The 121318-nt window shown below is 45.0% G+C and overlaps 1 protein-coding gene across 7 annotated transcripts; it reads left to right on the top strand.

Moving 5' to 3' along the window:
- The first annotated feature begins 6033 nt into the window (after positions 1-6033).
- MYT1 (myelin transcription factor 1) lies at positions 6034-118328 on the top strand. Of its 7 annotated transcripts, none has more exons than XM_039499247.1 (24): positions 6034-6299; positions 48361-48461; positions 63143-63197; positions 65534-65564; positions 69455-69517; positions 70502-70749; positions 71902-72777; positions 74360-74494; positions 76271-76361; positions 80102-80215; positions 81791-82005; positions 84694-84818; positions 86277-86546; positions 88245-88399; positions 90128-90226; positions 92371-92433; positions 92594-92662; positions 99457-99519; positions 100074-100157; positions 109531-109752; positions 110371-110462; positions 113172-113275; positions 113935-114078; positions 115897-118328. In XM_039499247.1, exons 1-24 carry the CDS (start codon positions 6275-6277, stop codon positions 116035-116037), a joined length of 3585 nt encoding a protein of 1194 aa, XP_039355181.1. In that variant the 5' UTR covers positions 6034-6274; the 3' UTR covers positions 116038-118328. The 7 variants fall into 7 exon arrangements, with proteins under 7 accessions (XP_039355181.1, XP_039355179.1, XP_039355185.1 ...); XM_039499245.1 differs by having other exon boundaries at positions 84613-84818; XM_039499249.1 differs by lacking the exon at positions 6034-6299 and adding an exon at positions 11023-11084 and having other exon boundaries at positions 84613-84818.
- The last annotated feature ends 2990 nt before the right edge of the window (positions 118329-121318 follow it).

Here is a 121318-nt window from a genome sequence, read left to right as displayed (position 1 = left end):
GTGTTGACTGGACTTTCTCTGCCTTCTGGCTGTTTGCTCCAGCCCTCTCCCTCCAAGTCTCATCACCTCTGCTTTGTTTTACACCCTATCTCTTACCCTGCCCATCCTGTCCCCTTTGCTTCCTTTCCTTCAGTGTACCCTCCCTTCTCTTTTCTTTCCATTTAGCTAACCCCCTCCTAATTTAGCTAACCCACCCCAAAATAAATTGTTGAAGTACCATGATGTTTGCCTGCCTCCATCACCCTCTTCACTCTGCCTGTGTGTTCTATCCCTTCCCCCACCATCTGTCTCGTCTGATTACCTTGTGAGCTCTGTAGGGCAGGGATCGTCTGCTATTCTATTTGTACAGCACCCAGCACAACACGGCCTTGTTCTTGGTTGGTCCTAAGGCACAATCATATAAATGTGATGAACAATAAAAATGAAGTGAAGTGATTTGCCAAAGGTCACATGCCCAGTCAGTGGCAGAGTGAGGAACAGACTCTGAGTCTCCCAGCTCTCAGATCCCTGCCTTCTCACTGGACTATGCTGCCTGTAAGAATGCAATTTTTGTCACATTTCTCTAGAAGGAGAGGTGAGCGCTCAGGTTTGAAAACCTGTTTTAAGACTTTGAACAGGGCAACGATTTTTAAATGTTCTGACGCATTTAAGTTTTCTTGCAATATCAAACAGAAATAAGTGGACAGGAGTCAATAAAGTCCAGTTTTTTAGTCCAGCATGACTAATCAGCATGTATCTTTTGTGATTATTAATATAATTGCCATGATTATAATGTAACAGCACATGCAAATGACTAAGTTGATACCTAACTGGCTATTTGCAAACACAGTCCTGATAAAAATTGTGTGTGCAATTACATTCATACAATTAAGAAACTCCAGATGTAAGGTCCAAATTTCCCAGGCTTTAAATTTGCAAGCCCTTAATGTGCGGAACTCCAGAGGAGTTATTCACAGATGCTAGCAATGGTGCACACAGAAATGTTGTTACCAGTTTAGAGGCTATTTTTGAACATTTAACCTAAAATATATCTTTTCAAAGTAATCTTTTGCACCTCCCACCATAAGAATTTCTAAATTGCCTTTGTCACAAATTGATTCTTGCCCTCATTTCTTGGTTTGAACCAGAAAGAAAAGATGATCCTTTGTACTGGGACTCAAGAGATCAGTGTTCAGTTCTGAGTTCTGCCATAGACTCCCTGTGTGACCTTAGGCAATATACTTCATTGTCGTGTGCCTCAGTTTTCCCACCTGTAAAATGGAGATAAAATACTTCCTTTCTCCTACCCATTGTCTGTGTTCCCTATTTAGACTGTAAGCTCTTCCACAAAGAGACTGTGTATAGGTACAGTGCCTAGGAGAATGGGGCCTCTTGATAAGAATTATGGCTAACCTAGAGGTGAATGGCTCTGAAGCCTATTACCATGCCTCTGAGTGAAATAGTGCCCCCTCGTCCTCAGTCCTTCTATTTATTTGGGGCATGTATGATTCCCACACAAGCCATCACCGTTAGATGATGAAACTTTGCTCATCCTCTGAGCTCCTAGCATCCCAGTTTGAAAGCAGATTGTTCCTGGGCGTATATAATCCCTTGGAAACTGAACCTTGTCAGCTAAAATGCAAATATTTGGTGACAAAGTGTTCATTACAGCAGAACTTGATTTCAGGGTCAAACCTTTTTGCAGCAAATTGTTCGCCAGCTAAAATGTTTATTGTCACCACACTCTGGCAGTTTTGACAGGGCCTATCAAGCTGAGCTTGACAATCTATGCATGCCGCGTTTCCAGCTTTTTGTTGTGCAAGTGAGGAGAGATGTGGTCGGGGAAGTGATTTAATACAGAGGCAAACAGTCCACAGAGAACAGGAGAGATCCCCGTCTTAGTGGAGGGGCCCTGCCTGTTAGGGACTGGGGGACTATTTATGATGAGGATAGTGCCACACTGACTCTAATGCAGTCAGATGGTTATATGATAAAAAGATACATATATAGTGAGAAAATATTGTCCAGCATGCTAAGCCATGGTCTCTGCACACCAGCAGCCTAACCGTGACCAAGTTTTTTGTAGGCATCATGGCAAAGGAGAGTTTTAAGGAGGGATTTGAAGGGAACAATGAAGTGGCTTTGCAGATATTTACCGGGCGCTTCTCCCTTGTGCGAAGGACAGCATGGGAGAAAGCACAAAGGTGCTTGTTTGAAAATTTAACAAGGGGGCAATAGAGTCTGGTAACATCAGCTGATAGGAGGTAGGAGTCCACTTCTTGCTACTGAATGAGAGACGACAGAACGAGCGGAAATAGGCGATGAAAGGCCTTGGAAGTGAAGACAAGAAGCTCATGTCTGATGTGATAGTGAAGGGGAAGTCAGTGGAGGAATGCAAAGAAAGGGGTGACAATGCTTCCTATGAACCAGAATCCATGTCTTGAATATTGACAATGCCCAACTAGAGTTGAGACCAAAGCTTACACTCCTCCTTGTCTTAGAAGTGTTCCTCTAGCACTGGTGCTGGTCTTTTAGGTTATTTTAGTTACTGATCAAATAATATTTAACCCTGGGGTAAAATTGAGCCCTGGGATAACAGTGACACCCATAATTTATTGAAATGTATTTTCTGAAGTTCTGGTATTTCCCTTGACCGGGTCTTGTATACTCTCATCTGGGCCCACTGTTGTATGTGTGTATATACATGGATACACACACGTTAGGCATGAATTCAATGAAAAGAATGAAAGTCTGGGATTGTTTCACTGCACTAATGTTTTTACAATGTACTGGCTGGAATTCCATTTATAGTGAGCATCTGCTTACTCTGATATTGTGCTGTGAAACAAACCAAAACCAGATTGCACTCCCTCCAAAATGTGAAGGTTGGATGAAATTTGTCATTGAAATTTCATCCAAATCTTGCTTTTCAACAAAAAGCAGCAATATAAAAATGAGTTTTTCACTGAGTCTTTCCCTGACTAGTTCCATTCATTAGCAATGTGGCCTTCCCGAACATGTCACAGAAATGTTTAAATCACACTTCATCACAGTTTCTGTAATATGCATGTGTGAGATTCTTCTTTTCTATTTCTTTGTTTATCCATCAGTTGCAGAGCGAAATTCTGCTGTCCGTGGCTTACTGTCAAAAGTAAAGTGCAGAGACAGTAGGAGCTGGTCCATAGATTCTCCAGATGTGCTTGAGTCAATATGGCAATGTTTGGTCCAAGGAATTTCCAATTTTCTTCTACTTTAATCTTACTATTATCTGTGCAAGACAAGCCATTTTGGAGCAGTCATGTATTTGTTTATGCTCTTCAGATAGCAAACATTTAAAAAAACCTGTTTCATCTCATGTGTTTCTCCCGACATACATCAATTTGAAATCTTCTCCATGCATGAAATACAGGCACTAAGTGGAGGTAAGTGACCTTGTTGAATCTCCGGCCACTGCAGCTGCCCGGGAGTGAGTGTGGGGAAGGAGGGGGAAGGCACTTTGCTGTCTGCCATTAAAGCCCCAGGAGGCTGAAGATGAGAGAAGGACAAAAGTTTCAAATTGCCTGGACATAATTGTGAAAGTCATTTTGCAAGTGCAGAGTCTTTCACGGTGCCACCTCTCATCTGCCAAAGTGGGCTTGGAAAGACAATAAAAGAAAGGAATATTCAGCAACGAAGAAGCCACCAATGTAAAGAAAAGAGTTTTCGGTAGATTAAATGGGGGTTTCTTTTTCTTCCCATTCAGATAAACTAATAACATTTGTCCAATCGGAATTTATTTTGGTCCAGTTCTCTCACCCTCACTCATGCCAAGCCATGGCAGCTTTGCAAGGAGTCCCACTGCAATGCCTACAGCCCCTTGCACAGTTAGGTACCACGCAGACTGAATACGGGTGGCGGAATTGGGCCAGCTGTTTACGGATCTGGGCTTTGATTTTACATGTAATCTCTATTTTCTGATTCAAGCCACTGACGACTTTATTTCTTAACCCCCTGAGACTAAGGGAGGATCATAGAAGCAACAGTGCACTTAAAGACTCAAAAAAAAAATCAGCAAAGCTGTTTCCCCCAGTCCTCCCCCACCAAAGAAATCTGGATTAAGAAATCGAGCTTCTTTAAACAAAGGGTTCAGCTCAAGATCTTGGACCAAAGAGTGCATTACAGTCCTTTGTTCTACATTCTTTGCTAACCTTTATTCCCTCCGCACTCCCCACAATAATAAAAATAAAATAATTTAAAAAAAAAACCTGACAGTCGTGTCCTGCTGGGATAAATTGCTTTAAACTCCCCTTCAGTTAATATCAGCTTTGTCCCTGTTCCTTATTACTGTTGCCACCTGTCCCTCAAACTGCAGGCTTCCCCCTTCCAGTCCCCAAATTACCCAGGATGTGAAGAGAGGGACTTGGGTGGGCCTGCCCTCTCCCTCTCCCCAGCTCCCTGCTCCCATCCCTGCAAATTCACTCCCTTACTCCCAAGGGTCAGCGGGTAGGGTTTGCCTCCTCCTGACAATCGGGCTTTGTGTAACACAATGGCCCCTCCTCACTTTTGGCGAGAACTCTCTCTGTGCGGCAGGTCAGCCAAGCGGCCCACCAGACAAAACACTAAAGACCAAGAAGAAAAGGTGACCTGGTTTGGCATGTCGGAGTGATGGTGAGCGCTGTGATATGGGTCACCTGGGCTACAGAAAGTCCTGGCCCTCCAAACCCACCAGGCCGCTGCCATACATACTAAACGCACCCCTGGTTTATCTTTAGGATTCAGTGGTAACTCGGTTCCCTCCACTTCCATCTGGGAGGCCTGTGAAAGTGCTCCTCCCTGGCCTCGAGCCAGTTCTCCCCAGCTGCGATCAGTTCAGTGCCGTGTTACCATCTGTCCCTTCAGACGCAGGGCCGCCCGTTTCAGTTTGGAGGCAGCCAGGAGGCAGTTCCCCCTTCTTAACCCCCCTCCCATATACTCTGTACTTTAACAAAGGATAACCTGAGTTCCCCAGTTTCAGAGAGGCCAGGAATGACCCATTTGGGACAGCAGGAAGAAAGGAGCCAACACCCCACCACCTCCATTCGGAGACTACATTTCTGTGACAAAGACTCCGGCCGGCCGGATGATTCTGTTTCAACCATGGGACGCTGGCAGCATCAGACGAGGGGGCCAATACATCTCCAGCACCCACCCCCATGTCCTAACATTGGCGTCCCTTGGGGGAACGGACCCTTTTTCCTGCTTCCAGTGGCAAAGCAGAGGCAGGTAGAGACTTTTCCCACGTGCATAGGAAAAATTTCAGCAGAAGCACTGACATTACACCAGGACACCTAGAGAGAAACACACACACACACAATTACACCAGGACACCTAGAGGAGAGAACACACACACACACACACACACACAATTACACCAGGACACCTAGAGGAGAGAACACACACACACACACACACACACACAATTACACCAGGACACCTAGAGGAGAGAAAACACACACACACACACAATTACACCAGGACACCTAGAGGAGAGAACACACACACACACACACACAATTACACCAGGACACCTAGAGGAGAGAAAATGTGCGCGCACGCACACACACAGACACAATTACACCAGGACACCTAGAGGAGAGAGAACACACACACACACATACACCAGGACACCTAGAGGAGAGAACACACACACACACACACACACACCACAGGACACAGAGAGAACACACACACACCACACACACACACAATTACACCAGGACACCTAGAGGAGAGAACACACACACACACACACACACACACACACACAATTACACCAGGACACCTAGAGGAGAGAACACCCACCCACCCCTAAGCAAAGCCTTAAGTAGCCTAGCTGCTGCTGGGTGTGTTTTTAAATCTGCAGAGCCTGGCCGTTCACATTTGGCAGCCGCTGATGGCCCCGTTCATGCCCCTGCGCGCTCCAGCCGACACACTCGCCTGCAGGAGCCTTTGCCCAGAAGTAGCAGCCCCAGGCTGGGCTCTAGGGGCGCATGCGCAGTCCGAGGCGGCCGCTTCCCATTGTCTCCAGCCCGGAGAACAATTGTGCCGCGGCTCCAGATCTGCGGAGCTGGGATTGGCCGCCGCGCGGGCAGCATTGATTTGTAATTAGCAGCTCGGCGCGCTCCCATTGGCCAGGCGGCCTCGCTCTCTGGGCCTCTCGAGCCCATAAGTTTTTGCTCTGGAGTGTAACTTTTTGCAGGGATGAAGTAACTTCTGACTTGAGCTGTTGTGTTTTGGTTTTTTTGGAGGGGAGGCGGTGGCTAACTCGCTAGCAAGGATGAAGCTGTGTGGAACTTTCCTTGGTTCGTAAATGCCTCTCTAAACTTTTCTTTGACTTCTGTGTCTTTTTGGTTTTATTTTCCTTCCTTGCAGCTTCTTAGCCGGGCTCTTCCGCGTCTGTGTTACATGCTATTTTTCAATGCACCAAGGCAGCAAAGGAGGCGAAAGTGACTAACTTCCAGGCGCGCCTCGATGTTAATCGCTTTGCGTATGTGGCTCAGAAAAGGAAATGTGTCAGGGAGACCAGAAACAAACAAACACCCCCCCCCCCCATCCCATTTCTCTGTATTCTCCTCTGTTGAGTGCATGGCCGCAGAGGAGCTCCTGAATTCAATACATTTCACAGCCTTAAAAGCCAAGCTTCACCTCTAGTGTTTGCATTTAGCAAGTGAGATTCTGATTATTATTTTTTTTAAATCTCGCTTTCAAAATAATTGACATTGACTAAACTCTATTTCAGATGCAAAAGTTTTTAGAGCTAATCACTTTTACAGACGTGGGCGAAAATGTGTGTGTGCCTCTCGCCTGCTCTTGCTGAAATTACACTCCAAATAATGCTTTGTTGTTATTAATGATTCGGTTTATTGCAAAAAAAAATGGATGCGGGTAAGGGGTCTTTTTCTCTGTGTTTGTTTCTCATCAAAGCTTTGTCCAGAGTTCTCCGCTTTTGCATATTAGTGGATAAGTAGGGGGTAGAATATAAAGCTGACTAAAGCCTGTTAAGACGTTGATGGAGTGTCCTAACGATTGCTCTTCACTGCTGGGACACAATGCAGACAAAGTGTTGTTTTGGTTTTTGTGTTTAAATGCCATGTAGAAAATGCACGGTTGATATTGCAAAGATTTGCATGGAACTGATAAGGAGGCTGGTGTCTTTAAAGAAATTAGTAGTAGTTTAAAAAATAAGCTTCCAACTGTCAAAAAAAATTTTAGACAAAGAAGTTTTCTCCTTGGGGAAAGTGTGTAAATCAAGAGAGAAACCGAGGGAGATGAAAAGTTTCTGTACGTGTGTGGTGGTGTTCCATCTGCCAGGGGCCTGTAGTCGGCAGGTCTTTCTTCCGCAACCCTTCAGCTGTTCCATATACAATATTAATGCTGGCCATTTCTATTCGGCATACAACAGCACTAATTGTAGTCTGAGGCATTAAGGCAGCCAGCCCATCTGCATCGAAGCTCTCAGAAAGGAACAAGAAAAATCTTTCACCCCCAGCTGGTAGCCGTAGAAATTGGTGCCAATTGCAAATGCATAAAGTTTGAGACCTAAAGTACTTGCAAAGAGTCTCTAGGAAGCAAGTAAACGGCAGCTTAGCATTTTTGTGTCTGGATATACAAAAAGAACTGCGCTTGTATTTTAAACAACCTTCAAACATAGACCTTTAATTCGATTTTTTTAATGGACTCATCCAGGCTTTTTTATAATGAATATAATCCATTTTTGTGTTTTGGTTTTTTTAAGTCTTTCCATATTCATTTTGTAGGATACCTATCAATGACTTGTAAACGTGTCAGTTTCAATTTGCAGCCTCAGATTTACAAACGTTTCCCAATAATTTTCTGCCTCAAAGGAAAAGAGCCATATTTAAAATGTGGAACCTATGCTAACTCCTCCTCTAGTAAAAAGTGGCTACTTAGAATTCAGAAATAACATAACTTAAAAATTGTAAAACACAAATGTTAACTAATAACATTCTGTGCTTCAAGTAATTTCTTGCTCTGACATACGGATCACTTAAAAGAAAATAGAAGATAGTAAGTTGTTCGAAGGTTTTGCTCAGCTGTGATCTTAACTGTAGCAGGGGCGGGTATTCCTAAATCGTTTTGGACAGTGGCTGCTATAAACTCTGGCGGGAGCTGTCCATTTCCCCAGTGCTGATTGTCCAGTGTTCGCCTGGTTTCTCTTTAATTTTCTCAGCTTTACGGAGGCTTTTAAAAGTTGAAAACTTCATATGCTAATGTCTTAAATCGCCCCTCCAATTTTCTCAGTGTATTTGCCATGTATTGTTTAACGAGACATAAATTAAGCAGGTAAGCAATTTATCTTGGTTTAACAAAACAAACACGTTAGGTTTAAGAGAAAAATAATAACCTCAATATTTTGTTTCTCTTTAGCAACATCTTGGTGATAACGATAAATTCTAGCCGTACACTGTCCTATTTTGCGTCTAAATCTAGGTTAGTTTGTTTGGATTTACCAGTTTGCAAACTAACTTTTTGTTTTCTGTTGAGGTTTTGCATCAGGAGTCCATTGTATTGACTTTGGAGTTTCAGGGTAAATAAGTTTAGAAGTCGTGTGTGTTTAAACGCACATATGCCTACACACAAACACCTTTCCCTCTTGTTTTCCATCCTATCTGGTTTGCTTTTGTTTCCCAAGTTTTAGTGTTACGTGGCTGAATTAAATAGCAACCAAGAGTACCCTCCAGTATTGTTAACAGAATGAAGCTGATCGCGCCGGATTCCTCCCTTTTGATTCTATCTTGAATGCAGAACAATGAAGATGCAGTGTAGCACCGGGCCTGCTGCCTGGAGATAAGAGTTTAATAGAATTTCTGAATGCCAAAGGTTTAGGATGTAAAATATCCCTGTCCTCGCAGCATGTCCCAGGGAGATAGAAAATGGCTTTTCAGGAGTACTCTCAGCTGAATTCGTCCTTTTATGTTAATGGCTTTAGCAGCTCAGGCAAGAGCCATGGAAATGGGCACTGTGAGATGTTCCTTTCCAAGGCACGCTGGGTGTTCTAGGGTTAGAATGTTACATGAAATCCTAAAACAAGACATTCCGAATAGAAATAGTCCAAACTGGCTAACGAAAGGCCCTGGGCTTTGGCCCAGTAGTGGCGCGGTGGGTGAGGAGCTGGGTGGCCAAATGGAATTTTATCTGAATGTTATTCCTTGAGGCCTTTTGTGGTACCGGGACGCTCAATGCTATTGGTTTGGGTGAGAATAGGATCAGGGCCCGCCATGACACGCCCAGCTTTTTTTTTTATGACGTGAAATATCAGGGCAGAAATCTACCTCGGAATAACTGTCCTTGACTTCTTTCCTCTGTCTCTCGCACACACAACTGCGCCATAAGGAAGGGCACAGGCGGGACGTGCTCTGGGAAGGAGAATACATGACTGTAGTGGGGTGTTTGACAATGCTCAGGTTGCAACTTTTGTCTTCTCTTGGCTTTTCTGTCCGTGCGGGCCTGGGCGAGCTCCAGCAGGGAGCAGGTCATCCTCTGGCTCGGCGGGGTCCCTCCAGACCAGCCGTGGCGGACCACAGGCCCCGAACTCAACTTGGGTTGCCTCGCTCTGCAACCGCTCTCTGGCTCTAGCATCTCTGGGGGGTTTAGTGCATGTGTGAGCTGCAGCCTGTTCTAAAATCTCCATTAAGAGGACAGTCGAGTCACCTTCTCCGGGAGCGGGGGGGGGAGGACAGGCTAGGAAATGCAGAATATCCGTCCCCAGTGCTAAGAGCTTAATTCAATCGGATCATATTTCCGCCACGATTTTCCAAAGTTACAATCAACGCCGATTAAAAGTGCTAATGCACCAGTCCCTACACAGGGGAAAGGTGATAACGGTTGTCCTTGCTTGCCCATGGGGGTGGGGGGAGGTCTCTGACAAGATCCGGGACAACACAGCACGTGTCAGCTCCAAGGCACACCTCATGGATGGTGATGAGGCCTGGGAGGGGCGGGGGGATATTCTGATGATAGCTCTTGGATGGGCTAGGGGAGCAGAGTCTCTTTCCGGGAGGGAAGCAGGCTTCCAGGAAGAAGCGATCCACACACACACACACTCAAGAGATTGTAGGGCTGTTTTTAGAAGGATCATTCTCCTGCTTTCAGCGGAAACAAACAAATGGAACCATCTGAAACCTTATCCATCACCCCCCTCCCTTCCTGTTTTTTTGAAGGGGGGGGGGTGTTTTCTGGGAACGTTGTGTGTGGTGCTTTTTTTAAAGAAAGAAAGAAATATATACACTATAACAACCGGCCCTTGCATATGTACATCGGCTAATATGCAATACTTCCTGTTTCATATAGGCGATAAATTTCCCAGTCTCTTCTTTATGATGATAGGTCATCTTCCTAACCACCAATAAATATTGTAAAGTACTTTCGCTGTAGCTATGCTAACCTAGGGCATCTGTCATTCCCTGGTTGTTGCTATTAGGAATTATTGGACTGTACCACAGGAAGGGAATGCACAGGGGGGGGATGAGGATGGCAGTTGTAACATTCGCAGCCCTTGTGTGTGCGTGGCGGAAAAGAAACCCCAACTCTTCTGCATATTAATCATGAATCATCTTGGGCAAAATCAGGCCCTTTCTGATGGCTCTGGCGGCGGGGGGAGGGGGCAAAAACAGGAGGGGGCGGCGGGTCGAGCAGCGCCCCAGCTCGCTCTCTCTCTCCACTCCAAAAAGTCAGCGGTCCCATCTTTTTGATGCTATACTGTAAATTTATTTCACCTCGGAGAGTAAACAGATATATTGCAACCCCAAGGGTTCATGGGTAGTGTATTTACAAAGGGAAGGCGCATCAAGCCCCCTCTGTGCCATTTCCATTAATGAGAGCGGTCATTAAGTAAATGAGACATTGCCTTTAGCAGGCTTAAGAGTTCACACACTAAGGAGCATCAGCTATTTAATTGAAACCAACAAACCATCGTACACGCATGTTACTGGTGTAGGGAAGTGGGCAAACCTCCAACAACTCTCTCCCCCCCCACCTCCAACCTCTCCCCCCTCCCCATGTAAATTTCATGATTGCTTTCCGTGATGTCATGTTGAAAAGGGGCAGACAATAGCTGTGGGGAAAAGGTAAGTCAATATTATGTTCTTTCGCTGACAAAGGCAGATAATGCTGGGGCGGGGGGGGGGGTTCACCTTGGATTGGTACAGAGCAGAGGAAGGGGTTCTCGGAGACCACAGCTAATGTAAACAGATGCAGGCTTGGCTCTTGGAGGCAGGGTTTGTTGTTTTAAAATTGCATCGGAGAACCAAGGCGGTTTTATTAAGATAATGATTATTCCTAGGTCCATCTTTCTCTGAGACTCTAGTGGACATGTTATGCTTCTGACTGAAGAGAGCTTTAGCGGGGGCGGGAGGGGGGGCAGAGGACAGCATCGTATTCAGCTGGGAAACTTTCTGGAAGAGGAAGAGCAGATATGTCTGTGGACATAGAGATCTGTGGATGTTTATCAGGAGAAATCACTGTGGTTTTAACAGAAGCAGCTTCGTAAAGGGAGAAGAAAAAAGGCAAGCTTCGTAGCTTTTTCACTGGGATATCTTGCATGGTAACTTCCCGTCCAAGGTACTGAACAGGGGCCGATGTTGTGACTGACTCTGTCTGAGGTTGTGATCTCTCTGGGTTTTATTTTCTTTTTTTCTTAAACTACTGAAGGGGAAAGGGGGGGTCGTTACATATTTTGTTCTTGTTTGCCTTGTACAAAAGACGCAGGCCAATTCTTAAGTCTGCTGGGTCTTACTCTTAAATCATTAATGAGCTTTGCATTTTCCTTCAACTAAGTGAAGATAATGAGTTAAAAAATAGGAAAGAGCCTTTTAAAAATTGCATGCATTTGAAAGCAGGTTGATGTGCTGTGTTAAAAGACCATGCGTTGGCTGTTTCAACTAGTAGACTTTTTTTTTCCCGACTACTTTCCACTTCTCTATTTATAGTGAGGAGAAATGAGGAAAATGTGCCATGTTTGTTTTCGTGTTCTCTGTTTACCATGACAAAAAGACATCTGAAGGCTTATTTTTAGTTAGCTTTGATCAGAGGCTTTGCTTGAATGATCCCTTTACCAATTTCACCGAAAAGTTAAAAATCCCGCAAAAGGTTCGCACAGCAAGTGAAAACAGTCCCTTACTCCTGGGTGCTGGAGCGAAAGGACCAGTTTGCTGGACGGCGGAGGTGGCTCTGTATTAGGGAGAACACTAAGGAAACCATCTCTTGTAGCAGCTGGAAAACACAAACGCAGGCACGTTCAAGGTTATTTCGTTCGAGTGACCTGTGCAAACAAAAGAGCAAGTCCCAATAAGCTGGACATAAACCACTGAACGAAACCGATACCTAGTGGCAGGAGGCCTTTGTGTGGTGAGTCATCAGGATCTGTGCCTTGAAATCCTCCCTTGCCCCCTGTTCTGAAGCGAATTGTTCGCTCCGAGCTTGGCTTGGATATTGGACCTGGCTGTCTGGGGGGCTCCCCCTGCTCTGCTCTCGGACTTACTAAGCACTAGTGTGTAGTTTTGCAGGACAGCCATGGCCACAAACAGAGCCTGGCGCTGGGTTTAGCCTCCATCTATTGTTGGCCCCTCTGCTTGGATTCTAATCCTTTCCCCGGGAAAGGTAATTTCAGGCGAAGTCCTCCCCGCCTCCCCACCGCTTCTTTTATTTCCCCCTCTCTCGTTGGCTCATCTGCTGTTATTATCAGCTTTTTCCATATGGTCCCTTTAATTAATGGCAGACAAAAGGGGGAGGGGGGAGCGCGAGGGATCCAGGAATTAGAGTTTATGGCAGGTTTGTCGCTGATGCTGTCATAGAAACCAGAAGGAAAGATGCCGCCTGTACCCTTCTTTGTATGATGCTGTTTATTGTTCCAGCGGCAGCACATTGTGGCAGGGGCTCTGCTGCAGGGGAAGGCAGCACAAACCCGTTTGAGGGCAGCGGTCGTTCTCAGCTCTAGCATTCAAGGCTCCCAAACAACTAAGGGAAGTTGGTTGTTAAGCTGGGACTGACACACACACACTCCCCGTTTGCCTGTGCCTGGTGGAGGCCGAGATCACTCTCTGGGGAGTGGGGGAATTGTGAGCTGAAGGATACACAATGGTCAGAGGGGCGCTCGGAAGAGCTATTTCACCCTTAAGGGAACTCGGGAAAGTTTGTTTTGTGATTAGCTGCAAATGCAGACAGAATTGCTAAATGGCGAAGTGTATTTATAGATCGCACTTCTAGCTACAGGTACCAATAGACCACAGCAGTTTATTTGCATTGGGGGCCAGGTATCCTATGCCACAACTACTGCACTTGCAAAATTAGCTTGGAGGGTCAGCCCTGGAGGGCTGTGCTCTTAGAAGAACACGGAGCTGCTTGCTCAACTCTCTCCTGTTTATAGGGAGGACATAGTGCATGCAGGGATGCACTAACAACCAAGAGGGTGAAAACAGCGCAATCTCGTCAGTGTCCTGTAATCCCTGCCTCCTAGAGTCTCCCACGGGTATTTGATGGGATTCCTTTGAAGGAGGGTTATTAATAAATATTAGTCACACTGGGGCTACATGTGGGAAGGCAACACGGGTGTTTATCAGAGGAGCTCTGCTGGCAGCCACCCTTCTGTCCTTCCCAGATATCTGCCCAGCATAACTGAAGTCTCCATTGGTTTGTGGGTGGTTTTTTAAGATCTGAGAATGGGATGTTTTTAGAGGCGCACGTTTAAAAGCGATCCGCTTCACCAAGCCCGTTGTAGGCAGGTTTGTTGTAAGAGGAGGCAGTCTCGTGGAAGGCATCATCTGATCGCCCTTCATGGCTCTTCGCTAACCTTTTAACTGCACGACAGTCCTGGGGGGGAGGCCCTGGGCTGAAGCATTCAGTGCACTCATCAGAAACGCAGCTGCGCCACAACTCGCACGTGGGCTCCTGCGAGGTGGAAGCAGGTTTTAATCCGGATGAAAGAGAACACAGGGCCAGTCCTCGCTCCCCGGCTTGACTTCCACCCGGGTTCCCTGGTACCAGTGCCTGTGGTCCAGCTCTTCCTGTTCCGAGGGGGTGGGGGGGACTTACCCCTGTCCAGGGCCCAGATGCATCACTTAAGTCAGGGGTCTCCTGCTGCTTCTCTAAACAGGGGTGAATTTCACCTTTTGACAGCAAGGTCCCCAATTCAATAAGACGGTGACCTCAAAAGACCCCCCCACAACTTCTCCCACCCGCATTCTCCCCTTTATAAAACCCCTTTAAAAATACAGTGTGGTGGGGATTTCTGAGCCTCGCAAAAATAACGCTTTGCTCCAGTTTCTTAGATTTAGTTGGGGATTGGTCCTGCTTTGAGCAGGGGGCTGGACTGGCATCTCCTGAGGCCCCTTCCAACCCTGATAGTCTATGAAATATTTCCCACCTTTATCTCTTAAGCCAACATTACAGCCTCCTGCCCCCCTACGCACCCCCCTTTACTCCAGTGTCTGTAAATATCTGTACAGGCGCCAGGGGTATCACACTGAAGGGGGGCGGCGGTTAGAGACCTACGATGCGTGAAACTAATAAACTTCAGCTCCCAGTTGGACTCTGGGGGGCTCCAATGACAGGCCAGTGCCGCTGCCAGTCTCGTTGCGGAGTGTCAGGCTGGCTCCGGGGTCCCTGTTAGCCTTTGCGCCTCCCTGGGCTGTGCGATGCTGGTTGGTTTGCGTTGCTAGTGCCGGCCACATGCTGATTTCCTACGGCTCATCCCACGAGGCTCATCCCACAGCAGGACCAGGTGACTTCAAACCGGGGAGCTGCCGATAGTAACGAGCCTTGAGAAAAAAGCAGCCGGGGAGAGCTGCTCTCTAGCAGGGACTTAAAGCAGGAAACTGCAGGGCAGGGTCTGGAGTAGCGCGGGGGCGGGGGGGGGGGAGCTCGTGTGTGGGCTGCGCCAGGCTGACTCGGAAGGGGACGAGCTGCTGAAGCAGAAAGTCGGGTGCTCGGAGCTGGCTGGAGGAGAGGGAGGCACGTGGAGCCTCTAGTAACCGGGGGGGCTGAGTCCCGTCCTGGGAGAGCAGCTCCTGTGCATGCTGGGGATGCTTGCAACAGCTCTAGACACGGGCTTGCTCTTCCTCCCCGGACACTGGAGTGACTCCGGATCTGAAAGTGGGAGCAGAACCCGCCCATGGACTCTTACCCCCCCCCCCCATGTATTCGGATTTAGCAGTGGGAGCGCGCTGCGCTGGTCAGAAGCTCCATGGCATGTGCATTTCAGATGTCAAGTTACACCGCTCCCTACCTCTCCTGTCTGTCCTTGTCTGGGGGGGGAGGGAGGTTGCATTGCTCCCTAGCTGGATGCATGCCACTTTGGACACTGTCTTGGCACAATTGCCAAAAAAAAACAAAACCCTTCAGCCCGGTTACATTTTTTTTAAAAAGTTATTTATTTATTGCGGATTGCAGCCTTAAAGCGCGGAGAGGCTGCCTGGCCGGGTCTGCTGGTCAACATCCTTGTAACCAGATCACACCGACTTGCCGGAAGAAGCCGGAGAAAGCTTTTGAATTATTACTGGAAGTCATATGATCCCCCCGCCGGGCTGAGCTGCGTGTGCAGCGCGTCAGACCAGCTGCCATTTTACTCAGACATTTTGGAAACACTTTAACCCTCTGATCTACCTAGCCCAGGGCGCGCGGCTTTGCGCGTTGTTTCCTTGCATTTGCGCGCGCGTGGGGGGGGTCATTTTCAAAGCTTTTGCTTCACCTGGCTTGAAGCAGTTTTCTCCACCCCCACCCCAATCCCACCGTGTGAAATATGTTGTGATCTGGAGTTGGGCAGACGGCCTGGCTTGATCAGGTCTGTTCCCAGCACGTGTCAGCTCACGCTGCGCTCTGCACGCTGCGCTCTGCACCCTGCTCCCTGCAAAGGGGAACCAATCGACAGCCCCAAGCGGGGAGATTCGGTCCCTCTAGGGCAGAGGAATAACGGGGGGGGGTGTCTGGCTTTGCAATCGCGCTTCCAGTAAATGTCGGCAATGGCCTCAGCTCGGGTGAACTCATCCCGCCAGACACGCTGCATTTCCCAGAAAGCAGAAAGCCAGCCGGCACAAGGGAGCAGCGCGTCACCCAGGCTGCTGGGAGGTCAGCTGCTCGGGTTGAATTGCAAAAGGGATGGGGATGGGCCTGTTCCGTCTGCCCGCAGGGAGGGTGGCAGTGCCACCCCGGAGAAAGTCAGCGCTGCTCGAAAGAGCACGAACTCACTCCTGAAAGCCGGAAAGTTTTCGGTGACAGCAGCCGGTGGCTGTCTCGCTCTAGCTCGGGGACAGAGCAGTGTGTCAAGGACAGGTGGACAGGGATCAGAGGGAGGAAATTGTCCTGATCCTGGCGATGAGCTCCGGGTATTAACCTAGACAGCCAGCCGCCACTTAGATCTGCTAGCGGTCACTAGCTCCTTCTCGTTGTACGTTTCTATACTTAGGGTCGTGAATACATTGTAAACTTTACGAAGGATAATAATACACGTTGCTCTCGTCCAAGGATTTCAAAAGCCAATAAAGTGGTATTTATGCCCCTGTTCTGCTGCTAGGGCAATCGAAGCACAGAAAGGTTAAGTACTGGGCACCCTTCACCCACCACTGAGAGGCAGCCACCTCTGGGACGGATTGGGGCAGCTTTTGAAGCAAGGCACCACTAAATATCAGTTTATAAAAAACATTGTAGCAACTTGAATGTTATTTGACTCTACAAGGGGACTTGATCTTTCAACTAGTTTTAGTAGCTTGGAGGGTTGGGGAGATCATGCTATGAATAAAGAAGCCAGGCTGTGCCTGCAGACGAATTCACTTCTAAAGAACTCCTGCTAGGGTAATAATGCATGTGTTGGTACATCACCCTTCCCCAGGGACTCTCGCTACCTACCAACAATGGAACTAAGGCACAAGGGCCACATTTTTTCCAATGGCAAAAAGAAAACCCACTCCTTTGTCATCACTTTTGCTGGGGGTGAAGAAGAGAGGCAGGTAGGGGTCTGTGTGACCGAGAGAGAAGGATGAAAATGTATCATCTTGATGGGGTGATTCCATGAAAACCAGTTGCAACTCATTATATAGTCCCCAGATTTCCTATAGTCTTTTCTGTGAGACGGGTATTATCTACCCTTCCTCTGCTTGTGAAGTTGCTTACATGGGATATCTGCACATTTGTCACTCTGCCTTTGGGGTTGGGAGGTGAGGCATGAAACTGATCTCCACCGCATCAGCCTCTCCCAAAACTCACTGGGATTTCCAATTCCCTGCATAAGACACTTTCAGCTTTATCTTTTGATGCTACTTGCTTCTCAAACCTGCAGTAGGCTTGAGGGGGGTGGAGGGCTTCTGGCAAGCCCAGACAGAACCACGAGGCTGCATTCTCTCTACCATGGGCTATTAGGGTGGGAAGAGAGATGCACTAGGGAATATTGTGAGAGAAATAGGGTTCTGCCCCCAGGTATCAGCCCTCTGTGAATAGTCCGAGATTGGTAGGATATGCATGGGTTAAGAGGACTGTGCCCCTTCCCTTCTCTGACAGGTTGGCATTCCCTTGACATGTGTGTGCACATCACATTGGCTGGATGAGCCCATGGAAACTCCACACAGGGTGACACTCATATTGTCCAAACTTTCCAGTTTTGCCGCTGACTTCGGGGAGGCCAGGATTTTATCCTGGGGGCCAGAGGGTTGCATTCAGATTCCCCACTTCCTTCAAAATCTCTAACTCTCTAGTGTGGCTTGTTAAGAGGAAAGTATTAGTGGTTTAATTGCTCTACTAAGCCTGTGTGCCTTGCTTACCTGCCCCATTGTCCCTTAACAAGAAACCAGAGCTCCCTCAGCTGGATGGACTCTGGGAGAATGCATCTAACCAACTGGTGGCTTGGAAGGGCTGAGGCACAGGTTCTGGGGCCTAAGGCAGCTGGACAGCAGGGTCCCACTGCCTTAGAGTGTTCGGCCTAGGGCCTGCACTTGGGAGCATGCCGGAGAGACCCAGAGCTAAGAACTAGTCACTATTCAGACCCAGGGGAGTTAGACGCATATGGACCCAGGAGTTGTCTGTTTACAACAAGCTAGTGCCTGTCCAGTAGAAGATGGGTCCAGGGTTTCACGTTTGGTTCCCGTAGATCACCCCTGGAATACTGATTTCCGAAACCCACTGTACTGCCTGCCTCAGAGTTGCCCCTGTGCGTTGCTTGTGTGTGGTAGTAAGCCTAGGAGGAAAAGCTGAAGCAAGGGGAAATTGTGACTTTGAAAGCCTCTATAGTGAAGGTCTTGGCAAAAGTCCAGTGTAGTGTGGAAAGGAGGGGAGAAAGGCAAACGGGGGTTATGTGAACACTTTGGTAAGTTGGAAGAGAAGGAGATCAGTGTCTCTGTGGTTAGACTATTTCAAGCAATTGTCAAGTCTTTAAAATAAAAGAAGTGACACATTGCTTTAATACTGCCCTTTAGCTTTTTTTAAAAACAAAACAAAAATGGAAAATATAATAATTTTTACCTGAATTAAAATGCCTTTGATCTTTGTCGTTCATTGAACTTTTTGCTTCAGAGAGAATAGATTAATAAACACTTTCAAATGGAAAAATATAGTTTGAAAAGGTCCCCGTTTTATCTTTAACAGAAAGCTTTAGTGCTAACCTGTATATGGGCTCCGACTGTTTCCCCCCCCCACCCTTCCCTTTTTATGTTAACAGCAATAAGTTTGCTTTTATTGTGATCACACTGGCTTCCTGGTCACCTTTTATTCTTTTCTTTTTTTTTCCTTTTTTTAAATTTTGAAGTCAGCACATTTAAAAAAATTGCAATGTTATTTGAATCAGACTGAATGAAAGAGCAAAAAAGAGAATTTTAATCTGCCCCAAGCAAAACTGCCTTGTACATCTGTCATGTTTGGGATTAGTGGAACTCTTTTAAGAAGCTGAAGACTTTTTAAATGAAGTATTAAACATTTGTGACCTGATTTCCATTCTGACAATATTCTCATTAATCAGAGTGCAGGCTGAAAGACATCTGTTAAGCCCTGGTTGTTTTATGAATATTGCAGAATTAAAAAAAAGAAATCTAAATGTAGCAGGTAGGGCCACAATCTTTTAGTCAGTTTCAAAATAGTGATTTTTCGAGTAGCCACTTGAAGATGTTTTAAAGGGATTCCACATCCTGTGAAAATTGGGCCTCTTTAAGGTGTTTAAAGATGAGCACCTAAAATCATTGATTACTTTTTGACAATTTAGGCCTTCAGTCCTTACTTAGGATAAACATCCCTCAAAGTCAATGAGAGTTTTACCTAAGTCAAGAATGCATGTTTTTGCCCTTGAATTTGCTTTGTGGGAGGGGAGAATTTACCTCTGTCCCAAGATGGAAGGTTTGTAAGAAATCTATTTCTTCTGTTTGAAAGCAGCAGTTTACAACTCCAATAAAACCTTTTCAAGTGGATAAATACCTAACACCACACAGCGAGTAGCAGGCAGCAGAAAGCAGGGCCCTAAGGAGCTTTCAGTGGAGCAGACTAAGGCTGGGAGGTGCTTAGCGTTCTCAACTTACATTGATTTCAGCAGTAGATAATGGCTCACAGTATCTTGCAGGGCTAAGTCCTATCAAAATAAAAACCAAGGAGGGAGACATCCTTAGACACACATACAGCATATTTGAATGTACCTAATGTTGCTCTTGATCACAAACAGATTAAAAAGAAAGTCCTTTTGGGGTTTGCTCCCTGTGTTTTGTCTGACAACACAGATGAAATAAACAAGTCAGTTCAGACCTCGAGGAAAAAACATATGTGCTCAGTAAACCACTTGCTGAACGAATCTTTCAATATTAACACAGGTACCTGGTTTAAAAAGGAGGTTGTTGTTGAAGGCAGTCTCTGTATCCTGTTTATGCTTGCTGGGTAAAATATTAACTAAAGCATCTGAACATAAAGTTCTGGTGTGAAAGGATATCAGCAGGGGAGAGCCATATGGTGCCAGCATGCTAACAAAATACCAAACGTTGGAGATTCCTTTTTGCAGAAAACTGAAAACTCTACTTCCCATACATAATATATGAGTTCACGCCTTTGATGACTAATGTTTAGAGTACAAATGGTACAGGCAACTCCTTGGAACAGACGCAACTTACGGCATGCTATTTTCCCTTCTTCCGCTGCATAGAAGAAATCAATCTTGAGCTGTTAAGATACATTTATCCAATATGCTGTAAAACAATATGTTTCCAGAACTGCTGCATAAGCTGCCTTTGCGCCAATTAAATATAACTGCAGTGGGACTTAGGCAAAAGAAGAAATGTACCAGCTTGAAACCATTTGGGATAGCTCAGAGGTTTGAGCATTGGCCTGCTAAAGTCAGGGGTGTGAGTTCAATCCTTGAAAACCAGGCCAATTAAGGATCTGGGGCAAAAATCTGTCTGGGGATTGGTCCTGCTTTGAGCAGGGGGTTGGACTAGATGACCTCCTGAGGTCCTTTCCAACCCTGATATTCTATGATTTGGAGCTGGAATAGATGTGTCTAGGGCAAGCTTCCTGGCCTTTCCAACTGAGACCGGGCTACTTTAGTGGGTTTGATTATTAGAGCCTGATTGAGAGCAAAAGATTAGAAATAAAATTGTCTCTTGCAGCAGCACCTCAGACTTGTTTACCTAAGTGTTCTCTGCCAGCTTAGGAGTCTGGTGTATTCAGCAGAAATGAATTCAAAACCCACATTATGGCGCTCCCATAGTGAGTGTTATTATAAGGTACATGAGATGTCTCTGGGGGAGGTTTCATATATACACTACTTAAAACCCAAGGTATCACTGGCTTAATCTGCAGGTAACCCTTACTGTGTGCTTGATTTTATTTTATTTTTTTAAATCTCTCAAAAGCAACCATTTGACACTGAATAGATATACTGTGCACTTGTCCCCGGGATTTCCATGTAAAGCTTGCTGAGTTTTATAGCCAAAATAATTACATATAAATGCCTGCATGTTGCACATAAGATAATTAAATAGAATTTCACCAACTCCTTTGGATGGTTTAAATGGCCGAAAATGTCCTAGAATCTGAATTTGCCATCTTTCCAGCACCTGTGACTCTTCATTTCTCTTGAGCCTGAAGAGGGGGAGTTCTGCTAGGAGAAAAGGAATGGTTTATCTAGCAGGAAGGCATTTAGGACCCAATGCTGGAAATCCAAATCTTGCATGTGAGCACTCAGATCAGCATTTGGGCACCCAGCATCCCTTGGAAGAACTCTAAATATCAATTGTAGCATCTAAATTCAGAATTTTGCTCTCCCATTTGGGCACTCACATTTCAAACATGGGCTTCCCCTTGTAACTTAGAGGGAGGCCGCCCCAAGGACTCGCAGACTCGTGGTAACCAAACACTAGAGATGGACTAGTGCCACAAAGATGTGGATCCCGATCCAAAATTTCTCCATGCTCAGGGGCGTTTGGATCACAGGTTTTGGTTCAGCCTATTTGTACATATAGGCACCAGTTGTGAAGTTGCCTATAATGGCATATGGCCCATCCGTGACTCCTATTAGCAAATATCTCCCACAGGCAGATATAAGACACTAGAGGGGAGGGCTCTGATTACTGCAGAGAATTCTTTCCCAGGTGTCTGGCTGGTGGGTCTCACACTCTGAGCATGTGAGCAACAGGGCTGCCATATTTGGAGTCAGGAAGGAATTTTCTCCCAGGTCACACTGGCAGAGTCCCTGTGGGCTTTTCACCTTCCTCTGCAGCATGAGGCCTGGGTCACTCACTGATTTGAACTAGAGTAAATGGTGGATTCTCTGTAAACTTGACGCCTTTAAATCAAGATTTGAGGGCTTCAGTAACTCAGCCAGAGTTTATAGGTCCATTGCAGGAGTTGGTGGGTGAGGTTCTGTGGCCTGCAGTGTGCAGGAGGTCAGATTAGATTATTGTGATGGTCCCTTCTAGCCTCAATGTCTGAGTCTAAGTTGGTGGGGCAGATTCTCTGCCTTGCACAGGTTCTGCTGCTTGATGCATCACAGTTGGGATGGGGGACTGTTGGGGCTACGTGGAGGAAATCATAGGACAGTGTTTCGTCGCCGCTTGTGTAGGGAAAGCCTCTGGCGGGCCAGGCCGGTTTGTTTACCTGCCCTATCTGCAGGTCTGGCCGATTGTGGCTCCCACTGGCCTCGGGATGTACTGGCTGCCACTTCCAGCAGCTCCCATTGGCCTGCAGTGGCAAACCACGGCCAGTGGGAGCCGCGATGGGCCAGACCTGCGAACAGGGCAGGTAAACAAACCGGCCCAGCCCGCCAGAGGCTTTGCCTACACAAGCAGCGACCCCAGTTTGAGAAACGCTGGCATAGGAGCTTGTTTTGTCAGCTCTACACTTCTGGAGACTCCCTTAGGCTGAGGGCTTTCCCAGCAAGGGTGTTATGGGAGCTTTCAGCTCCCCTTTGCTCTGCCTTAATGATGCAAAGGGAGCGGATTGGGCAAAAAACCAAATCTCCCACAGCACCTGGAACTGTGCTGATTGGGTGTCTTGGTTCTGACCTATCTCTGTAACACTGTGGTGCCGGTATCGCTCCTATTGACTCCAGCAGGAACTGGCCCAAACACTAGAACAGCAAGTCTAGTAAGCGAACCCTGGCCATGAGCTCAATTAAGAATTCTGATGCTGTTGCTATTATCAATCTGCATTCTCCATATTACAGGAAACCTATTGACTCATTGGTTGGAGCCCAGAAAAGAGCGCGGGAAATGATCAGGGGACTGGAGGGATTAATTTACGAGGAAAGTGCAAAGGAAAATTTGTGTGCCAGTTGGCTAAACAGTGACTTCTGTCTAAGCTACAGACCCCTGGGGCATGCTTATGTCGGTCAAGGGTGTGAAGAGGTGTGATTTGTGACAGACATAGCCATGCCATCGGAAGTTCCTAATGTCAGCCGTGCTTTTACCAGAATAGCTTGTCTCATTCAGAGTGTGTGTGATCCGGGCTATATTGGTAACCGCGTGTGAGCTCTGCTAGTATAAACTGTATTGCTTTCCTGGTATAGGAATACTGTATATTATACCTACAGAGCACTCCTGGTGTAGATGTGGCCTCAGATGGGATGTGGGAACTGTCCATAGTGCTGTAAGCACCATGGAGGGAGTGGAATTAACTAGGGTACACAAGGGGTATAACTGGGAGTAATGGGATGAAATCAAGAAAGGAACAATGTAGGCTTGAAATATTAGCCTTTCTTGACAGGGAAATAGTCTAGAATGTGAAATAGCCTCCCAGGGGAAGAACATTTTTGATTCTGACCATAACAAACAAGGATCTCTTGTGGTCATCTCCAAATATAGGAATATCAGTGGAGGAAAACTCTACAAAAGGCTATGCTAACCCCTCAGGGGTCTAGAGTGACATCCCAGACTACTTCTGCTTTGGCTTATCATGGTTACCACTGTCCTCAATCTCTTGTCTGCAAGTAACTCTCCAACTCCATCCTTGCTTTCCATTCTTCATGTATCTGTTTAATCACCATTATGCATGAATGCTGATGCATCAAAGTAGAACATATACCTCACAGTGCAATGAATAATGCCTCGGAGGTGTGGTACACGTTTTGGGTGAGGTTCTGGAAGGCAGGCAGCATTGGTTTACCTCTACTTTGCTAGCTGTCAGCAAAACTCCCAACTGGTTTCAGTGGGTCCAGTTTACTCTGGTATTACACTGGCTGATTACAGGAGAATAGCACCGGCATAAAACTGGAGTCACCCAGTGGCAATTCAGGCCCAGCCCCTGTTCTAGTCACAATAGAAAAAAACACAAGTACTGGAGTCAGAGATCAACTACCTGGCAAAGACATACGTATTACTGATTTGGTGAGAGTGGAGTGTCTTGAGGGGTGGGTGTTTCAGAAGTTAGCATCTCCTAAGGTGTTAATATAGAAACCTGGCTGGAAGGAAAGCGCATGCTAATGTCTAGAGAGAGATGCTGTAGTTGTATTGTCTGCTGGATAGTAGCACTTCTACAGTCTTAATTTCTACAGTTGATACAACATCTATTTTCCATAATTTTGAAGCTTTGTGTCTCACTAGCTTCCGGCAAGTGGAGTTAAAGTTTGTTTGTGGGCCCAACTTTTTGATTTAATTAGCAAGTGAGCAACTAGATGCTTTGCTCAGAGAAATGCTTTCTCCAATAACATAAGTGACAGGCAAGGATTGGTAGCCCTACAGAGATAGCTGCTCTGTTAAAAAGTGGCTGGAAGCTGTGTAGTTACTTTAAAGAAAAAATGACAGCCTGAACAGTTAACTTTGCCCCAGGTGTCTCAAAGGAGCCCACGATGAGTTGTCATCTCCTCTCACACTTCCCTTAGAAACTTTCAGCTACACGGTGTTGAGAATGGCGCTTTCTGACTGGCAGAAAAACAGATTGCTGCTGGAGTGGCAAAGGATCCTTGGTATGTTCGCTCCATCCATCACTTACTTTGCAGGATTCTAAACAGGACTGGGTGATTGGGTTTTGTTTAGGTTTTTTTTGTATGTTTGTTTATGGATAACAAGCATATCCGGTGATAGTAAAGGTGTTGAGTTTTTTTAGGGATTTTGGAAGAAATATAAACTTTCATGCTCCAGAACATGAGACAACCTCTAAGTAGCAAAGGTCAGGAGGAAACTTTCACTAGGGCCAGGATATCACATTACTGCCTCCTGCAGGGTTTCATGCACCTTCTTCTCCAGCAGCTAGCACTGGCCACTCACAGAGGACAGTGAACTAGACGGACCCTGGTCTGATCCTGTACTGTAAGCCCTATGTAGCAATATTGCCCTTTCAGTGTTTGCTGAGAATGTAACAACTGCAGAGTGAAGAACAACATAGGTTTGATTGTGGCTGGACCTCAGAACTCCATACAGCGGGAGGTGCAGCGTTGTACAGCTCTGGAGGGAGATATGGGAGGCTTCCTACCCCAGGAAGGAAAATGGCTCTAGGACCCAATGTGCCATCCTCTTGAAGAATGCTGTATGCTCTCCCCAGGTACCAGGATGGGACCGCTCAAGGGGCACAATGGCCCTGCTTTCTCTGACCCTTTAGGAAGGCTAATATTGTGGCTACTGGTCTGGTGCAGTCTTTGCACTCAGGGAAGCACAAGAGAATGTCCTCGTGCCTTTTTCCCATCTTCCTCAGCTCCTCACAGGCAACTTACACACCCATGCCAGCCTGGGCACGATCTGGCTTCTGATTCATGCCCAGTGATCAACTCTTCAGTCAATGGCTGCTGGATCAGACAGGTAGAATGTTGGTGTTTGCGAGGCCAAGGCAACTGGGGATGGCCTAGCCTGGCTGGGGGTCCTGCACATCCCAAAAGGAGCCTCGCTGGGCAGGATGGGGACTTTTCTCAGGCCTTTCCCCATAGAGCACAGAAGCTGGGGTGGAGACCAGTACTAGAGAAAAGTTCATGCTGCACCTTTAAAAGGGTTCGATTCTGCAAGCCCCTCAGAACCAGAACTCTCATGGCTCTCAGCTGAGCTGCCATTGACTTCTGTGCAGCCCCATCAGGAAGGTATAAAAGCCACTTCTAAGCATGTTCCCCACAGCACCCCGGAGGCATTCTGTCTGCTTCAGCGCTCCGCAGAGAGAAGGCTTCTGGCTATGGTGCCTGGTGCCGTACACGTTCCCCCTTCCCGGCTGTGAATGCTTAATCATTAGCCTGTTAACTCTACTTCACACTTAAAGAGCGATCGCAGAGTCTCCGTATAGCCTAACACGGCAGATATAAAGGTATCACACTTTCCTATTTCATTTCAATGAAGGGGGTCTCCAGGAGCACTGAAAATGGCACCACAAGGCTGACGAAGTTAACACAGTTGACGATTCTTCTTGCTTTTAAATAAACTGGGCACAGCTCAGTGTGGGATGATACTGGCAAACTGGTACTTTTGTTTGAGGCTACCTTTTTAATGTCTAATGGAGTCATTTATTGAGTGCATGTGCATAAAACGGAAACACGCTTCAGCAGCCGTACCAAGTGTGGAAACGAGGGGCGCTGTCGAGAGATGATTAACCCTCTCGAAGGCTGAGAGTCGTAGGGTGCTGAGTAATGCTAAGTTACCCCGAGAGAGTGATTATTGCATGATGATCTCACCTCCTATTATGCCTTATTGCTTCTGTCTATTTGACTCTGTGACACACACTGATGTGTCAGATTTTCACTTCTTCTATGACAGGAGAGAGAAAAGGCTTGATATCATAATGACAAGCTGGCATTTTGTTAGGAGTCCACTTAGTCATCTAACTTTACGTCAGTAGCACGAACAGCCAGTCTGTTTGCTGGCTGCTTAGCAGCCTGCCTTAAAGCCAGCCTCTCTGCTCCTTTAGCCTTTCAACAACTGATGTGGCACACACAAAAATCTATTGGCTGCAGATTGTATTTATGGAACCTTGCCAACTTGACTCATAGGGAAATTTTCCCCAGTTCCTTGGGCACGGGGATTTGGTGGAGCAAAAATAGCAGAAATCTGTGCAAAATCTCAATTTTTGACTAATGAGGAATGGATCAGATTTAAGAAGCAATGAAGTGTGTCTCTGAAATTACTATATGTGTGCATGATAGGTCAGCGTCTCAGTTGGTATAACTGGTACAGGGTCACTGACTTAGGTGAAGACATGTTGATTTACATGAGCTGAAGAGCTGACCTGTGACTTTGCTTTTTAAATCAATCACCCTGTTTTTTAAAAAACTAAACTAAAACAACCCAAAGTGTTCTATTGTTTTGTGTAAAGCTGGATATTTTTTTTTGGCTGTCTGTAAGAATGTTCTGCAGTCCCCTACAGTTTGTATAGGTCTGTCTTTGCTAGGAGGTTTGCCACATGGGTTGCTGGGGACGCTTGCACAGTCTTGCTACAGGCAGTACTGACAAGGGGTGAGATTTTCATCCTCCACTGCAGCTCCTGTGCATGGGGTAGAAGGCCTAGAATGGTCCAGCTGGGGAGGACTTCCCCAGGCAGGCATTGCAGAGCTCAGCCGTAAGTTGGCCTTCTGAGAACCCCCGTGCAAGCCTTGGCATAGGGGATGTGCCAGCCATGGGGCTGGAGGGGCCAGCGTAAGGGTGTATTGGGCATGGAAATACAGCACACAGGGCGGCAGAGATTCTGGACAGTACTGGAGCACATAAGGATCTAGGGATAGGATGTCATAACTGAGACAGGCACCAAAACTGCCAGGGGCCCACAGAATCAAGAGGGGGGAAGAGTGACTTAAAGCCACCTTAACTCAGGTTGACCAGATGTCCCAATTTTATAGGGACAGCCCTGATTTTTGGGTCTTTTTCTTATATAGGCTCCTATTACCCCCAACCTCCATCCCAATTTTTCACACTTGCTGTCTGGTCACTCCACGTCCACGAGGCTGGGAATCCTGTGCAGTGCCACTGAGAGAATCTCACCCTGGAAGTTCGAGGTTTTGCTCTGTGTGGTTGGCAATGCCCTTTATTCCTGTCAAAGGCCTTTCAAGCAGGAGACCTGAGCAACACACCGGACAGGACTGACATTTGAAAGGGGCTTGTAGGTTTGGATAACGAGCATCTGGGCCTATTTAAGGTTTTGAAGACTGCAATGGAACATGCAGTAGTTTTGCTTACGAGCCATCGACTTTCTTCACGCTCACGAGTGTGTTAGGGATTTCATTCATTATGCTAAACTCCTTAGGTGCGGCTTCCCCCTCAGCACAGACCCACACTCATTCACAACCACCGCTACAGCTCTCTTCCGTTCCCCCGGCTCTTATATTGACAGCTCAGATACACTGTGCCAAATTCTCAGCTGAGTCAATGGGCCTCATTCTGATCTGTCGGACACCAGCCTAAATGGGGAGCAACTCCAGTGAAATCAATGGAGCTGCGCCCATGTAAACCCAGCATGAGAGGGAAGAATCAGGCTTCACTCAAAGCTGATGTAACTTACACCTTCTCCTTGGCAGATTAGCTGCACCAGTTTAGAGAGTCCCAGAGGCTGTGTGGGCTAAATTTACAGGTGGTGTGGAAGGAATGTGATTTATACGTGTGTGAGGGGAAAGGATCTAACACCACTGGAGAGACCCTAGCAAGATCTAACGTGGTATCTCTGACATGCTGGATGAGGCTGGAAGAAGGCGCAAGCTGCCTTCCTCTCAATGTAGCCCATTCTGCCAAGGGAAGGGGAAAAGCTGAATGCGCTGGACGTTTTGAATCTGAAATATGCCTGAGGTTTTTTTGGTATGGGGGCAGGGAAGGGGAGGGAGGTGGATCTTCCTATGGAAAATCTTTTGAAAAAGAGCCCCCCCTGTGGAAGTGTTTTAATGCCAAAAGCAATACAACCCTCATCTCCTTTCTGTTTTCATTCCCCCTCAACCCCAGTTTTCTGACTTTGGCTCCGGTGACTCTGCCTTCCGCTATTAATGCCACATATCCTGACTCGGCCAAAGTGGAAGCAGCGTCCGCTCTGCTTGGCTCTGTTTGATTAGGATGTAAAATGTCCAGCTCCCATCTCTCTTTTCACCCTGCTCTTCCTGTTTTGTTTTTCTTTTCCCTCCGCTCCTCCCCAATTCTCTTTGCCCTCTTGCCTGCTTATTTAAGAACATAAAAACGGCCATGCTGGGTTGGGCCAAAGGTGCATCTCGCCCAGTATCAGTCACCCAACCGGGGGTAGTGCTGAAAGCTTCAAAGGCAATGAACAGAGCAGAGCAAGTATCCAGTGATCTAGCCTCTGTCGTCCCGTCCCAACTTCTAGCAGTCAGAGGTTTAGGGACCTCGCTTCTGTCTCTTTGCATTCTCCTTTCTTTGCTCATTCTCCACCTCGTGTGTTATTCCATCTCACAAGCTTCTCTCTTCATGGTTCCGCCCCTCACACACACTATTGTTTGTTGTTTGTATTACCACAGCACCTCAGAGCCCTAGTCACGGACCAGGACCTCGTTGTACACACACAGCACATGTATGGAGGTGTCTTTCCACACCTAAGGTGTGAATGGCCCCTTCATATGATGCCCACATCTGTGGGATCAAGTCCTGTAGCACTTCTCATAGTGGCCCCTGTCTCTGTGCTGTGTGACACACGGCTCCAGCTGGGTGGGGAACAGAGCGCCAAGCAGAAATTCCACAGGAGCCAGGAGGGCTCCCACAGTGCTGAAGCTGTGTGAGGGAGGGGAGCTCCCATGCTGCAGATCAGTAGGAAGCCAGAGCAACTCTCCATTCAAGAAAGAGAGGATCATCTACCCCAATCGCCCTGTCCAGATATTGGCTGCCATAAAACGCATGATATAAACAGCATTTTGTTAAAACAGCAGGGACCACATTGCAAAAGAATAAGCTCGTACCCTTGTGAACCACGTGTCTTATGCATGCAAATTGACGGCTGTATGCAGTTGCCTGGCTTGCCTCCCTGACTACACGTTTCCCACATGCAATTTGCATCCGTGTGCATGCTTTTCCCCTCTCTGTGCCTCAGTTTCTCATCTCTAAAGGAGATAACGATAATGCGAAGCACTTTGAGATCTACTGATGAAAATACTGCATACGAGCTAGGTGTTACTATTATACTTTCTGTATTGTCAGGTGTGTGCCAAACTCACATATGTGTCTTATATAACAGAGGAACTATATGGTGCTTTTCCCTGAGCCAGCTGGCTTCTTCCTTCAAGAAGCACAATCTCATGGTGCTGGCCACATCCCCAGGAGTCCAAGACATGCTGGTCTTCCTAAATTGTCCCTCAAAATCTATCAGCAGGAAATTCTCCTGCTGTGTCGACATATTGGCTCCACAGAGGCTTTTGATTTGGTATGAAAAGTAATTATTATCGTGGTGCTGTTTAGCAGTTGTTTTTTACTATGCTGGTAAGGTTAAAAGAAATAATAATAATATAAGAGAGACTCAGCCAGAGTAACTGCCTGCAACATGCTATTTGCATTTTTAAGGAAATACTTCTTTGAGACAGCTTGGGTGAAAGGTCAGTATTTGCATATAAATGGAAAAGAAAGTGTATGAGGCTGGAAGTTACAGCTATATTATTTTCTCAGCAGTGAGCTGCTCTTTGGGAGATTAAGGGACAGGGTTGTATTTGGCTTTTATTGAATAGAAAAGTTACCAGGAAAGCCAAATTAGAACAAAATAATGAGGAAAATGTGCAAGAATAAAGAAGCAACATCCCATTACTCCCTTCCGAGACACACTCCTGTGCAAACAAGCATGTAACACATCATGCATACACAGGTAGCGTACAAATGCCCCGACAGACACCAAGAGGAACCATACATGCAAAAGGGTATTGGAGGGTGAAGTTACAAGCAGGGACAGTTATGTTTTTCCTGTACCTGGCAGTAGAAGGTACGTGGCAAGTAATTGTCTGAGAATGATAAGCCAGTAGTTTAAATTTTGTTCATGCTCAGATCTGTTCAGTTGGTAATTATCATTGTGCTCATAAAAGGTTCCCGCGTTTGTGGTCAAAAGGAACAGATGGGAAATCTAAGCTGCTTTTTGTTGCTCCCAGGTTACTAGGCTAATGTCCGAGGTAGAGACTAGGCAGCAGGACTAGGTGTTACCTAGAAAGCAGCGAAAGGTTAAAACCAAGTGTCACTATTGTTGATCTCTCGTTGTCCCACAGAACATAAAGAAGGTCTCTAGGGATGTGGGGAAAAATTAACTGGCAGGTTTAATATTCCTTCTTTGTACTCTTCGTCTAGGCAGTCCTCTCCTAGGGCACCAGCAACGGACCGCACTTGCTTAGAAACAGGTTTAAATGGAGGTGCTAGTGAAGAAATCATACCAAAAACGTGCTGTTTTGGAAACACATTTTAAACAGGGCAGCCGGTTAATTTCTCTCTCGGGTTGCGTTACATTTCCACTTTACGCCCCCGGTTCAGCAAGCACTTGAGAATGTGCATAACTCTTACCCTATAGCGTTCGATGTGGCTACTCTCCTGAGTAAAATTAAGCATGCGTTTTGGGAGCTTACTTAGCCAAGCCCAGTGGCATCCGCTGTATCATTGTTGATTTGCTGTTCCCGAGCCCCACCTGAAACTTCTGTAACTTATATTTTCCTGTTCTTTCGCTTTTCCCCCTTCCTCAGAAGGTAGAAGAGCAGCGTCACCATTGGAGAACCACAGAACCAGGAGCAGGGGGAGAAAATGCTGAAATACCAAAATTCTATTCACTGGGCAAAATGGTCTCTGGGGTTTTTTTAAATCAACATATTTGAGAGAAGGACACATAAATAGAACTGCTGCCATGTGCATGAAACATTTGTTCCTTCCTCTTGAAGAATGTGCGAGTGACGTGAACATCAGGGAGTGGAAGGAGAAAGATGTAGGTTTGGAACCTTATTTAGCCTTTTTTAATGTATTTCTGTCACACTCAGGAAAAGGCGCTGTCTATTTAACCGTTCAGGAACACTGGACCCTAAATATCCTTGTTAATGAGTGGGGTCTATAGCTTCCTTTGTTGTTTTTATATTATGGGAGCACTTAGGACTCCATTCTGCTAGGTGGTGTGTAAAGACAGGACAAAAAAATGGCCCCTGCCCCCGAAGTCTTACACTTGAAGTGTAAGACAAGAGACAGCAGATCTATACAGACAGCCAAGAGGACACAGTGAGACAATATTGCTCAGCATTACAGGCAGTGACCTCAGCACCCCCATGGCCTAGTCGTTGTCAGGTGTTCTGTAGGCATCATGGCAGAGGCGATGGATTCTTCCTAAAAGTGGGGGCGGGCATGGGGGCCCTGCTCCCCAGCCAAGCTGGAAGCCAGAGCCAAGCTGGGGAGCCTGATCCCTTCCACCTGCCCGGGGTAGGGGGGCTCAAGAGCATCCCCCAGCTTGTGTCCCCGTCCCCAGACCCCCTCAACCAGTGCAGGAGCATCCACGGCTCCCCATAGCTGCCCACGCGGTTCCTACCATGACCCAGCTCCTGCTTCCAGCCTGGCCTGGGGCCTCGGGGCTGAAGAGCTGCCCAGGCAGCTTTGGGGAGCTGCAGACCCTCCATCTGCCCTGAGCGTGAGACCCGGGGGGGAGGGGAGAGCTGCTCTTGGGCCCCTCCCCCTCAGGCAGGTGGAGGGTCCACAGCTCTCCTGGCTCCCTGGGCCGCAGTTACCTGGGTTGGGCTCCGGCTTCTGGCCTGGCCGGGGCGTGGGACTTTGAGGGGGAAGAGGCGGGACGGGGGGCTGGGCCCATGGCGAAAAGTGAACAGGCCAGACCCATCCACTTGCCCCCTCCTGCCCCCGTTCCCGCATCCGTGCGTCATGGCAAAGGAGGATTTGAAGGAGGACAATGCTGTAGCATTGGGATGTTTATGGGGAGCTCCTCCTAAGCCTCAGGAGCCAGACAGGAGACAATACAAAGGTGCTTGTTTAACAGTGTAACCAGTTGGCTATGAAAGCGTATTCCATTGTCTGATCAGAGGCAAGAGGCAGGAGCCAACATCTCCGTAGTGAATGAGAGAGGAGTAGAGTGAGGCCAGGCCGTGACGGGCTTTGAAAGAAGACACTTAGCTTCTGTTTGATGTGATAGAGAAAGGGGAGCCCGTGGCGGGATGCAAAGGGAGAGGTGATGTGGTCAAAGCGATAAGCTAGGAAAACAATCTTTGCAGCAGGCTTCTGAATGGATACGGGTGGGGAGAGATGGCATTTGTCAAGCCCAGAGAGAAGGACGCTGCGGTAGCGGAGCTGCGTCTGTGTGGATGGCTCGGAAAGGCTGTGTCTAGAGACGTCGTACAGAAAGACTCAGCCTAGAAATCAGGATCTGAGAGAGGCCCGAGTAGAAGATGGTGCCCAGGTACGGGCTGGAGTGACGGGGGGATGACAGTGTTGTTCACCATGATTAGGACAGGGTTAGGCATTCAATGAGATCTCAAAGTAACTGAATGGAGGACAACAGGGTGATGCTTCTGGTGCTAACGGAACAGCTGCATCCTGGTAGCAACAAACTCGTCTCTTTCCCTTGACATGGCCAGCTAGAAGCCCTTGTGTTCCTCTCTCTATCCTCTCACCCTGGTGCCTGCAGAGCTGAACTGGATTATACCCAGCTGTCAGCAATAAACATCTCTGAGCCATACTTCTGCTGAGCTGATTGCTTAGTTGTTAGCAATGCAAGCGATGCTGGGAGCATACGTTTGACGCAGAGAGAGTAAAAAAATCTGACCCTACTGAAGTTGCAAACCTTTCCTTCCCATGGGGAAGAGAGAAGGGAAATATTCACAGATTTCACCAGTTTTGAATTCCCGGAAAAGTCTGAGCATGGGGTTAGGTGGTGGGTTAACATAACACTATTCCACCTTTGGAGGAACGTGCTCAAAACTTAAGGCCATGGGTGAAATGATTTGTTTGTCTCACCTTGGTCCTTAATGGGCATTTGACTATGACACAGTTTTGCGTAATTCACCAAGGGCATAGGAGATGCTGGGTATGAAGTAGCAGGGAGGGTATGGATCGTGCTCAGGTGCATTGGCAGGCTGCATAAGGGCCCAGGACTGTGGTGGCAAGATGTGTCAGATCAGTATAATGTACACTGACCGAGCTGGGAGAGTCAGTGCCCAGGACAGAGGTGCTTTGGCGTAGAGGGGTGGGGGGGGGGGGGGTTGTCCCGTGACCTCTGAACTATGTTTCTTGTAAGTGGTGTCTGTATTTCTTGTCAACGTGAAAGTCATTTGCCTAATTGCTTTCACTGAGATTTACTGGTCAAAAAAAAAAAAGGGTTTTGGGATGTGGCACAAATACTGTATGCAAAAGAGATGAGCTTGTATCTGAGTGTCAGCTGCGCATCGTGGGGAAGTGCCCCACACATGGCTGTCCACTGGTAACGTATCCTGGAGAGCCACGCTGCGAGGGCATTCCCGGAGCCCCAACAAACCTCAGATTTCTGAGTCTGAGCTTCACACACGGTGCTCCCCAACACAGACACCAGCCTGGGCTGGGGACCTGTATTCTGGGAGAGTGGGGAACTGCCTGGGAGGGGAGGAGTTCAGGCCCAAGCTGGCGCTTGCATTTACAGAGCATGGGCTTTTAGAGCTACAACGTCTTCTGGTTCGTCCCCACCTGGCCACTGGAGAAAGGGGCAGAACCTCATGAAGGATTTCTCATAGTCACGGCTCTGATCTGGGTCCATTGCCCAGCTCAGCTACAGACTCTTCATGTGATCTTAGGCAAATCGCTTAATCTCTTTGTGCCTCAGTCCCCCAGTCTGTAAAGTGGGGATGATAATCCCTTCCTTTCTCCCACCCGTTTTCTGTCTTGTCTATTTAGACTGTTGGCTCCTGGGGGTTTCCTAGGCCTTGGAGTGTACAAAGAGCTACCAAGACTCAGCTTCTCCTAAACAATTGACTAGGCTCCTCTTCAGACAGGCCAAAGATGATGAACACATGGAAGAATCACCAGAAATCTAGAACCACTAGCACTTCCATCTATACATCTCCCTCTAATCTATTTCTTAAATCATATTTACTGATAAAGTAAGAGATCTGTATCTATTACATGGCTGTTTAACTTCAATTAGTGTTTTAATGATTGGTCATTAACCGGGTAATATATAGTTAGCATCCTGCATAAAATCTTAAATTAAATGCATGTTTGGGAAGCTAAATTCTAAGCACTGGGCACTGCTTTTCTGCAGTACACAGGATGATATTCACATTGGATGGGAAACATTGTGGCGCTTGAAAGGAGGTTAAACCTACATTCGCTGAGCCATGAATGGAAGAATGGCTAAGGTAGCCTGGAACAGCCACCTCTGTTGATTTTGAAACCAACAGAGGTTTTAATTCAGCTCCCTTGAAAAAGCACCCTGATGCAGAGCGGCTTTGCTACAATATTCTTGAAGGCTAAACTGATACATGCACTCACAATGTATCAATTCAAGCAAATCTGTGTTCCTTGCGTGTGGGGATTAAGCAGGAACATGGAGAAATGTAGTCACATTTCAGGCTGGGTTTCATTGTGCTATGTCATGTGGACTGCATAAGAGGGATTCAGTTGTGCAGTTAGGATCCAACAAACAGCAGCCTTAAATCAGTGATGAAAGGATCATTAGTGATGCCTGCAGGAGCAAAAGCCCTCACTACACCATGGCTTTGACCACACAGGAAAACAAATTCTGGTTAATAACGTTCTCCAGGTAGCTGGATCTTATGCTGCTGAGAACCAGCCTCTACCTGGTTGTAAAGGGCAGTGAGGAGAAGCCCTGTTGCTTTCCTTTGGGGCAACCTTTTCACAACATTTAACACATCTCTTTATAAAATATTAGGAAGGTGCATTAATAACTCGAGGTTTTCAAAAGAAATCTGCATTGGTTAATTGCAAAGAAAACAACCAGGACTGCTCTTAGTAATCCCTTACCTTCGTGCAGTGCATGTGTATGCAGTTTATTACACAAATAAAGGAATCACCCACCACTGTAATGCAGCTGCCTCTGGTGTGGAGTACAATAGCGGGTGGCGGTTTTTGGTGGTGGTTTTGTTTTGTCTGCATGACAATGCTGGAGGGATTTGAGTGCGTACATTGTCATTAAATGCAAAATGACTCCCTCTCCTTCATGTCCATTACCAAAGAACAGTGTCCGGAGCACCTCTATGGTAGACTCTGGGAACCTTTATGCACGTAACCTTTCCATAAAGGGCACGCAGGCTGCATGTAAAAAAAAGGCCTAATCCAGAGCCCACTGACATGAAAGGAAAGGCTACTGGCTGAGTTCAGTGGACTCTGGATCAGGCTCTAAGTGCAGCAAACAAAAGTAATACGCTGCTTAGAGAGTTTTTTACACCCAAAATGAGGTTCAATTTCTCTTGAGACATACTAGCCCACCCCCATTTTATGACTTCCCCAACGTAGCCTTCGTAGTGCTTCTAGATCAGCTTTGGGAAGGAGGCCTTCATTCGCCTCACTCCAGCTTCCGATCCTTGGCCATGCCCTGATGTGTGTGGTGTAAAAATACAGCCTGAATTTTCCAGACTGAGGTGTGACTGGCTTGGCTGAAGCCTTAAATAAACCCTCAGAACATTCCCAGTCATGCAGCCATAGGGCCTCCCTTTGCCACAACAGCATTCTTGAGTAGCCGTGTGGAAAAATCTCATCCTCTTCCTTCATTTTATTTTTTTCTTGTGTCTGTGGGAATAAAAGAAGCTTGATGCATACTTAAAAAACAACAAAGGTAGCCTGGTGCCAACGCTGTGGTGCCATGAAGCACAGGTTGGCCCTGTGGTGACTGGAGTTGGGCAGCGTGTCATTAGCTGCACATGGAATTGCAGGCTCGCTGATCTTACCCCTGGATTCTGCAGGAAGAGCTCTCATTTTGAAAAGGTTTTCCTTCCCCGCCCGTTTCTTTTCTGGATGCTTGGTGATTTTTTTACGGTACTAATGACACTATATCAGCGAGGAGAGACATGGTAACTGGGAGTCAGGAACGCCTGATTTCTAAACCGGTGATTCTCTCTTTGTGGTCTTGGTCAAGTCACTTAAACTTCCTGCCTCCCTTTCCACAACTGTAAATAGTGGGATGGAGCAGAGAATTGTCAGATGCTACGGTGATGGGTGGCAGTATAAAAGCCTAGGATAGATGGATGATACTTATCTACCTCACAGGACATTGCACTTCACTTTGACATAAAATGTGTAGAAGTAGCAGTAACCCTTTGCCTTTAAGGAGTTGTCTGTCTATCATTTATTAAACCACCAGACACATTTAGCCCATGTAAACAGTGACTTAAAATCATGCCTTGAAGAAAGGCTGTGATGTAATTTGCTTTATAACGGTGCCTTACAACATTTTCCCCTTAACGTATTACTAATGCCTTTTATAACACCCTTAAAAGTAAGCTCCATTTCCAGAGGGGCTGCTACACATATCTGGAAGTAAAGCCTTTCATTGTGATTGGTATTTCCAAGCCTGTCTGTGGTGGCCACCTTGTTTTTAAAAACAAAGCAACCCCCCCCCCCCCAAAATGTGATATAGTTTGTGACCCAGGCAACGTGGACACTTGATGCCCTGCGAGGGATCGCACATGAGATCCCATCCTGCTTGGTTAGTCTAACAAGCTTAACATATGTTGCTGTGGACAAATCAAACCTTTTGCATTTTGAAACATGAAAACTTTTTAATGCTTGCTGTACCTATGGCAGCTTCCCCAGTGCAAATATGTACAGAGGGGGCAAATGGGACTAGAACTTTGCCATATGCTTCCACGCAAGGAGCAGAGGGATTCTGGAGCTTTCACTTGACGAGACGGCCCCCAGTGTAAATGCGGAGCAATTCCGTTGAAGTTGGTGGAGTTAGACTGGCGTAGAACCAGTGTGCAGTCTTGCCAATGCTTGTGACTTTTTATCGGGGACTCATAGTGACTTTTCTCAAAGCCTCAGCTCCTGGAGTCATGTGAACATATGAGACTCTCGACTGTCATTTAAAAAATAGTACGTTTCTCGACCTTGTGGTTGTAGAGAAAAGGTTGGAAATGTAACCTGGGTCTGTTCCAAAGTTTCAAAAACCAGAAGGCAAATAAGAAGCAGCTCGTGTTTTATTCTTTGGCTTAAAAATCCCACTCATGAGTCTGGGGAGCATCCGACTATCATTTTGTGAATGCTTAGGGCTGCACAGAGTATGGGTGAGCGGAGCAACAGCTGTTTGTAATGCAAGGGATGAATAGTTCACCCAGGTGCACTCCACACCAGACTGGGGATTTTGTGTGGCTGTCTGGACGGAGTCCAGAGCCACCTCATCCCTCTCTGCACTGGTTGGCAGCCCTTGAGGGAAGCTGAGGGAATGCATCCTACATCTCCAAAGAGAAGGTGAAAGGGATGCTTCACCTAGTGACCAGAGAGGCATTTTCCAATTGCCACACTGTACAGTACCTCCTCACTTAACGTTGTGGTTATATTCCTGAAAAATGTGACTTTAAGTGAAATGATGTTAAGTGAATCCAATTTCCCCATAAGAATTAATGTAAAAAGGGGGGAGGGGGGCTAGGTTCCAGGGAAATTTTTTCCACCAGACAAAAAACTATATATATATATATATATACACACACACACACACACACACACACACACACACACACACACACACTATGAGTTTTAAACAAACAATTTAATACTGTGCACAGCAATGATGATTATGAATCTTGATTGAGGTGGTGAAGTCAGAGGGTGGGATATTTCCCAGGGAATGCCTTACTGCTAAATGATGAACTAGCACTTGGCTGAGCCCTCAAGAGTTAACGCGTTGTTGTTAACATAGCCTCACACTCTACAAGGCAGCACAAATGGAGGGAGAGGAGACAGAGGCGCACACCCTGTGTGTGTGTGTGTGTGTGAGAGAGAGAGAGATGTGCATTGCCCCTTTAAGTACGCTGACCCCACTCTAAGTATATTGCCTTTAAAAAAAATCAGGAAGTTGAGACAGCAGCTACAGCCAGCAAGCTCCCTCCATCCTGAGCCCCGTCCTGTCCCCACACTGCCCTATGGAGATGGGGTAAGCAGGGGCCAGGAGGAGGGCGGGGACACCCTGACTTTAGCCCCCCTCGTGCCCGCTCCCCTGCTCAGCAAGCAGGAGGCTCGGGGAGCATCTCCAAGGCAGAGGGCAGGAGCAGCACATGGCAGTGGGGGGAGGGACAGCTGAACTGCTGGCAATTGGCAGCCTGCTGGGCGGCTGCAGCACAGGGAACTTAGGGGAGCAGGGAGCTAATGGGGGGCTGCCGGTCCACCCTGGTTCCACGTCCCCACCAGCTAGCTGCAACAGGCTGCTCTTTCTGCAAGCAGTGGACAAAGCAGGCAGCTGCCAAACAACGTTAGACGGGAGCATTGCACAACTTTAAACACGCATGTTCCCTAATTGATCAGCAACGTAACAACGTTAACCGGGACGACTTTAAGTGAGGAGTTGCTGTATATAGCTCTGCAACGCACAAACACATCACAGCATCTCTGCTTCTGAAAGCCCGAGCGGAGCCCCACAGCAAATTGTATACTGGCTTTGGTAGGATACTCTGATATACCATCGATGTGTGGGGCATAGAGAGAGGAATGCACTGCCAGTGCCCACGTTTTCTCCGTGTTAGCGACATGCGCTAGAACAGGCTGATGAACCTAGTGAGATGCACCTGGTTTCCCAATGGGCACCCGAATTTTGCAGGGTTTGGCCAAGATCCCATGCATCTACCCAAGGTTACTTCCAAAGGTTCCCAGCTGTTTCCATGAATCTGGGACCAGTTTTGACTCTCTAAGAATGCCCCAAGCCAGGCAAGTTTTGTTTAATTTGGTTTCCATTGCAAGCATGTTGCACTGCTCAAAACTGGGCTGACTAGGTGCTGTAAATTAGGGAGCTACAAATCCTTGCTCTCTTGCTTGTTCTCCTGCAAGGCTTCAGGGCTTATGTAGATCCAGACAGAGATTAGAAGAGCTAGCGAGATTGGGAGGAAAAGTGGAGCCATGATGCCACAGCAAAACAGAAGTGTTTTTTTGGCACGATGCAGTATGTTGTGTGATCACAGGGTATGTATTTTTATAAAATAGAGAGGAGCCCAAGCTGTGAAGTTGGGGTCAAGATCTGAACTTCTTCAAAATCTTTTGGAGGTGCCAAGATCCAGGGTTTGAAAATGAGCCCAGGCTGGGAGGAAAACACAGCTTGTGGTGATGCATACTGCTCTTAAGGGAACACAAGGAGAACCCCGCCCTACGCGATAGATGACCTAAGGCAGCACAAAGCAGGGATGGGGAAATTATTCCTATGAGTTGCAGATGAGAATCTGGATATTATGCAGTTCCCCCATCTGCGGTCTGGCAATGGTGCTAAGTACCCACAAGAGCCACTGACTTCATTTGGAATTGTGTGAGCTCAGCACCTCTCCAGGTCAGTCCTTAAATGATTTGGGTAATGTCTCAGTGGGCAATTCTGTACATCACAGAATCTCTATGCCACTTGGCAATTAACTTCTTCAGCTCAGCCCTTCCTGCTTCCCCAGGGAGACGTGTGCTATAAAAATCAACCCGGCCTTAGTCCATTTTGAACTAGAAACTCAGTGCAGGGTTTCATGGAGTTCTCTGCACAGTTTTCAGCATGCTTGGTTCACTGCAGCCTAGACTATTGGCTTATTCTAAGTTTTGGTTTTTTTTCTAAAATGCTGAATGAAATAAAAATACCTTCTTGTATCTTTTAGAGGGGAAGTTTTACTGTTTAACTCAGGGAACTGGATTAGCTGATGAATTCCTGGGTGAAACTTATTCTGTATTTTATTTAACAAAAACACCCCCAAAACATTTCTATGGCCATGGTTCAAAATACTGTAGGCCAAATTCTGCCCTTGGCTAAGCATGCACAACACTCCCTGTTAAACACTCCATGTAGGGGCACAGCAGTGGGTTGGACCATGATGGAATAATGCTGGGTTTTTTAAAAAATAAGGGGGAGTCCATCTGATTTAAAAGCAACTGGATAGAGTTCAGAGCTGCTGCGAAGTGGGAGGAAGGTCACAAGGCACAGACATTGAATCTGATTCCAACTCACCCTAGCCTCAGACAATCTCGGGAGCTCATAGTCCTGCAGAGCGCAAACAGCTGCCTCTCTGGGAAATTTGCTAGGTGTAGGAGGAACCTCCTTCCACACCTTGCAACTGTAGCCATGTCAGTTGTGATTCTGCTGAATCCAGGGTTTGGGGGTGAGGGAGGGTGCAAGCTGCTGTCCTCTGGGGAGTATGCATATCAGCAGTAGGGATACAGGAAATACGATGAATGTGTTAACAAGGTTATCTCAGCTAACTAAATTCAGGACAGGGAGATGAGGGCTGGAGTGTAGTGAGCTCATTGTGACAAGCAGCTCTCCGACAAAACCTTTCTGGCTGTCAGGGTGTCTGTGTTTTCCTAACACATATTGCCACGTTCTCTTCCCTGCTACTGTTCGATCACATGGCATGGCCAAGAGTATAAGGAGGTGAAGATAGGGTCACCTGTACGTGTCAATAACTGGCCAATGGATGGGAATTGTGGCATCAGGTGGTCAGATTGACCCGGGCAGTTGCCAAGGGTGAGAAGCTGTGTCATTCCTACCCTACAACTTGGACACGTGAAAAAAGCAGGCCCGTTGGGGGTGGGAGCTATGCTTTTTCCTCCTTAAGGACGTCCGACTCTCATAAAGTCTGAGGCTTTTGCAAACCCCTCAAGCCACGTATAGGGGTTGCAAAGACATCTTGAGTCCATGAACCTTTTTTTTCTGTAATTTAAGCCCATTTTCCCCAATAGTGATTGTTAGTTTAAAACGTGTATTTGTGGTTTAAAGGGAAATCTGAGTCAGGTGGAGAAGGACACACAGCTCCTCTGAGATAGGCTGGGACATTTGGGTGCCCTGTATATGGTGTATGACCCGCATTTAGTTTTCATTTAACTTTTGCCTTTGTTTTTATATATCCATCCCTTTCCCTCCACTGTCCCACTGTGTCTTTTCCACTTGCTGCTCCATTTTCACCCTACTTGTGCCATCTCTCTTTCTTTGCTCCTCTTTTCATAGAATCATAGCACTGGAAGGGACCCCGAGTGGTCATCTAGTCCAGTCCTCTGCACTCATGGCAGGACAAAGTATTATCTAGACCATCCCTGACAGATGTTTGTCTAACCTGCTCTTAAAAATCTCCAGTGATGGAGATTCTACAGCCTCCCTAAGCAATTTATTCCTGTGCTTCACTACCCTGACAGTTAGGAAGTTTTTCCTAATATCCAAACTATACCGCCCTTGCTGCAATTTAAGCCCATTGCTCCTTGTCCTATCCTCAGAGGTTAAGAAAAACAATTTTTTCTCCCTCCTCGTAACAACATTTTACATACTTGAAAACTGTTATAATGTCCCCCCTCAGTCTTCTCTTTTCCAGATTAAACAAACTCAATCTTTTCAATTTTCCCTCATAGGTCATATTTTCAAGACCTTTAATCATTTTTATCACTCTTCTCTGGATTCTCTCCAATTTGTCCACATCCTTCCTGAAATGTGGCACCCAGAACTGGACACCATACTCCAGTTGAGGCGTAATCAGCCTGGAGTAGAGTGGAAGAATTATTTCTCGTGTCTTGCTTACAACACTCCTGCTAATACATCCCAGAATGATGTTCACTTTTTTTACAATAGCATTACACTGTTGACTCATATTTAGCTTATGATCCACTATGACCCCCAGATCCCTTTCCGCAGTGCTCCTTCCTAGGCAGTCTTTTCCCATGTCTTTTCTTTTTGTATGTGTGCTACTGATTGTTCCTTCTTAAGTGGAGTACTTTGCATTTGTCCTTATTGAATTTCATCCTATTTACTTCAGACCATTTCTCCAGTTTTTCCAGATCATTTTGAATTTTAATCCTATCCTCCAAAGCACTTGTAACCCCTCCTAGCTTGGTATTGTCCGCAAACTTTATAAGTGTTCTCTCTATGCCATTATCTAAATCATTGATGAAGATATTGAATGGAACCAGACCCAGAACTGATCCCTGCGGGACCCCACTCGTTATGCCTTTCCAGCATGACTGTGAACCACTAAGAACTACTCTCTGGGAACGGTTTTCCAAACAGTTTTGCACCCACCATATAGTAGCTCTATCTAGGTTGCATTTCCCTAGTTTGTTTATGAGAAGATCATGCGAGACAGTATCAAAAACTTTACTAAAGTCAAGATATACCACGTCTGCAGCTTCCCCCGCCTCCCAACCACAAGGCTTGTTACCCTGTCAAAGAAAACTATCAGGTTGGTTTGAGAGGATATGTTCTTGACAAATCCATGCTGACTGTCACTTATCACCTTATTATCATCAAGATGTTTGCAAATTGATTGCTTAATTATTTGCTCCATTATCTTTCCGGGTACAGAAGTTAAGCTGACTGGTCTGTAATTCCCCGGGTTGTCCTTATTTCCCTTTTTATAGATGGACACTAGATTTGCCCTTTTCCAGTCTTCTGGAATGTCTTCCATGTTCCATGACTTTTCAAAGATAATCGCTAAGGGCTCAGATATCTCCTCAGTCAGCTCCTGGAGTATTCTAGGATGCATTTCATCAGGCCCTGGTGACTTGCAGACATCTAATTTGTCTAAGTAATTTTTAACTTGTTCTGTCCCTATTTTAGCGTCTTCTTCTGGAATCCCTACCTAGTGTCCAAACCACTGGTGTGCCTTTCATCTCGCAATGGCTAAGGGACCAAACTGAGACTCGAGAGCTCTGGTTTCGAATCCTAGCTCTGCTACAAACTCCCTGTGTGACTTTGGGCAAACAGTTTAATCTCTCAGCGCCTTAATTCTCCCGTGTGTAAAATAGGGAACGTGATCCTTTTTCTCTCATGCTTTTCTGCTTTGTCTATCCAGACTATAACCTCTTCCAGCGGGGAGTAAAATTTACCTTGTGGATGTGCAGCACCTGGCACAATGGGGCCCAATCTCAGTTGGGACTTCTAGGGGCTTCTGTAATAATCAGGAAAGAGTCCTGTGGCACCTTATAGACTAACAGAAGTATTGGAGCATGAGCTTTCGCGGGTGAATGCATCCGACAAAGTGCCACAGGACTCTTTCCTGCTTTTACAGATCCAGACTAACACGGCTACCCCTCTGATACTATAATAATCAGGGTGACTTTCAGAGACACAAATGGGAATTAGATGACCAACTCCCACTGACTTTCAGTAGAGGGTTGGCACCAACTGCCCCCGGTGTCACTTAAACTCTCCTCCAGTAATAGACGTAACCAAGCCTAGAGAGCATGGAAACACACCGTGGCAATAGAAAATGCAACATATCCCATTAGCTCTTCCCCAGGCTGTAAACACCTAGAGACGATTGAACTCAAGTACAGAGTGGAGGGCTTCCCCGCATGGCACATTTCCTCCTTTTAATCTGCAGGTTTCTTCTTTTGTAATTCCTCTTACGTTGGTGGGAGATAAATGGAGCAAGGCTTGGAAAACGGGCAGTAAATTATTCAGCATGAAATACAACAGGGAACCACAGTTAAAGATTCAAGGGGAAGGATCGTAGCAGAATTGCCCAAAGCAACCACAGTTTGCCAAGGTGAGCTGTGACATTCAGGGCCCTGAGGCCAAAATCTGGGGGCCTCCCTTCTGATCTGATTGTGACAAGGGATAGCTTAATACAGGGAAAGGAAGGCAGCCTAATAAACTGATGCTGCAGCTCGCACATAGGAGCAGATCCTCAGTTGGCGTGAAGGGGTGTAGATCCATCGATTTCAATGGAGCGACTTCAGTTTACACCAGTTGGAGTCATGGCATGGGTATATCTACACTTCAGGCTGGAGATGGGAATTGAGCTAAAGCTGCGATCGGGTTAGTGCGCTAAAAACAGAGTGGTGGAGGGCTGGCTGCCCTGCATACATACCTAGCATCTCGGACACTACATACTGGGGACAATTAGCCACTCTCTCCACTCATCCTGCTGCAGCTACGCTCTGGTTTTAGCGCTTTAGCATGATCGGAGCTAGTGCAGGTATGTCTCCATGAGCTGGAATTTACGTCTCCATGAGCTGGAATTTACATTTTCAGCTCAAAGTGTAGACATAACCTATATTCAAAGTTAGAATAGATGAAGGAAAAACATCCAAGAAATTGCCCCTCTTACTCAGGTTTCAGGTACCCCCAGGTATTTTTCCAAGTTAAAATGCATATAATAGTAATAACTAGTTCTTACCTAGCACTTTTCATCCATAGAACTTTAAGGAAAAGAACTAACAATCCCCATTTAACAGATAAGGGAAGTGAGGTACCCACGGTCATGTAGCAGAGCCAGGCATAGAATGGAGATCAAGTGCATCCCAGTCCCATCCACGGGGCTACCTGCTTTTCTTTAGAAAGCTCTCAGACCTTCAAGTTCAGAAACCACGGGTGTGCGAAGCCCAGATGTAATGGAACATGGTAAAATGCCTTTTATTAATTTTCTTTGTATTGGGGAAGGGCAGACGAAGGATTGTTTCACTGGGTGTATAACAGCATTACAAAAAATGTTGCCGCTGTCAACAAATGGAAAAGGAAGTTGAATTGTGCTGTTTGTGGTCTAGTGCCCTTTGTGCATTTGATCCTTGCGTTTATATCAGGATCTTTGATACTGGGTGTTCTGGAATAATTACACACTCCCTTTTCCCAGTGGACTTCTAATAGTATGTTTCGGTCACTGCTTTCCTGCCCAGTCCGGTGTCGGCTGTGAGATCGCTCTGTACGGCATTACAAGTGCAGGTTATGACTCCAATAGTAGCAGCCCAGGACTGAGAAGACTGGACTAGCAAAGCAATAGCAGGTCCAGACTGAGGTTTAGTGGCAGAGTTGTGAATCGGGCCTGAGCCAAGGATGGAATATTATGGGTGCTGCAGGCCCGAACTGGGAGATATGGCACGGCCCAGCCATGTGTGGGGAAGGTTTACATGGAGCTGTGCTGTCCCCGCCTCGAGTCAATGCTGTGAGTCCCTCATAAGAACCAAATCCACTCTAAAATGGGGGTGAAACAAGGAGAAAGCAAAGGGACTAAGCTAAATGGAAATGGGGCGGGGGGAGGCGAATGGTGGCCAGCACAGGTGGACTGGGCTGGTGAATGGGGAGAAGTCTTATGAAGCCCCTTCCTGCTCGAGTGCTAACACGCAGGGGACATTGATATGCCAGCCCGAGTAAAGCTGGGGGGAAACCTCAGCTTGGGGAGGGGTGAGACCAATGGGCCCTCCTGGGGAAGTGGCGGAACGGGGGGCAGAGCCAGGTGCGGGAGGCCCCCCCAATTCTAGGGAGTGCAGTGCTTCTGGGTGAGGGGGTATGTCAGCAAGGGTTGGGCCGTGGGTTCCCGTCTCCCAGCATGCCAGCAAGTGCCAGGAGGCTGATGCTAGGTGGGTGTAGGGTGACCAGATGTCCCGATTTTATAGGGACAGTCCCAATTTTGGGGGCTTTTTCTTATATAAGCACCTATTACCCCCCAGCCCCTGTCCTGATTTTTAGGAAGATCTTTCTTCCAAAGGCGATGCAGGAGTCAATAGTGAGTCTGGTCCTCCCCTATTCAAGCAGGAGGCTGCCAGCCAGCCTCCCATCAGCTCGGTCCTCCCTCGCTCCAAAGTGGCTGCGTCTGCAGGAGCCTTCCCTTTGAAAGCCCTGGTTTTGTATTTTTAGCGTGGGTTGGTTTAATGACCCGCTCCCGAAGTGCTGGTCTTGTAAACGACAGTTGTCATGGAAACCTGGGGTGAGAATAGGGACGCCACATGGCTCTTTGCATTGTCCAGCGGATGGGCTCGTTCTCTGCTCAGATGTGTAAATGTTTGTGAAGGATTAAAATTCAACAGGATCCATGTCAGTGGGGAAAGGGATTGGCAGAAGGAGCTCAAAGACCATAGAGAGGAAATCAGAGGTTCAGCCGTACCACAGACCCTTTGGTGTGTGTTGTCAGCAGCCCCACCCTGGAAGGCATCATTACGTTTCCCAGGCTGATGTGGGAAGTACCATTTCCCATCCTTGACACTGGTCTGCACAGGTGGAATTCACCACTGAAGAGATGAGTAGGAGCAGAGTGCTCTTTACCTAGGTTATAAACTCTCTGAGGCAGGGACCATCTTTTTGTTCTGTGTTTTGTACAGCACCTGGCACAATGGGCGCCTGTTCCTGACTGGTGTCTCCAGGTGTGACTGCAATAGAAATAATAGTACATCTAATTCCGCAGCTAGTCTTCTCTAACTGGTACGAATGGGTGAACCTCAAATGCTCAGTTTTGAGTTTGAGTTTAAATAAGCCAAATTTTCCCTCAAGAGCCTCTGGCCTGCGAGACAGGGCTGACCTCTCATGAGACTGGTTTGTCTCCTGTGCTTTCTAGCAGAGTTGGTTGAAAACTTCTGAATTTGAATCATCCCACGCCCACTACAAATCAGGGTCATTTTTTTTCGCCAAACCTTTGGTGAAAAATGTGCTTATTTTCAGACCTGCCCTACTTTTGATCACTTGAAATGCTGTGAGAATGTTCCCCTGGAGTTGTGTGGATTGGTCCCAGCTTGGAAGCGACAGCAGAACGGTACCAAAAATTCTCCCAAATCCTGGAAACAGAAAGGCTGAATTTCAGAACATTCAAAGTTTTGTCCAAGTTTGGCTCCAGGCTCAGGGCTGGGAGTTCTTATATTTCTGGACCTGATGGACCATCCTTAGGACCATATCTTGATGTCCTTACTCAGTCTTCATTCGTGCCAAACTCCCTTTGACTTCAATGAGCATTTTACCAGATTAAGAAGTTAGGGTTGATCTCCCATGGGTTTCACTGTGGAAAGGGATGGCAGACTCTGGGCCAGCAAATCTCCATGAGGACCCCCTTGCAGAACCCCCTCCGCTGCCCCACTGGGGGAGGAGTTGCCCCTATGCTGTAAGAGAAGGCCCCAGGCCCGCCCACAAACCCAATAGCTCTTCCTGTATCCTTAGAAACCAAGGCCATCTGCCTGGATGCTCTGTGCCTCTGTACTAGCCCTGGCATGCATCAAGACTGCCGCTCCAGCACTGCCGGTGACCGCCCGCTGGTGTTGGCTCCCGGTTGTGGTGGGCTCGATGGTAAGGATCAGACATTCCCAGGCAGTATTATCTCTTCTGACCAAGCTCTACAAGGCCATATGTATCCACCCGATCTCCACCCTCTCCCCTGGCACAGACACCAGGCCCACCAAGGTCTCTGTGGATTCAGAGGGTGGAGGGACTGAGCCATGTTAGGCTATCCCCCTCCCTCCATGCAGGTTGGGGACGATCCTTGTGTACTGGGGTTGCTCCATGACTGGACTGATCTCGCCGTGAGGACTTAGCAATTAACCATAATGCTTTGGAGGAGGATAAATGCTCGATCCAAACTTTTTATGACTGCGGGACCAGTGACAGCAACAAACCCAACAAGAAACCTTCAAGTTAAGAGGTGGGCCTAATGTGTACAATGAAACGTGTCACCAGGGAATAGCAGCATGTAAAACATGATTTCCAACATCCTCTTTGCCCAACAACCCAGCACAAGGAAAATTATTTGTTGGTGGTAAACATAATTTGGTTTTTTCCTGTCTTTGTGCTTGGGCGGCGAAATGCTGAGGCAATTGTAGTAGGCTGGTTTACAGTTCTCTAGCTGTTTGTTGGTTCTCTCCCTCTACCATGTGTCAAGCTGTAGTCACAGGGAAGGAAATTCTGCTTTGCCGGTTCTGGGATGTCGTTCCCACTGTCGAGTGCCAAGAGGATGCAGGTAGTGTCTTGGTGCTAGAAGCCAGTAGCATGTAAGCCCTTAAGGGGAGGAGCCATCTTTATGTTCTGGAAAAGTACAGCACCAAGCACATTGGGGTCCCAGTCCAGTGACTGGGCTCCAAGGTGCTACCACCATACAAATAATAACTATGGTTCCTCTTTCTCAGTCCTGATGGCTCTGCTGAAGTGGCGTGGCCAGTGGCCACAGGACTGGTTTTGTTTCCTGACACTGTATTTCTCTTAACCCTTCAGAAAATGAGTTCCGGGGCGAGCTGCTGAATCAAAGGTGGACGCGTGGAGAAAAGCTCAGCAGTTGTGAGACAGCAAAAAGCCTACACAGCAGACACATCAAGGTGAGCAGGCAGGGCAACCTTGCCAGAGCCTAGCAGCAAAGCAGCCTCGAAGTCCTATTCCCCCTGCTTTGTGGGACTGTAGACGGCACCATTAGAGAATCGTATTACCTGACCTTCCCTGCAGCATAAAAAGATGAAACACACACACCCTGCACAAAGGCCCATGCACTGTTTCAGGCTCTAGGGAGGCTGTGGGTTCTACTGGTGCAGACAGAACCCAAAGTGAATTGTCTCCGAAGCAGGAATTAGCAGACGTGCCTACCCATCATGAACCCCAGACACCAGGTATAAAAGGAGAGAGGCCCTCCAGCTGTAAAATTTGGATCCAGATCCATGTCTGGAATTTTTTCAATCCTTTCCTTCCCCACGACCCATCGTTTGGGTATGCTTGGGTCTGGAGATCTGGGTAAGGCCCATCTCTGATTAAAAAGGCTCTTTCTCTAAGACACAGGCTCATTGGAAGAAGCCCCTTGTATACCAGGTGAAACCTCAAAGCTTTAGAAGGAGATAAATGGGTCATTCATTCATGAACCCGGCCTGTTAGACGTATGAGGGAGAGGAAAGCAACTCTGATGTTCTCAACACAGCAGCTCTTTTAGGGGAAAAGCGTCGCAGCTGTGACCCTGTGAAACAGTGTCAAAACTCATGGCAGATTCAAAAGCTTTAATTCAGCATAAAACTGGGCTGCTCACTATACAAATGACACTTCCTGCTTTCTCTTTGGTCCTACCAAGAATTGTCTTGATAACAAAACATCATCATGTGATGGACTATCAGTCCATTTGAATAGCTGAGAAATCACCCTGTAACTGATGTTCATTTATTTCTCCCAAATCGAAAATTAAACCTATCTGCAGAAAAACCTTCCCTGCTTTGCAAATTGTGAGCTGATGGCAAGTGCTGTCCAGAATGCTCATGCCCTGAGAACGCAGAGTAAGCAGACGTTGCTATATTTAAAACGGGTTCATTATGACTTTGATACTGGACCTGCCAGATAAGCACTTTCTTTGGATTTAATAAGATTGTTGTGTGTGACTAAAACAAGGATTAAAAACAAATATTCCTAATAATACTTATCATTCAGCATTTGCAAAGCAAATATTCACTGATTATCACAACACCCTAGTTGTGGTGTGTTGTTTATCTCCATTTTGCCAACGGGGAAAGCGAGGTGGAAAGGTGAAGGGATTTGCCCATGGCCACAGGATAAGTCTTAGCACTGGGATTAGGACTCAGGAGTTTGACTGAGGACTGACAACTGGTAGATATCTTAAAAATACAACCCCACAACTTCAAAGGTTCACAGGCAGGTCAGGAAGTGGTCATGATAGGGTTAATGGGTTTACCCAGAGTATTATGGAACAGAGTCATTTTACTTCCTGCTTAGTCATTTGTGGGGGTTGAGCACCCCTCTTCCCATCCTTCCTGTGATGCAGTAAACTAAAGCAGCAAGTTTGCAGCCTGCAGTCCTGAGAGTGGACTTATTTTTTGTTGCACAGAGCAGTCCCTTTGAGAACTGCATGTGCTCACCTGCCCATGTCCATGAACAGTTACATTGTGTGTGTGCAGAGGTTGGGCCTGGACACACGTATGCACACACTTGTGCAAATTTGGACCCAATCCTGCAAGCCCGTGATCATTGGACCAATCCTTGCATTGGTAAGAACTGCTCCCCTAAGCAACAGTTTGCAGGTTCTGATTTTATATTATTAAATCTAAGATAACCTTTACTAAAAGGATTGCCAGCTTTTCAGACTGCTTTCCCCTATATATCACACATCTGAAGTCAGGTTAGGAACACTTTTAAAGATGTATCTCTGCACATCAATGCAATGAAGTATCCATATACTGTTACACAGCTACATAAACCTTATGGAAGCCCAGCAGGAGATCATAGTTTGGACTGCGATAAAGTGTTAGATTTCATGTATTTTACGCATATATATAAAACATAAACATCTATTTATGAGGTTCGGTTGTGATTTGTAGAACGGTGCAGCGGAGAAGGACAATGTGGGTGGGTTTTTACAAGTTTGAAATGAGATATCAGAAGAGTGATGGGTAGAGTTACTCTTTAAACAGATCCAGCTGAGCCCATCAGTCTGGAAACCACAGTTCATAATTGTCCTGGGCCCTGGCACTGCATAGGGAAAATAATCTCTCTCCTTCTCCCCTTCCCCACCTCTTAATTCTTTTACGATCTTGAATGCCAGGTGAACAGAGTACTGAATAGCAGGAAGTTTGTGTGGATGAGGGCTGGTAGAGATTACATGAATAGGCCCATCAGAACCCATGCTTTGACATAACCTCCTGACACTAAACCTGATGGCATTTGGGGGAAGGACATGCAGCAGCACTGTGACAATTTCCTGACCTTGTACTAGATGGGAGTGGGGGGGACCTTATGAAAATGCCAGCTTATTACAGAGCTTGAAAACAATGGTATTGAAGAACTGCCGTTTCCCTTTTAAGGATGAGAGAATTGTTTGTACATCCTAAACCACTCAGAGCCCTGGGAGGATGAAGTGTTTGGATTGCATGTTGTAGCACTTTCAGTAGGAAACAATATGTAAACCTAAGCTACCACATAAGAAATTACCTTGGCCTAGTGCCTAAATGTCAGCCCTGTGAATGCAGATGATACAGCTCTGGCTATGTCAGATGTGATGCCATGTAGCAGCTTTTCTGGTCTGTTTCCCCCCATGCTCTGCTCTTGCTACAAAGCATTAGCACTTGGTAAATGTTTCATTTGTGCGTAAGTTTTAGCAAATGAAAACTGACAGTACAGCTTCATTAGGATGTTTATTATCCAGCTGTAATTTTTAATTTGGGGGTTGGTATAGCTGCAATCCTACACATAAAGATGTCAAGGAGAAATCCTCCCAAGACTTGAAGCCGGAGAAATCCACGCGGGGTGTCCTTTCTCTAAAGCAGCAAGGGAGCAAAAAGCAACCGCTAGTTTATTCAGCTGCGAAGGGGACTCACAATGGGTGGAATGTCAGGAGGATTTAAATCAAGCAGCAGGGAGGACCCTAAAGGGGAAGAAGAGGGAGGGGGGAAACCAACCTCTGAGTGTGGTTACAAAATAACAGCTGGGAGCTACAGGGCTGATGTGCAGGCTTCAAGATACATTCTGCTTTTTAAAAGTAGAGGGGGCTTTAAGCTAATTCCCCCCCCCCTTTTTTTCCCCTTTTAATTAAAAGCTACAGTGGGCCCATGGTGCCAAAGTCATTTTCATTTCCTGGAATGTTTGCTGGAAAAAATACTTTTGGGGGAGTGGGAAGGGAGGTTCTTAGAGCCTGATCTTTAAACTTTTGGTTGATGTAACGTCATGGGGCCGCCACCTGATCTCACTTGGACCAGGGGTAATTGCATTGAAGTGAAAGGGGTGATCCCTGGTGTGGGGGTGGGGAGGACAAAAGTGAAATCAGAATCGGGTCCCTTGAGCCTTATCTTGGTGGTTGCACACTTGTTCCAAGGTGCCTTGTTGATTCCCGGATGCAGAGCTAATTCCCCAGCAGTCAGAAAGCCATAGGGCAGATAACCGACCCTCTAGCTATCCCTGTTCTAGCTGACTCACACTGATAACGTCAGGAGGCAAAAACTAAGGGCTTGATGGTGCCTGGTGCTGAGCTGCCCCAAGAGCTCTTCCTGCCAGATGCTGCGTGTGTTAGTTACCTGCACGACCAAGCTCGCTCCTCTCCATTCAACCTACTTCTGGGGACAGGCCCAGACCTTCAAAGGAGCATGTGCCTGCTCTTGGAGGGGGCGCGTGCTGGCCTGGGGCCCTGTTATAGTGCCACCTCTTGACATGTGCACACGATAGCACCGGCTGCTTTTGAAGGAGCAGGTGATACGTTAATAAAGCTTAATGAAGCTGCCAGTTAAACCACCCCCCTGTCTAGCAATGTTTTGCAACCAATAAATGATCTTAGCCCAATTGTAATGACATATGTCATGTAAAAGTGTCAATCTATTAACCACTTGTGTGGGTTGATCAGTGCTTTAATCTTCTAAGGGCTCTCCTGGAGGATGTGGCACTTAAGTGAGAAAGCAGCCTGGCTCTCTCCCTCCTAAATAGGATCTGTGCTGGCTTACCGAGGGCTGGATTGTGGCCTGGGCATGGAGTGCTGGGCAAGCTGCATCACCCTGCCAGGCCTGGGACGCACCCCTGGGAAACACGGCTTCTCCAGAGCGCCCCTGTCCAGGTGGAGATGTGGGGAATGCCGCATTGCTTACTGCGGAGATGCAGCTCTCTCATCTGCTCAGCCTGGGGGAGTGAAGGGACTTGCCCACCCCACCCACATGCTTAGGGAGGCACAGTGGGGAACAGCAGCTCCACAGGGGTTCGCTGCACTGAAGACCTGAGATATGTAACACCCGATCGGGTGGGGCTACTTACTCCCCCTGGCTCCCCTCCACAGCTGGGTTAAAGTTGGGTGTAATATTACTGCCTCCTCTTCCAGGGAACTGCCAAATGGCCTTTTGGGGTAGGGACGGGGGAAGAATTGGAAACATCAGACCAAGAATTATTATTCAGTCCGTTTTGCTGGAGAAACATGATGTTTCTTGTATCATTTTCCTTATCAGCTTTTGCTAGGCTGGTTTCAGTTATTTTTTTTAAAAACGAAAGTGAAAACTTCCTTTTCTGTCTGTAGATGAGACCGAGGTTCTTGTCAGTGGAATTTGTAGACACCTACCAATGAACAGTCATGGAAACTTTGTTTTGTTTTTTTGCTTTTTCTTTCCATTTAAAATCAATATTCCGTTCAGATCCCCACCCCTCTTTGTCGAAACGAGTGCTTTCTGAGTAGGTTTATTCCTTCCAAGCTCTGCAGAGGGCTTGAATATACATAAAGTATTAACGCTGACCGTAGGGAATTTCAGCATGGCCCTTAATGATATATTTGCATAGAGCTGTCAAAACGACAACAGGGGCTGCACCCCATGAGTGGTTGAGAGGTGTACAAAGGAAGTCACACGTGGATGTCTTAAAGAGCAAGAGATGGAGCATGAGCTTAAACAAGTTCAAATCGTGTTTAATACTTCTGTTAGCACCAACAAACATTCAGTGGCTGTTTCATTGGAAGAGAAATGTGGGTGTTTAAAAAAAACAAAAAAACAAACCCATAAATATTTCATCAAATTAAGCTTCAGCTCTATATTGTATAATTATTATTATAGCACTAAAGTAGTGTTTTAATTATTATACTCATATAGTACTAATGTGTGTGTTTGTTTACTATCAGTTTTGATTCGTAGCTTACTCAAGCAAAACTCCCAAGTTTATCTGAGTAAGGGCCTCGTGATTTGGCCCTATAGTATTAAGACGTTATTAACATTATTCAGCTTAGGGAAGTGCCAAGGGGGCCTCAACCCACATCAGGGGTTTGTTGTTCTAGGCTCTTTATAAACACATAGTAAGGGACAGGTCCTACCCCTAAAAGTTTGTTGACTAAATAGACCCAGGATGGAAGGGGAAACAGAGGTGAAGTGACTTACTCAAGGTTACACAGCCAGTCAGTCAATGGCAGAGTTTGGGAGAGAGCCCAGGTTTCTTTGACATCCAGTCCCAGTACCCTATCCACAAGGCTGTACTGTCACATAGCACTGGGATAGTAAATCCACTAGGGACTTTGCTATTGGTGTTGATTTTACATGGAAGTTGCTCGTGTATTATGATAATAGGTGTCCCTATAAAATTCGAAGGTAGGTAGCTAGTTCTGTAGTGTCCTTGTAGTATTACGAATACGCAATTGGGCTAATACTGTGGGGTTAGCATTCTGTAGTTCTTTAGTGTAGTGCAGTATTCAGATCATCAGAGCCATGTTACATCATTACAGAAATCCAGGATAAAAGATTGTTGCAGTGCAGGGAAATGCCCAGCGGTTTTCATAGAGAGGCAAGGGAGATGGTTCTATTTTTTCAGTCTAAGTTAAAATAATAATACAAATCTGGGTAGCTTTCCAACTGGGTTATTAAGAACACTAGTGAGAAACCAAATGGAAATACCCTGTCAGTCTCCAGGACTGCCAACATGCTCTATATGACCTGAAATTTCATGTTAAAATGATCTGTCTAGAAGACTTCTCATTGATGAGGCAAAAACTAAAGGACAGTGGTTTCGTATAAGCCTCATGCATGTGAGCCTGAGAACACTGAGATCTCAGGATATTCACAGTTGGCACTGTCAGCTTAAGCCACCAGAGAAAGGTATAAGAGGGCTCAAAGGAGAACGCTTCCTTGTATTTTTGCACCTTGCTGGGAAATGTCACCCAAGAAAAAACGGTTTATTTTCTAGTCTAATGATCTTTAAAAACCTGACAGATGTTTGTGTTTGCATGACTCTCGTTCCACGCTGCTTTATGGGCTCTGGGTATGGGCAGAACTTTATTTCAGACAGGCCCACCGTTTCAAAAGTGCATGCCTGTGCGTGCATGTCTTCCAAAACTATTAGCCTCCATCTGAGCGTGCTATTGGAAATCCATCAAATTAGGAGGGCAGTGTGCCATATAGAGGCTCTCCCCTTTCAGCACTCCACCAACAGGCCCCCCTGAGAATCCAGTAACCATTTAAAGGGGCTTTCATGGGCTCAGGGGAAAGGCATATGCCATGCGGCTATGTCTCCTTCCCCCACATACACTAAATCTCATGTGTGTTGCATCCCCAGTGTAAAGCAGAGGAATACATCAAGCTCATGCTTGTAAGCTAGAATTGGAAGTCAGAGGGTGATATTTTTATCTGACTCGAGCAGAGAGAAACCAATGATATGAAAATACTGGTGGGTTTTACAGATAGAGAAGAGAGTAAGAGAATTCTCTTTCCAAGACAATGTTAGCACTGACGAGAGCTGGGTGAAATTTGTAAGACGTCTTTTTTTTCACCAAAAAATGCATATTCAGATTGACCACAACATTTCACCAAGTCACCAAATTGTTTTTTTGGGAAAAAAGGGCATGGGGGGATTAAATTTTTTTAAAAAGAGTCGACATTTTTCATTTTTACCATTTCTAAATGAAATGTTTTGCTATTTTGATTCCAAATGCCCTTTTTGTTTTGAATTTGAAAGTAAAACCCCTCAAACTAAACGGTTCATTTTGAATGGAATGTTTTGTTGGACTTTTTGACTGTCGTTTTGCAAATAAAATAGTCATTGTGAGTTGACCCACAGTTACTTTTTGTTTGGTTATTTTTGGTGCAGCTACTGCACCAAACAATCTGTTACTTGCACAATTCCAGTGCTCCCCTAGGATTTGAAACCATGTTACTCCACAATAGTATGTGTCTAATGTAAAATACTGGGCTAGAATATACAGAATTTAGAAAGTTTTAACTCCGCTTGACAAAACATGCTAAATGGGTAGGTAGTTGAAATATGGGATTGCTAATGCAAGCCACGCCCTAACTCATTACTGCCCCACAGCAAATCTTATTGAAGAGCTCAAAAAGTCTATTTATCCTATTTTGATGAGATCCCCAGTGCTGTAGCCATGTGAAGCTCTTATCAAGAAATAGAGGGTCTTATCCATGGGAAAATGTGAAAAGGATACATTGCAAAGCCAACTGATCCAGCCAGCCCGTATAATACTTCCTCATTCCAGTACTTGCAACACCAGCAGGTCAAACTGTCAATATCCCTCTGCCTTTTCCACATGTGGTCATGTGATGGTCCATCCAAGCTCTATACTGTTGTTTCTTGTAGTAGCTGCAAAAGCAGTGGTGCCAATGGTGCTGTATGTGGGCAGGAAAGCTGGGTGGTTTGCCAAACCTCTCTTCCAAGTCCCAGTGGGATGCGTTTGCACCCAGACACTTTGTGCATGCTCCAGCCCTGGCCATTCAGAGTTCTGGTCTATTTTTCATCCTGTGTAAGTGATGTATGCGTTCTCCTTTGAGGATCGAAGCCACTGTGTGTCTGCAAAAGAGCAAAGACCCAGAAGTCCCTCCTGCACTTTATGCAAAAGGTTGTTTGAAAATATGGGCCGCAGTGCATACTCCTTCCATCTCAAAGAGAGAGTCGGTAGTTCAGTCTCCATGGTGACTTAATCCACGGCCTATCTTCTGAGTTTGCTAACAAGAATGGGTTAATTGGTGACTGGCTTTCTGAGTGATTAGGAGCATAAGTACGTTGCATACACTGTGTATGAGGGTACCAATTTCTGGGCACTAGTTATGAACAAGCTATCTAAGCTCCAGGCTCACTTTCCAGTCTACCTTCCCCAAAAGAGCAGGATTAAGACCTGAATTTTTGTCCCTCTGTATTTCAGTCCCTTTAAATTGAAGCTCTTCACACCAGAGCGAAGAAGTGCTTCCTGTTGTCCTTTTTTTAAAAAAAAAAAGTCGCTACATTGCAAATGGCAAGGTGCTCTGGAAAAAGGAATACCACAGCTGTTAGCTCCATCAGTAGGAGTTAGCAGTTTGCAAGCAGCGCCCATTACGCTTTCTGCAGCCCTCTCTATTCTCTGCTTTTTGAATAATTTATCTGCAGGAAATCCAAATTGCCAAGGCCCCAGCAGAATGCTTGCCAATTTCTCTGGGAAAACTGACAAAAAAAAAAAAAAAGCTCTAGATTTCATTTCAGCTGAACATAGCCGCCTAGCAATCAAACATATTAGTTCTATTGTACAGCATGCATCGGAAGGCATTAGCGAGCTAGCTCAGAGCACAGCACATTTGAAAGGCTCATAAATGTAATGAAGTCCTGTTGACACCTGCTCCTCTCCACACTTAAATGTGAGCCATTGGTCCATGGGGAACCAGGGCTTTAAAAATAGAAATTATAGTAATTGTCTTCTGGGTTATTGGGAAGGTTGTAATAAACGTAGAGAATAACGCTCCGGCACCACAAGACTATAGCTGACAGGATGCATAAATTACTCCAGGTTTTGATATTTTCCAGCCCCCCTCACAAATGACATAAATCACTGGATGCTAGTGCTGCATTACCAGGGGGCGGAAGGGAGGGCTACGCGGGGAAATTTCATCTTGCTGATTTGAGGCATTTTCTTCAGAGGTGACACCTCAGGGGGCTTTGTCATCTCCTGGCTTTTAGAAACTAAAATAAACACCTTAGTATGAAAAATACAGGTGCAAATTGCACTTTCTGCCAGTTCAGTTCTTACAGTAAAGAAACACACACACACACATTTTTTGAAAGGATACGTTCAAGAATTTAAGTAGAATTAGAGGAGGCATTTTGAGTCACACATTTAAATACAGCCTCTCCTGCTCCTCATTGAAGAACAGATCACGTGGTCAATAGCTGGCTCTTGTGCTGGGCTTTATTCCAATGAGGAGCCAGCATGCTTTGTTTTCATTATACACTATGCCAGCAGAGCAACAGCTCATTACAGTGCACCATACTGCTCATTACAGTGCATGCTCCAGCTGCACTTTCCAGTTCTGTTCCCTTCCTTCTCCTTTTGAATGTATTTAACCAATGCTGGGATTCCACACACCCGCTGTTTAAATGGTGGTTTTAGTTTTTCGAGCCACTTCATTTTGTTACATTGCAGAAGCTCATCACATGATGGCCAGCAGGACTTTGTTGAGATGAGAACACTTAGTCAGGGACATTCTGTGCAGAAGGTAATTCACCTTTATTAGGACAAATCGGGTTTGAATGTTCTTGTTCTCTCTCTAAACCAGACATGTATGATAATCATGGGGATGGAAATGTATTATCTTCTCCCTCCTCCTCCATGCAACCGTTTTAAAGGGACACTAGAATCCCAATTCTCTGCACCACTTTGATAACGTTAAATATGTTTGGCTAGCCAGGAGTTCAGGTAATCAGGAGTCAAGGCATTGCAACAGAAGCAGAGTAATTCCACTCTAATGCCTGTGTCAGGAGACAGATTGACAGCTCAGTGGAAAGGGAAGTCCGGCAGTCCTAATCAGGAATCCACTGTACCTCATCATAAACACTTACATCCATATTAAAAAAAAACTTGCTTGGTTCCTGCTCCGCTTGAGTCCATGAGAACAGACCATTGCCTCTACATGGAGTTAATAGAAGATTAGGTTCCAAACTGATGTGTGTGGGGGGGATCTTGCTCCTGGTTACTTCTTTATATATCTAGATTGGAACAGGGCACAATCCTGCCGATATACAGAAGTTTCTAACTTCATACATCTCTTTGACCATCTTTAGGATGAGATGTAAAACTGATGCCCTGCATGCTTTTGAAAGTTTTTTAAGATCCATTGGTGTGTTTCATAAGAGCCTATTCCTATTCTTTTAGTTTCTAACTCCTCTTGTTATACTCTGCCTATTGAGATTGCTTGCGAGAGGGCGCTGGGGACTGCAGGTGCCGCTGTAATATAAATAATTATTTCTCCTCATCCTGCCTAAGCTGTTGCATGGTGCTGACTGTTCAACAGATGCCCCGTTGCACCCCAGAGGTGGCTGCATGGCAGCTTTCACTACTTCACGGTTTGTTGTGATGCTTAATTAATTAATGTTGAGCACTTTGAAGTCCCAAGTATTATTTATTCATGTTGTCATTCCCTACTGAGCATAATGTTTGATGTCCACAATCTAGAGGTCATCTGGATGCCTCCTTCCATCTGTGTAAAATTTCTCTGAGTGAAGGGAGAGGGTTGCTGTGAAGTGCACCAAGGGAAAAGCTACACAGAAGATGCTATTCATCGTGCACGACAACAACTTTATTGACTATAAAGACATATGAACAATACAACATGCCCTGTGCTCTCATGCCAGTAGATGGCGATGTTTATATACACTAACGCTCTACAAAAGTGCAGCTGCCACTTTTATCGTCGTTTCATAATAGAGGGAATTCATTCAAGGCTGCACCGAGCAATCTCCAGAGCTTGTGGTTTTAGACAAATAAGCTATCTGTCCTATATCTTATTGCTCCCTCGCCCCCTGCTTGCAGCCTGCCAACAATACCAGCCTTGATCATCTGCTTCTCCCCCAAGCATCTCTGTGCTGTCTCCCAGAAGGCCCCTTGTGGGTAAGAGAAAGCTCCAAGTCAAAATACAGCCACTGTCTTGCCCGCCTTCAAAACCCTCCTCAAAACTCACTTCTGTTGCAATGCCCACAGAAAACTGCCATCTGCTAGAAGCCGGGCAGATGGCGAGTTGCTATTACAGGTGAGACAGTGCAGCCTAGTGGACAGTGAATTGGATTGGGCATCAGAAGACCTAGGTTTTATTTCTGGCTCTGCCATTGGCCTGGTGGATGACCTGAGGCAAGTCACTTCATCTCTCAGTGCCTCAGTTTCCCCATTTGGGTAATGGGATAATGACTTACCTCCTTTGAGATCTACTGATGGAAAGTGTTAAAAGAGATAGGAGTTATTATTATAACTGCTACTGATTGGCTGAGAACTGCACCCACAGCTGGGCTGTGCGAAAACATCCCCTTGCATTTGTTACCAGTCTTCCGCCGTACTTTTTAGTCTTATCCACCTGGTATCTCTCATCTTGTAGCATGTAAGCTATTAGGGGTACAGGCTGTCATTTTACTGGATGTTTGTACAGCACCTTGCACAATAGGGCACTGACCTGGTGGAGACTTCTAGGCGCTACACCAATATAAATGTTAAATAATAATAAAAATGCCTGTGCAGATCCCAGTGACCTAATAAAATGTTGACACATACATGTTAAATAATACTCCTAAAAAGCACATAGAAAGAGTTGCATGGCACCTTGCTGATTTTTTTTTCCAGACATTTTTTCCCGCTATGTCTGATGCAGTGGTGGAATGGCCACATGACCCAGAGAGGGCATGAAATGCCAGAAATGTGGAGGTTGCATTCAGATAAAGTTCTAAAAGTTTGATGCTAATCAGAACCTCATCCAAAACTCACTGAGGCTTAGTCTTCACCGCCAAACAATGGGTACCGCTTTGCATCAAGACAGCTAATGCCATGTAAAATCCTTGTGGAAACAAGGCACAAATAGTTATTATATCAATGTAGTTAGGTGAGGTCAACCCTACAGCTAGGGTGAACATAAGAACATAACATAAGAATGGCCATACTGGGTCAGACCAAAGGTCCTTCCAGCCCAGTATCCTGTCTGCCGACAGTGGCCAATGCCAGGTGCTCCAGAGGGAGTGGACCTAACAGGTAATGATCAAGTGATCTCTCTCTTGCCATCCATCTCCACCCTCTGAGAAACAGAGGCTAGGGACACCATTCCTTACCCATCCTGGCTAATAGCCATTAATGGACTTAACCTCCATGTTAAGGGTGAACAGATATCCCGATATTATCAGGACCATCCCAATATTAGGGGCTTTGTCTTCTATAGGCAATTATTCCTTCCCCCTCCTGAAAAACAGTGTCCCAATTTTTCACACTTGCTATCTCTTCACCCTATCTACACCCTACCCAACTCGGGATTGACCTCAGCTGGCTACATACAGGTAAAAACTATGGTGCCCTGTCTCCATTAGGGTTTCACACCAACTTAGCTGTCTCTCTGGAAAAGCACACGTTTTTCAGTCAAGGCATAGCCTTGTCTCCAAGCCTGGGCCTACTGAAGTCAATGGGACTGCTCCATGTGGGTAAAGGTAAGCATGTAGGCTTGCAGGATTGAGCCCCTAGTCTGTAAATCTCTCGGGAATGGGTTGGCTCGCAATATTCCCAGGAGAGACTGGTTCACGTCGGGCTTGGGGTAGTGCAGTACAGCCCTCTTTGCAGGTGTGCCAACAATCCTGGGGGACGTGAAAGCAGGAAGCACAAAGGTGTATGTGTGTGCAAATGTTTTTCCAAGTACAGAGAGGAATTAATTCAGGGAAGTCCTATGGCCGGCAGGATACATAGGCTTGGCAGAATTTGGTTTTTATTTTTGTATCATTTTGATGGATAATATTGATATTTGTTTACTTTTAAGGCTCTTTTTTAATTTTGATCAATATAAATGTTCCGAGTTGGGCAAAATAATGGGGCATCAGGATTTTTTTTTCTATTTTTATTGATTCAAATTTTCACTGTTGTGGGAAGTTATGGGAGATCAGACACTAGGTGGGTCTGACACTAATTATTCAATGACAGTAGACACTGAGATTCCAAAAGTTAAAGCTTTATAACCATTAAAACACAAGTTGTCAACAAGACGTGTGAAAATATACAAAGTAAATATCTTGAAATCAAACTCCAAGTTCTCAAGCAGCATTTTTCTTACTTTGCCTATCAGTGAATTTCAATGATCATCAATAGGAAATATTTTGTCATTGTGTATGATTAAATCAATGTTTACCAATAAAAATCCAATCCTTCCAAGCTCAGGCATCCAGGAGGTCAGAAGAGATGGTCACCCTAGTCCCTTCTGTCCTTAGAATGTATTACATTTTTCTGAAGTTAACTGAATTTCTTGCCATTCATAAAAGGGTTGATTTGAGTTTGGGGGAAAGGTTCTGATATCCCCTAGTTACCATGTCTGTTAATACAACATGATGGTTGTTTGTGCAGGGAAAATGTCTTTGTACCTTAGTCCAGTGATTACAGCACTAGATGGAGTTTTGAAGACCTCTGGGTAACATTTCCCCTGTGCAGAGGACCAACACAAGCCCTCTTCACCTCTTAAGTCTCATTAAAACCCTTAAAATGGGGTTTAATGATACTTCCAGGGTGCACAGACCTGGAGCTGGGCTTGGGCAGACGGGAGAATTTCACCCATTATGATTTTACTCCATTCTAAAGTTCATCTGGTCATGCTGAAGTTCATTTGGTCCTTCAAGGCTGTAGCTATTTTCCTTCATGCATACAGCTGGGAAAAGAAGTTGGTAGGTTTTTTGAATACAGATTTAGGGCCTCATCCTGTGATGTGGCATCACCTTCCACTCTCGCTGCCTTCAATGATTCCTGAGGTGCTGAGTACCTTGCAGGCTTGGGCCCCTTTGCACAAAACAAACGCCGCATCTTGACAAGCCTGGCTCAGATGAGTAATCTTTGCTCATGGGAGCAGCTTCCAATAACATCTATGGAAAATCATTGCTCACAGGAGTAAAACTTTGCAGGGTCTGGCTCCAAAATGATGTCCTTATAAAGTCCTTTTCCCCACCTCCCCCCCAGGATGAAAACATGCAAGTTGTTTTATACTTGAAGGGGCAAACACTCAGCTGGTTCAAGGAAGTCAGTGGAACAATGCCATTTTGCACCAGCAGGTGCTCAACCCCTAAAAAGCAATGTCTGCAAAACAAAGCCAGCTATTTACTTGGTGAGGCAGAATATCATATCCATTCTCCCACTGAGCAGCACCTATCTTAGAAGTCCTATTGACTTCAGTGAGATCATTTGTGGTTTAAAATACTATTTGATGATCATCAGTGTATCACAAGCTGACCATACAGAAATACTTTGGGTGAAATTCTGGACCCATCAAAATCAATGGCAAAATTCCCACTGACTTCAATAAGGCCATATTTTCAGCCATTTGGTCCATAGAGCAAGAGAAATGCTACGTTCCTATTGGGTGAAGTCTTCATATTATAGGGAAAAGACAAATCAGGGCTCCTCCCCTTAGAGTCAACCCAGCAAAGTTAGTCTGGCCTTAATTTTAAAAGTAATACAATCAGTGTCTTTCTCAAAAAGCCATTTCAGCCTCCCCAGCTCCAGGCATTTATATTGGGTAACTGTTTCCAATACATCCTATGTGACTGAGACTTTTTTTTTTTAAATGCTAATTTTGTCGCTGTTTGATTCCAGATGAGTTTAGAAAATGATGATAAGAGAGCACGCACACGATCAAAGTCTATCAGAGGTGAGCCATTTATTCTCCTCCTGTGTGGAATTACATACGTTGGCTAAATCTGAGGTTAATGTGCTCCGGTTTTTCCAAGCAGGCTCTCCTTTCAGACCCAGAATCTCATTCTTTCAAGTTTTTAAAACACTGCTTCCCTGCATCCCTCCAGCCCAGGAGATCTGTTCACAAAAACAGCTCTAGCAACAAACACTTACACCCCACATAGTATTTAACCTTCCCTCCTCCCCCCTGCAAAAAAAAAAATCCCTTCCATGCTTAGTTCTATAAGAATCGTGATAGCTTCAGATCACTTCCAGAGGCTTTCATCATGTATGCTCTGCTAGAGGCTTTGAAGTTGAACATCTGAGAGTGCCTGGCAGAGGTTGTACATGCAGCAGAAGCAAACAGGCCATCTCATGGCAGGGACTTGAGGACAAATGACTTGTTAATTTAAAGCTTGATTGCTATTTATTTTCCAGCTTTACAAAAAAAACTGTATATTTCATCCTCTAGATGCCTCTTCCCCGCAAAGAAGGAAGGTGCTGTAATCTATATTGCAGTGTGTAAAGTCATATCCAGATCATTGGTAGCCTGTGTAATGATTACAGATCAACCTCTGAATTTATTTTTTCTCTTTTCTGTGTGTATGGATCTGATGCATTTCAAAGGTCACTGAAAGTGAGGAACTAATAGCACTGGTTAAAATGAAGGGTGATGTGTGAAGGTATTATGCAACTTCATCCACACAGCTGGGCCATTGTGCCTCACTCCATGCTGACCTACATCATTCTCCTTCTAGGCATTTGCATCGTTCAAAAATCAGATACAGCCAGTTGTGCTGAACGGTGCCACATTATGTGGTAGTTTTTGTAAGATATGTAATGCTCATTAGGGATTATAATGAGACCAGCCTGATTGTGCTTATTTTCCCACCTTAAACCTGCCTTAAACACATTTAAAGCCAGGTCTCCCTATGTGAAAAGGTAATTTCTTGGATACACCATGCTACGTACTGTGGCCTCCAGTTTGTTGAAGTTTGTGAGTCACTCCATTGAGATTTGCATCCCCCAGAAACCCAATTAGCTCAAACAAATTGAGCAGCTGTGTTATGCCTTCTACCCTGCGCTGTGCCACATAGCATTTTTTTTCTTCTTTTTTTCCCTGGCTGTTTGGATTCCTGGCTGGACATCAGGTTTTCAGTAAAGATACAGTAATGCCATCTGTATCATTCAGAAATGAAGAATCATCCCTAAAAATCTAGATCGGGGTGGGCAAACTTTTTGGCCCAAGGGCCACGTTGGGGTTGCAAAACTGTATGGAGGGCAGGGTAGGGAAGGCTGGGCCTCCCCAAACAGCCTGCCCCCCCATCTGCCCCCTCCCATTTCCCGCCCCCTGGCTGCCCTCCTCAGAACCCCCAACTCATCCAATCCCCCCCTGCTCCTTGTCCCCTAACCGCCTCCCAGGACTCCCCACCCCTAACCACCCCCCAAGACCCCACCCCCTATCCAACTGCCCTGTTCTCCATCCCCTGACTGCCACTCTGACCCCTATCCACAGTCCCGCCCCCGACAGTCCCCCCCAGACTCCCACATTTATCCAACCCCCACTCATTCCCTGTCCCCTGTGGGGGAAGGAGGGACAGCAGGGGGGTGGGATAGCCTCCCCGACTACGGTGACCAGACAGCAAGTGTGAAAAATCAGGACGGGGGTGGGGAGTAATAGGAGCCTATATAAGAAAAAGCCCCAAATATTGGGACTCTCCCTATAAAATCAGGACATCTGGTCACCCTATCCCTGTCTGGGAGCTCAGGGGCCAGGCAGGACAGTCCCACGGGCCGGATGTGGCCCGTAGTTTGCCCACCTCTGATCTAGAGCCTGTGGTATCATTACAAAAGGGATTAAAATGAGAAACTAGAAAAATGCAATATTTTAAATGCATATGAACTGCCAAAAAACTGAAGAGACACAAGAGAACTCAGTCAGTTCCTTTACCGATAGCGGTCCAGATTCTGAGCTGGTTTAAATCAATGTCGCTCCATTGATTTCAATATGGCCACACTAGTTTAAAGCAGCTAAGAATCTGGCTCAGTGTGTGTGTGTGTTTGTGTCTACATAGAGATGTAGGCCCTTACCCTGAAAACACGACATGCCTAATTGTAACATGCTTAAAGTTTAGCATGTGTGTAAGTGTTAGCAGGCTGAGGGCTGCAGAGAGTTTATGCTTTGCTGTTTACTAGGTAGCCTTGCCTATTTTATGTTCTAGGATGGCTTAGCTCAGCGGTGGCAGAGGAATCTGTGTTTTTACTCACGACTTTGTGTTTCTTTCCACTTTTGTTTCCTGTTCCTCTGCTCAGTGCCCACGGAACTCATAGGACAGGAGGTGAGGTAAGAAATGTTTCTTCTCAGCCCCATAACTTGGGGAGGGGGAGGGATTCTGGTGCATTCCATAGGGAAAGAAAAGCTGTGGAAAGCATGAGATGGGGCAAATCTATTACCAGGCCCAACCCTAACTCCTCCTGCAGCCTCTTCTTCTGCCCCTCCCACTTGGCGGGTCCCATTTTATGGCTATCGGGAAGAGAAATGAACAGGATTTTAGCTGTGTTACAGTTCCTTGTACATCATGTAGCCAGACCTTGGCCCTGGGTAAGTCCCCTTTGCACCAGCCCCGAGCGCACAGGGACCCCAGCAGGGTAGTTATAGCAGATTGAAACAGGAGGGGAGAGTTCTCATTGACCCAGCGTAAGGGGAGCTGTAAGGGAACACGGCTTCCCCACGCCAGGCAGAAGAGAGGGAACTGCCCTCTGCACTTCCCCATTCCCACTTTCTTTCATGGCGGGGAATCTGGCTTTTCCCATTCACTGCCCCCTCCACGCAAGCTGGGCTGAGGGCGGGAGGCGGCCGGATAGGGATGAGAAGGAGCAATCTTTGGCTGGCAGGGAAGCCCCTCGGGGACTGTTCCAGCTGGTGTTAATTAGAGCAGCCCTGTGACTGCCCCACTCCATCCCATAGCCAGTCCCAGGAGCAGAGGAGGTGAAACAATGCTCGGGGTCTCCTCTCTCTGGGCTGCACCAAGGGCAAGCTCAGCCTAGGATCCAGTCCCCAGAGGGAACTGCAGCCTTAACTAATGGCACTTGAAAAAGTATCGTTATGTACAATGGTTAACAGCAAACCTCCCCTTCTGTCTCGGGTGTCCTCCCCCTGCTGCCATTCCTGGATCATTCACTGGTTCCCTTTCCCTCTCGTCACTTTGCTCCTCCTCCCCTGTCCATGTTCCTGGTCTCTATCTCTCCTTCCATCCTCTCCCCTGCCTTACAGGATGGATTTTAAATTTATTTAGCCCCACGGGTAGAGGATAAGATTTTCCATCGGTACAGATCTGATGCCCACACTCCGACCTGTCAGCCTGGCCATCCCATAGCCCGATACCTGAGATGTTCAGGCAGTCCTGTTGTTCATTTGGTGTAGCTTGCATGCCAGCAACAGCAAGAGGAAAAAACTGGAGCAAACCTTTGCAGTCTTACAAAGCTTTTTATTATAAATCACAGGCTCCTGGATCTCTCAGATCTCTGTAAAACTGACATAAGTGCTTATGCAAGAGGAGGATTCACTAACCTGGGCCTGTGCTAATGGCAGGGGCTGCATTTCCTAGTGGCCTCTATTAGAAAGCTTTCCATGTCAAAGAGTAATTGGACCTTAACTGTCCTAATTTCGTAGCGTTTCTGCTCCTACGTTCTGCTATGACTCCTGAGAGACTAGCATGGGGGATGCTGGGCATTACACTTCCCTAACTTTTATTGCTGAATACTTGAGTGGAGGTGGTAATTGAAGCAGGTGACATATTTCAGGGGCAGCACAGAGTGCTCCACGCAGCCATCTCTGCAGCTGTCACCTAATTGCCTGATTAACTGGACGATTAATCGACTAATTGGAAGCGAGGCGTCATCTGCATGACAATAAGAAGGCTTTTGTAAAAGTATTAAAGCTGTTGAGAAAGAGAGAGAGAAAGAGAGAAATTGGTGAATGTTGCAAAGAAGGGGGAACCATTAACAAACCACGGAGCCCTTTGCCACTCGTGACCCCTGCCAAGATGTAAGAAATTTCCATCTCTAAGGATTTCACAAATGAAAGTCCTAGACTGAGATAAAATGACCTGGCGTTCCAGAAAGCACTGAGCGCCCACCCTCTGAATGTTGGACACCTGGGAAGTTGTCTAAAGCGAGGCACCAAAAAATGGGCCTCCTAAAATCACTAGTCACTTTAGATACATTCGGCTCAGAGCCTCTGGGCTATTCTCTTTTTTTTTTTAACCACAGGCTGTAATTTACTGCCTTAAAAAAGGGAATCAACCTTAACTGATTTAGCCAAGTTTAGAAATGCCCATAACATCTTCATCAGAGCTGTTCTTGTTCCACACTAAATAAGCCTTTTTATTTTTTCAGGCAAGTCATTGCTAGCACAACCACTGCTCCGTGTCTCTGTGCGCAGTCACTTAGAGCGTGTCTGGGGCTGTTCAGAACAGAGCAATCTCTGTCATGACTGAAGGCAATTAAAATTAAATAGACTTTAAGATCATCAGTAAAAGGGAAGGGGACCCTCTTCCAATTATGCACATTAGCCTGGAGAGATCTTCTTATGTATGATCTCGAGCATGTCACTTGGAAGAATCCTCTGAGCTGCCACTTCCACTCATCTGAGGAACCCCGTGAAAGGGGCAGTTTGGGTTGAGCGTATGCACCGTACAAAGGCTAGGAGACTAAAGAGAACGCGGTACAGCCTCTGAGTTGATCGTGTGAGTTAAAGCAGAATCATCAGCTCAGATATAAAGCAGGTCACAGGTCAGCTTATTGCAAAAGGCAGCCAGTGTTACAAGGACACGGAGCAGGACCAGGAGGGTTTAGGACGAGATAGGTCTCGGGCCTCGCTGGGAGTTCAGATGTTTGAGTCTCTGGCTTCAGCTTTCCTTCCAGTCTGCAAGCTCCCAACCACAAAACAAACAGGGCAGCACTGCTGTTCTCTAGGGCTCCCTGCCCTGAATTCTGGTCAGCAAAGCGTGGCACCACATCAGCTTCCGTCTGGACCGTGGCCAGGCGTTAACCCTACCAACCTCAGCACTGCCTGGCTCAGCTGGGCTAGTTCATAGGGTCACCCGCGGGGGAGGAGGGGAGGGAGGATCCTGAAGAGTTGCTGCAGTTCCAGCAGCCAGCAGGGGCCTGGCACAGGCCACGCTGCCCATGCAGAGCAGGACCTGGGTGCTGGCCGCAGCCCCACTCCCCGCCGCATGGTGCACGGACGCTAGTTACGAGATCACTGTGTGTGCGGCTGCATGTGCACCCAGCCAGCCCCCCACCCGGCAAATTGCATCTCGTGACCGGCAACTGGCAAGAGGGTTGAGAAACCAGCCACCCCAGTCCAAAAGTGGTCAAGCCACGTCCCGGGTGGCCCCCCTGGCTTTGCAGCCTATGGCAACAGCCAAAGCCTAATTTACATCCGCCAGGCGAACTGGCAGAAGCTGCTTTTCAGCCGCTGGAGCCCCTATAATTCCTGAGACTGGTCTGTCTGTAGGGGTGACATTTACCTGTGCAGAGGAGCAGGGCAAAGCAGCATGCACCACTTCAGTCTGTGCTCAGGGCTTTAGAGGGCACACACAGTGCCTAGGGTTTCTGGAGCCCTCTGCGCTGAGGCTGTCGCTTCAGCTGAGCAGAAGCCAGGGCAGGGGAGCTAGTGAATTTTGTCCAACATGCTCTGACTCCTGACACCAAAGGCCTGGCTCCCCATGTCCATTCTTCAACCTGGCCTTCTCAACAGGTCTCCCATTCCTAGCATCCTCAAACAATGCTTGTCTGACAAGCCATAAAATGAAATTTAAAAAAACATGATTTATTTTGTGCACTAGTTAAAAAAAAAAGAGAGAGAGAGAAAACTAAACAGTGGCAGTAGGAGGCAGGGTACGGTAGTTGTCTGGGCTTTAAAGGCTTGCTTTTACACATGCAAATCTTTAATTAAACATACTCATAAAACTATAATGAACCGTTCATTTAATTAAATGGGGTGACTCATTTCATTAATTTTTAGCAAACTGCAAAGCCGCCATCCTGCCCTCCTTGCTTGGAATTCAAAGGGATGAAATGAACTATTTAAAGGAAATTATCTTCCCTTTTGCAGTTTTTGTTCCTTCTGCACAGATTCTTTTTAACTCTCCACAGTTTATATACTTTAATTAAAACGCATTCTCCAAGTCATCATTGTTCTTGTTGCTTGGTTGTTTCCCCCACAAGCTGCCCTACCCCAGGATGTAATGGCTCAGGACACATCCGTGGAAAGTATGCAAGACACAGAAGGTAAGATTTGGTCCGGAGGATTTCCAGTCTAAGGAACCTGAATGCCAGTGGTAGAGAGATGTAAGAATCAAGACAAACTGACCCTGATCCAGATCCATTGACTACAATGGGAGTTGGATTGGGTCCTAAACGAGCTTCCCCAAACTCATGGTCGACGCAGAAAAGAGGAGGCTGTGTCGCTATACAATGAGTTTATTAATTCTGCTGAGATGTCTTCAGGCTGAGGACTTGGTCTGCTTGCGACTTGCATGCATGGTGAAGGGGAGTGGGGTGGGAAAATCACACTTTATTGCCTGCCTTGGAGTCCATTCTTCTGCTAACAGATTTTTCATCAGTGCATTATACTGTGCAGATCTGGACTCCTGGTGCCCATGAGTTAAATATGCCACAATGGCTGGACCTAAATACCAGTTCTAGTTTTATAGCTAGAAGCAACCAACAGCCTTTAGTATCCAACAATGTCCAGGCTAGAAACAACTGGACCTAGCATGAATTGTGATGTTAGATGTAAGATGTGATAGGACTAAATGTTTTTACTGGGTCAGGCAAACTCCCAGTGATCTCTGAGCAAAAACTTGAGTATAGGGATCAGGAGCTGGCCCATTAGGGTGACCAGGTGTCCCGATTTTATAGGGACAGTCCCGATTTTGGGGTCTTTGTCTTATATAGGCTCCTATTACCCCCCCACCCCCTGTCCCGATTTTTCACTCTTGCTGTCTGGTCACCCTATGGCCCATTCATACTTGAGTTTATTTAGAGAAGAGCGAATAAGAATGAAGGCCAGATCTTCAGCTTGCTCAACAAAGCAAGGACAATGTAAACCAGCTGAAGATCTGGCCCTGCCTATGCACTGCCCAAAGTTGACCCGTTTCTCTTCAGTCCTTAAAGGACTTTTTTACCCCTTGCTTCATTGAATAAAGCATCCATTTCTGAGGTCTTTCTCAGACATGCCTCCTTCATGCAATGAGTCCTCTTTCCCTCCAGTTTACAAAGCTGCCCTCTAGCAAAGAAGAGGAAACTTCAGGATGCTGAGGCCGAGCACCTGGTGTCAAAGAGAAAATCCCATCCCCTGAAGCTGGCCCTTGACGAAGGCTACAACGTGGACAGCGATGGGAGCGAGGAGACGGAGGTGAAGGAGGAGTCTGTCACTGACGAATCAGAGGGGACTTTGGAGGAGGAAGAGGCAGAGACGATAGAACAGGAGGAGACCCCCAGCCCTGAGCCAGCGGAAGGTGCTTTATCATTATTGATTGCAGAGCTTATTTTACAGATGGAAAAAGGGCAGTGAGTGTTAATAATGAAGAGTTATAGTGCCTCTAAATTATGTATAGGATGGGTTCTTCCATTATTATATTCAGTGGAAGAACAACAGAAAAACCCTGTTTAATCTGAGAAGGGCTGTTCCTGGCTATGCTGGTCACAGACTGTCTCCAACATCTTAAAAATAAGAGCTTTCCCATCAGTGACGATTCCTGGGGAAGGAACTAGGGAGAGTATAAAAGCATTTCTCTGTGTGGCTTAATAGGTAAAGCAATGGGAAAGGCACTCTGGAGTCTTGGAGCCTGATCCAGAGACAGGTTGTGAGCTTTTCTGTTGTCTTCAACCTGTGGAACTCATTGCTGGAGGATATTGTGAAGACCAAAACCATAACAGGGTTCAAAAAAGAACTAGATATGTTCATGGAGGATAGATCCATCAATTACTATTAGCCAGACTGGTCAGGGATGGTGTCCCTAGGCTCTGTTTGCCAGAAGCTGGGAATGGGTGACAGGGGATGGATCACTTGATGATTCCCTGTTCTGTTCATTCCCTCTGGGGCACCTGGCATTGGCCACTGTCGGAAAACAGGATACTGGGCTAGATGGACCTTTGATCTGACCCAGGATGACTGTTCTTATGCTCAGTGGTCACAGAGTAAGACCCCTAAGCCCAAATTCATGCCAGTCTCATTGGCTTTGGGAGGAGGTATCTGTGCGTAACCTGGGCAGAGTTTTGGCCCTGGGACCTTAGCCTTGTCCCTTATCTCTTTCCTTCTAAATGTATTTGTGTATCATGGACCCCTGTTTATTGAGGCAGTTTGCAGCAGCCTCCAATGGGGTGCTCTTTACCATGAAAACATCACCTTGGGCTAGTGCAGGCAATGTGCAAAAATGTGTAGCTGATGGTTTCTGATGGCTCAGTGGAGGAAATAGATCTCTGAAGGTGTTAGCTTATCAGTGGGAATAAGTTAAAAATGGAAATCCCTTTTTATACCTGCCATTACTAAATGCAATAAATCAGGCTTCACCCAGGGCGTAACAGCAAGACTTGGGGTTCAATTAAGCTGAAAGGAGAGAAAGAGCTCTTTATGAGCTTATAACATTTTTCCTTCTTCCTTTTTGCAGTAAGAAGCCCAGCAAAATCATCACGCTATGGACAAAATGCAGCTACCAGTACACCTGGCCCTAGCAAGGCCAATTACAGCAGCTATCAAGAAATCATTGCCAATTCTCTCCTAAATCTAGGCCAAATAGCAGAAGAAACCCTTGCAATAGAGGGACAGATGCCTGAAAATGAACTGCAGGTCTCCAAGCCTCCTGTTAATGTTGTGCACCTGGTCCATGAAGGGGCGGAAGAAGAGGTGGTCGAGGAGGAATGTGACAAGGAAATTATCATCCAAACTGAGGACGCGGAGGAAGTCATTGAGGTCACTAGCGAACGTAGCAGTGAATTGTGTCCAGAGCATCGGGACAATATGAACTGTGAGGAGTCCTGCAAGTTGCAAAAGGCCATGCAAGCAGAAGCAGAAGAGGAGGAGGATGACGAGGAGGAAGAGGAGGAGGAGGAGGAGGAGGAAGAAGAAGAGGAAGAGGAAGAAGAAGAGGAGGAGGAGGAGGAGGAGGAAGAAGAGGAGGAGCTGGCACCTGAAGTCATCTGTGAAGAAACTCCTCAGACATCTCGGGACTCCCAGAAAACCCACTGTGAAGGGCGGTTCAGCCCAAAACCTGAGTACTCGGTCATCGTGGAGGTCAGGTCAGACGACGACAAAGATGACGATGCTCGCTCCCAGAAATCCACCGTGACCGATGAGTCTGAAATGTACGACATGATGACCAGAGGGAACCTGGGGCTGCTGGAGCAGGCCATTGCGCTCAAAGCCGAGCAGGTTAAGATCATGAGGGAGCCCAGCCGCCTGCCAGGGGAGCATGTAAAGCATTTCCAGGTGGACGAAAAACAAAACAAACCTTTGGACACTATCAGAAAAAACTACTACAGCAAAGGTGGAGTATCTGAACAAGCTTCCATGAACCATCTTCCTCCCCAACAGCTTTGCACTGTGAAAGAATCTGAGCTTCACTGCTAAGTGTCCCATGAAAACTAGCTGGTTGTGGATTTTCAAGCTCGGTTAGGTGATTGAGCGGCAAGTCCCCTAGTTGGCTTTGAAAATCTCAACCTGTACCTCTAAGACAGAAATGGGAAAAGCAATGCAGAGTGGATAATCCGGGAGACTATTTATATTTATTGTATTTCTTTCCATTTATTAAAATGTTCCCACCCAGTCTTTTGGCTATAAAGTCTTCCCAGTGACAATTAAGATCAAAATCCATAAGCTAGGACCCTCCAAAATAAACTCAGAACAAAAACTCTCCCACCAGTGCCACCCTTCTGGTTATTCTTCCCATTCCAGAAAAAGCCTGTGAGACCAGATACTATGGACCTTGTAGCCTGATTTTAAGGGCATTTGGGCTCTGGTGCCATATTTTACTTGAGCAATAGATAAGTAGAAGCCTTCTCCATGGGGCCATGATGTACGTGTTGAATGGACACATGGAGAAAGTGCCATCAATATCCTCAATCCATCAGTTTAATCAGAATCTTTAATCAGCACCAGTTTACTTTTAAATAGATTTTTGAACTAAAACTACAAAGGAAAGCTGTAGACAGGAACCACCTGATTCCATGCACGCCTCTCGTACTGAGAGTTTGTTATCCTCTTTCCTAGCATAGGGCAGGAAAGTGGTGATGGTGGGGAATATTTGCAAATGTTCCCCCCTTTTCATTTTTGAAATTAAAAAACGTTAACAATTTTTGAAATTGAAACACAAACAAAATCAACCACCTCTATCAATTTCCATTTGAAAATTGACTGAAAATTTTCATGAAGAATTTCATTTAAAATGTTCCTAATTTATGAATGAATGAACTTTCACATTTCAAAGCTATTAAAATTTGAAAAATTTCAACTGCTTCTGCATAGGACTCATATGAAAATACCAACCTGAAAACTAATGCAGTTCACGTATTTTTCAAGCAGGGTATCACTTGCAGAGCCTTTCTGGATTCTGCAGGAAGTATTAGACACTAAAGGCGCTGGCCTATAGAAACTGAAGCCTGGCCTAAGATCAATAATTTCTTTTGGCTTGGCTTGGTCCATGATTGAAGATGAGCCAATGGGATTATCCTGGCATAATTCTTAGATGGCCTCACTGACCTTATATAGCACATTACAGGATACATTTTCAGCCACATTGAGCATGGCCTCCCTTTCGTATCCACCTGCAAAACTTGCACCTGTATTTTTAAACCTACAAAAATGTAATTGGGTGTGCAAATCAGAGTCTTTGCATCAGTAACTACCTGATTTGCCCCAACAATCAGGCAGCTAGTGGTGTGAATATTCAACCTTGGACTCTCACTTGAACTACAGATGCAAACGTACCCCGAAATCTTGGCGATAAACTCTTTCACAGCAGTGCTGTACAATAGCTCTTTTTCTTTTATCCAGTCATCATGATTTGTACCCAGTTGCTGCCCTTGCCTTGGGTAATATTTTTCCCACATCCTCCTCCCCATATTTCCTAGATCCCTCAAGACCTGAGAAGCGAGAGATCAAATGTCCTACTCCAGGTTGTGATGGCACCGGTCACGTCACAGGACTCTATCCTCACCATCGCAGTCTGTCTGGTTGCCCACACAAAGACAGGATCCCTCCAGAGAGTGAGTATACTGTAGGGATTTCCACACCACTGAAAAAGGGCTGCCTAACCTGGGGTGCTGAGGCACTTAGCAGATTTGCACCTTCGAGCACATCTGTATTGCAGTCTTGCGTATGAATGGTAGCTTGTCTAGATGCATCCACACTAGCTGAACACTAGTTAGGCCACTAAAAGTAGAAGTGAGGACACAGTGGCAAGGGCTTCAGTGCAGGTTGCATAAGTGAATATGTACCTGTGGGTGGGGGGGAGTCAGGCAGATTTGTGCAGCTCACCCCGCAGCATCCTCATTTCTATTTTTAGTGAGCTAGCTAGAGTACAGTTAATGCAGATCCATCTACACAGGTGGCCATTTTACATCCCTAGCTACAATGTAGATGCTCCCGTAGAGTGAAATTCACCCCTGTGCGGAAGAGCACCATCACAAGGCCAGTACATCGCTGCAGTCGCACGTAAGCCATCCATATACAACTGAAGTGGTGCATAGCTCATGTGCTGGCCGCCTGCCCTGGGGTAATTTTTGCCTTAAGAGCATTGTTTAATTTCTTGTGTTGCGTGATGCAGTTACAGTGTCTTATCCTTATGATGACAAAAGTTATAGCTACCCTTATGGGAAAGTTCTGGAGAATTTAATAGAAAATAATATCCTTTTTACAGGCTTTTAGATCCATCCCATACTGATCTCCCTGCTATAGAATTCTATAGGGTGGTTTAAAAAAATGCTGCTTTTAGAAAGGATCTCATTCTCTGTTAACTTCTCTAGGTGTTGTCAGTAATTTCTATAGAACCCTACTGATCTTCTGTTGAACCATGTTGATTTGGTCCCTATATTGAATCCCACAGATTCCTCCCCCCCTCCCATGGAATAACTTGTCGGGAAGAGGGAATAAGGGTGAGAAAAAAAAATCTCCACAGCAAATTTTTTTTATTGTATAGCAAAAAAGAATAACCATTTGATATGTGCACTAGAGTCAAATCTCTTTTTAATCACTCGTCACTCTGACAGTTACAACATACCACATAAAGATTCATATATTCTGCAGAAAATGTTTATCATTATGCCATTGGCTTTTTCTTTTCAAACATAGATTTTATTTCTATTTGTACCAACATCCTAAATAGAATTCTCTGTACATGTAAATAAAGTTCAGAATTGTGTGCTCATGATAATGGAATAATGGCCAAAAAACCCCACAACCGCTGCCTTATCTGTAATTTCAGAGGTTGCAGACCTGCCACAAACACAGAACTGCAGGAGACAAGGCGAAAGTAACAGTTATCTTCACACAAATGTGCATACAAAATAAAAAAATAAAAAAGCAAGCTGCGTGCTTTCTAAAGGCTTGCAAAGCAAATTATTTTCTTTACTTTTAAGGTCAGCGCTGCAGGGAGCAATAATCCTGAAGATTAAAAATTTTAAAAATCAAACAAAGACTAGTCCTAGGGATAAAAGCATAGATACAACTCCAATCACTTAAATCCACCTGAAATGGGGAGGCATGGCTCTGGAATAAAGGGGGAGGAGGAAAAATGGATTGCAATCAGCTAACAAGGAAAAAAGACCAAGATGGCCTGTGCAGAAATGCTAATCTAGTGCTGACCTGAGCAGTGTTGGCTTGTAACTCTTTTCTGTATGCAGACAACTTTTAATTGCACAGTTTCATATTTGCTGATTTCTAGGAAGCCACCATCAAAACTTGACTATTTGTCTTTTTTGCTCTGTTTTTATAAAGTTGTTTTTACTTCCCTCCCCTCTTCCCTTCCTCTCCTCGCTACAAAGTCTTGGCTATGCACGAGAATGTGTTGAAATGCCCAACACCAGGCTGCACAGGACAGGGTCATGTGAACAGCAATCGCAACACACACAGAAGGTACTTACTTCAAGTTCTAATCAATAACCGCAGGGGCTGAAACGTCGTCAAGGCAAACAGCAAAAATTACATTGGTTTTATCCCTGCATAATGAACTTCACACTGAGATATAGTGTAACTAAAACAGATTAATTATAGATGGCTAAAGGAATGGAAATCAGACAGAATATCAGGTATCAAATGGAAATGGGCAATAAGGCAGAGGAGAGTTTCTTGGTTTGGGTGCAGGCATTTAGTTAGAGTGGAGTCAAGGAGATGGTATTCAGCTCTAGAGGAAGTTTAAGATGAGGTTCTAGTCCAAATGAGGGTTAGCGTTTGATGGCACAGAACACTTGTGAGGTTTTTGGTTGGTAGAAATATCATACGATCAGCTATTTTCACATGAATTTCTGCCATCTCAGCATGAATTTCATCTGTAGCTCCATCAGAAGTGAAAAATAGCCCCCATCTAGTTTTGGATCTCATACAGAACCTAATCAGTAGAGATTGGTTCAGATCTGGAGAGCCAAAATTGTACCTCACGTTCTGGTTTTTCCCTCGCTGCAGTGTAAAGAAGGTTATTGGTGGATGAGAATTCTGAGGTGGTCCTCAGAAGATGTTTCATTAGTGAGGAGGGCTTCTAAGAAGCTTGTGGTGGAAAGAAATGCCAGTGGTGTTGCCTTGGTCAATATAAGTTGTATAACAAAGTGCTGGAGTTATCTAGCTCAAGCTTAGGACTGTCTTGGTCAAATCATTTGACTTTAATGGACATACAGATTGACTGACTGACAGAATCATAAATGTTAGATTCAGTTGCAGGCACTAAGTGAGTTTGTGTAATTATTTATTCATATGTTGTGGGGAAGTCATGAAATAAATTGTTGTGACGAATGTTTCCTCACAGCCTGAGAGGCCAGAGGAAAATGAGTGAAATGTTCTCACTTAAATGAGAAGACCCATTTGTCATGCACACTAACTAGCAGGTAGCAGTGAGCATCTGCAACGCAAGCGGAAGCATCCACTGTTACTGACAGATGCGCGTGGGTGGCAGCTGGCCCAGAAAAGAGCAGCAAGAGTTGTGAGAGAAGTTCATTTTCAGTTTACCTGCAGGTCAGCCCAGTGATAATACAAGGGACTGTCAGCTGTTTTCAGTCTGATAGTCGATGTTCAGCGCGGGGAGGTGGAGGCAGTGGTTGAGAGTTGGGTTCATGAACTAGATTTGAGTCTAGTGGCCTGAATTCAAATCCTGGCTTGGGTCACTGGTGATAATAAGTATGAGGGCCTTAGTCAACATCACAAAACTGCCACATAACCTCTGCGCAAAAGGTGTCTGTGACTGGAATAGTAGGGGTGATCCTGGCCAGGATTGAGGCTCAGATGCAGATCTCTGTAAGGGAAGATTGTGGAGCGCCTCCTGGTGCTATGCCTGCTCAAGCCAGCCCTAGCAGCATCTCTCCTAAAGAAACGCTGAATTCACAGAAGTCAACAGAAGTTTTGTCTGACTCAGAACTGAGTAAACATGGAGGGCCTGGAGCCTGTCTCCACGGGAACAAAGCCTCTCCACCCATAATTCCAGTCAGACCCTTGCACAAGGAGGGGAGCAGGAGTACTTCCTTCGATAAGCTGAGGTTCCATTAGGGTGACCAGATGTCCCGATCTTATAGGAACAGTCCCGATTTTTGGGTCTTTTTCTTATATAGGCTCTTATTACCCCCCACCTCCGTCCCAATTTTTCACGTTTGCTGTCTGGTCACCCCAGGTTCCGTGCCCCTCAAAGCCATGAATCCCCTGAGACCATGACAAAGAGCATCTGTACAGAGGCCCTTTGCCGCTGCATTAGTGCCAGGGCCCGCTGGCTCCCGCTTACCCCTGGAGAGAATCGCTTCTACAGGGGCCAGGTTGCTAGTGGCTGCCTTGGCATCAGCTACTTCAGAGCCATTCTTTGGGCTTGAGGGGGATGTTTTCCAAGCCACTGAGAAGGGAAGCCATCGAAATTGCTGCAGACTCTCTCCACAGGAAATTCCACCAGCTTCCCCTGCAGGTGTGAAGGGGAGAATCCAGTGTCAGCCTGCAGGCTGCCTACGCCAGGCCCTACCCTTCACCTGTTCTTGCCCTGCCATCTCCATGTGTGTGGAGACTGAACCCTGCAGAGCTCTGACAGAGGAGCTTCCACAGTGGGGACAGAAGAGGGGTGCTTGACGCAGAGGTGGCCCAAACCTTCCCAGGACCTCTGCCCCCCAAGCTAGGATAGGGAGGGGCAGGATCCCCACTGCAAACATCTGAAGAGGGGGCGGTCAGCTCTGCTAAAATGGGAGCCTCTACTGTAATTCTGAGTTACAGCCAATCATAGCAAGCATTTCAGGATCTGCATGGCCTAGGCTGTGAGTGGCTCCTCTTCAGCCTTTCCAGGGCAGAGTGGGGAGTAAGTAGCTTCTCCTCCCCACCCCTTTCATGCCTGCCCAAAACAGCAGTCCCTTCACTCCCTTCACTGCATGGGGTGGGTGTGTTCTGTTCCCCTGCAGAAAACAGGACTCCACAAAGGATCCTGGCTCCATCACCCACCCTTGTAGCAATGGCCCATGGAATGGAGCTCATGCACCCAGGGGTGCAATCTGTCCCATGTCCAAGGAGCTGCGCCGAGGGGGACTGTGCCTCTCTCAAGGCAGAATCTTTTCGGGACTCCTTTGGGGCAGGGCAGCACCACACCCCAGCCTATGGACAGCTGTGGCTGAAAAGCTACACTCAGGCCCCATCCATGTAGGTCCTGGCAAACGTGTGTAAAAGTGACACTCAAGTGACACCCCCCAGTACAAGTAGATGTTGACACAACTGCACATCTACAAAGCACATTTTCCACTGAAATCACCCCTGGAAATGTTTGCTTCAATTAAATTAAAAAATAATTAATTACTTAATTAAAAAGGAACCAGAACAAGTAAGGAGAAGGAATTCCATTTATTCACAAAAACTTCTCCAAATGAACCATAGCTCCCTCATTCTCTCTTTGAGGAACTCGACCCAGTTTATTGATTTTTTTTATCCCTATCCTGGTTCTTTGAATGCTGCTGAACTTTTATTTCTGAGCAATGTCACTGTGGATGCCTGAATGCTTTACAGCTTGCCAAATAATAATAATAATGATAATTAATAATAAAGTATCAGAGGGGGAGCCGTGTTAGTCTGGATCTGTAAAAAGCAACTAAGGCTGTGGCTACACTAGCGCTGCAGAGGGTGTGTTTTCACACCCTGCTGCAAGCCCAATGAGTCCTGTGGCACCTTATAGACTAACAGACGTATTGGAGCATAAGCTTTTGTGGGTGAATACCCACTTCGTCAGGCGCATGTAGTGGAAATTTCCAGACACCATCAGCTCAGGATTAAACAAAGACTGTGAATGGCTAGCCAACTACAAAAGCAGTTTCTCCTCCCTTGGTGTTCACACCTCAACTGCTAGAAGAGGGCCTCACCCTCCCTGGTTGAACTAACCTCGTTATCTCTAGACTGAGTCTTGCCTGCATATTTATACCCGCCTCTGGAAATTTCCACTACATGCATCTGACGAAGTGGGTATTCACCCCCGAAAGCTCATGCTCCAATACGTCTGATAGTCTATAAGGTGCCACAGGACTCTTTGTTGCTAATAATAATAAAGAAATTTTCTCATGGGCTCAGTGCAGATCCTGGTCTGTAAAGCATATGGAGATCTTCATCCCAGTTCCTCATGCTTAGCTTTCCTTTCTTTCTCTTTTAATTCCATACAGTTTATCTGGGTGCCCCATAGCCGCTGCTGAAAAATTAGCCAAATCTCATGAAAAGCAACAGCCGCAGGCCGGTGACCCCTCTAAGAGTAGCTCCAATTCTGACCGGATACTCAGGTATGTTAGATTTATAACAAAGGATTTGCAACAACATTTCTTCCAACCCGAACTCCCACCCAAAATAAAATAATGTAAAATCTGTTGCAAAAAGAACCCTGTCACAATCCATCCATGTACTGCTGTATCTTGGTACTGCCGATGCCTGTTATTGTGATCATAGGTCTCTCCAAGGTGCAGGGATATTTAATTGATGATCCCATGGAGGGCATCCAGGACAATGAATTGCTTCTGTAGCATCAATTAATGCTGAGGCTACAGGCCAAAGAGTTTTAACAGTATAGCAGAAGGCACTTGTGCTGATTACACTACAATGCAAACTGCCTGAGAATTATGGCTATTATATTAGCATTATAAGTAGGGTTGTTGTTTTTTTTAAGGCCACATACAAATTATTCAGTTGTAGCTTTTTTTAAATAAACCCCAACACTTGTCTTTCTTTGACTACATGGCTTGCAGGAATGGGACTCTGTTGGTTCGAAGGGAGTGTAATCATTTTTGAATGATTTGATTGATTTGTTTGGTTTTATCTGATCTGCCTGGGATGAGGACTGGCCAGCACTAAGAGTATCCCTGATGATTCCTTGCCTACACAGTTTTGTGATTCATGATGCTATACATGGATTGTAATATGGTTAGTTAGTTTACAATGAGAGCACTAAGGCAAGACTGCTGCGCAAACCTTTCTAAATGTTGATGTGCCACAGCCCAGCGAAGCATCAAGCTCTGATGGGGGTTTGTTTTTTTCCCAGAACAGCTGAAAACTCAGGTCAGCTGGAGTTGTGAGCACTCAGCATCTTTGGGGGGGGGGAGACCATTAGCATTATTTATTGATTTATTTATTTATTTGTGGTAGTCCCCACTATGGGCTAAGCCCAAGATTCTCACAGTCTAAGGAATAACCAGTGGAAAGAGGTTAGAGGAAGGGGAATAACAATAGGCAATTTATATGCAAGTCAAATTGATTCACTATGGGCTGCATAGCAGAAGTGGGTCATTAAAAAGGACTCTGCAGATAGGGTAGCGGTCTTCCCTTATTGTGTGTTCATATTCACTGTGGAATGAAACCTGCAGTGGTGACTTGAGCTTAACTCTGCTCTCTTTGTAATATTTAATGCCATTTCTTTTCAGCTCTCCCAAAGGAAAGCACTACCCCAAGATTTTATTTCTATTGGCAAAGAGAAAACAGAGACACAGTGCCCCACAATAATAGGTTGCATTGTGATTTATGCAATTAACATCACTGGATCCAGTGCAAGAATTACGAACGTGAAATTTCCAGCCCTTCTCATTAGAAGCTCAGGGTCAGATTCTGATCTCTGTTACTCTGGTGTAAGTCTGGAGGAAATGAAATCAGAATCTGGCCCACATAGTATTTTGTAGGAAAACCTGATAAACCCATGAACGGAGTTATGAAGAAATGATCCTGCTTTGTTTTGGGCATAATATTTGAAAATCATCCTCTGGAGAAAAGATATGGCTTGGCACTTTCACAGTGAATCACTTACAAAGTGGGGAAATGAAAGAGAAGCATTGTTGATTGTTGGGTTTTGATTCTTTTTTTTTTATCTGCAGGCCTATGTGCTTTGTGAAGCAGCTGGAGATTCCTCAGTATGGGAGCTACAGGCCCAACATGGTTCCAGCAACCCCTAGGGCCAACCTGGCCAAGGAGCTGGAGAAGTACTCCAAGGTCACCTTCGATTATGCAAGTTTTGATGCTCAGGTTTTTGGCAAACGCATGCTTGCCCCAAAGATTCAGACTAGCGAAACCTCACCGAAAGCCTTTAAATGTAAGTTGGGACGAGTGAGGGGTTTGGTGCTGAGTGCTCTGTACTTTATCATCAAATATCACAGGCCAGAAAATACTGTGGCTCTTGGGAGGGTGTGTTTGAGTGAAGGGGATGGGACAAATAAGAACAGCTGCCTATGAAGTCCTTAGCCCAAAGGACAGTTTCTTTGGCTTCAGCTTTGGGGAGAATTGCATCCGGCCTTGGGTACGTTCTTCTGAACAATATCTATAGGTGGGATAAGTTACACAGTAGCCTCCAGTTTGTCCCCAATATCTTACAACTAATATATATTCCTCCATCCATCCATCCGTTTCTATTCTAGCTAGTTGGCTTATATTTCATCTCTTCTCTATCTGATATCTAACTAAGATATTCTACCTGTTTGTCTCATGTATTATATTGTATTAACCATACACCTTCTAGCCATCAGTTATCTAACATCTTATCTGTCTTATCTACCTACCACTCTTATCTACCAAGGATTTTGCATGACTTGGCAGAGCCATTGACCAAAGGAAGCCTCCAATTAGATGCATGTGTAAAACGAAATGATCAAATAACCCCCCTGAGGGTGGACCTTTAGGTGTAGGAGTTGAGATGGACATAGTGGGCTGAAATTAGCAATCGTATGTTACACCTCTGTAGTGGATGGCCAGTGCAGACTCATGCAATTTCACTGTTTAATGTTCCTACTCCATTAGTCTCCACACATGCACACTGAATCCATCTTTTAAAGCATAAAAAAAAAAAAGATTTAGGAAACCAGTTTGCAGAAGTCAGCAGCCTCAAGAGGGCTTTCTCTTTGTAGCTAATCCCACTTTCAGAGTCCTGTTTAATCCTGACGCAGCTGCTCTCTAAAAAGTGCTCATGCTTGAAAGCATCCTGGTTGTTGCACTACAATGGAAGCTCCCTTTTATTACAGTACTAAATCTGTAAAGGATCAGACAATGAAATTGGATGGAGGCCAGAGAGCACAACTGCCACTGTCATCCTGGGTTAGGGCTGATGGAAAAGTAATTTGTTTCCCAGCACAAGTGATTCTGCTGCTGAATAGATTGTGTTATTTGCAATATTCGCAAAGAATTTTCAGGGTAATTGTACTGACAAAAATAATTCCAGCAGCCCCACTAGGATAATCCTTTCTATTTTTTCTCATCACTCATTTTTACTAATTTGCTGATTGCAAGTCCATTAGTGCTAGCAATACTTATGAAATGGAAAAGCATCGCTGAGTGTACAGTGTGAAATTGAAATTGGCATCTCACCATTCTGGATATTGTCAGGTTATGCTTACAAATACCCTGACCCCACCAAAAGACATGGATTATACTGGACCGAAATTAAAAAAAAAAACAAAAAAAAACCGCACAAGAATAACCATTTGGGCAAGACTCCCATGGGTTAATCAGAGCAACAAGATTAATATGATTGCCAATCATAGCAGTCAAATCTGTTCCTTTCATTAAGGACTTATTTTAAAGAGCTCTTCATCCAGAGGGATGTGTGCCCATAACTCCTATTAATGTCAATAGGCATTATGCACACACACAATGAGGGGGGAAGCGGTCCTCGAAAAGATTAGCCGTTTATATTGTCTTATTTTTAGAGCTCATAATGGGAATAATAAAATCATTTTGCTTTGCTATGGCACCTTCATCTGAGCTTGTCAAGCTGCTTTGCGAACATAGGCCAAATCTTACAGGCCTTTCACAGGCAAAACTCCCACCGAAGTTAATGGGAGTTTTGGTTGGATAAGGGCAAAGGAAAAATTGACCAAGAACTTCAGGATCTGGCATGTAAATTTGGAAGTACAGAGCCCATCCTGCAGCTGGATCCATGTGAGAAGACCCCTCCGCCTATACAGAGACACTGACTTCCAAGGGGCTCTATGTGGATGACAGAGTCCTTCCAAATGGATTGGTTTGCAAGATTGGGGCCATGATTTATATTGACTTAATCCTGGGAGATGGCAAGTCTCCTCACATCTCACTAGTTTTAATGGGAATCGAGGGTGCTCAGCACCTGGCAGGGTCAGACTCAGTATATAATAATGCACAGGGCAATGTAGTTCTAGACAGTATGAATATATTCTAGGAGATTTAGCACAGCTACACCAGCTGTCAGAAGAGCCATATTTCACTGCTGTCATCATCAGAAAGTCAAATTTTATAGCTGTGATTTGCATGGTTTTGCTGTTAAAATGTGATTTTAAATATATATATATATATGTTTGTATAATTATATGCTGTAAAAGTTTTGAGAAAGCAAAAGAGAAAAACAGGTGAAGATTCACTATTGTTTCCCCTTTGAAGCCCTCAGGATAGTACAGGAGTATGGTTTTAATGAAGAGGGCTACAGTATTCTGGGAATTTGATGGTGCAGTCAGTTAATGCAGGAACCTTTCACCTTAGTACACCTGAGCATGAGTTCCCAGCTATTAGCACCTTCAGTTCCAGGAGCACTAAATTTGCTGACAGGTTTATAATAAGTAAAGGGTTGCCATTGCAGTAGCATCCATGTACACTGAAATCAGTGGCATGGGGTTGATTTGCCTATAACGCTCATGTGTAAGTTATATATCAGCCCTGTATTGTTCCCTTTTTGCAGCTAAACCTTTTCCAAAGGCCTCTTCCCCCAGCCACAGCCCTTCCAGCAGTTATGTGAAGAGCACTTCATCTTCCTCTACAGGCTTTGACTACTCTCACGATGCCGAGGCCGCACATATGGCTGCCACCGCCATTTTAAATCTCTCCACCCGCTGCTGGGAAATGCCAGAAAATCTCAGTACCAAGCAGCAGGATCTTCCCAGCAAGGTGAGCTTGACTGCAAGGAAATGCAGGGGGCTGAGGGTAAAATCCGCAACAGCAAAGACAATGTAAACGGGACACGGTTCAAAAAAAGATCTTCAGGTAATTAACTTCAATGTACTTAAAACCAGAGCTGGTTGAAAATCAGAATTTCTGGCCTGAGGGAAATGTTGATATTTTGACATCAGTTTTCATCCCGAATCAGAACAAAATGCCAAAACTTTACATAGAACAAAAGGCTCTGAAAAGTTTTGATTTCCGAAATGGCAGAGGGGAGACCCTGATGCATGGTGGGAGATGTAGTTCTAGTCAGGAAGCCCAGCCAATGAGGGAAAACAGGGACAGAAGGCATCTTAACTACAGCTCCCATGAGGCATCGCATCATAAGAACATAAGAATGGCCCTGCTGGGTCAGACCAAAGGTCCATCCAGCCCAGTATCCTGTCTTCTGGCAGTGGCCAATGCCAGGTGCTCCAGAGGGAATGAACAGAACAGGTAACCATCGAGTGATCCATCCCCTGTCGCCCATTCCCAGCTTCTGGCAAACAGAGGCTACGGACACCATCCCTGCCCATCCTGGCTAATAGCCATTGATGGACGTATCCTCCATTAATTTATCTAGTTCTTTTTTAAACCCTGTTATGGTCTTGGCCTTCAAATAAATGCAGGTTATTGTCAAACTGACCCTCAATTAAATGTTTCATTTAGATTCTTCCCAATGGAAAATCAATGTTTTTTTTTGTTTTTTGCAAAATGGAAAATGTCAAATTTGAGGAAGCCACATTTTCTGTGGAAAAAAACATTTAGAGAGAAAATTCCTGACCAGCTCTACTTGAGGGCTAGATGGGACTGGTACTATTGGAGCTGACTTCACAAGCCCCGGTACGGCAGGGAGTGGAGCACTTCCTTAGTAGTAATGCATGCTTGTACCTCAAGCAACAGAAGGTGCTTAGCACCATCAAAAGGCACTCAGCACCTTGCAGAATGAGGCCAAAACTGAAAAATTGGGAGTAACACGCTGGCACGCTAAAATAATGAGTGCCTGTGCTGGCACCGCTGCCACTTTTGCTGTACGTTGTACATCTTTTGCATATTCAGCATGTCCTGTTTTGAAGAAAAAGTCCTTGATTGTTCATTTGGAAAATAGGTCAGTATCCACAACAGTGTCTGTAGAACATGGTATGGAGACATGGGACTATATAAAGTCCCTGTTCAAGACAAGGATCCCTTCCAAACAGATGTTGCATTCACTGCTGGGACATATTCACATGGCACATTTCTGAGAGGAAATCCCATTCTGCCCCATTCCATCCTATTGACTGTCAGAGCTGGAAGAAAGCGGATGGCATGGTACTGCCCACTACTCCATACTGCTTTAGGCCCCTGACTGCCCTGTAAAGCAAAAGATACTCTCCAAAAACTGATTGCAGTGGCTCATTTAGAATGTTGTCCCCAATCTTTCAGTCTATGGACATTGAGGTGGATGAAAACGGGACGCTGGACTTAAGCATGAACAAGCATCGCAAACGGGAGAGCACCTTCCCCAGCAGCAGCAGCTGCAGCAGCAGTCCCAGTGTGAAGTCCCCAGATGTGTCCCAACGCCAAAATAGCACGAGTGCCACTAGCAGCACCATGACCTCACCCCAGTCCAGCCAGACCTCCCGTCAGGATGAATGGGATGGCCCCATTGACTACACCAAACCAAATCGTCAGCGGGAAGAGGAGCCGGAAGAGGTGAGCGGTGATGGGACCTTGTAATTAGGTCCCTTTTCCACTGAGATCCAGAGAGTGATATATAGTAATAAGTTTCCACTCTAGCGACCAGTGACTCTGGCTTCCTGGGGCACTTTACTCCCATTGACTTCAATGGGGGAAGAGTTAGGCCAGTGCTAAATACTTTGGAAAATCCGACCCATGCTGTGTTTAGTTTTACTTTCTGTCTCTCTCTCCCTGCCTCTCTGATCCTTTTTCAGCCTCTCTGTGTTCACTTTTCACTCTGCCTACTCCATTCTCCAGTTCTCGTTCTGTTTTTGTTAGTTGTTTTCTTCCTCTTTCTTGCTCCTTTTCCCACCATCTCTCCCGAGTAGAATGCAGATGTGATAAGGTTGAAGTTGCATGCAAATTTTAAACCCTCTGGCCCAGATCCCTGGGTCCAGTCAGACTGCACCCAGCACAGGATACAGGGTGAAAGGGGAAACACCTCTAAGCCACCTTTCTGGCATCCTAGACCTGGGGCTGAATCAGACATCCAGCATAATTTAGAGCAGGGGTCGGCAACCTTTGGCACGCGGCTCACCAGGGTAAGCACCCTGTCGGGCCGGGCCAGTTTGTTTACTTGCCATGTCTGCAGGTTCGGCCAATCGCGGCTCCCACTGGCCGCGGTTCACTGCTGCAGGCCAATGCGGGTGGCGGGAAGTGGCGGCCAGCACATCCCTTGGCCCGCACTGTTTCCCACCGCCCCCATTGGCCTGGGACGGTGAACCGCGGCCAGTGGGAGCCGTGATCTGCCAAACCTGCAGACATGGCAGGTAAACACACCGGCCCGGCAAGCCGCGTGCCAAAGGTTGCTGACCCCTGATTTAAAGCAACCTAACAGCTGCTCTAAATTATGCAGATTGGAGTTATCCCTTAGGGACTGTTCCCCCAGCCAGGGATCACCACAGTACAGTGTGCTCAGACCACGCCCCCTCCTACCCCAACCTGCTCAGGAAAGCCCCTCTGCAGTAGATGGCATAAAGCTGGCTATGCCTGCTTTGCATCCTCTAGGAATTCTTTAACATCACATTAGGGCCGTTCTCCTTCTCCTTTGTGTCACTGGAGTGGGGCGGAGAGGCTGGAGCTGGGGACCAAGATCTGACCCAAAATGCGCAAGGGGCTGCAAGGTCAGGCAAAATGAGTTTCCCCACTCCTGACGGAGAGGATTGCAGTGTGAATTAATGAGCCAAGCGGAGGGGAGAAATAATCAATTACTATAAACCCAGTGGCCTCATTCTGATCTCAGTGACATCAGGGTAAATCAGCAGCAACTCAAGTGAAATTACACTGGTGAACATCCAGTGGGAGCAAGACCTGAAGCAGGCACCAGACCTTTAGAATTCCTGACAGGAAGGATGATCCAGTGAGTATGGTTCTTGTCTGCCCCTTGGGACACCTAGGGTTAATTCCCTGCTCCACCACAAACTTCCTGTGTGATGGTAGGCTAGCTGCTTAGCCTCTCTGTGCCTCAGTTTCCGATTTGTAAAAAGGGGATAAAAGCACTTCCCTACCTCCCAGAGCTGTTGGAAGGATAAATATACTAAAGATTGTGAGGCGCTCAGATGATGGGAGCTATAGAAAGGCCTACAATGGATAGATGGACTCTTGATCCCTCAGCCCTGCCATGTTCACAGGATGTAGATCAGTAAAGATATTATTCCCGCTGGTTTCTTACAGTCAGAGCCCGCAGCCCATTCTTTTGCCTCCTCGGAAGCAGATGAGCAGGAAGTGTCAGAGGAGAACTTTGAAGAACGGAAGTACCCCGGGGAAGTTACCTTAACCAACTTCAAGCTTAAATTCCTTCCCAAGGACATCAAGAAGGAGCTACTCACGTAAGTCCTGCCTCTTTGATGGCAGAGCCAAAGTGAAATGTATAAAATGCTCAGGACAGCCAGGAAGGGTGGGGAGGTGGGAATCAGTTTTTAAAAAACCACATAACTAAAATGTTCAACATTGTTTCATACTGTGATGGTCTTATTTAATCCAAACACTTCAAACCGAAAGCTTCAAGAGAAATCTCATCCTCTGACTACTTCTGATTATCAAGATGAAGTGTTATCCCAGATGGTCTTCCTGGAACTATGTAATGATTAAAAGAACCTAGTTGAAAGCTCTGTGGTCCCAGGATTCATGAAAGTGTCTGTGAAAACGTAATTTCTGAAACCATTTTCCCTATATATTTCCCCTTCAAATTAAAACTTGTGCAGTGATCGAGGGAAAGAGTTTGCCCAGTACCCTGCCTCCTCAGGCATGAGATGCTAAACTATTCTTTGAAGTCAATGTGGCCAAGGGATCTTGGTACCTCCCAGCTGGTGCTCAGAACCCAGTGCCCTCATGCCCAGAGTTGAAAAGGCAGGTAAGCAGGCAGTCTTGCAGCCATCTCAGCTAGTGGAACAGTGTTTTCTGGCAACACAGAGCAGTGAGTACAGTCCCCTACAATGTATACTATTGAAACAACGCAGCTGTATACTATTGCACTGTGTGCTACATTTGAGAGGGCCCGGAACCAGACCCCAGACCTGAATGCCCGTAGAAACTTGGAAAGTTTGGATCCAGAACTTTTCAGCTGGATCCCTCTCCTTAGGAGAAGATGAAGACCCCTGGATCCCTATTGCTCATGTGAACAAAAGGGAGAATGCAGATCCTGATCCAAACTTTGCAGCTTGGACCCAGCTCTAATCTGAAGAAATGCTGGAGTAAACTGTTCAGACACAAGGTGTGGCAGGCTGATCCCCAAAGTAAAGTAAACTTGTCAATGGAGTTATTACTCCTAGGCTTATTTCCAGAGTAACTCTGACCTTTGTAAATATAAGGTAGGAAGGGCACAACAAGCCTTCATTTCGCTAACCTCTTTCAGTTTAGCTCATTATTTGGCTATGCAAGTGGGAGGTTTGAAGGGGAGTATTTGATGCTGGGAGGACACGGGGGATATGTCAAAGTCCCAGGTGAGCAGAGGAAGAGGGAAGAGAATCCTCCCTACATGTGCAAGACACATAACGAACCCCATAGGCAAAATTTTAAAGGGTTTTTTTTTTTTTTCAGAAATGGTGTGAGCATCAATTTCTGGGGTGGGTACGCCAAGTTCTCCCTGCCCCCTGGCAGTATTCAAAGGGAGACTGTTTCATAGCAATGAACAACTCTGGAAAGGAATCTTCCTGGTGTTCTAGGCAGCTCCAAGCTTCCTTTCCATACCAGGGACACAAGTCCTCTTTGATCCTTTTGCCATGAACTACATGCACTGGATGCAGCCCATTCATGAGCAAACTCACTTGTCAGGTAGATTTAAGTTTTCATGTCCATGTGCTCCCTGCGTCATCTCAAGATGCTGGTAGCAAGTGTCTGGGAAAGTGTTGCCCATTTCTGTCATGTTTATGGCCACCGTATCCATACAAGTCTCTAGTGCCACACAGCAATGTATATTGTTGGTTGAACATCTGTAAATTAATCGTAGTTCCAGTGATGATTTTTTTTTGTTACTGTGAGGGGGACTTTAGATTGATTTTCCTTTCTGTATCTTGGTGTGAGTAACCTTTGCATGTGCCCCTTGTCCCATAATGCAGAGGGAGTGGAGGCAGCAACAGCAGAGGGTATAAAACAAGTTGTTTTGTGGGGCATCAGAAACGGGAGTCCCAGGACCATCATCATGGACAAACTATGAGGTAGTTGTCCTGCCCTAGTACCAAGAATCTATCCAGTTCCTGTGCACTGTGTATTGATGTGGGTTGCTTCTTTCTGTGTTCAGAGTACAGCCATCTCCTTTCCCCCAACCCATTCCTGGTGTTTCTACTCTCCCCCACCCTCAAAGGTGCCATGTTTTGCAACCCTCCGACCAGATCCTGTCATTATTGCTTTGTGCATCTACCATGGTTGCTCCAGGCTGATGCAAGACACTCCCTCCCCATAAGGGTTGGGGGCGGGCATTATCTTTGCAGAACTCCCTCAATCCCTTCAGCTTGGACAGTTAGGGATAGGACCAGGCCCCAAATTTGGAACCATGAATAATAGCGTCTAACACTACCATTAAGTCATTGGGCTTGTTTCTATGTAGAGAGCTGTACCATGGCCGGGCAAGCTGTGCTATGGAAGGGCAGGGAGGGACGCCACATTACAGGAGTGCTGAGGCAGACACAGTGCTTGTGGTCTGCTGGGGGAATTCACTGTGAAGCAGATCTTGCACCTCTCTTTGGAGGTGTAGCTTGTGCTCCCCCAGCACTGGCTTGGAGGCTGGTGGGCTTTTCCAGCAGCCAGGGAAGGGAAGCAAACTCCACGCCCAAGTCCTTCAGAAGTCCCTTTCCTCAGGGTGCTTTTTATTGTTTACCACGACAGTTAGACAACAGAATAAAACAGGTCTGCTGAAATCACTGACCATAATACCCAAAGGCCTCAAGAGGTCACGATCTTCCCCTGTGATACCCCTGGACCCAGCTTCCTCTTCCTTATATACTCCACCCAAACATGTGACAGGCAGGGATCTCTCAACCTTTTCCAAGTTGCTGCTTTTACCTGGTCACATGGCCTCATTCCACTAGCCATGGCCATGTCCCGACCCATTTGGTATATTGACCACTGCTAGTGGCACTCTGGCTCTCCCAGCATTGGTCCTTATGGAGCACCAGGGATGGAGGAAGATGGCTTCCTAAAACCCCCACCATACCTTGCAAACCCATGCAGGGGGAGCCAGAATCCAGCCCAAAGTATTTCAGTAGCACTAATTCCCAGATACAGTCCTGAACCCAGGAATCCATATTTGAAGACTGTGCTTGGCTACTGTTATAGTAAGCCCCACCGTAAGCAAATGTAGCTGTGCAATCACATGCAGCATTGTGGATTTTATTTCCTGAATACCACAAACCACTACACGTGTCCCATTGCCTATAAGATTAATTGGGAAGCAGTGGGGAAGTAGAGAGATATAAAACATAGCCAGGATAAACCATCTGTCTGTAGTATGGCCAATTCCAAGTGTTCAACAATTATGAGTGAAGCCCCAGATATCATGAGATTTATTTTTTAAACTGAGGTCTTTTAATTTGCCTTCAGGTGATGGAACATTTAGGATTCACATTTTCAAGCTTTTCTCTGCAGCCTTGAGTGCTCGAAACTGAAAGAAAGAAAGCTGTAATAACTAGACCATCACTTGTCAGGAATGGTCTAGTTATTTATCTTAGTCCCGCCTTGAGTGCAGGAGACTGGACTAGATGACCTATTGAGGTCCCTTCCAGTCCTACCTTTTTATAATTCTATGAAAGCTGAGATTCGCAGATAATCACCTGATTCCAGCAGCTGGGGGTTCTAACAAAATGTCACAAGACTGCGATAAAAACCATGAGAACTGGCAATACTGAGTCTGTAAAGTTGGCTTTCCATTTACAATGCCATTCAGGCTGTTTTAGTTCCTCCTTTTAAAAACACAAACAAAAACAAAATACCCCAAGCAAACAATCTTTTTACTCATTCTTCATATTTTGCCACAAATTCCTTCAAAGAAGGAAAGATCGCTGTGGCCTTTTGGGAACAAAGGGAAAGAGAGCAGGCCAAAAAGGAAGCAGTTGGTTTATTTGTACAGATTTCTACTGGCTGCTAACACTAATAAGTAAATATCAAGGCCAATGCTAAGTTGTGCTAACAAAATCCAGAACACACACCGGTCTTTCACCTACCCAAAGAGCCCTGGCCCACACACCAACCAAATTTCTTTTATTTTTCAACCAAGAAAGGTTTCTTCCCTGTTTTAACCCATGCATGAATCTTTCAATGAGTTTATTTCTTTTTGGCACTTACACTTTTTATTATTTTTGTTCAGTTGCCCTACCCCAGGCTGTGATGGCAGTGGACACATCACGGGAAACTATGCCTCTCACCGCAGGTTTGTTGACCTACTGTTTCAGGTTCTGACTCTTTAGACTACATATTTTTTTAATCGCGTGGATGGTTTGGTTCTGTTTCCTTCTCCCCTTCCTTTGCCCTTCTCCTCTTTTTCTTAATTTTTTTGGGCTTATCCAGATATTCCATCTCTTCTCTTTCAGCCTTTCTGGTTGTCCTCTTGCTGACAAGAGCCTCAGAAACCTCATGGCTGCCCACTCTGCTGACCTCAAGTATGTTTGCGCTAAACTCAAATCTCCTTTTTTTTTCTCCCTTGTGCTATGCTCTTGCTTTCCACCTACCCCTCATCTTTAGAAAACCCAATCAAAATCTGCCTTCATGGATCCCCAGTGTGTGAGCCAAACAACTTCCCTTGGCTTGGAGAGGAGGGAGAAAGGTTAAGATGGGATCTTGGTCCATGACTTGGGCTCCTAGGCACTGTGGTAATATACATAATAAATTATAATAATATTAATAATAAGACAAGAGCATCAATGCTCAGAAAGTCTCATTGTGAAAGTTGAAGTTCCATGAAGATGGTCAGATGTATGATTTTAACCCTGGGGCAGATTTTTGTTGGCTGCAGTGGAAATGTGCTGTTTTCTTTTCACTTGGTGTCTCCTTCTGAGCTCCTGTAGCCTATGTAACACTATTATCTTTATCCTAAAACACTGTATATAGTGTCATAGCTGTCCTGTACAGAATTGCTGTTGGTAAAATACTTGTTACCCATCAGCATGAGAAGGAAGCTAGCTCTTTGCAAGCAACCTGACAACCTAATTACATGCAAAATGTTGGGGGGAGGTTCATTATCAAATGGGAGATATTTCCATACTTTCACTGGGAATTTGATTTGAGAGAGAGAGAGAGAGCAGAAGCACCATCATTCATAGGGCCAGATTCTTAGCTGCTGCAAATAGGTACAGTTCTAGCAAAGTCAATTAACTGGCCCAAAGCATTTCATTGGAGTTCAGATTTGCACTGTTTTCGTATATGATCCCGAATCAAGGAATCCATATTTGAAATCTGCATGCAACTCTACCCTCCCAAATCCATATTAACCTTCATGGAGCTACACTGAGTTACCCAAGCTGAGGTTCTGGCTCCGAATCTTTAATAAGGGTCCTAAGGCTTATAGAAGAGTTTGTCAGGTTTTGTCATAACTTCTCTCCCCTAACGAAAATTCAGGCCAAACCTCTAGATTTTTTTTTCAAAGGTGTGGCAGGATACTTAATATCCCTCCAAAAAACCTGGAAAATAAAGCATTGTGAATCATTAGTCTATATATATTAGATGGAGCCAGTCTGTGCCATTTGTTTTCTTGTTGGTTGATTTTCACTTCGGATTCAGCAAAGCTTTGTGTGGATATTATAATGATTATTATTAATTGAATTTGTATTACAGTAGCATACAGATGTCTCGGCTGAGAGTGAGGTCTCTTTGTGCTTGGCTTTGCGCAGGCCCATAGCAAAAGGCTGTCTCTGCCCAGCAGAGCTCACCATCTAAATAGGCAAGACAGAGAGGATAGGAGGGGAAACAGAAGAATGGGCAAATTACTTAAATTTTCAAAGGTCACACAGACGGTGAGCGGCAGAGAGTAGAATCAAACCCAGATCTCCTATCTATACACTACCTCCCAATAGATAATTCAGTAGGGCTGATTGGAAGTTTTGCATTTAAACTGTTTTTCTATGGAAAACCCAAAAACCTATTTTCCAACCAAATTTGCAATTCAGCCTTATCCTAGGACATGTGAAAGTTGTGAGCCTCCCTTGGATGAAACAGAAGTCTAATTTATATAATTACTGGAAAGCTCCTTACTCCTGCTGAGGCATAACCTACTTCTCTCCCTCCCCATCCTAATGCATATTGTGCCTTCTTTAACATCTGGTCAGCTATGTATTAATGCTTACCTGTTTAAATACCTCTAGTTAAGAAATATTGAGAGGCTTAACAGATACTCAGACGTGTCTTTGGGTGAATGTATTATTGACTCAGAATTATCAGGCTCTTCACAATCATTTTTCCCCTCACTTCTGATCCTACAGTATCGAATTTCCAAGCATGGCTGCCCAACATGTGGCTGCACAAACAACAACAACAAAACTGAGTTTATGTGAGCATGTGCAACAAATGTGTCATACAAGCAAATGTACATTGGTCAATTGCATATAAGCAGCCATTGTATCCACAAATACTAGAACCACTTGAAAATACAGTTTTATAGGTGGTCCTTGAGGCTTACGTGTTAAAAATGTGGCCCTATGTCATGTTAAAAATAAACATTTTATTACAACACGGGGGATTCTTCCATAGTCAGACTGGTGTAATTCCTTTCTCTTTGCATTTTTCCTCATGTCTGTACAGCTTTTGGGGCCTCTTCCAGAAGTGCCAAGTTAAAAATAGGGACATGGCTTTTAACTGCACTGAAATACTTTGGGCCAGGAATGCTTAATGGAGGGACAGGAGGGGAAAATGGTAAATATTTTATTCAAAAACCTAGAGACTGTCCTACCTAATTAGGGATGTTAGGTATGCACAGCTGTAGCTGCTTTACTAGCATGGTATTAAAATCTATTCCACCCCCTTAACAACAACAACAACAACCTCCCACCCCCTGCCATATTCTAATACTACCCTTTATAGCAATGCCACCTTAGAATCCTGAATCTGAAATGTGTTTCCTCATGGAATTGGTTTTTTCCTTCACAAGGTAGGGATGGGTAAAAGTAGTTTGGATAAAATAAGAACTGAGCTGAAACATCGAACTAAATCAAATTCAAACCTTTTCTGAGATTTGAAAAGGTGGTGTTTGTGGTGTTTTTTCATTTGTTTTGTTTACATATGTTTCTGTGTCTTGACATTTGCTTCTGATGTTTCCCTTTAGTTTTGGGTAGTTCTGGAAATGGAAATATCCATATAAAATGGAGGAGAAAATGACTATCTACCTCATAGAAGTATTGGGAGGTTGAATTAGTTAATGTTAATACCCTATTATGGAAGTGGAAAGCACAGTATCTATATGGTCAGTGCTAAGTACAATACAGATAATATTTTTAAGATATCTTTATTTAAGCAAGATTCCTCTATGCTTTATATAGTAGCCAAAAGAATGACCACTGAATTATTTCACCACTGCTAAGAAACATTAAATTTTATTAGGAACGTTGACCATATTTGCTGTGGATCAGCAAAAAGGTATTGGCTGCAGGTGTATCTGAAACGGTAATTTATTCAGAAAATTTGTTGGTCAATGGATACCCCAAATTGACATTTTTCACCTGAACACATTAATGGTCTGGTGCTAACACCAACCTGTGATACAAACCAGAGAAATCCTGCCTAGCGCTAAATCTCCAAACCTAGCACATTTATAAAAGGGGAAAATAGATTCCAAAGATATTACTGATATTATAGTGTCACCTTTTTCACAATTGTAGATAAGGCTGTGTCAGCACCATTATAAATTCAGGGGTTAATCTCTCAGATATAAAAAATTAGCTGCAGGCCAAAACATCCAATACGAGGTATCTGTCAGGGATGATTTCTTTGAAGATAATTAAAAATAAAAAGCAGATAATTCTCTTCGCCTCTTTAAAGGCACTGAGAGGCAAGACGGAATTAGACGTCAGTGATACGTATCTAAAACAATCCTAGAACTACAAAGAAATAGCTCTACTTTCAGATTTTAAAATGCATAAAATCCTGGTGCCCTGTAGTCTCCCAGGCCTGTAGTTTGAAAGTTGTCCAAAGGATTTGGACATTCCAATCTCAAATCACAGCTGGTTGAAAAAGGTGAAATGTTCTGACAAAACAGGGATAAAATTTTCACACAAATTTTTTTTTATTTTCCAACCAGCTCTAGTCCAAATGCTTAGGCAGCTTTCAAAATCTCAGCTTTAGTTAGTTTGGACACCTATAGAAAAGGTATGAAAAAAAGCCATTCCCAGTATTTATCTTAGGATCGTGCAGCTTTAATCATGGTAGATTCCTCGCTGACACCCAAATGTATTGCCAGTAAGCCAGAGAGGTACATCACAGTAGTAGGCAAAAACTAAATTGTTGACTGTGTGGGATGTGACTATGTAGCTGTGTTCAGAAGAGATTGGGCTCAGGAGCCACATTCACGTTACAAGTTTGAGCATTAGTTTATGGGTACATTTTGGAGATATTTAAATAGTTGGGCATTTAGGGATGAATTCTACTCCCAATGAAGCCAGTGGCAAAACTCCCATGGGGTTCAGTCACACAGGATCAGGCCCTTATGCCTTAAAAGGAAGGGACTAAGAACATGTCCAACCAGAGTAAATGGTAAGATGAAGGGTTCACAGTCTAAGGGTTTGTCTACCCTGGGGATGTAACCCAACCACAGCCACCTGGGTAACCTGAGCTGGTGCATCCCTAGTGTAGACAGGGATGCACCAGCCACTATAAGCCACTATAAGCAGTAGTTTGTAGTGGTGCAACCTACCCTGGCAGCTAGGCAGGGAGAGCTGCATTAGTGAAATTCTGGCTTACAGCACTCTGCCTGTCTACACTAGGAATAGGGTCTACATCTGTAATTAGCCACCAATGACTTGGTTCTCTAATGTAGACAAGCCTAAGTGTAGGAGACTGGATCTTCAGAAAGGAGTCCTCTCTCTCTCTCTCTCTCTCTCTCTCTCTGGTATTCAAACTCCCATTGAAATGAATGGCAAACCTCCAATTCATTTCACATATCCCCAGTGAGTTCTCATTCAGATACTGAAACTTGACTCAAAACTTTTGTTAGCTAATTTGCAGGCTGGCATGCAGGTAAATCACTTCCTCTGCTAGAGCTACTCACATCTTTTGTGTGTCCCCATGACAACTTTTATTTCTGCCGCATTACCTACAACATTCGCAGCAGAGCGTTCTGCTCATCACAGTTCATATTCCAACACTTTTTTCACTGCTTCCATGGCCCTAATTACTCACTGTTTGACTTGCTCAATTATCTCTTGCTTGGTAACCGTTTAAGCCAAACCCAGCTTTCATGCCATTTTAAATGATCATAGACAGGTTGGGAAATGAGCTGCATTGATGTGCTCTTATTATTTTCCTTTCATGCCTTAATTTCATTTATGTTTTTGAATGTTGGATGCTGTACCTTCAAATGAGGCACAGCTGGCAAAAGCTGAGCATAAATGTACAGCCAATAATTTCTTTATAGCTGGTATAGGAAGGATTTCAGTATTGCAATGTTAAAAAAATAATAAAAAACTCATGACGCTCCATGTGAAGTGACTTGGACTACAGCTTAGGTCAATATAACGGAAGTCGCTCAAGGGTGTGAATAAGCCACCCCCCCGAGCAACGTAAGTTACAGCGATCTAAGCACCAGTGTGGACAGCGCTGTGTTCCACCAGCATACCCCCAATGAGCAGCGGTAGCTGGATTAATTAAGTCGACTGGAGAGCTCTCTCCTGTCAGCTTACACCATCTGCACTAGCAGTGCTACAGTGGTGCAGCTGTGACACTGTGAGCTCTCCAGTGTAGCCATAGCCGCGGTGGTCTAATTGCCAGCTCTTAATGAGAACGGTTCCACAGACGAAAGCAGCTAAGACCCTGATTGGTAGCATTACCAGAAAGGAAAAGGACTGAATGAGCATGGCGACTGAACTAGCCTTTCACCTCTAGATAAGGCACCGTCAGACCAGTGATAAGGCACAGTCACAATCAAATGGTCTTGTGGTTAATTTGCAGGCCGGGGATTTAGGAGATCTGGGTTCCTGGCTCTTCCAGAGAGTAACCATGAGCAAATCGCTTGACTTCTCTGTGCCTCGGTTCCCCATTTGTAGAATGGGGATAATAATATTTCCCTGCCTCATGGTGGCACTGTGAAGCTAAATTCCCTGGCATTGTGAAGGGCTCAGTTACCATGGTGATGAGTGCATACAAATGATAATACATACATAAAAATGACAATTAGATTACAGCAGTGGGAACTTGCACTCTTGCAGCCCTCACTTTACCTGTTCTGTGTGTAAACTTCAGTCTCCAGAGTTGTCAGTCGTGAGCTGAGACCTCCTCATCAGCCTCCTCCTGGCACTGGCCAAGATGGTCATCTACCAACCCACGAGAAGGGAACTTGTCAGGGAGGTTTTCTGTGACTATGGGGCCCTTCTTCCATTCCCTCATCTTTTCGTGTCCTCTGGGTGGCATCCACTGGCTCCTTGGACTCCTTCACCGAGCAGTGGGCACTGTTTGGGGTTCTCTGCTTAGAGTCCCCATCCAATATCCTTGTTTTGAACCTTGTATCATTTGTTGTCCCATAGAATCAGTTGTTTTCTGGGCTGAAGGAGCGGGCCCTTTGTCCCGGTGTATTTAAGGTCACCCTCCATAAATTCATATAGGCCTGAGCCGAGACCTTCTCATCAGCCTCGCCATCCATCAATCCAGGAGGAGGGAATCTCGATGGGGAGGTTCTGTGTGTCTTTGAGACTTTTTTCTAGTCCCTTGTACATGCATAGACCTGGGTAGAGTTACTCTGGTTGGTATCCCCTGACTCCTCAGGTTCTTTCTTGGAGCAGTGGGCGTTGTCCAAGGTTCTCTGCCCGCCTTCTGATTCCCTTATTTTCACCCTATGACCTGCATCCCCAGCCCTGTTCATTTTGTGTGTGTGTGTGTGTGTGTGTGAGTGCTCCTGCCACTCACTCAGTTGATACCTGGATTCTGTTCCCACACCTAAAGAGACAGGCCTTCTGTTGTTTTGGGCTCCACCTACCAGTCCCAATCATCAAATAGGCCTGAGCCTTTCATTTAATTTTTGTTTAAATTGTACAGTGCTATCTACCAGTTTTCAAATGGTTTCCGTTTTTGGATATGTGGTGTGAACAATGTGGGTTGTGTACTATTACGAACTATTTTTGGGGAGGCTGGAGGGAAGGAAAAAGAGATGCAACCAGTTTGATGCTCTCCAGCTCTTCCATTAAAGTGAGCTATCCTGATGTTTCATTCGGTCAATCTGCCAAGCCCTTGCTAATCATTGCTTCCCATTGTTCCTCAGGTGCCCAACTCCTGGATGTGATGGTTCTGGTCACATAACAGGAAATTATGCATCACATAGGAGGTAAGGTCTTCATTGAAATTATTTTGTTGCATGGCCTCTTTTTATTTTTTTCCTCTGCAGTGGGCAGAGTTGTAAAGTTCTGAATAAAACATTAATGTTACTGACAACTGAAGCCTATTTTCGTCTCTTTAATCTGACTTTTTTTTTTTTGATGTTTCCAGCATTTGATTAGAAGCTCTCTTCAGCAGAATAAAAGACAAAGGGTCAGATTTTAGCTGATGCAATGTTCCTGTTAATAATGCTGCCTATTTATGACTTCTATTATGACTTTAGAACATTAATAGAAGAGATCTAAGCCTTCTGTTTCAACAATTCCATTAAACATTGCAGTCTGTTAGCAGATATCTTCTTATCTAGACACCGTTAATTACTATCCATCTCCCTCAAAATGTGCTCTTTTTTTTCCTCCTCACTTCTCCTCATGATGTGAGGCTCCGAAATGAGCGAGATCAAAACACTACAGTAAATTCAAGGGAAAGATGAGTGAGGCAGGGGAATATTAGAAGCGGTAATTCTGCCAATGAGACGGGCCTTTCTTCTCTTTTTAAACATAGTCTGTCAGGCTGCCCCCGTGCCAAGAAAAGTGGCATCAAGATAACCCCCACGAAAGATGACAAAGAAGACCCGGAGCTGATGAAGTAAGTCCTGAGGAAGTTCCTGAGTAGATCCTTTCAGGATTTGGAAACTGATCAATTTCAATAACTCATGCAGCATTACACAGATTTACACACATGTGTAACTTTACACCGTCCATTGATGTCAATGTGAATTCTCACTGTGCCTAATGTTAAGCATATGCGTAAATCTTTGCAGGCTCAGGACCTTAATTTGAAGTGGCAATTGGGGCGGGAGGTAGAAATTGTAAAATATTTTCCATTTTTTCCTGTTTATTCTTCCCCACAATCCAAAAGACTTTTGAAATTTGAAGAATTTTGACTAGTCTTAGAGCTGGCAAAAAAAAAAAAAAACATGGGGGAGGAGGGAGAATTTGTGGTCAATTTTTCCCACTTATTTTCCAAATTTGAAATGTAGAAATTTTTTCACCAGCTCAATTTATTAATTTCCTGTCATCTTTTCTCTTAATACTTCATAAAGAAATTGCTGTTCTTATAACTGACCAGAGTTTCTGTCTAAGTGTTCTAGGCTTCCATCCTGGCAAAGAGCGGTCCACAGGTGATGCTGAGTTCCCTCAACTCCCATTAATGCCAGTGGGAATTGAGGGCATGCAGCACCTCGGAGGATTGGGCCCATGACAACACTGAGCAGGACTTAATTAGTTTGACTATTTCATGCTGTTAATGGATGCTCAAAGAAGCGCTCCGCCCCTCTCACCCCCAGTCCCCGCACTTACAATAGGCCCTAGAGCAATGGTTCTCAGCCTATTTACCATTGTGGGCCGCATATGCAACGTTCTGTGTTATGTGGGTTGCATCCACACAATATATATACTACATGTATGGACCTGAGGATGTCACGTGGGCTGCAGCTGTGTGCTGATTGGGCCGCAAGTGGCCTGCGGGCTGCAAATTGAGAACCACTGCCCTAGAGTCTCTGGCTGAGATTTTCAAAGCATGTAGGGGGTTGAGGAATGGAGATTCTAAATCCCTTAGGCGACTGTGGAGAATCTCATTGACTGTGAAGTACCTTGTACTAGTTTGTAATAAATATGTGACACACAGGAGTAGTGGTAAGTAACTGAAATTTATTTTTTAGCCTCTGTCACCTAACATGGGTTACAGAAGGTTAGACCTCTGACACGTGACAAGAGTCAGATACCTTAACAGACAAATCTTACATCTTTGTACCAGAATGACCACAAAAAACAGCTCTTTCAGAATTCCGCAACCTTTTTGCGGGAACCAGGAAGTGCAGAGGCAAGTGAAAATAATAATGAGCAAACACAGTTCAAACCTCCAAACAGGTTTTTGGAAAATTCTGTGTTGCCAACTCTCTTGATTTTAGCACTGTGCTCGTGACATTTGAAGGGTGCTTTCTTACGACTCAAATCCTGGATTTATTTGATTATGAGACAATCTCGGTTTTCAGTTTTGTAGAAGTAAGTTTCTAGCCATTGTGGTTGCAGAAAAGTTAGAAAACATAATCCAAGTGTACCCTAAGATCTCAAAAACTGGAAGGCAAATTAAAAGCACCCCATTTTTTTTCATTTAAAACAACTCATTATTTGTAAGTCAATCTTATGGTTTGGAGGGGCCTGACTCATGATTTTTGAATATATGGGATTGGTAATACCGTATTTTAGCCAAAATGATTTGTTCAACTCTAAATGGAAGAACCCAAAATGGGCATATTTTCTGTTGGCCTGAGTTCTGGCTTGTGTTTTTGTGGGTGTAAAGTTTGTCCTTGCAACATGTATTGCAGGTGAGTAAATCTGAGTATTTGTGCCTCTATATTTCCAATTTCTGCCCTCAATCAGGATGATAAATTAGCAATTCATGCTCCCTTTTCAGCTGCAGGTGCAAACATGTGGATGTGTAATGTACCTAAAGTGCTGTGCAACGTTCTGTCATGAACAGGGAAAATGACATATTGCTACTCACCAATGGGTGTCCACGGTAAATAGAGATGCAATAACTGATAGAAAGGATGTTTAAAAACTAGATGATATTTGAGCCATCTGCCCTTTTTTTCATCTTCAATCCACAGGAAGAGAAGTATTTGGTTAAATGAGCTGTGTGATAATTAGCAGGAGTTTATTAAAAATTAAGCAACGTATTCTAAAATCTTCAGAAAAATCCTTTTTTGACATAAATGTTCTAAATTGCGAAGGGGAAAAAAATCCATAAACTGATTCCATTAACCAATGGCACAGAGAGGAGAGTGAAAATCGAAAGACAGCACTGGCAAAGTGCTGACTGTCTCAATTTTGGCCCTGTAAGCACAACTGGCAATCAGTTATGCCGTGTGTGCCATTTTGTTTAAATGTTTACTTCTCTGAGTTTGTCCCCTGAGATCTAAAATAAGGCTGATGCTGCATGAGTGAAGACACAGGAAATTCAAATGAAGGCAGAACTGTGCGCAAAGTATGCACAGGAAGCACAGTATAAAGGATCCATGGGAAGCTCCAATCTATGCATATGAAACTTACATACATCCACAAATCTATATACAGAATAGATCACACATCAATAAAAAGGAGAAAGAGGTCCTTGGTTGGACCATTGCATCATTTTGCAGTTGTGCATGTGTGCACACTCACACGTGCAAACACATACATACACACTATGATGGCAGCTGAAATAACTTATATAGTAAAGCTGCTTGGAAACCAGAATTTTGGGTAATTTTGACAATTTGGAATTTTCCAATTCTGAACAAAAAGCTGAAATTTAAACATATCCCACAAAATGAAAATTCCAAAGAAATTCCGTTCAGGATCATTGAAACATTTTGTTTTGATATGTTTGAATCATTCTGTTTAGATAAAGTCAAAACTTTTCATAAGTCAAAAACGTGTCATTTCAATAATGTTGAAACTTTTTGTTCAGATTTTATCATGTTGGTTCATTTCGCTTAGACTTAGACTTAATATTTTCTTATAAAATAAAATATGTTGTCTCTTTATAAAACATACTATATACAATAGTATAAAATTAATATTTTAATATACTATAAAAGACTAAACAAATCAAAATGATAAAGTTGAAACAAAATGTTATGCCACTCCCGAGAAGAACTATTTTGATGTTAACAACAGGAGAAGGTTGAAATGATTCAGTTTGGCTTTTCTCCTTCACAAGTTTTATTGAAATGGAAACGTTTCAATTTTGACAAAGCTGTACTGTTTGATGGAAAGCTCTTCCATAAACATTTTTCGACCAGGTCTCTCATCTAGCACTTTACAGGTTAGATCCTCAGCTGTAAGTGAGAGATGCTCAGTGCAGCCGTGGGGGGAAAAAGGGGCTTTGTGCTATCCAAAATCATGGAGCCAGCAGCCTGATTTATTCCAGCTGTCAGTGGCCCCCAGGGGCCATTTCAGCAGCAGCTCAGTGAGGCAAAAGGGCACCATGGTCACACTCCATGCATTGCACCAGTTCCCAGTGGAGGGGTGTGGCATAGGAGTTGTTATGCTGGCTTTACGCTGCCTGCATATTCCCCCCATGCGGCGGGAGCCACAGGGAACCAGATCTGCCAGTTTTAAGGTGCATTGCAGTGCTGGAAACAGCACAAAGTAGCCCCAGCTGGCCCAAGGATCTGGCCCTTTATATTCAAAGTGCTTTACAGAGTTTTACTAATGACCATCCCAAAAGCCCTGTGGCATAAGAGAGTAAGAATTTGACCCCACTTTTACAGAAAAGGAAACTGAGGCAGGGGAGTTAAGGGACTTAAGTGAAAGAGCTGGGATTTTCTGACTCCCAGCCATACATGCTGGATAAAACATTGCACCCAAATGGGGTAATGGGGGAAGACTCAGGACCCTCCTCCCCAGACTGGCATAACCCTTCAGCCCACAATCTGAGCAGCTCATCTGCATTTGCAAATATGCCCTCCTGTGTAAGGGTCGCACATTTGTGCACTGCCCTAGGAGCACCCCAGGACTTCTCTCCCCCCCCCCCCCCGCTCCATTGCTCCAGGAGGAGAATAGTTCAGATTACTGCACCACACCTCTGCTAGCAGCATGTTGTTGGAGCACAGAGCTAAGCACCACCCACTCCATGCCCCTCCCCTACTTGGCCAGGGGAGTATCAGGCTTGCAGACCTGGGGCCCAGGAAGACCATGCCGGGCTGTAAAGGGAAGTGAGATCCCCCCCTTATGCCACTGTATGGGCTTCAATATCTGTCCGTCCCTCAGTTCTTAACACGTGGACATGGCAATCAGAATAGAGGGAGCCCATTGGAGATGACTTGGGGGCAAAACAGCAATAAGAGTAAATGATCCCTTAGTTGCTGAATTACCCTAGTCCTTGGGAAGTTAGCATTTTGTCTTCTATAACAAGGTACGCTCTGGTGAAGGTCCCAGCAGGTTTGCATTAAAGAGGCTTAACTGTAATTCCATTACTCCATCTGGGTACCAAAAGGCACTTGGAACTGATCCGAGTTTTGCACATTGCCACCGAGGAGAAAGTAATTTAGTCCCTGTTGTTTTGTTGCTCATCCTTCAAGTAATTTACTACAGATGTGACTGAACAGATCACCTCAACCTTCAGCCTACCCCGGCATTAAAAAACCCCACAGAGAATGGCTGTCTAATTGATCAGCCATTACTAACACTTCAGTTAAATAAAAAAAATTAAAGTCCAAGCCAGCTGTTTTGCACAATAAGGCTCTGGTTTATTTTTTACAATAAAAGTGTAATGAACATTAAATTAACAGTGTAAAATATGTAACGGTTGGGCCATAGAGGCTGCATTCTAAATGCGGGGGGGGTTCTTTCTTTCTTTCTTTTCTTTCTTCTCTCCGCCCCCACCCCTTTTACTCCTGGGGATTCAGTAATTTGCTTGTGATCATATAAAAGCAACGCTGTTATGAATTTAGCAAGGCTCCTGCTGGCAGGGATATTATAAGTGAATTGTGCTGCATTTGCAGATGATTAAAATGGAGATCAGCGTTTTTCAAATTATCTTGGAAAAAACTGGGTGTATAGCTCCCTCCTCTGCTGTCAATTTCTTTTTATACAATATAAAAATAATAAGGGTAATCATTTCATTGGTGAAACGTGGGTTGTGATTTCCAGGAACAGCTCAGTGAATATTTTGATAGGAATGCTTGAAATCCCTAATTATTTTCCCGAAGAGGATGAGGGGGTTAGCTCTGCCATTTCATACCTACTATATATATATAGTGTGTGTGTGTGTATATATATATATATATATATATATATATATATATATATATATAGTGTGTATATATATATATATATAGTGCCATATATATATGGCATTCTCCCTTGAGTAATAAACTTTTAACTGTATTTATAATTGACTAGCATCTTTAAACAAATGCAAACCACAGCAGAAACCTTAACAGATGCACCAGGTTTCATTGAATGACTGCTGAATTTAGTTAGCATGCCATTAGCCAGTGAGTTTGGAGGTGTGTGGGGGGGAGAGATTCCTTTGTATGGTGGCACTTTTCCACATGGCTACTACTGTAAGTTGTATCTGCACTTTCATTATAAATCCCGACCTCCAGAACTTCATAGCCAGCCTTAAACATTTGCTGAAACGTGGCCTGTAGAAATACCACAGGGTCACAATCCAGAAACAATAGCTATTATTACTTTTATACATCTTTTTAATGTATCCCCTTAGCTTTTTAACTCTGAGTGTCAGAATAAAACAATGAGGCCCCAATCCGAAAATCACACCTTTGTACCAGAGGGGTCTGGCTTCGTAATGAAGGTCTAAACGAGTGACTGATTCCATGGAAATGTTTGTGTTTCCACAACACAAAAGTAGCTTTTAACAAATTATGATGATGCTAGTACTTTCAAACCCCCTTGCCTTGACCTTTAGCAGAATTGTCAGCAATTATTGTCTTAACTGTGCTTGTTTTGGGAAAAGGGATTTAGAAGTCTGGATTTCCTAGCAAGAATGTCAGCTATGATTTGCTGTAGCTATGTAAAAACAGGTGCCAGTTGGTTTAGTGTTACCGTGGTGTCCATACAATCATTCCATTGCCTACAGGTAAAAAAGCCCAGTTTGATGAGTGACTGTCAATCTTTGGAGTCATTGATGTAATCAAGATGTCTGGTTTGAGGACAGGATTGTGACCTGGGTTTTAGTTCTTCTGTTGGAAGTTGAAAAGGATTAATGCTAATGTTCTCTACCGAAGGGATTTTTTGGTTATCCAGTTAACGGATATACACCAAATCTTTTTTACTTCCTTTTCTTACCCTCCAAGGTACCTCCCTTCCCAGACCACAACCCAGCACTGCCTTCCGATGTGTCTTACTCCTTCCACTCCTCAAGACGGGCCAGCCTTGTCCCAAATGTGATGAGTGGCACAGGAGAAAGAGGGTCAGATTTCAGGAGGAACCTAGTCTGGTGTCATGAATGCAAGCCATGGCCAGGCTGCTAGCGTACAAACTCTAGAGCCTCCATGTGTAACACTAGCCTCTTGGCATCTTTAATCAAATTCTGGGCCTGGCACTCTGTCTGCCTGATCTGTCAACTTATTACGAATGAAACATGTAAATCTTTGTCTCCTGCTCCCCACCTATGGGGAGACAGAGAGGAGAAGGAAAGGAGAATGTAGTTTACTGAATTTGAGAGATGTGCTTTCCATCATCCATCCATGTACCCTCCATTTGCTCTCCAGCCTATCCACCCTTCAGTTTCCCATGCCACTCCTCCTCAGTTGTGATCCGCTCTTGGTCAACTCCTCAAAATACAAAAACTTGCTCACCCAGCAAATAACCTCACACTTCCACCTCTCGACTGACAGCAAATTTAAGTGCTCTTGATTAATCTGTAATTTGACCAAAAGTCTGCAATCGGTTTATTAGATTAAAAAAGGAGGGTGGGGACAAAATTCAGCTGGCTTCCACAATTGCACCCCACGAAAATTGGCTCAACATCTATTTTATGTTTGTAAAACGGACGCATTGGCCAGTGTTGCCATGGAGTTAAGGAGACACCCCATCACTGTGGCCCTTTCTATGATGCCTTTACATTTAAACACTCATTTAAAAAAAAAAAAAAACTAGAACAGCCAGTCAAAGTAAACCCTGAAATTGGTTTAAACATAAGTTACGGTCGTGAGGAGAAGCCACCGGAACCTTCAAAGATGAGTCTTTCTCTCTGTCCCTGTCTCATGTTGTTCCTCACATTCCCCCATTTCTGAGCTTCCGTGTGAGTTTCTCAGTGAGTGCCAAACACCTCACTGAAAGCAGTTGTGGATGTTAACTGATCACTAGTACGTGATGTGATGTTCATTCTGAGCGCTGTGTTGCTGTCCCTCGATATACAGGGTAGCCAAACACTCAGGGCATTATGGCCACCCAGTCATTATAAATTGATGCTGTGGGCCCACAGCTGTCGGGGGCTGCTGCTCTGTTCTTATCTACACATTGCACCGCCTCAGGACACTGTTTCTTTGCCTGCCCATCCATTGTAGTTCTTATCATATATTCCCTCTGCTCACAAAGCTCTCTGTTATTTATGCTTTGTGCTGGACCCAGCCCCTCCTCCTGTTACTCTTTACCCTTGGCAACAAAAGGAGCCAGTGTAAGAAGATGACTTATCGTTGGCTGCTATGCAGAGGGCCACAGATGCCAAAATCTCTACAGCGCTATTGAGTTATGCACTAGGGCTGCACTAGGAAAGCTGGAGGCTGTGTCACAAGAAAGCCCTTGGCTACATCAAGATCCATGGCAAGAAGACTGCAAAGCCTCAAGACAACAGTATTTAGGCCCCAGCTCAGCAAAGAACTTAAGCAGGGTGAGATTTAGGCCGTAGGCCCCATAGGCCCTAGCTCCTGCAGGCAAGTGTTTGTGACAGAATCTCGGCTTTTCATTTAACAACAATAAAGTACATCTCTAGCCCTTGTGGTTGCAAAGAAAAGTCTGAAGCATGAAAGGAGCGTAATGGATGCAGTGGTGTCCAGTTTGCACCCAGGCCCGCCCAGATCTGAGCAGCAGTGTAGCACTTCCAGAGCGGTCTGGCGCATCACTCCAGCACCTGAAATCCAGGACAGAGCGATGCTCCGTCACTTCAGAAAGCTACGCTCTGGCAGCTCTGCCTTGTCATTTTCTAAACCGCCCCCTGCTCGTGCTCCTCTGGGCAGGCCGAGCCCCGTGTCTAGCGGTGTCAGGGCCAGGGAGGGGGTGGGGCCCTGCGGCACGAGGGCCCCACGTGCACATGGGCCTGCAGGTCACCTGCTGCTGTGTCAGGCTCCTTTGAGTCTGCAAGAGCCCACCAGGCTGGACTGGGGAGCTGTTGTGGGGAGGCCTTGGTCTCCAGCCTCCCAACCCACCCTTCAGGCTTCCCCTCCATTCCAGGCCTGGATGGAAATTGCACAGTGAACACCCCCTCCACACACACACACACACCAGGGAGTTCATTTTAGGCGCACAAAGAGACCTTCCTCACAGAGCTGGGAGCCTGGTCGCTCCCTCCATCCCAATAAACAGCTGCCTTCACAGCAAGCAGAACCCTCCCAGCACACATCCCTTCTCCTTGTGCAGGTGTCAGGGCAGCTCCTTGGCCTCCAGGGGCCCAGGCTGCATCACATCCCTGTGTTTGTCTCCAAGAGGCCACAGCAGTGTGTACCGGGGGCCGGCACCTGCTTTAGCCAGTTTAATTTCTCCTGCTTCTTCCCCACCTCACACCCAAGGGGCCGGGTGAGCTTACCCCATCCACCATAAATTGAGGCCCAGCCAGATTTCTACTCCTAGCTACGCAAACCGTTGCCTGAAACAGTATCTCCGACAGGTGTGAACTGCCCCGTGCGTCGCAAGGATTTGTTAACTCCAAGCACCACAGCTATTGGGGGTGCAGGGGGGGCAACATCACCCTTTGGAACACCCTAAGCAATTCCTCACCCTCCTTTGGTATTTAGACTGATGTAAATGGTGATGGAACTGTGACCATTTACTGCAGCTGAAGATCTGCCCGCTCCAGTTGAGATGAAGTTCAGATCCATTGGTGTGCCATCTCTGTATGCAAGACATACATTGCATGCCCCAGAATTCAAAAAAACATGGTCCAGCTGGCAGCCCATGGGGTGATTTTGTCTGGCCCCTGATCGTGCACTGAAGAACAAAATGGTGTCCTCCGCACAACATGACCTCTCACACACCTTATGTGAGAGGTCACGCTGCATGGAGGACACCATTCTGGACCTCTTAAGGCACGCAAGTGTAGAATTGCATGCCTTACGAAAAAGGTCTCGGCACACCACAATTTAAATGAGAATCTTGGCTTTGGAGTACTCACCTCAGAAACTTATTTGGCTTTCCCCCTCACTAATTTTATCATGTGTGTTTGCACCTTTAAAATCCTGTTTGTTCCCATTTTCATCTCATAACTATTTGTAATTCTCTATGGTTAGGTGTCCGGTTCCTGGCTGTGTTGGGCTTGGACACATCAGTGGCAAATATGCCTCTCATCGCAGTGCGTCAGGATGTCCTCTTGCAGCCCGCCGGCAGAAAGAAGGATCACTCAATGGCTCATCGTTTTCCTGGAAGTCACTGAAGAATGAGGGGCCTACCTGTCCGACCCCTGGCTGTGATGGCTCGGGTCATGCCAACGGAAGCTTTCTCACTCACAGAAGGTAATAACTAGGTGCACAGCAATCCTATGCACAACTACACTCAACAACGAAGTAAATGTTGTCAGGTGGCCTTGGTATTTTTGATTTCTTCCATCCTTTCTGGAGATGGTGAGCTAAAAATATTCAGACCTTCAGCCACAAAATAGGCTGGAAAAGTTCACACTTTTGGTCTTAGTTTTTGCCCAGTTTCTCATGAACTTGAAAGGGGTTTTCTCCAGCAAAACAAATAGACATTGTGCTGTGAAAAATTATGAAATCTGACTTCAGGCAAATTGTAAAAAATGATCATTTAATTGAATTAAATTAGCATGTCATGGCATATTTTTGACACTTTTGAATGTCTTTGTTAGTCAGAGCTGTCCCATAATCTGTCATGTCCACTCCTTTAGGGGATTTGCATTTCCTAATCTTTGCACAACAAAAATCGCTCTTGTTTTATAGATGAGGATGATTGTGGTGTTATTTATAATGCAATTTCCTCTCTAACATTTAGTGTAGGATGTTTTTAGAAGAGTCACCTCATGGCACAAACTCAGCCAAATGGTGTGAACCCATGCTGGGCACATAAACATCCATAGATGCTAAGAGTTTATGAAACCCATTTTTACTTGCCTTTAGTTTATCAGGGTGTCCAAGAGCTACTTTTGCTGGAAAGAAAGGAAAACTCTCAGGGGATGAAATTCTCAACACTAAATTCAAGACCAGCGATGGTAAGGATATTGCACTTGGATGCTTTATCTTGCATATGTGTTGATAAGCTGATTATTTGTGTATTGTATCCATATTGTACTATTATTAGAATCAGATGACTCATGCAAAAAATGGCTATTTTGTCATTGTTATCAATTAATTATTGAAATAACTGTGTTCCGTTCTATTCTATATAGGTTCTTACACTGCGCTCATGAGTCTAATGTCTGAGCACCTGCCAGTAGTGGTTAAGCAAATGACTCCCCTGTTGTCACTTATTTGTTCTGTCATCTTCTCCCTGAGGGGAAAAGTATGTGCAGAGCAGTGTCTTGTTTTGGTAGGGTTTGTTTATTTGTTTTTGTTTGACCAGCCATTGATCAGCAGAGAAATGCAAAAAAATTATTTGGGACTCATTTCTGCCACCTTCTCTCACTTTGAGTAGTACTTACTCACACAGTTAGTCCTGGTTTGCTCAGTAGAACTGCCTGCATGAATAAGGGTGGCAGAGTCAGGCTTTTGATGCATAATTTATTTAACAAATAATAGCAACATTGGCGAATATATTTGACTATCTCTAATAATTATCAGCCTTTGATCATCAACATATGAACTTGTTGTCTTAGCCCTGGTCTACACTAGGGAGGGGGATCGATCTAAGTTACGCAACTTCAGCTATGTGAATAACGTAGCTGAAGCCGATGTACTTATATCGATTTACCGTGGTGTCTTCACCGCGGTGAGTCAACTGTTGATGCTCCCCCGTCGACTCTGCTTGCACCTTTCACGGCGCTGGAATGCAGGAGTCGACGGGAGAGCACTCGAGGGTCAATTTATCGTGTCTAGACTAGACGCAATAAATCGATCCCCGCTAGATTGATCGCTGCCCGCCAATCTGGCGGGTAGTGAAGACATACCCTTAGTATAGTGATAGCCCTACTATTCGTTCAGCTTCTCCCTCCCACAAATTGATCAATTACATCATTTCTTTGCATGCTCACCCAATTTAGGGCTAGATTGTGCTCACCACCATGAATAGGGTCGGTCTATCTACCCTTATCCTGCTATTTCTTCCTCCACCTATGCTCTTATATTGTTGAAACTGGAGATTGCCCCAATTTTGTCTTTATGTTGTCATAAAGATCAGTGTCAGATTGCAGCGGTAACTGTCGTATAATATTTATTTTAAAAATAGATATTCAAGTCTAATATGCAGTACAAATTTCTGAATGCTAGATAGAGCTGACGAGAGTATTCACGATGAGTAAGGTCCTTCTTAATTTGCAATACTGCAGAAATTGCAGATCCTGCAATATTAGGCTTCCACTGCAATTTTGATTTTCATTAGCTTACTTTGCACAGTCCACAATTTTGCATACATGTTGAGGTTTGCAACATACACTTTTTTCTCCATTAGTACCCTAGAACCCCATTTATCCAAGCTGATAGCAGTTGGGGCTTGGGCTGTGTGTCCTGCACACTAGTGACCATAATGTAGTGGCAGCAAAATGTCTTTTTACGACAACAACAAAAATTAGCGGGCATAACATAATACTTGAGTGTTTATATTGTTCCACCAAATTTTTCTTAAACAAATAGATCTTCTCTGGCTTTTCCAAATTAGCCCAATAAATAAAGGTCCATTATTACTTTTCCGCTATTTTCCATACCTTGTCCACAACTCAGCTGCAACTACTTTACAAGCATCCCACAATTCAACTAGGACCTTAACTATGAGTGATATATGTTATTAATTTAGCTCCGTTTTTAGCAAATCATAGGCAACCCCATCCTGATTTCCGAGAGTTTATTCCTTAGACATCGTGTACGGCAGAGAACGTCAGCAAATAATTTTCAGCCTGCTGACTGCTAGCAAACTGTTTGCTGTGAAAACAGCATGTTGTGAAATTGGTTGTCTGAGACACATGGGGTTGTTGCTGCTGCCGGACTGGATGACTGAAAGTTAAGAAAAGAAATACGACAAACAATGAGCTGCCATTGTGAATTTTCAGATGAAAAATCGCCAATGCCAAAATTCATAAAAGTTTTGAGAATTCAGAGGCATTTTCATGAATTCCTGCTAATCTTTCAAATGCTCTCACATACTCAGGGCTTTTACTCACAAAAATATTTGCAAATCAGGATTTTTGTGGTTGATTTGTTGGTTTACTCTTTGACCAAGCCCTACTACTATACTAGAACACTGCCTTCTTTCTGATCCAAGGAAATTCTACGCAGTTCTAGAAATATTGCTCTAATTTACACTCCACCCCGTTTATAACTAAAACACATTAGGACTTGAAACAAGATCCTCACAAATTCAGACTACACACGGTTCAAACGAGCAGCATGCCGAGCAGAACATACATCAGTTCTGAAGAGCTTGTGAGTAGGAGAGGCTCTAGATGGAAGAGTCCATTATCTGGTTCTGGTTTTACACATTATTATATTATTTATTATTATTATTACTGTAGCGCCTAGGAACCATTGATCTATGAACATAATTAACCGTGGTGCTATGGAACATATAAAACCATACGAAATGTGAGCTTGCTTTAGATGTGGTGTTAGGAAGAACGTAAGCATTGCTAGCACTCCAATGCGTATATAAAAAAAAGTAAGCCCCAGAGCAGGAGCCTCGCATTCATCAGAAAACCGTGCCTTCCCATTGCTTTTTTCCTCCTCTGTGAGTCAGAGCAGCAGGTGACTCATTGCAGTTTTCCCACCTGCAGTTCTAGAGAATGATGAAGAAATTAAGCAGTTAAACAAGGAGATTACTGAGCTGAATGAGTCCAACTCGGAGATGGAGGCTGCCATGGTGAAGCTGCAGTCACAGGTATGTGAGTGTGGACTCTCACCAAGCTCTGTAATCATAGAGCTTGAGCCAAAACTCATTGGAGTCAATGGAAAGTGGAGGGGGGAATCCTCAGCTGACCTGGCAGGGCAGATTTAAAAAGCAATGCAAAGTGACCTCATCGGAGGGCGGGACCTGCCTCATTGTCTTCCACTGATGTCCTAGGTGTATAAATGAGTTGCAGTAACTTATCTTAGCAAAGTAAATACAGAAGGGAAGGAAGTGTCATTAACATCAAATCCCTGATTAATTTCTTCTAATCACAATAGCAACTTACAAAAATTCAGAGTGCCTATATATTCGAGCCCTTTGGGAAGTGGGTTTTTTTCCCTGAGGAAAACTGGCAAAAATGAGAGAAAAATTGTCCAAATAAAAATTTTGATTTTTCATCACAAAAAAAAATCAGCCAAAAACTGAAGGAAAAAAAACCAGTAGTTTCCAGCTTTCTGATGAAAAATCATACCTGTTCCAGAAACAGAGACTCCTTCCATGAAACCGTTCATTTAGCTGAAAACCCAGCTTCCCATCGGAAAAAAGTTTCCAAAGAAAATCTTTGACCAACCCCAGGGCGTATTATGTGGAACGACAGGTTGAAGGAGAGGGGGAGGGCAAATAACTTTGCTGCACTCTTTGCTGTCCAGATATCAACCATGGAGAAGAACCTAAAGAACATTGAGGAGGAAAACAAAATTATAGAGGAGCAGAATGAAGCCCTGTTCTTGGAGCTCTCAGGTCTGAGCCAGGCTCTTATCCAAAGTCTTGCCAATATCCGCCTTCCACATATGGTAAGGAACTTTTAAAGTGTTTCATCAAAATCACTGTCATCAAATGAGCAACACTAAAACCATTTTCATGATAGGGTTTATATACAATTTAAGATTAGGAGGAATAGCTAGAGATCGTCATCTCTTTATTCACACATCTGCCTTTCATAACATCAGTACCTATACTGTATCTCTGAAGCATATATTGTTATCTTCCTTTTGTTGCCACTTTCTGCTGATCTCCCCTTGTATCTATTGTTCTGCCTCATTACATCTAGTAGCTAAATCAGAAAATAGGAACTTTATCAAGGGCGCATAGCGCCTTTCAGAGTAAGACGGCACAAGCAGAGATCAGGAGGGATTTGATTTCAACGTCAGAAAGATCTTACAGCTCCTATTATAATGCAGGTAGTTTCAATTCAGTTTTGAATAGCTAGCAGCCAAAGAATAGCATCCTTGAAGAGAATGTATTTTGTTTAATTTAACAAGGTCTAACAGGACACAGCATGTTGCCATAATGTTACTGCAAAATGAAAAGACTACATTTAAAATAGAAAAACCAAAAAGAGCTATTAATTACCTTCTCTCTAGACCCAGGAAGTTAATTATTATTGTCTAAAATAGGTGTGCAGTATGTATGTAAGCTGGGGGGCAGATGTGGAAGTCATCTGATTGCAGATACTAGAGACTTGTGAGATGGTCATAGAAACGAGCTTCTGGTTTATGGAATGAGCCTTCCCATCACTGTTTTCGCCAAGGTTTGGATTTAATTTTGGGCTGGTTGGATACTATCTGTTCTTCTGCAGAGAATCTCCTTGACAAATACTTTCGGGCAATATTCACACAGCTCCTCACCTGGCAAAAAACTATTCATTGAATTGGCTATTTGGTAGGTGAAGGTGAAATAAACCAGCCAGCAAATATGTTTTTAATGTGTTCAACAAGCTCCAAATCAAATGGTGTCCACAAAATGTACACACTCATATTACTAATATTTCTTCATCTTTCTGCTCTTCCTCCTCCCTCTCTCTCCTCCTGCCCTTTTTCTCTCCCTCTGTTTAAATCTGCTGTGTCTATCTGGGGTGTTCGTATGCTAGCCAGTCAGTGTGGTGTCTGGACTGGTGTGGCAACATGCAGTGTTTAATTTGTAATGAATGAGGTGCTGGGGCTCAAGCAAGCAGGTGCCAGGGATCAAGCAATTTTTTTACTTTAATAACTGACGGGGCAAGCCCAGAGGTGCCGGGATGGGGGGGAGGGCTAGGAACTGCCAGGCCCAGAGGTGCCGGGGGGGGGGGACCCGGTATGAACTGCCAGGCCCAGTGGTGCTGGGGGGGGCTAGGAACTGCCAGGCCCAGAGGTGCCGGGGCTATGAACTTCCAGGCCCAGAGGTGCCGAGGCTCAGCCCTGGCACAAATTAAGCACTGCCAACACGCTCGGGTTGATAAAGCGTGATGCAAGGACACAGGAGACCTGGGTTCTAATCCTGACTCTGCTGTGTGCCCTTAGGCACATCTGCACCGTTAGTCTGCCTTCTCTATTTTTACACCTCAATCCTGTAAAGACTTATGCATGTTCCTAAATGTTTACGCTGTTACTAGCCCCATTGCGGTCAGTGCATAAAGTTAATCTTGTGCTTAAGTCTGGCACAATGGAGCTCTGATCTTGTCTGGGACCCTGTAGCTGCTGCTGTAATACAAATAATGATTAATAACAAATATTGATCATCTCAACATCACCCCAGGAGAATTAAACACAATGATTAGGGGCTTTTTTTTCTTCCTCCCCCTCTTCCTTTTCTTTTTAACAATTTATATTTTTGTTTTGTTTTATTGGATTCAGGAGCCAATCAGTGAACAGAACTTTGACGCTTATGTTAATACCCTTACCGACATGTACACCAATCAGGAGTGTTACCAGAACCCTGAGAACAGGGACCTGCTAGAAAGCATTAAACAGGCTGTCAAGGGAATTCAAGTCTAGTGCTGTGGGATAACGCAAATAAACTGTAAGAAGATGGAACCTTCACTCCGAGTATTCAGGTTTACAAGTTATAAAACTTGTCTAAAGAATGAAAAAAGGACCAAAATTTAACCAAGAGGCCATTTACAAGAAGCAGAACTGAACTGAACTCCATGTTGTCATTTACTTAACTTGGACCTTCTTGCAAAGAGTGGGATTTTCTACCCATACCAAGTGGTAGATGAGAATGGACGATGAGACACTACAATAGGTTGCAGGGCTTGGTTGCTGGTGGAGATAAGGCATCTTCACGAGTTGCCACATTTTACTGATGAGAAAGAAGGCATTGTAGCAGAATTAATCCAAGGGTTAGTACATTAGAAGAACAGGGTTTTGTCTGATTTAAGAACAGAGTATGACTGGCTTCAACCCTCATGTTGTCTATGGTCATATGTCCAGCTCACCTACTCACACATGAATTATGTTATATGTTACTGTAAATGAGAAGCTGGAGCTGCAGGCTACCTGTAAATCTGAACCTCTGCTGGGCCTCCCACCCCCAAGGTATTCAGATATCCACTGGGTGTGGGAACTCTTAAGTATTATAAAGTAGCTTATTTTTATTTTCTGAAGAGCAGTTCTGGATCTCCAGTGGAAAGCGCAATGGAAAAAAGGTTCTCAGGGAAGCTTTTGGAGTTTGCAACTACAGTATTCCTTTGTCTGTCTTAAATATGAGAATAGCTATTATGAATAGACCAATACCAGATATTTCATACGGAAGAATTCTAAATGTGTCATGGTCCAGTGTATATGATTTTTTGGAAGTCTATTGGTGGACTGTTCTGGTTCTTTTCAATATTATGGTCATCATTACAGCAGTGCAGTACTGCCAGTGCAGATATCATACATCAATGCCAGAGAAATGTTTAAAATGATTATCGACAAAAAATGAAAGATACTAATTGATGGCCAGCAAAGTGCTTATCTACCATGGACTGTGGTTGATTCCTTACAGATGAACATATGGCAATAGGTTTTTGTTTTGTTTTGCTTTGGTTGGTTGGTTTTGGTTTCTGTATTTTGTGCAAGGTTACAGAGCAAGCGTCATTCCACAAAAAGAGCATTTGGGTATTGATCTTCCAAAGAACCCTTTTGTAAGCTGTTTGGTACATGCAGCTCACCGTGCACTTAAAAGAAGTACAACTATGTGAATGTCTTTGCAAAACCAGTCTCTAGCACCTCATTCATCCAACCATCCAGCATTGCAGAGCACAGTGATTAAGGTATTTTTCAATCTGTAAGAAAGGAGTCAGCAGAGAGGGAGAGAAGTATTGGTCTGTCCCAGCAAATTGCAAATCCTGAAGGCTTGTTTAATAAACTCATCTCACACAAGCATTAACTATCATTCAGAATTATTTATCAGCCTGGTGATAACACTTTAGAGAAGAGGGAGATAGAAGCCTCTAGCACCCCAGTACATGTCACATAAGCCCCCCCACTTTCAATATCATTTCCAGTGAGGTGAGGGGTGGAGAGGAATTTGCTCACCAATAATAAAGTGAAGAATATTGTGTCATTGTGAGCCCAATCCTGCAGATATTTAGGGGATAATGCAAAGGTCAAGGGAGATAATGAAAAGACTCCCATTGATTCCAGTGGACATTGGATCAGGTTCTTAAGCATGTGAGTAGGTAGGTAGCCCCACTGACGTCAATTGGGCAGCTCATGTGAATAAATTGAATCACATACTTAAGAGTTTGCAGGATTGGATCCCATGAATTCACTTATTTTAGAACCCATTCCGAGTGCAAAAATAAAATGGAAAAAAATGTAATTTGATGTGTTAAAAACACAATTCTTAACATGTAAATAGAGTCCAACTTGCTTGTGACTACAATTCAGTTAGTATTTAAAAGTAGAGAAATTGCACTTCCTGGAAGAGAGAGAGACGAGGGGAAAGTAGCTAGTTTAATTATCCTGTAAATGATTTAATTTTGGCAAGATGTATGTCATTTATATTCACAACACCTTATGTTCACTTCTTCCTATTTATTTAACCTTTCTTATTTATTAATTTTATACTTATTTTAAACTGGACACCATACCATGGAAAAGAAAAGCAAAAAATAAAAAAGTAAAACTTTTTTTGACCATAAAAAAAAATTCCAAAAAAAGAAGAAAGAAAGAAAGAAAAGGGAAAAACCCACGTATCTACAACTCCTACTTGTAATTTTGATGCAACTGAGTTATTTTTTATATATTTTGTTATTTATTCTTTTAACAATGGGAATTTTTTAAAGATATTTTATAACTGAGGCATTTTGATAATTTTTTGGTTTGTTTTTTTGAAGGGGTGGGGACAATGGGAGGGGAAGAGAGACTTTTAGGGATTTTGTTTTCATTCCTATTGTTTCAGGCACTGATTAATGGTAAATGAAAATTCTGTATTTATTATTTATTTAATATTTAAGTCAAAATGAACTGTGCTCTTGTTGTATATTTATTTTGTCACGTTTGTGTGTTGGTTATGTGATGACTGAGTAATTGTTTCTGTGAAGGAATACTGTTAATATTTAAATAATAAAGAGTCACATTGAAAGTTATAGCAGGCTACATCTTATTCTGTGAAAAATGAATACTGTGATCCACTTTCCTCAGGAAATGTATGCTGCAGACAGCATTTCATAATGTATTTGCAGGGTTCTTTCATAATAAAAACCCAGTTCTGTTTGTGACTTTAGTTCCCATGGTCTTTCTTAAAGATATTGGTAAAGTCCCCAGTATTTTCTAAGAGCTTTGTTCCAATCCACTGTTCAGCTGTGTTATGAACTTCTTTCTGAGCCCAATCTGCAAAAGATGGGAGTCTGTTATGCCCAAGCTAAAGGAATTAGACCCAGTTTTTCAAAGATGTTTAGGCATCTGAAGATGCAGATAGTTGCCTGATGGGATTTTCAAAGTAGGTCAGGGCCCAGATTTTTGAAGGTATTTAGGCGTTGTTGGGCTCAGTGTTGCAATGCCTAACTCATTTAGGAGCCTGTTTTCATTGTAGACTCCTAATTACCTAAATTCCTTTTGAAAATGAGACATAGGCTCCTAAATCACTTAGGCATTGCAACGCTGTGCGCAGCAACGCCTAAATGCCTTCAAAAATCTGGGCCTAGGCTCCTAGTCCCGACTGAAAACAATCATTGCTTTGTGCAATGGTTATTAAAGGTTCTGCTCATTGCAAAGGAGACACTTCAGCTCTGTAGTTTAGGGTTAATGGTTGCAGTGCAGTGGGCTGAAGTAAAGCCCTCACAGCTGTGTGCCTCAGCACAGCGTTAACTGGGAGGCAGGTGTGCATAAGAGAGGGGCACTCAAGGAGTCTTAAGACGGTTGTACAGAGGGGAGAGCAGTGTGCAACCCAAGCAAAGATGCATTCTTTTTTCCATTGTTCCAGAGGCCTTTTACAACAGAAATGGCACAGCAATTTTGACTTTAGATTTGTCATATTTTTTTTGGTTTCCCAGAAGTTCATTATGAATACATACCCTTTAGCATTCAAACTTGAGCTGTTTTATGATTGGACAAGAAGGTCGTAAGGTATGTTTCTGTTCCCCATCTGGGTGAGTGTAACTTTAGACCCAGGCTATTGGGAATATTCAGAGCTGAAAATTTGAAATTCACTGTCCTCAAATATTCTCCAGTGTTTGATCACAACTTGTTTCAGCCACCATCATTCCCACAAGGGCATGAGCCCATGCTCACTAAAGTCAATCAATGGACTCTCAGTGGCATCACTGGGCATTGGATAATGTCCTCAAGAATGTTCGCACCAAGACAACACATTCCAGGTGTCCAGCTCAGCAGGATCCGACCAACTGACACCGGGCCAAATTTTGTCAGTTTACACATGTGAGTAACTTTGAAGTCAATGAGCTACTCACTTGAGTAATGTTACTTATGTGCATGGGAGTTTGCACGATTGGTCCCTAGCCTTTACTTGTATTTTAATTTTATAGGTAGACTGAAAAAGGCACAAACTACTCTGTAGACCCTTGTTTTACTAAGGCAGAAGTCACCCCAGAATGTTGCATAAATGTTCCCGTGTGTCACAGGGGAGCTGGGCCATTAAGATGTTCAGGTTCCAACTCTGACCTGTTATCTCCCCTGAGCATGCAACAAAAATAAGGCCCTGTCTACACTTGTGGCCGTATGTAGGGTGTGGGTAGCTGCACACTGTGGTGAAAGGCAAGTTGCATCTACACCGTGATGTGTAGCTACACATGACAGTGAAAGGCTCTGGTAGGAGGGCACCAGCAGGGGCACTACACTACTAAAAATAGCAGTGCAGGCCTGGAAGTCACTGCTTGAGCATACAGAGAGCCATGTAGGGTATATAGGATTCTGACATGCCTCTACTGTACTCACCTAAGCAGTGCCTCACTGTCTATACCTGTGTTAGCTGTGAATTCTGTATGCTGCCACAAGTGTTGACCTACCCTAAGAGCACATGACTCAGAGCCAAGCCTGCTGGGAGATGTAAAAGGCAGCCTTTTCTGAATGGAGGGTGATCTGGCGGAAGAGTATTTCCTTATTAGGGAGACCTGTCTGGAGAGACTGGATCTTATGTGGGGTGATCCACCAAAGAGTCTGGGGAAGGCCTGCAAAGAGTAGGTCACACCAGGACCCTGGAGGAGGGTTGAAGGCAGAGAAGGAAACTCTAGGATACTGTACAGTACTGAACTGTGTGGGGTGGAGGCCCAATTACTACTGGTCCTTGGTTAGGCAAGCCAAGCCAGCTGTTCTGGAGAGAGTGGTAGGAAGCCACTTTTAACTCCTGTGTCAACAGAGATTTGATCATGATGGACCTTGGTGGGAAAACTACAGCTATTACTATTACTATTTTGTTTGAAGTGACTATTGCTTGAACTGAGGGAGGGCTAAGGAAGAGGCTACTACATCTGGTGATAACTGAAAAGCCTTCAGCAATGCTTGAGCTGGAGAAGGGCTAACAGTTTTGTTTGGACCCTGAGAAGACTTCTGTTAGGTTTGGCTGGAAGACTAAACCGCAGATCACTCTGCTGGCCTGAGAAGATCATTGTCAAGGGAGATGACATGTCCTCACACTGAGCAGAGGTAAGCTGTCCCTACAACGTTCAAAAGCTGTTTCTTTTGTGTTTTTATCCAGAATGAGCCCCAGAGACTACTATCTATAAAACAAAACAGTCCCTGTGAACAAAGGTAAATGTCTCATTGGATTTCTCAACAAATCTTACAAGAAGGCTGTGGTTTCTTTTTTGAGGTTTATTTTAAGACATTG

This window comes from Mauremys reevesii, linkage group 13, assembly GCF_016161935.1.
Source record: "Mauremys reevesii isolate NIE-2019 linkage group 13, ASM1616193v1, whole genome shotgun sequence".
Lineage (NCBI taxonomy): Eukaryota > Metazoa > Chordata > Testudines > Geoemydidae > Mauremys > Mauremys reevesii.
The sequence above is the reverse complement of the archived record's forward strand: the minus strand, read 5'-3'. Positions and strand labels throughout refer to the sequence as shown.

Excerpts from the sequence above, each read along its gene's own strand:
- MYT1 (XM_039499245.1), top strand. The coding sequence starts at position 6,275 with ATGAAGCTGTGTGGAACTTTCCTTG. Across the intron at positions 88,400-90,127 it reads ATCAAGAAGGAGCTACTCAC|AGGGAGTGGAGGCAGCAACA; the intron begins GTAAGTCCTGCC and ends CCCATAATGCAG. Across the intron at positions 100,158-109,530 it reads GAAGACCCGGAGCTGATGAA|GTGTCCGGTTCCTGGCTGTG; the intron begins GTAAGTCCTGAG and ends CTCTATGGTTAG.